Source organism: Eumetopias jubatus, unplaced genomic scaffold, assembly GCF_037043125.1.
Source record: "Eumetopias jubatus isolate StellerSeaLion01/CBP00866 unplaced genomic scaffold, mEumJub1_p1.0 scaffold_1, whole genome shotgun sequence".
Lineage (NCBI taxonomy): Eukaryota > Metazoa > Chordata > Mammalia > Carnivora > Otariidae > Eumetopias > Eumetopias jubatus.
The window spans coordinates 16,115,547-16,237,442 of NW_028274807.1; the positions used below are offsets into that span (position 1 = coordinate 16,115,547).

At 39.6% G+C, this 121,896-nt stretch overlaps 1 protein-coding gene and 2 pseudogenes across 4 annotated transcripts in view; 2 read left to right on the forward strand and 1 right to left on the reverse strand.

Moving 5' to 3' along the window:
• BACH1 (BTB domain and CNC homolog 1) overlaps window positions 1-26,215 on the reverse strand; it is a 42,423-nt gene extending 16,208 nt beyond the window's left edge. Inside the window, exons 1-3 of one of the 4 annotated variants that reach the window (XM_028116429.2) lie at window positions 26,119-26,215; window positions 2,927-3,220; window positions 83-1,429 (exon numbers count right to left, since the gene is read on the reverse strand). In XM_028116429.2, the coding sequence (XP_027972230.1) occupies window positions 83-1,429; window positions 2,927-3,160 (1,581 nt within the window). In that variant the 5' untranslated portion in view covers window positions 3,161-3,220; window positions 26,119-26,215. Of the gene's footprint in view, window positions 1-82; window positions 1,430-2,926; window positions 3,221-4,151; window positions 4,798-11,832; window positions 11,995-24,853; window positions 24,874-26,118 lie in introns of those variants that run through there. The other 3 variants (XM_088024110.1, XM_088024106.1, XM_028116438.2) reach the window with 3 other exon arrangements.
• On the forward strand, window positions 4,162-4,758 carry LOC148164983 (large ribosomal subunit protein uL11 pseudogene; annotated as a pseudogene).
• Window positions 26,216-62,387: 36,172 nt separating the features above from the next.
• LOC114217653 (small ribosomal subunit protein eS26 pseudogene) lies at window positions 62,388-109,841 on the forward strand (annotated as a pseudogene).
• The last annotated feature ends 12,055 nt before the right edge of the window (window positions 109,842-121,896 follow it).

The following is a 121,896-nucleotide window of genomic DNA, read 5'->3' on the forward strand; positions in this document are numbered from 1 at the left end:
GTGCAACGGGAGCTGACACAGAGTGAATCCCCATTAACAGTGGTAAAACAAGGACTTAGCAACACACACATTTTCCCCTCACCTCACACTCTTGTTCTCTGGCTGAACAGGGTTCACTGTCACCTTCAGTATCAGTCTCAGAGTCATCTCCCAAGCTAATCACACAAGCATAAGGGCAAGGTTCCTGCTGGGGTTCTGAAACATACTCATCGTTTCCAATTTCCAAATTGCTTGAACAGCCTTCGGTACTCAGAGTACTTATAAAAGGGCAGTTGACAGAACTCAACGTTGTAAAAGTCCTCTGACCCGGCTCTGGGCTCTCGCTAATCCTGATACCTAACCAGGGACACTCAGACCGTTTCTGTGAGTAGATCTGTTCTGAACCATCTTTGGCCACAGCAGGTGATAACTGCATTTGGCAAGAAGAGTCTGTGCTGCAAATGTCACTCCAGAAGCCTTTTGCTAGGTGTTCTGCCACTTCTCGTTCCACACTACTCCGATCGCTGGAGGCAAGGCTACTGTCTTCCCTGGGGCCAGAGTCAGATTTCAAATGTAAATCCTGACTTTCACCAAATGTCTTCTCCTCTGGAACCTCTGTACCTGACAAAGGCTTTTCTGTTAACACTGCCGTGTTTTGCATTCCAGCAAAATTCAAGTCACCATATTGGTCATATGTGTGTAAAAGAGACAGAGAATAGAGCCCGTGAGGGTCTGCAGAAGAATTGTGGGGGAAAGGAGTCACTTCTGATTTTTCTGATGGGCAATGAGAAGCAGGATCTTTCTTCCTGCTTTCTTCATGTTCTGTTGTTAATTTACTTTCTTCACATTTTAAAATCACCTGCAGATCTGCACAGTCCTGGATTCTTCCCAGACACTCATTTTCAGATGTCTCATTTGGCTGAACAGAAGCAGCATGAACGTCTTTGACACTGGATTCCACAGTACGGACTCTGTCAGTTCCAAAAGCTTTTTGGAATTTTCTATATTTGGGGCATAAAGATGGCAAAGCCAGAGCAGCATCCTTTTCTAAGCACATGGATTCACAGGTTTGACTGGCACTGTCTTGCAGAGGTGATGATACTTTTGCATTTGCTTGATACCTGTGCAGTTTCCACTGAGGAGTCTGGACATTTTTATTTTCCAAAAATTCCTCCACTTCATCAATTTCTAAATCCCTCTGGTCCAAAAGTGAAAATTTAAGGTCTGCTTTTTGACAGTGTGACGGGATGCATTTTTTTCTTAAGCATTCTTGCTGGTCAGCAGTGGAGTCCAAAAACTTAAATTTGAGAAACTGAAAGCAGGATTCCTCAATGTCACGTACACCTAAAAATTCCACACACTTGCACACTTCATCCACATTGTCCTTATTTAAAATCAGTTTGGCAGTGTAGGCAAACTGAATTAAAGGTTCAAATCCTTTAACTGTCACCTGTTAATATACAAAATAAAAACAAATGCATCACTTAAAGTGGTCTAGTAGATAAATAAAAGTAGAAGGGGAATAGGGAGATGAATAACTTATTTGTGATCATTATAAAAACAGGTCTTTTAACTTGGTAAGTAAAAATATTCTTCTAGAAAATGTAAAGCTAATTGGGAATCTGGAAAAGCATGCTTAACACACCCCATTCATTAGAGCCATACCATCCACTTTATAGATTCCACTTTTAAAGACACACGAATTACGGTTTTACTCACATGAGGTAAAGACATTAAACACTGCCATTAAGATAGGTGTTGTTACTTTTTAAAAACAATGGCTAACCTATAGTTGGCCTTTATCATTTTCTTGGTATTGCCTTATTCACTGACCTCTGCCACAGAAGTGACAATCTGTTGATTCCCCAAACTGTACACTTTCATGGAAGCATGGGTGACCAACATAAGGTAAACTGTAGGCTTAGTATCCATCACAGAGTAGCCCACGCGGGCCTGCCCTAAACAAAAAAGTTCTACATACTTTCTCCAAACTCCTCTCAACAACCACTATTTTGTGTCCCAATGCCACAAGGCTCAACACTCGTCTAGTTACAGTTACTCACTAAATAAAAGCAAGCTGTTCTATTAAGAGTAAGGGTAACCAGCACTTCCCTGAGACCTGAGAGGTCTCTTGGAGGCAGGACATAACAAGGACAGAAACATTTAGGTGCTTGAGCTCCACAACAGGCTGGTGGGAAAGACGTGTGTAAAACCAAGCTCTATAATTATGACACAAAATCGTTTACCAATGCATAGAAACAATATCAAGAAAGAAGAAAGGGGCAATAGAACACTTACGGAGAGCCGGTGTCTTAGAAAAATGGATGATTTCTAGAACCCTAAACCCACTCAGTTTCCCATCACAGGAAAAGGTCCAAAGGGAGAGAATGCAACATACTATAGCCATGACTCTGAGCATGACTTCTCCAAATGTCTACAATCCACCGGCTGTGCCCTGCTTTGGTCATTTATCAGCAAGTAACAGAGGGCTGCCTGGGTGGCTCAATCAGTTAAGCGACCGACTCTTCATTTCAGCTCAGGTCATGATCTCAGGATCCTGAGATCCATCCCCACCTTGGGCTCCACTCTGAGCATGGAGCCTGCTTAAGATTCTCTTTCTCCCTCTCCCTTTGCTCCTCCCCTATGCACATGCTCTCTCTCTTAAAAAAAAAGGGGGGGGTACTATAACAGTGGGTCAAGTTATTCAACTGCTCAATAACTATTGTTAACTAACATCCCAAACTAACAATTCTACATGTAAAATGTCATAATTTGCATGAAAAAAAGTTAAAGAAATGAGTTGCTGCAGAACCTGGGAATTGCTCCTCAGCCTCATGACAAGAAGGACACGGTTTTATTTTTAACTTCATAAACCATAAAGAGACTTAATTAGGTTCAATTAAATTAAAAGCAGGGTGACTTCCAGAACCATGGACCTCTCTCCCACCTCTTCTGGTAGAGTAATGTTAAGCTCTGCATCGGCCTGGCCTACGATTCTCGAGTGGAGGTAACTGCTGCATGCCGCCAACACAGACCGGTGGGCGCGGAAGCGCTGGCCCTCCACGAGGACTGTGACGTCACACAGCACGTCCTTCTTCCGCTGGTCGTTGAGGCTGAGCAAGACATTGGTGCTGTGCACAGAAGATTCATAGGCAAAAACTGCGTTCTCACTCAGAGACATTCTGCGTAACAAATGGTGTTGGGAAGTTCAGTGAAAGCATGCTTCTAGTCGTCATCAAACCTGTAAAAACACATGCAAGATTTCACTTGGATTAAGTCTTGTTAAAAGTATTTTTTAAAATGACAGTGTCAAATATAACTTAAAATACTCATCACAAAAACAAAAATGAAAACAAAAGTCTCTAGAGAACCTAGACACACTTATTCATTTATTTCATTTAAAATAGGTTCTTGGGGTGCCTGGGTGGCTCAGGCCAGGGTCCCAGGGTCCTGGGATCAAGCCCCGCCTCGGGCTCCCTGCTCGGCAGGAGGCCTGCTTCTCCCTCTGCCACTCCCCCTGCTTGTGTTCCCTCTCTCGCTGTGTCTCTGTCAAATAAATAAAATCTTTAAAAAATATATAAAATAGGTTCTTCACACCCATTTTTAGTTAGGTTTCCTAATTTTAGGAAAAAGGATCTCAGGATGAGAGAGTCAAGAACTTTTTGAACCAAGGATTTCATAGCTCTCTGAAAGTAAGGCATTTCACCCTGAGAAAACACCTCCGGGGAGCGAACAGACTGGGTCAGGGAAGTTTCTGGGTGGCATCCTAGCCCTGGTGCCTCATGACTTTAAAAAGCATGTGTGCCTAGTTCCCCAAAGGTCACCCTTTGGCGGGGACTGACAAAAGAACAGGCAGATGGCATTCCACCATTCTCCATGCCCCCTTCCCCAACATCTGACAGCTGGTAGGCGGCTTTGGTGCTTTGTAGCAAGGGACACATTCTACATAAGGTAAAGGTCTTCCAACATAAGGAAGAAAATGACTTGAGAAAAAGACTCAAATCTGTCAAGCCAGATCTTAACGAGTCTTTTTATAGAACAAGTCTTGCTTTACACCACAAAACAGAGGCAACAAGTACAACTATTTCATCATTAAGAACATGCTTTACCATACACAGAAACTCTTAGTTTTTTCGAAATGTTCAAATATAAGTTATCAGAAATGTGTATACTTTTGGCTTTCGGCTTGGGGAGCTTTTGGCTTTCGGCTCGGGGAGACAAAGGTGCAACTTTCTTCGGTCGTCCCGAATCCGGGTTCATCCGACACCAGCCACCTCCGCCATGCCGCCTAAGTTCGACCCCAACGAGATCAAAGTTGTGTACTTGAGGTGCACCGGTGGCGAAGTCGGTGCCACGTCTGCCCTGGCCCCGAAGATAGGCCCGCTGCGTCTGTCGCCAAAAAAGGTTGGTGATGACATCACCAAGGCAACCGGTGATTGGAAGGGTCTAAGGATTACAGTGAAACTGACCATTCAGAAGAGACAGGCCCAGACTGAAGTGGTACCTTCTGCCTCTGCCCTGATTATCAAAGCCCTCAAGGAACCACCAAGAGACAGAAAGAAGCAGAAAAACATTAAGCACAGTGGAAATATCACTTTTGATGAGATTGTCAATATTGCCCGACATATGTGACACCGATCTTTAGCCAGAGAACTCTCTGGAACCATTAAAGAGATCCTGGGGACTGCCCAATCTGTGGGCTGCAATGTAGATGGCCGCCACCCTCATGACATCATAGATGACATCCACAGTGGTGCGCTGGAATACCTGGCTAGTTAACTACAAAGGAAAATGTTTCAATAAAGGATCATTTGACAACGAGTGGGAAAAAAAAAAGTGTATATATTTTAAAATATACCATATTTTAAATATTGTTTTAAATATTGACATGTAATAAATGCCATTTTTGATCATATATAAACGACTAGCAAAAAGGATTGCCACAATATATGTATGTCTACATATTTCAATCATGTACTATTCTTACATATTACATATTATAAAACACAGAGACTAGGAAATTAAAAGAGAAGTTCTAGTATTTTCTTTCAGAGTGCAATGGCCAGTGGTGAGCACCCCCAAGGAGCGTGTGCATACCCCTCTATGGTATGATGATCAGGCTGAGAAACTCCTCACAGGTATCATCCCTGTCATTCACTTTTGTTCTTCTGAACTAACTCACTGCCTAAAACAAGAAGGTCCTCAAAAGTTCAGTGACTAAATAAATGTTATTGTTTCCAGATTGGTTACACTCCAAACAAAAATGAAAGGAGACAAGAGGACTACTAAAGTTCAGGCACGCTAGGCCCAGATCACGGGTGACTTCTGCCTCAAAGACAGGCTGTTTTAGTCACAAACACATGAAATGCATTTATAAATTCTATCCTACTTACGTGTTTATCTTTGAAGTGCTCAATATAGCTAAAATGTTAAGTTCCTCAGAAGGAGTCAAAGAAAATAAAATGTCTCATTATGTGGCTAAACTCTACCCTAGGTCAAGGCTCACAACCTATCATTCACTGATTCAGCACACCACATAAAATCACGGCAACTTCAAAATTAGGTACTAGAACTAACTTAACTTTTGGGTTGTGACCATTCGAAAGAGTAGTAAATTCCCTTTAGCAATTAGTCTTAATACTTCAGTTACCAACACAAGGAATTAATGTTAGGAATAGTAAGAAACTATCATTCAAAGAGCTCATGTACCCTGTCTATGTGGTACCGCACACCACTCTGCCCTCCACTTCTCTCTAAGACTATGTACACCTTCCCCAGCCAAGCCAGACTCAACAGCTTACCTTTCTCTGTCCCTGCACCCAAGTCCTCAGTCTCTTTATTCTTTTCTGGCATCTGCCTTGCAAACCCTTAAAACTAGACCAATCTTACTTTAACATCTCTTCACTCTGCCGAACACCACACAGCCAGGCAAAATTATAAAAACACATAGGCTGGTGTCACTATAAATTCATGGTCTCAGCACTGTTCATCAATTCTTTTGTGTGCCCTGATATCCTGTTCTCCACAACAGCCTTCCAAGTAGCCACTTTTCTCAAAATTAGTGTCTCTCCCAGTAGACAACCATAACTAGAATCCAATCTCAGAAAATATTACCCCCCCCACCACCTCCAGAGGTTCCCTCTCCTATTGAAAACAGTCCTCAGTGTCTGCTCTTGACCTCATACCATCCTTGCTTCTCAGGAATCCAGTACCTTCTCTTAACACTCTCTTCTCACGTATGTCCAAACTCTCTATGCTAGCTTCTTCCCATTAGACTTTGCTCATAAATATGCTTAACTCTCGAGAAACTATCCTAAAAAACACTAACAACTAACAGCAAATATTCATTAAGCTATTATTCTGTACGAGGCACTGGCCTGAGGTGCTGATACTGCTTATCTTACCTACTCTTCACCATAGCCCCATGACATGGATGCTCTTATATCATCCCAACCTTACAGATAAGGAAACTGAGTAAGAAGTATCTTGGCCATGGTCAAAAAACCAGTAAGACGAAGAATGAGAATTTGTACCAAGCACCGGACTACTCCGTATGTCTCCAGTTGGTAGCTGCTGAACACACAGTATAGAAAGTCACTGCAGTACTGTGGGGAGCCAGGTACTACTAAAAGGTTGTGCATGAAAATAGGGAAATGGGCCTCCCAGGGCGCCAGGAGCAAATGAACTGGACCTGAACTTCAAAAAGAGGACTCTGGACTCTTCAACACTGCAACCTAAAAGTACTCTGATTCTCAAAGAAACTACAGCAAAAACAGTTCCCATACCTTCACTTTAGAGCTGCCGTCAGTCCACATGTGTATATCCTCACTACTCACCTCGAATTCCAGAATTTATTTTTGGCTCAGCCCTCCAGTTTAGGCATTTGGGGTGACAGACCATAAGTTCACAGCCAGCTTACAGATTTGCTGTGAGATACAGATTTGGGTGACATGCCAAACTCAAGCCCCAGCTGCAGCTGAGAGAAGCCAGAGACCCAGGTAGTACAACAAACAGCCACTCAAGAGGACGTGAGAAGTGTCTCACTCAAGTGGACTGAGCATATGGATGCCATGACTCATCTTGGTCCCCCCACCGGAACGCTGGGACTCCTCGCAACACCTCCGTCAGCCCCTGTATGCAATCTCTTATTGAGACCTGCTACCTCTGCCTCTACACACCGTGACCCACTTCTCTCCATCTGCCCTGCCACAATTCTGGTCTAAGACGTCACTGGCTCTTGTCTAGGCAAATGCTGCTCAGCCTTTTGTAATGGTTTCTAAGCATACCCATGTACAAATACATTAAATAAAAAGTGAAACTAGGTTTCACATATCAATATTCTATCCTTACTAGTGCGAAGTATTCTAATTTCTACTCTGTTCTATTAAAAAAAAAAATTCCAGTTGTGATCCACTCAATTTCAAGAGCCACTAATGGACCATCACCTCACGCATGGAAAACACAGCCCAGTGGGCTAACACACAGGGTCTAGAATCACACACTATTCTAGGTTCAAATCCCAGCTCTGCCATTACCTAGCTATATGACCTTTGGGCAAGCTGCTTAACCTTGCCAGGTCTTGGTTTCCTCACCTGTAAAATAAGGGTAACAACAGCACCTCACTGGATTGTCATGAGGTATACATGGACAATGAGGGTAAATGGGTTAGAATAGTGCCTGGCCTCTAGCAAACAAACAGGAAATATCAGCTGCTCTTAATAATGATAATAACAAAAGCTTCATCCCCCTCAAGGCCCTCTAGATCCCCTCCAATTTATTTTCCCACATCAAAGTGATTTCTCCCTTGCCGAAACCCAACGTTGTCTTCCAAATTTTTTTTTTAAAGATTTTATTTATTTGAGAGAGCAAGAATGAGAGAGAGAGAGAGAGCACATGAGGAGGGGAGGGTCAGAGGGAGAAGCAGACTCCCTGCTGAGCAGGGAGCCCGATGCGGAACTCGATCCCGGGACTCCAGGATCATGACCTGAGCTGAAGGCAGTCGCTTAACCAACTGAGCCACCCAGGCACCCAGTCTTCCAAATTTCTTATGATCAATTCTAAATCTTTGGCCTATCCTCCAGACCTGCATTAATCCAGCCTTATCTCAAGCTTTTGTCTCCCTCTCTTGCTGTTCTCTAGCCTCACCATCCTTTCTTCCTGCCCCAGGGAACCAAGCTCCTCTCGACCTTGGGACTTTGAACACACTGTGCCTGCTAACTGTATTTCTACTACGCAGCTGACTAACTCCTCACCTTTTAGGTCTCAGCTTAAATGTCAAAATCTCATCTGACTTGTTTTCTACCATAACTCAAGCACATAACAATAACCGTACCTGACTCAATGCAGGAACTTGCTTCTGAATGAATGACTTCACATATTTACTACAAATCCAAAATGTAGATCATCTACATTTTCTTCCAAACAGTGCAATCAGCTATTCTGGTATATATAGGAACAATGACACTAAGCCAAGCACTCAGAGAAAAGTCCTTGGATAGCTTTCCCAGAGTCAGGAGCAGCAAAAGGGAGCCCACCTTTGAGAGCCAAAAACGTATCTGCAAGACAACTGGCCAAAGAAGAACAAGACTTGGCAACTACAAACAAAGCCAGTACAACTGACTTGCATGAACAAAGACACCATGACCTTCGCCTCATCAGCATGGAGTACTACCGAAAGTTAATGTGAAAATCAATTTTCCTAATTCTGAAAACCATCTAAGTGGTCACTTATCCATTTTCACCCAATAACATAATGACTAAAGACTGGCACACACCCTTCTAACATCTGTCAGTGACCTAACATTTCTCAAACCTAAAAGGTAAAATACACCACCACTCAAGGAACCTTCCAGATTTAAAATTCTCTTAATTTATCAACACCAAATTTAGATTCCTACATTACACCTGAATTTTTCTATATTCTTGGAAATATATTGTTGTAATTCAAAATAAAGGTTTGCTGACCTTTGTAACTTGCTGATTCATTCAGTAATGCTGATGAAGGATGAACAAGCATTTTAAAGCTTCCTGTACTTCGATTTGGAAATAACTTCTGCTCTCTTCTCAACATAGACAATTTAGTTTTCATAGTTACCATTTGATGTTTTTGCTTTCAAAACAATAAAGAAACAAGATGCTATGGCTTCATCACATTTTCATAACTTAAAGGATAATTTACTTTAAAAAAAGAGAACTTTTAAGAGCCTGAGATGAATATCTGATCATGGGCCAAGTACAATGCTTCATAATAAAAATTCAGAAAGTAACTATGAGGATGAAGTTCCACACATACAAGAGCTAGAATTTTGTTTCCCTCAAGTCTCACAGAACTTTGGTTTGTTTTTTTCTTTTAATTATCAATATAGAAGGGCACACGAAATAATCTAACACCAAGGAATCACTTAAAAGAAAAAAAAACTATCATCCAAACATCCTTTATCTTCACCAAACAATGACAAATGTCCTTTCTACAAGTGTATACCTGAGCTACCCAACAGATTTAGTGCATGAAAACAGAAAAGACAGTCCCTACATTCAAGAACATAACCTATAGATGTTCAAAATGAAAATGATGCCTTGGGACAAAAGAGATGACAATGATCATTATAATCAATTTACAAAGGAATGTGAACATTCCTAAATGTATTTATTTGCAGTAAGTCTTCAAACAAAAACTACTTCCTGTCAATTCTCATTTAACCGTAATATTCAATTAATGAAAACAATGATTTCCAAAATAGTTGTTAGCCAAGGGGGTGTGTGTGTGTGCGCGCATGTCCACGCGCGTGTGTCTGTGTGTAGATGGGCATAAGCTGGCCATCCAATACGGCACAATGGGCAACTGAGTTGGCCTTTATATAAAAGCAATACTCTCCATCTGCAGCCTGAAAGAATTCCTTAGAACTGCCTTCCCCTTCTTTCTAGCGGCCAGTCGGTATGTCTACCTTTTCCTCCTTATTGCTTCTGCCCACCACCAACTCCATCACCCTGTCAATTACTTTGCCTCACTCAGTTCCAGGTCAGGGTCTTCAATGGCTCAGAAGACAGGAAAATTCCTCTTAGCACACCATCCTTCTTGGCTCCCTCCTAAGCTTCAAGCTCCCCTAAGCCAGTTTCTGTTACAAATTTACCCAAGATACCCAGAGTTTGAGTATTCTCCTGAAGTTAAGTGCACCTTATCTTCTACTGTTCATATAGATGGCAAAGACCCAACAATATCGTGTGTATACACCTTTGTCTCTCCTCTCAGAGCCTGTATATATATTTATATAAAAGCATAAATAAGTTTGTTTTTAATATAAGGTAGAGATGCTCACGGAAAAGTGTCTTTTTAAAGAGAAGGGCTTATTTGCAACAACGTGGATGGAACTGGAGTGTATTATGCTGAGCGAAAAAGTCAATCAGAGAAAGACATGTATCATCTGATCTCACTGATAGGAGGAATTCTTAATCTCAGGAAACAAACTGAGTGTTGCTGGAGTGGTGGGGGGTGGGAGGGATGGGGTGGCTGGATGACAGACACTGGGGAGGGTATGTGCTATGGTGAGCGCTGTGAATTGTGCAAGACTGTTGAATCACAGACCTGTACTTCTGAAACAAATAATACATTATGTTAAAAAAAAAAAAAAAAAGAAGATGATAGCCGGAAGGGAAGAATGAAGGGGAGGAAACCAGAGGGGGAGATGAACCATGAGAGACTATGGACTCTGAGAAACAAACTGAGGTTTCTGGAGGGGAGGAGGGTGGGGGGGATGGGTTAGCCTGGTGATGGGTATTAAGGAGGGCATGTTCTGCATGGAGCACTGGGTGTTATATGCAAACAATGAATCACAGAACGCTACGTCAAAAACTAATGATGTAATGTATGGTGATTAACTAAATTAATTAATTAATTAACTAATTTAATTAAATAAAAAGAAGGGCTTTTCTTGTTACTATTCCCAATCTTGAAAGAACCTTAACATCAAAAAGTCTGTGGGAATTTAAATCAGAGACAATAATTTAAGTCTACATTCTTCCCTATATTCTCAGACCAGAATCACCTGCCAGGAAGAGCCAGGAAGAATAACTCAGTGACCAAGATTTGCTATTTTCTTTAAGTTTTTGCATATCTTAAATATCATACTTCTTTAAGCATCATATCTGAGGGCGCCTGGTTGGCTCAGTCGTTAAGTGTCTGCCTTCGGCTCAGGTCATGATCCCAGAGTCCTGGGGTCAAACCCCACATCAGGCTCCCTGCTCAGCAGGAAGCCTGCTTCTCCCTCTCCCACTCCCCCTGCTTGTGTTCCCTCTCTCACGGTCTCTCTCTCTGTCAAATAAATAAATATTAAAAAAAAATCTGAGAATCACATTTTCTAAATCCATTCCTCTTATGAAAAAGTCCTAAGTATGACTAGATGAGGTACATAAATGTATAGATCAAAAAAACTGAGTGAAAATAGAAAACAAAACAAGAATATAAATTAAGTAGCAAAAGACCTTACAAAAGCACCAAAAACAAGAACATCGTTTTTAGATGACTTTTACAACAACATATGGGAATATGACCTGGAAATCTATGTTAAAACTATGTGACGAAAAATGCCACATCTTTTTTAAAACGAGATGTGGAGAATGGAGAAGGTGAGCAAATCATTACAATTTTTGCAGCTCATGGTTCATTCCCTGCTTCCATACAGGGAAAGTTGGACTTTTTTCCACTTACTCTTCCTCATATTAAAAATTATGCATTTAATCATGGATCTTTTATTATATTTACTTGGTCTAATTCCATATCTGAAATGATAAAGCTAAACATAGAGGGGAGAAGTCTGAATGGTTAGAGAAGTTTGAAGACCTTATTTACAAACTCACCAACTAAGAGGTCAGAAACAAAAGGTTTTTTACTTCCCAAGTCAACAAATCCAACTTTGATAATTCTGGGTACTACGTTTAAGACAGCCTGGAAGGGAATAAAGGAAGAAAAAAAATAAGGAACATAGGAAACCTGAGTTCAAGAACCAAAACAAGAATAACGGATCCCACTATTATACCTTCTTAACTGAAAAGTATTTAAGAAACAACGGAGTCTTTTATTTGCTTAACATATTTGGCAGCTACTTGATCCTTAATAGGATTGTTATATCTCAACTGAATTAGATGTTATAAAATATGAACTAGCAACTAGAATTGGCCCACACGAATAAAACTAATTTACTGAATACATATTTTTTATCATGCACTTGTCAGTCACTACTTTCTGTATCAACACTGAGGTATGATTTACACAGAACTGCACTATTTAAAGTACACATTTCAATGAGTTTTGACACTTGCATACTGTGCATGAAGCCAAGATCAAGATATAGAAATTTTTTAAAAAGATGTAGAAATTTCATGACTCAAAATTCCAATCTCCTTTTTGGTCTCTCCTTCCCTGTTCCCCTAGCTCCAGGTAACCAATGCTTTGTTTCATGTCACTGTAGATTAGCGTGCATTTTCTATGATTTTTATATAAATGGAATCACACATTATGTCCTCTAGCTTCAGGCTTCTTTCATTCAGCTTAATGACATTCATACTGCATACATCAGATGTTCTCTATTGCTGAATAATATTCCCTCGTATGGCTGTATGACTATTTGTGTAACCATTTAACTATTGATGGACTATTCTAACAAAGATGGACACAACTGCATTGCTTCCAGTTTGGGATTACTGTCATAAAGCTTCTGTGAACATCCAGATGGACATATACTTCATTTCTCTTGGGTAAATAAACACCTAGGGGTAGAAGAGCTGAGTGATATGGTAGGTTTATGTTTAAACTTTTCAGAAATTGCTGAAGAGTTTTCCAAAGCGATTGTATCATTTTGGACTGCTACCAGCAGTGTATAACAAGTCCAGATGCTCCACATTCTCAGCAATCCTTGGTATTCAGTCTTTTTAATCTTAGCTACCCTAAGAAATGTACCGTGGAATCCCACTGTGGTTTTAATTTGCATTTCCTGATGGCCACTGATGTTGAGCATCTTTTTATGTGCTTATTGGCCATTTGTATATCTTCTTTTGTGAAATATCTGTTCAATTTTTCTGCTCATGTTTACTGGGCTGTTTTCTTATTGAGTTGTAAAAGACAGTAGAATTTTTATTAGGATTGCAGTGACTCTATATACCCATCTGGGGAGAATCAAAATCTAAATTGAGTCTTCTCATGCACCAACATGGCAAATCTCCCCATTTACTTAGATCTTCTTTCAGCATTATTCTGGTATTTTTAGTAAAGAGGTCTTGCGTATCTTTTGTTAACTTTATTCCTAACTAGTTTATGTGGCGTTTTTTTGTAGTTACTATAAATGAGTCTGTTTGTTAAACTTCATTTTCTGGTTTTCTGCTCCTACAATGTAAACATAAAATCAGTTTTTTTAAATATTGAAATATTAACCTTGAATTCTGCAATCTTACTTATTAATTCACTTATTAGGTCTTATAGTTGCTTTGCAGATTCCTTAGGATTCTCCAGGTACATAATCATGTCATCTGCAAACAGACAGTTTTACTTCTTTCTCATCTTTACACTCACTTCTCTTTCTTCCCTTATTGCAATAACTGAATAGTGACAGTGGTGACAGCCGGCATTCTTGCCTTATTCCCTTATAAGGTAAGTTTTTGATATTTGACCAACTAAATATTATGTTAACTGTAGGTTTTCTAAGATGAGCAATTGATGGGCAGAAAAGGAGGTGTAGTAGTTACTACCCCAGTTAACTTAGGGCTCACATAAGAAATTCAAAGGGAGAAAAAGCAAAGAGTGAAAATTCCCCAAAATTCCTCAAAGAGTGAAACTCCCAAACTCAGCCTCCTCCAAGGACACGCTTCATTCCTACACCACTTTCTAAGTATTCACCCAAGACATTCTAGGATCCCCAAACCAGGGCTGTAGATAAGAAGGGCATAGAGTGGTTAACAGAGAGCACTCTCAGAACCACACAAACATTGCACCTATGTGCTCTAGAGATCACTAGAGTGGACAGCATAGAAGAGCATTTTATAGTTTGATGACAAACCCTGCCAGCTGAGCAAGGTACTTTGTATCTCTCTGACATTTCCTTTATTTTTTGGTAAAGTGGGGACAAGAATACTACTTTCTGTTAGGAGGATCAAATGAAATAATACATAATGTTTTCAGAACAGTGCCTGGCACATAATGAAGGCTCAATAATTAATTGTTAGCTATTATTTGAATCTGATGCTAGAAAGGTTTTTTTGAGTGGCATAAGGCGACACTGAAACTCTAGTTAAAGAAGCGTAATAGCGCACTACTTAGCTTTCCAAGGCCCAATATTGACACAGGTATAATAATGTGGACAATGTTAATTGGTTTCAACTTTCAGAATAGACAAATAATGGAAGACTTAAATTAGTTATAAAAAGGGATGTAGACATTATTAATCTCGACAAAATGAAAGTAAAATGAACAGTCTGGGAGATGGAATCAGAGAGAACTGAAAGGAAAACTGGTATTTCTATATGACTTATAATGTTGAATCAAAAGATACTTTAAAAAAAAAGTACTTCCTTAGATTAATGAGACCAAATTAAAAAAATAAAACAAACTTTGGGGTTGTGGAGGTGATCAAGAACAGAAATGAAATAAGAGATTATAAATACAGGTGGGTATAAATACAGGTGATGAAAGAAGCAACAAAATCAATATCCATAGTAAAAGGAAGTCAACAGACAATGTCTTAGGTTCATAAATAAACTGAAGTCTAAACATCTTAGAGATACACAGGTAACTACCAAAAAAATTAAATAGCAGAAATGGATAAAGATGAATATTATCTATGAAGCAGAATTAGGGGTGGGATGGGGTACAACAGATCGGATGGCTTCATGATAAATCTTTCTGTATTTTTTAAATCAAAAACAAATATTACTTTGACTAAGTACATAAACTTAAAAGAGATTTAAATAGTAAACAAAAATATTAAAACTTAGTTAAGTCTAAATTGTTGATAACTTGGTTGTGAGCCTTTTATTTTTTGAAGATTTTCCAAACAGAAAAGAAATCTGATAAAGAGGAAAATCAACCTTTAACTAACATTTTACATTATTTTGACAAAACTAAGAGATGGGAGGGTAAAGAAATATAGTAAGATTTCTTATTTGGGATCAATGTTATACATACAGTTTAGTATTTTATACTGACAGCGATATCAATTGATATAGATTCTTCAAAAAAAATTGAGGGTATCTTTTAAAGAAACGAACTGTTGAACTGCCAAACCCCTAGAACCTTACAAAATCTGATGAAATTTATTTTATTTCCACCAGGAAAACTACTCACATAATAAAATTTTGCATTTGCTTTTGGTAAATTGATAAATGAAACCATGAGCCAATGCTGTGAGACCAGTAAAATTGACAAATTTCTGCAGTCTCACCAAGAAAAAAAAAAATGAATACACAGCATTTGCATTATCACACAAAACATACTCTAATGGCTCTTCTCCCAATACCCTTCCATCTACAATAAAATTCTCTGCTCCCCTTCATAGAACTCCCCTAAAGAGCCATTTACATCCACACTATTTTCACTTCCCTCTCTTCCCAATTTCACTTGGGCCCACTAAAACCAGGCCTTTCCCCCTCCATTCTACGGAAACCACTGCTAACTGGCAAATTTTCAGTCTTCTTATACAGCATCTCAGCAACATTCAACAGGTTGATCATTCTCTCCCTGAAATCCTTTCTTCACTTGGCTTCCAGGAGACCATAATCCTGATTTCCCACCTTACTGGCAGCCATTTGTCAATTTTCTTTGATGGATTATCCTTCTCTTCTAAATCTCTAAATGCTGGGAAGCCCAGGGCTTAGTCCTCAGATCTTTCCTCTTCTCTGCACACATTTCCTAGATGAACTCATTCAGACCCAAAGCAAGGATAGGATCACTCATGGACTTACTCTACACTCTCTTAATTATATTTGGTCTAATCTCAACAACTCCCTTGAACCTCATACTCATCATGTACCCAAATGCATACTCAAATTACTACTTGTATATCTAACAGGCATCTCACATTTAACACATCCAAAAGAAATCTTGGCTCCCCCATCTCTAGTTAGAATGTATGTCAAAATATTAACAATGGTTACATCCAGGTAATTTGTTTCTGCATTCAAATTCTTAACTATAAATACATATTACTTTATAATCAAAAAATGAATGGATAAAGAAGATGTGGTTCATATATACAATGGAATATTACTCAGCCATCAGAAAAGATGAATATCTATCATTTACACTGACAAAGCTAGAACTGGAGGGTACTATGCTAAGTGAATTAAGACAATCAGAGAAAGACAGTTATCATATGGTTTCACTCATATGTGGAACATAAGGAATAGTGCAGAGGACAATAGAGGAAGGGAGGGAAAACTGAGGAGACAGGGAGACAAACTATATGAGACTTTTGACTCCAGGAAACAAACAGCATTGTGGAAAGGGAGGTGGGGGGGGGATGGGGTAACTCAGTGATGGGCAATAAGGAAGGCACGTGATGTGATGAGCAGTAGGTGTTATACGCAACTAATAAATCATTGAACATTATATCAAAAACTAATGATGTACCATACGTTGGCTAACTGAATTTAAATTTAAAAAAGAAAAATGTTAAAATAGACAACTATGAATGAAACGTGTTTTCATTAAAAATGCAGTTGACATTTATTTCAATGGTCTTGAAGCCTCCCAAAGAGTCAATTCCAAAGAATGCCAAATACTTTTTCCTCCTTTATAATGGATATTTCCTCCAGTCATCAGTAGCACTGGTTTGTCACTTCGTGTGAAGTTCATGAGCAACTCTACAACACAGTAGCCTCCACTGATATCTTCACAGTAATCACGAAAGAATAAAGAAAACTGTACAGGACTCTAAAATAAAGGATGATTTAATGTGGAAAAAGAGAACTCTGTTACTGGAAAATAAGGGTGAAGGGTCCATCAAGTCAGGTCTAGCTATTTAAACAAGGGCAAATGTGCATCCATTAGACTTAAGTAGGTAGCTCCTAACCTAAACCTATTTTGTCTCACAAAGACCTTAAAGGGGATAAAGAGCTAAACAAACACACAGAATTATGAAATGCAAAAGAAAAGCCAGTTTAGGTTATTTTAACACTACCAGCAGAATAATATTGGAAAGAACAGCAGTACTAGGATACAATTAGAACTTTGCCAGTATTACCAGGTGTGTGATCTGTAAGCTACCTGACTTCATGCTTCAGGTTTCCCACAAGAAAAACAGCAACACTTACTCTAAGGAGCAAATGGTTTGGTGCATTTAATAACACAGTGTTTGGCACAAGATCATTAATATTTTATCATTATTATTGCCATCAGTATGCAAATGACCAATAGAAAACTGTATTTTAAAAGGTTCTACATACCCAAGAACTAAGTTACAAGGGCACCTGGGTGGCTCAGTCGTTAAGCGTCTGCCTTCGGCTCAGGTCATGATCCCAGGGTCCTGGGATCGAGTCCCTAATCGGGCTCCCTGCTCGGCGGGAAGCCTGTTTCTCCCTCTCCCACTCTCCCTGCTTGTCTTCCCTCTCTCACTGTCTCTCTCTGTTAAAAAATAAATAAAAAAATCTTAAAAAAAAAAAAGAATTAAGTTACAAAATGCAGAGACTCCTAAATCTTGGAAAAATAAAAATTTAGTAAACCTAAGATCTCAACAAGGTAAAAAGAAAACATTAAAACTGGAAAGTTTGCCCAAGATCATTGCTAGTTGCACAGAAGCCCCCCAGCCCCGCCGTCAAGAAAACCTGCACACATGTGCCACTAAGGTCATGCATGTGATTTGAAGTGTACTATTTGGATTAGGGGGCAGAAGACCTCTCCAACCTTTAAGTTACTGACCCCCTCAGGGTTTCAGTTTCTGCATCTGTAACAGAAATGGGGGAGCGGGTCATACTGGATGAATATGTTCTTTTAATTAGAAATGCTTTAGTTCTGTGCAACTATTTATTTGCCTTTCACATAGCATGAAGAATGCTATTTAAACTTAAAGTGGCCTTATTCTTGAAGTCCGAAAATAAAAACAAATAAACTGACCACAGGACCACTTTCCTTCCTACTAGGGGAATGTGTGTGTGTAGAGAGAGCGAGATGCTCCTGTAATTCAAGAGTTTGGTTTCCAAAGAATCCTGCCCATCCAAGCAGGCATTCTATTGAATCAACCATTCTATTCAAGCTAGCCTCACCACTCAGGAGAGCCACAGATATCAAAGGTGGACATGCCCTGCAGATTGAGAGAGAGAGGGATTCTCTTGGTATAATTTATTATCTTTTCCTGAAAATATTATGAAATGACAGAGAACTTTAGAACTGTTAGAGTACTGAAAGAAATATATTCCTTCATAGGTTTTTTTTTTGTGCAAAATGGGCATTTTAAAATTTTTAAATATTTTTCAACATAAAATATTTACTTAATCTGACTGTAAAGGTTAAGACTTGCTCATGGCAGGAAATATAATAAGATAAAGGGGGGGGAAGTCACCTAAAATTCCAAATCCAAAGACAACCACATTTTCTTTTTCTACTCAGAAGTGTCTGTGTGTAGAGATGGTTTAAGTAGTAGGCAAGGATGATACTACTGATCACCCAACACCATTCACCACCTCCTTTTCTAACCAAACCCTGACGGCATTCACAAATCTACTTTCTACCTGAGGCCCTGTGTTTCTGGGGAAGCAGATTCCAGTCCCAATTAAGATGAATGATGACCCATTTAAGCTAATCACAATGGTCTTCTCATTTTCCTTGATATTGACTCATTTAGGTATGGTAAGCCCATGAACAGAGAGGAGAGGGTCAGGATGGCATTTATCATGAGGCTTTTGAGAAAGGTTTTACTTAAGAGACATCCCAGGAAAAAAAAAAAAAAAAAAGGTCCTCTTCCAAGGAACTTAGTCACTGACTTATGACACTTGAACTTGTAGCAGCCATCTTGCAACCATAAAAGGAACAAGCCAATAACAAAGGACACATCCCGCATCTTCAACCTTTTCCCACTGACATTTTTTTACATACATATATACACAAACACACACCCTTCCTGACCCAGCTTCACCCTACTAAAATCCCTCTTCTCTACTCTTCTTCAATGCTAAGCTTCTCAGAAGAGATGTCAAAACAAGCTGTTTCCTCTGCTCAACTATGCATTCATCACTGACACTCCTAAGGCCTTCCTGATTTCCTAAAACTTCAGTTTCTTACATTCTGTGGTTCCCAGGCACATTTTACATGTTGCTATTACAGCAAGTAACATACGCTATAGCAATGGTTTGTTTATTAGACAGTACCTTGTAAAAAGTTCTATACTGCCAATATCTACAGAAGTTCCTGGCATTTAAAGGCATAAATATTTGTTTCATAAATCAAATGTAAACCCAATACCTAACACAAAGGCATACCACAAATGTTGAAATGAATTTACCAACCCTACTATCTATACACACCGAAAGCTGATTATGTGTTCGTGTTTAAGTTTGGGGAGAGGAGCAGAATGCACAGGAAGATAAGAGACCAAAGCACCTTGAAACTGAAAAACACAATTATGCTTTACTCTCCGGAGATAAGACAGCTGCTCAAATTTAACTCAGTGGAGGGACAGGGCAAGGGCCTGAGAAGCAAAGGCAGGGAATGCTAGTCTGAGTTCTTCTGCCACGGTGTGCACTGCCACCAACCTGCTCCAGGGAGGAAAAGATGTCCCAGCTCTCCTGGGCTGGGGAAGAGACAACAAACAAGGCCAATGACAACAGACATGCCAGGAGAGGCCAAACACATTTTTTAAAAACCCAAAGAAATGTATCTAGAGTTTGAACAGGAAGTGTGACAGTCCCTTACCACAAAGAGACCATTAAATAGGCCAAGTTATAGTAGCTACAGACTCATCCCTATCTATCATTTCCTTTGATTTCTCTGGATAAAGGCTGGGAATGAAAGCATGTAACCCTATGCGGCTGGGCAAAATGCTTTTCTACTTCAAAAGTCTTTTACTAACATGGAAAAAATGATTTAAGAAGTCAATGGATATTTTTCTTCTCCTTCTAATTAAGGGATAAATCCTATCCGTAGGAGAACGCTGAGCCATGCTGGAAATACTCCTCAGAAAAATAGAGTCAATAAGGAAACGTTAGGTTCTTTGAAAATGAAAAGTGTCTTGGGCCAAGACTTGATAACCACTTTACATTGTTGAAAAATAATATTTAAGTGCAAAATATACACTAATAAAATTACTGATCCTACTGAAAACTAGTTACTCCAAAATGACAACCTAATAATTATAACTTCATAAATTTATTCAAAGACTAATAAATCTTTTATAGACATGTTTTATAACAAACTCTCTGATGGATAATTTCCTTCACTGATTTAGCTGACTTCCAAAAGATGCTGGCACACTTTAAAGGAGGAATAAGGCATTAGGCATATGAAGATACCAGTAAATGGGAAGTTGAGTGGGGTGCATATCCCCATTTCTTCAACAGGACCCTAAGAGTTCACCTCTTAGGCCAAAAACACTTCCCCCTTGGAATCCTGAAAGCAGACAAGTCAGTAAAAAGATCAATGGGGAAAAAAGGCAACAGAGAGGGGCAAAACATTGCCCTCACCAAACTATTTAGTCTATTACCATGCAGGTAGTATATTGTGGATGTCCAGGCTACAAAGGGGGATGGGGAAATGGAGTATAACTGTCCACTACAACTCTGACCCAATCTAAGAAATAGCAAAAAAAGTGGAAATACCTTCATCAGATAGAAGCTGGGAATAATAACTTTATTACAAAAATATTCTTTTGAATGAGTTTCCTAAGACATTAAGAAAAGTATTTTTTAAAAGAACATGATTTACATACAGGTTCAACTGCATTAAGGTAACATTTTCTAAATTGTGCCAGCACTGAGAAAGGAACCGGCAGCCTGCCAACTTCACAGCATGCCCACTGTGCTCCTACAACAGTCATTAACAACCAAGATCCTGGCAACTCCTATTTCTTCCTTATGTTTGCTTTGGGGCAATTTTTATTACCCTATTAATATTCTCTAAACTGTCCCTGATCCTAAATAGAACAAAGTATCTGTTCTAGAGGAGTGAGGATATGAAGGAAAAGTATTAGGTACATAGGAGGTCTAACATCTGGACAATCCAAATTACATTTTGCTCAATTCAATTTTAAGTCAATTACAAGGTGAAAAAGAAGTCACAAGACAAATTTTCTTTCTATCTCAGGAGATGAACTAAAAGAATGACTTAAATCTAGCTGCTTCCCCAATACTCATACCAATAATGAAAACAGCAGAATTTTAAATGATCAAAAGTTTCAACTTACACATTTAATATAACTTAAGAGGTACAGCAAATAATGTTCTCTCCTTCACTCTTTCAAAAATTCCCAAGTTTGAAAACCACAGAAGCAAAATGAATCCATACCATACCACCAGTGCAGCAACCAAAAGTTTGCAGAACACACACAGCCAAGGCACATTCAATGTTCCATGGGAGATAAAACAGAAGATATGTATCTTCATCATCAAGAAACTCACACTCTGGAGAGCCTGGCTGGCTCAGTCGGAAGAGCACGTGACTCTTGATTTCACGTTGTGAGTTCGAGCCCCACGTTGGGTGTTGAGATTACATACATACATAAATACATAAATAAATTAAAAGAAACTCACACTCCAGCCTAAAGGATGGTCAGAATGTTTGACACAACCTTTCTGAATGACCTACAGGTACAAGAAGCTATATGATAAACATATCCATTGTTTACTATGGCTAATTTTCTATCTTGGCGTAGGCATGTCATTTAAAGAAAATATAATACTTAGAAGTAACTGGCAGGTATATTTACCTTCCAAATGTTCCCCAAAAACTGCTTGGGGGTGAGAACTAAGAAATGAGTCTGCCCTGATATTAATAAGCAAGGATGGAGTGAACAGGTTACTAAACCTGCCAGACCAGAGTCCTCAACTATCACATACAGAATAGACTAGATGCAGAATGGAAAGTGTTTTTTTTTCTTCAAAAGCCAATTCCAATTAACTGGTGATGAGCACCTCCAGGCATTTGCTGAGATGGTTAGATCCTTTTAGTAAAAAGCCATATTCTGTGTTCCTTGCCCTCAGAAGTTGGGTGTTTGAGTTGCTCTTACTAACATGAGAATGTTCACTGGAGTTGTTTTTCCAGTAGCAGCAACGTGTTGCACACCCACATGCTCTCTTCAGTCTTCTTTGTGATCAATGGTTGCAATTCAGTTCAAAGAAGCTGCAAAATGTGGCTGTGTAACTGAGCACTTCCCTGATTGTGAACAGAGAGTAACATCTAACATGTGTTAATGTTTAAGATGGAGCCAACACTTAACACATACTAATGCATTTAATGTCCAAATAGTCTCTAGGATATACATTCTATCATCATCATCCCCATTTTGCAGATGAGAAAAGGAGGCACACCTAGGTGAAGCGACTTGCCCAAGGCTTTAAAGTGGGTAATAGGGCCACAACTTGACCAAAGGCAGTCTGGCTCCAGATCTCCCACTCTGAACCACTCTGCTGACTGCTTCTCTGTCAGCTACACATTGACCAAACCTCCAACTTCAGTTCTGTTAATGCTATCCACAGAGTAAGCCAGAAGTCCAGGTTTCATGGTGGTATAAGTCTATGTTTTATCTGCAATTCTGAAATGCTTACTCTCTTCAAGGGGCCTGGATTCTGGTAAAGAGTGCTCAATTTACCCATACCTTGGGCTTTGGTAGATTATTGGGGATATTTTTTTAAATCGAAAATTTCCTAAGTCATGTATTCCACCACATAAAGTACACCCTCCATTTAACAGAACCCTCATGAAATGCAAGTTTTCAGGTAAAAGCAATGTTCCCATTAACAGAGCATTAGTCAGAAAATTGGAAGAAGCTGATTTCTAAAACATAAGTCTTGGAGACATCTATACTGTGAAGAGAATTTCTGACAACTAGTCACTTTACAGAACTTTGCAATCATTATTCTAAACATCATTTCTCACAATACAGGAGTGTAGAAGGCATATGGCCTATGAGATTTAACTGAATCTTAGCATACTTAGAAGTTGATTTTCTACATACACACATTCTTCTAAGGGGGGAAATTCCACTTCCCAAGTGATTGGCTGAATATGTAGTCTTTATTAATCCTTACTAAAGCAGATGTAAACTTGCCCCCCCCCACAAAAAAATGACTTCAAGGAGTAACAGAACAAAATAACTTTTAAAAGAATTTGTTATATACAAGTCATACTCCAATGTGTAAATTATCTTCAGGTGCTCCCAGTGCACCCTTTTCCATATTACTACACTTCAGATCATATACATTAAACAAACCAACCACCTGGCTTGTCTCCAAATTCAAAATATATGGTATCATATGTAAAGAGCAGCTCTATTTTTTAATTTCCATTCCTGATACCAACAATGTAAAAAATTTACATTCAAGCTTCAAATCTTTAAAGTACGGCATAAAAAGAATAGAACTACATATGCAATAAAAATTAAATGAATATTAAGAACATTTTGAAAGAATGCTAGCTCTTAAGAGGAAATCAGAAGTTTAAAAAAATACTCCAGTTGCTGAAAAAATGTTACTGGCTGTGGTTTACAAATTCTTTATGTTCCCCAACAGGAAAAGAGGAGCAGGTACCCACATTATATAACATGTATGTACTACTATTATCTGTATCTTGAAGCTTTCTTATTTTACATAAAATTAAAATTTTAAAACCAAAGTTTTAATATTTTCTTCCAAATGAATCATCTGGCACCCCACCTCAGAGACACTAATACCTATAAAAAAATTCATGATTTTTAATCTCCTATAGTCCCAAACTTAAAGGAACAAAATTAACCCTTTTCCATTTATAAATTGTTTTAAGTGAATTACCATCAGTAAGAATTAGTCATTCTTTGACCACAGGCAAGGGCCAGTCCCCACCCCCCCACTTCCACATTTTCCATTCCTAACTTTGTTAACAATAGGGGCTGGCGGGTGAGCTTGGGTCATTTTTAAAGCAAGAAGTAGTGATCTAAGATGTAAATACACTCTAGCACCATAATTAAGAGAATGAAACATATATATACACATATGGTTTACCTTTCATCAGCTCTTTCTAGACTTGACCCAATGTGACCTGCCAATTCTCCTTACCCTTTTCTCTGCCATCAGAAACTACTACTGTATGCATGAAAAGCCAAAGGCCATGAAAACCAAGAGGAAGTCTCCCGTGTTCTCATAAAGAAGTTTTTATGAAGGACAAATTAAGTTCACTTTTTGAAATGTATAAACCACATAACAACAAAACCACAAGAGGGAAACAAAAAACTAAGTACAGTAAAGGTAGTAAATATTTTTATGACAATCCTGTTATTACATTACAACTAGCTGTAAATTTCTTCCTCAGTTTTAGCTCTCTCCAGCACAAATTTATTCTCAGGCAGTGGGTCATGAGGCCACTCTGTGTTTAAACACAACCTCAGCACCACTTGGCCACTTCCTAAGACTGCTCTTGGACTTCATCCACTCATTACCTGTATCAAAACAGACAACCCTTCAGCCCTCTTGAGCTCTCCTTGGCCTTTTATGGTGGAGGCATGTGATAAGCATATCTGCACCAGCTGTTCTTAATTACCTCTCAGGCTGGCTGAATGACTCAGCAACCCAACTTTTTTAAGGAGTCATCCTACCTTGTTATCCAATCAACATATTGAACAATGGTAAACCACTAGACCCAGCCGTGTTAAACAATAACACACCATGCGATGCAGTCACTAAACCAAAGCCATCCCACTCCAAGCTGACTCACCAAGAGTCCTTTTCTCCCCAACTTCTTTAGCCAAAGACAGAAGTGGCAAGTGCCTTCAAGCCCAACCCAGCCCAGCCCTTGCACCACTACCCAAGACCAGGAAGAAGCCAGCCTACCTCTTCCCATTTCTCTGCTTGACCATGTGAAGAGCTCAAGTGCTCTGTCACCAACACGTCCAGTGTCCCCCCCCGCCCCACAATCTTTCTGGACTGCTCTAAATGCAAAGCCTCCGGATATAAAGACCGTTAAAGTATACGAACAAAGCCCCAGTAGTGGCATCCACCATGGGTAACAGTCCCAACACTGATACAGTTCTCCAAATAGATAAGCATCCCTACAAAACAGCCTTTGTTCCTTCAAGCATCGCATAGTAGCTTGTTTTTCCCCACACACGTCTTCCACAATTACTACTACACTATACCTTAATCAGCCCAAGTTTAACGCAGAAGGCTCACTGCACAAAGGCATTCCGCACAATGCTACTCAGTGACATAAAACCGCCGCGCAAGAATGAGAAAGCAATGGCACTCGTGTTCCATTAGACAAGCACAAAGCTGGTCTCTCGGTAATCAGCACCCACCCTCACCACACTGTGGGAGTCTTAGTTACAACGTGTGGGCAGAACTCCAACAAAGGGAGCTCTGGGATGTCCGGTCCTCCAAACCAATCTTGGCTCAACCCAGCCCCGCAAGGTGGCATTTCTGCTCCAGCCACGACCTCGGCCATTCTTAACGTGACTCCACGCGCCGCAGACACCCAGGCCAGGCTGACCGGAGGCAAGCAGCTCGCGGGACGCGGCGGCTGTCGAGAGTGGTAGGAGGACAATACGGAGCCCGGGCCGGCCGCGCGGGCGGTGCTGATGTGTCACAGTCCGGGCGGGCCGCGGCTGGGAGGGCCGGGCTCGGACCCGGGCGACTGAGAGGCGGAGGCGGGCGGAGTGGGCGCCCAGCGGCCCCGGACGCTTCCCCGCCCCCTGCCCCAACGCGCCCACCGCGCCCGCCCCGGGGGAAAGCGCAGCGCCGGCCGGTAAACAACAGCGCCGGCCGCGCACTAGCAGCACGGGGCGCAGGCAGGTCGCCCCTTCCGGCGGCCGAGGCCACTTCCAGGAAGAGGGGCCGCCGCCGCCCCCAGCCCAGAAGGCCGCCGCCCGCCTCCCCGCCTACCCGGACCTGCCCGCGGGCGGCCCCTCACAGGCGGGCAGCCCAGACCGCGCGCCGCCGCGCGGACCCTCCCGGGAAGGACGCGAGGAACGCCGAGCCACTCACCAGAGCCGAGGCGCGGCGCGGCCCGACTGACGGCAGCGAGCGAGCCCGGCGGGCGGCGCGGGCAGCGGTCAGGTGACTCACTCCCTCCCCGCGGCCGGCCGCCCCCTTCCCTCCCCTCCCCTCCCCTCCCCTCCCCTCCCTCCCCGCTCTTCCCCTCCCTCTCCCCCTCCCCTCCGCCGCCGCGGCGGTTGCCACCAGCTCCCCGCGCCGAAACCCCGCCTGCCGGAGGCACCGCCCCTTGAGCCGCCCCGCAAGGCCCCGCCTGCCCCGCGGCCCTAAGCCCCGCCCCCACCGGAGACCCCGCCCTCACTCGAGGCCTCAGACGGCGGGCTGGGGCCGGCCTGGATCCCGGTGGCCGTAGCGGCTGCAGGGGCTGCCCTCGCCCGAGGCCCACGGGAGAGGTCGTGAGCGGGGACCGCGCGGGCCCAGAGCAGACCTCCGGGGGGCGGCGGCGGCAGGGTCCGCGCACAGCTCCCCTTTTCGAGCACAGCCGGCCGCCTGAATGGAAAGGCCACCGAGGACCACCTCCTCCTCCTTCCCAAGTGTGGGCAGAAAGGAAAAGGCTGACAGCCTCCTGGCCCCAAGTGTTGCCAGGACGCTCGGAATTGAGCGAAACTGCCCAGAGCCCAGAGTCCGCGGACAACAGGAGGTCCCTTCCCAGATCCCTCCCCTGCCATCCCTTAAGGGTGGCTGGGCGCCCAGGTTCGCAAGGTGGTATTTGAGCTTGATGGTAAGATGTATCGAGTGCATGCAGGATTTTGTGGAAAGCATCTGGCAGCCCTACTTCTTCTGTCTGACAAAGAAAATAAGGGTGTCCGGCTAACAGGTGTTCCCCTTTAGGCTGTGGCTGCCAGGAAACTTGGAGCCAGGTTCAGCGCCCAGTGGTGTCAGCCGGCTCAGCTCGAGCCCTGGTCGGGCTTTCCTCCTCCGAAGCTTATTCCAGTTGTCAGTTTTAAAATTATGTTCCCAAGCCATTTAGCACCTCTGGAGTGCAAAGCACTGTCTCTGCGAAAAGATACACACGTGGCAAAGCCCAAGCTTATCAATCTAGAGAGAAAACTGAGACTGTGCCAGCCAACCTGATTCGAGTTCGGATGGTCTGTGTGAAGGGATTTTGCTGTCGGCTTTGAGTTCAAGTGGAGAGAGAGAGGCGATGGAGAGAAATTGGTGGCTGGACAGCCGCAGCACCAGGGTGTGTGGACTCATTCTTGAACACAGGAAGACAGCCCTGGAGCTCCCAGGGCAAAAAAACGATAAATAAGTCGTTAAAAAAAGATAATAAAGTCAGGTATTATCACTAACATGACTGCATGTGTACTTACAGGTTAGGGACAGTTGAGTTTTATCCAGAATACATGAGAAAGTGACAAGTGAAGTGATTCACTATGACTTCAAATCAGGGCAGGAGGCAACATTGCATTGGGTCTTAACTGGGAAGAATGGGGCTCTGCAGTATACAACATGCTCTTAGTCCACAGGTAGGAGGCAGATGGCATTCCAGACTGCCAGAGTTCACGTGTATTTGGGGTACAAATATACGCTGAGAAATGAGAAAAGAACACGAGGCATGAAAGGATTTGGGTTATTCCACATGCGAGAGTTTTTAAGGCTTAACTCTCCTTCCACCCTAAGCCAATGAAATTATATTCATCTTTCCTCCCACACTTTTACAGTTTCTTCTAGATGAAGAACAGATCCTCCCCTTTGGGAGGAACTCTTCTTTAGATGATGGTGGTGATATTTTCTAGCACAACCTCTGATATGCTTCATTATTTGGAAAGTTACAAATGTGTTGAGGAGACCAAGACAGCTAAGAATGACTCTCCAGTTTTAGTGTGAGAATCTCCGGGGTGCTTGTTAAAAATACAAATTCCTGGGCCCTGCCCCAAAGATTCTGATTTCATAGGTCTAATTAGTACCCAAGGATCTGCATTTTTAATAGTGACACAGGTGGTCTTCAAACCACACTTGAGAAGTACTGAGTTAGAACTTATGGTGTGTAGTAGGGACAGGGTAAAAATTAAATTAGAGAATAAATAAAACCAAGTCAGAATGGGCCTCATACACTGTTCCTAGAGTTTGGCCTTTATGCCATGGGCTGAAGGGAGTATGTAGAGGTCTCTAAGTCATTTGCTTCTTTTTAGAAGCTAATTCCAGAGAACCTCATTCACTCGATTTCTGTTGCTTTAGCTCCTTTTGTCTTTAAAAATTCATGTGCTATCCAGTCAACAAAATTTGGGGGCGGGTCAAAAAATCGGCTTTAATCTGTGTGTGATTACCAAGATAAATAAACATCGGTCTCACCAACTTGAAAAACTGCCAGTTGACACTTCTTCCCTCCAAAGGGATTGTGATTGAAACCATACCTCCCCTGACCCTGGTTGGGAGATTTTCGTGGAAAATGAACATATTTTATTAGAAAACAATGAGGACATCCTGGAGCAGCATGGATGAGCATGCCCTAGTGTTTAACTGACATTTGAAACAAAGGGGAAGGGGATTTAACCTCCAGCTTGAGATGTGCACAGAGTCTGAGATCAAAACAACAAAAAAAAAGCAGATAAAGGAGAAAAAAGAAGACAGTATTGGAGAAGAGCTCAATGAGACAAGGGCCAAACTGGTGAAAGTGGTGCTGCCCAGACACCAGATTTAATGACAACTGAAGTGGTTCAATGGAGAATCCCAGCATGGAAAAACTCTTGTGCCTCCAAAAACCAAATGGACGCCGGAGTGGACTAACGATGGCTGTGAAATTTGTGTCACCCTCCTCGTCAAGAAGGGGAGTTTCTTTTTCATCCCCTAAATTTGTAAGAATAATCACAACCCCAGTGATTAGGGCTTAGAGGGAAGTTCAGATCGATAAAGCAAAATACATAGAAGAGACTTTCATTTTAAGCCTGTGTCAAGCTCCCTGATCTGACACTTAAAATTTCCCACAATTACAAACTGATGGTGCCCCATATTTCCCTCACTCCATGGGATATATTTATATAATGAAGTAGAGAAAATGTTATTCTCTCAGAAGGTCATGCTGGACATTGTACTTATTATGTAATTAATAAATAAATGAATGAATGAATAAATAAAATTACTGAAGTTACTAAATGTTTGATGCAAGTGCCTTCCTGTGGAGCCAGTGACATTTGTGCTTGTTGCTGAGTCAGAAACAGCACATACAGAGCCTTCAGCCAAGGTCACATGTCTGCAAAGAACAGAGAAAAATCCAGCCTGATGGCTTTGTTATATGTATTTGTTGATGTTGACATCAAGGATTATATAGCCTGCAGCTCTTGATCTTTTGTCTTTAAAATTCATGCAAGTATTAAATTCTACTCCATAATATATTTGTTTTAATAAAAATGTCCTCAAAATTATGTATATATAATATATATAAATGTACTATATATATATTTAGTAAAAGTGATACAGTCGGTAGAGGGGCTATATTTTAACTCACCTCTGGCCTATACCATTTTATTCACCTAGAGCAGTGGTCTCAACAGAGGCCAATTTTGCCACCCAGGAAATATCGATGTTGATAAGGAGGGGTGGGGATGCTACCGGTATCTAGTGGAGAGAGGTCAGAGATGCTGTTAAACATCCTATAGTACACAAGACAGTCCCCATGGATTAAAAAACTTTGTGAATAAGCACACTTTATTCCCCATTCCCAACAAAGAATTCTCTGGCCCCAAGTGTCAGTAATGCTGAGATTCAGAAGCCCTGAGCTAGATGTACTCGTGCTCCAATACAAGAAATGTGTATATATCCTTGATAAAGATGAGCTACTGAATTTTCTGTAGCTTCCTAACAGCCAGGCAAAAAAGGAAACCTGATCAGTCAGGACTGAACTAAATGGGGGTTGGGCTGAAGTGACCACAGTGAGAGAAAGAAGTACTGAAGGCCTAGGGAAGAGAAAATGAACCCAGGCTGTGAGGACCCTGCCCACCCCCTACACCACCCCACTACCCCCATCACAACAACCTGTTCCCCCAGACTGGGCTGCTGTAGGTAGGAAGCACTTTGGAAATGGGGTAGAATGATGGCTGAACTCTGAGATTTAAAAGCTATAAAAGGAGACCTATTGGATCAGAGGACAGATGGGCATATTGCCACAAAGAGATAGAACTGTCACTTGGGGTCGCTGGATTTTCACTATTGGCCACTCCAGACTCCCTCTCTAGCCTTCTCCACCCTGCTGGGTGCTGCAGGATGAAGATCTCTAGGCACAAAAACCATGGGTTCCCCTGCTCCCTCGCTTCTGGTTGTATTTGGATAATGGGAGACATCAACAGGAACATAGCTGTTTCTCTGCCAGGCAATAGGTTGGCTGTAGCCATATTCCTCTACCGAAGACCTCAGTTCTTGTCAGGCAACCTTCACCTAGAGCTATAGCCAAAGCAGCATCATTCTAGGAGTGAGTGTTATACCTCCCCACTTTGGTGAGAGCCCCAGGGTGCACCCCTGTCCCTTGGCAGGTTACCTGTCCTCACTCTTGTATGTGGTCCCATATGTTTCTTGCCAGTTTCCTGACTGATTCACCAGGCCAAGACTTGGGGGTAGCTAGAATGAATATATGAACATATCAGGAGAGTCAAAAAGGGGAATTCCTCAAAATGTGAAGCCAAGAAAAGGGAGAACCAGAGGCATAAACACAGGCACACATCCCTTGTGCTGGCCAGGGAGGGAGGGTGCATTGGCCAAGGATACAGTATTTTCTTCCTGAGTACGTATTCCTGAGTACATCGGGAGGAGAGGAGCCTTAGGCTACTGTGGTTTGGTTCCACTAGATTAGCCATCAAGGTCACCCTACTCACATCCCTCTTTGGTTTCCTTCTAATGATTTAGCTTCACATACATTTGCCTGAGATTGTTTGGTTGGCGAACATTTGGTACACTTGCTGGCAACATTTTCATCGTGAACTAATAAATTATCTTTGTGATCTTCTTCCTGCCTCTACAGCTTTGGGTGAGTGTGCATCCGAAAGACAGACTGACACCAGTTATCAGCAGCTCAGGTTCCTGCATCTGCAAGTTCAGAATGTGGGAAGTTTCACAAGGCAAAGCCCAACGTGGCTTGGTCCAGGTGCTAGTTACTTCACAGAACACTCTGTATGTTCATCATTGGTGACTTCGGGACTGACCTTTAGACCAGGGACACTTTAGTCCCATTCACTTCCCTTTTCCTAAATCCTTTTGGCAGATGTTGCTAGTTGTCTCCCCAATCCCCCTTCTTCCTTTCTAACATGATTCTAAGTGTGCTCAAAAACACTTAAAAACACCACTCCATTAGCCATGTGACCTAGCTCTGTTCAACCAGATATAAGCAAACATGCACTTTATGGAACTTCCAGGAAAGCTCTTACTTTCCTGATAACAGAAGAGCAAATCAGCGGGAATGCACTTTTACCCTCTGCCCTCCCCATCAAAAGACTGGAGGTGGAGCTCTTTTCTTTCAACCTTGAGGATGAAAACCACAGGCTAAGGCTAGCCGAGCAGGAAGCTAAAAGGAGCTAAAAGGAAGCTCCGATCCTTGATGGCTGCCCTGAGCAGCTGACCAGCCCTGGTTGTGGGGTTCACTTTCTAATCGTCCAAGAGAAAGAAAACCCTATTTGGTTAAGCTTCAGGAGTTCAGTTTCTATTACATGAAGCCAAATGCAGTCTCAACTGATACACCTTCTTCATCTCAAGGCTTTGACAGTTCCCCCCCCCATATCGTTCTCTTTAAACGCATGCGCTGAGAACCTCTGCAGGCATGCATCCTAGGTTATGTGGGAATAAATGGATTGTTATGAGCATACGCAACCTGCACACATGACCTTGGAAGCTAGCAAATGAATGGCAATCAGTAGCAGCATAATAGTGTTGAGAGTAGAAGGGCAAAAAAATAGATCTTATTTATGAAATTATGAAGACTAATATTATTGACTTCAGGATTGCCATCTCCTCCTAGATATAACTAGGTCACAAATAAGAAAACAGAGATGCAGAGAAGCTAGTAAAAATACTCTGATAAAATTCCAGGAAATGGCTCTTTGAAACATCAGACAGCTGCCAAATGGGGGGGGGGGAAGGAAGTTAAACTCTTTCAAAACAATTTCATGGATTTAAGCTCTGCAAAAACACTGGGAGGGCATAAGAAATTACATGGAATTATTCTGATCATTTAAATTCTTCCTCTGTTATTATGCATTTTATAACTGAATAACTAATCCAAAATCTGCATCATAATTAATAGATTACATGAATTGAAAGAGGCAAATCCACTTAAAGCAGCCAAATAAAGAAATATATGTTAAATCCATGTCTACTCAGTGAAGCAATAGGGATGAAGAGATGTTGAATCCCATTTAGTAAAAAGAAATATCCTCTTTGTACTAATAATTTGAAAATTTTGCCTAAATAAAAGGTGGCTTTAGAATTAATATTAAGCTTAGAATTCTAAAAACATCAATTTAAATTGATTGGAACACTAGAAAATTGCCTCCTGGCTAAATAAGATTTCCAGAAGAAATACCATCGGGAATGTTTGTTTGTTTTTTGTTTTTTGTTTTTTTTTTAATATCCCTCAGGATAAACAAGAAAAGGAAACCGAGGGCATATCTCTAATTAGCTACATGTGCCCCTTGGGTTTCTGAAAACAAGCTCAAACACAATTTGATTCTTTGTCCTTAGCAATGAGAAGTCAAGCATAAAGCCATTTGTACAAGCACCACATGATGTGCCATAGAAAGGAACAAAAATAATCATAGACATTTCCATCAGTCTGTCTATTTAATAGACAAAAGTCCATGTTTCTGTTACAAGATCCAGACAAATCAGGCTTTGCCTTTCTTCTCTACTTGGTGCCTGAAATCCCTTCAAGATTAATTTGGGGGGATGAAAGTTTTGCATGTTCATCAGTTCTCTGTTAAAATTAAAGTTCTTTCAAAGGGCAAATACATTAAACTATATTCAAGGACAATCACAATCACTCTAGAGAGAAGAAGTGTATAAAAATACTCACGGCAGATAGGGTCCAAATATGTTTTGTTGGGAAAATGGAAGAGAGTATCTAGAATAGCAAGCTATACCTGAGAACAATGAAGTCTTTTAAGACTTTAAGGGTCTTAAGATGGGGCTGGGGAGGGCAATAGAAGGGCAGGGACTGCTAAGCAGTGGGACACCAACAGAGACTAATTTGGAATTATTCTAAGAGCTAGCACAGCTTTTGGAAAGTGTTATCTATTCATTAAGATTTTTATTAAAAACCCATCTTTAAGTATGATATTGAAAATAAGATCCTCACTGGAATGCCTGGGTGGCTCAGTCCGTTAAGCCTCTGACTGCGGCTCAGGTCATGATCTCCTGGTCCTGGGAGATCAGGGGACCACTACCTGAGGCTCTGCACTCAGTAGGGAGTCTATGCCCGCCCCTCCCCACTCCTACTCACACATGCACACTCTCTATCTCTCTCTCTCAAATAAATAAAATTAAAAAAAAAAATAAGATCCTCAGAAATTATAAACTCATCGGTATTAGTAGAAAAATAAAGACAGCAAATATAAAAGTACAAGCAGCGGGAGAGATTCAGACACAACTATCATAACCATGGTCAATTTGCTAAACATGTGTGCATTTAATACTTGATAATTTACGAACCATTTTCACAGATTTTGTTTCATTTGATGCACTACGCTCTAAGGTAGATAAAACACATTATCCCATTTTTTAGATGAGGAAGCTGAATTTTGGGTCCGAAAGCTGGCAAAGATTGCACACATGGCTCCTTGGACTCCTTAACCAAAAGTCCTTTCCTCTACCTGAAACAGTTTCCCTGAGGATCCCACAAATAAAGATAAATAAACCTGAATCCATGGATCTCAATATTGTCTGATCACATTGAATTATATGCATGTTGAAGGCTTTACATCACACAATGTGCAGTGATACCCTTTATTTTTTATTAAGTATGATTTTTGATACTTAATCACAAATTGCTACAAAATTGGTCTGTCAACTCTCTCTTGCAGTATGATTTGTAGGTGATTTTTTTTTAATCACTTTTACCTGTAATGGTCAAACATGGCAAAATCTTGGCCTCTCTGGAGTCCTGCTGGTAGGGGCTATGGGACAAGCCAGGGATGGCCTAGATTAGAAGCTGCTATCTGAATCACCAGGTCCAGAGACTAAGTGTTTCTATTAGTCTTGAGTACTTATTAGCCAATTCAGGTTGACAGGGAGTCATTGATAAGACAGTGGATGGAACACAAATTAACATAGACTGCTTTGGGAGGGAATTTTGTCCTCTTGGAGAGGCATTTCAGCATAGTGGGGACAAGAATGGGCTCTAGAGCCAGACTATTTGAATCCCAGTTCTACTACTTTACCATTTTGGCTTGTTTCTTCAACCATAAATGGGGGTTATGGTAATATGCATTACTAGCATAGTTGTAAACATTACATGAGTTAATATACAGACAATATTTAGAACAACACATAGTATAAGTTATATAAGTATTAGCTTTATTATTATGGAAACCAAGAATATTTTAGACAGGTAGCTAGATTAAAAGCAATGGAAAAGCAGAGATAGGTCCTGCCCAGCCCCAACTTGCTGATTCTGAGAAGGGAATAGAGAGCATGAAGAAGAAGTTTTGCACTTAATGTCATGGGAATACTAATCATTTATCAGTGTGAAACTACCCAAAAACTCTTTACCCTAATTTAAATTTAAATTTAAATCTTAGTTATTAACTAGCATAATGCTAGGTTTCAGAAGAGAGAATGTATGTGTGCTTTGAGATGAGCATCTTCTAAAGTGAAAGAAAACCATGGGAACAGCTTGACAGGGAGTAACTTGGGGTATAATGGACAATGTCAGTGATCCACTCTGGCCCTTCAGACCCCTTTGACCAAACATTTCTGTGCCCCTCTCTAGCTTTCATGTGCTTTTGCTCCCCATAACTAGTGCCTGAAGCCCTTCTCTAGAAGGCTTCGTTAGGTCTACTCATCCAGAAATGTCTGTGAATCGACCTGCCCCAGGTGGTAGTTAGTTGATGGGCATAGAAGTATAAAAGCCAACTCCCTTGCTATTCTTCAAGTTCCCCCGTGGGATCACACTGAGCCTACCTTCTATAGAGCCTTGTTTGGTTCCCCCCACCCTTCCCTATCCTTCTTCCTCCGTTTCCTTCCTGGCTTCTCCAAGGAAGACATAGTAAATAATAAGTAAATCATGTGTACATGAAACCTTGTCTCAAAGTCTACTTCTGGGGAGCCTGACCTAAGACAGAACTAAGGATACTTTTTGTCTTATTTTATAATGAGTGATTGGTAATTAGGGCAGGCTCTGGGGATAGATCTGACTTCAAATCTTGTCTTGCCACTTAGCTGTGCCAACTTCTCTGTGCTTCCTTCTCATCTGTGAATGTTTTTAATGTAATTCTTCTTGACACAACCAAGAGCTATCATAGATTCTGAGTCGCCTAGGTACAGGAACAAACCAACATTTGATGAATGCTGGGTACAGGGCTAGATATCATCAATATTATCTCATGTAATCTTTACAACAACGAAAAGGGGCACGTATGCCCATCCCTATTTCATGATGAGGAATTTTGGAGGCAGAGAAGTTATTTGCCTAATACTACACAAAATGAGTCTTTAAATTCATGGAAGCTAATATAGAATGTACAATTATAAGAAGGAATCCCCCAAAAAGGTAAATTCCACTAGGCATAATGTCCTTAGTTATATAAAGATACCCTCCTTTATGGACTATAAAAGGTATCTGCATGCACATCCTCCATAGTAAGACTGCAATAGATATTGAGACAGTGCAAAGATATGTGAAACAGACCCTACTAAACAATATTGTTGAGAGATGGCAACTCGAGGTTTCCAAGAGAAGGGAGAGAAAAGGGGGCAGATGAAGACTGGCCTACTAAACATCCCTGGCAGGAAGGAAATCAGAGAAGGGCAGGGAGCTCTCAATGTTAAAATATGGTGGGAAATCAAATGAAGTCAGAAAAGAACCACTGGAGAAATGGAAACAGAGACTTCTGAGAGCAGTGGTAATCATCATTTCCCCCAAGATTGGCGCCAGGAAGAACTCTCTGCAAGTTGTGATTAGCATAATTACCAGTGAAAACCAAATAAGAACTCAAATGTGTTAGTCCAGGTACTTCAGAAAGCAGACAGCAAGACGAGATTAAACATTTGATTAGGAGGAGTGCCTATATGAAAGGAAAGAGGGAGAGAGCCTGAAAAGACTCGCAGAACCAGTAAGACTCCATTACGAGTCTGACCTCAAGCAAAGGCAAGAGGGGAGAAGGTTGCATGGAAGTGCCCTAGGAATGGGGTGCAGGCTAATGAAGGGTCAGCAAAACCATCAGGAAGTCCTTGAGTCTACTCTGACACTGGTAGGATTCCTGTGGCTATGTGAATGGGTCTGCCTTAGTATCCCCCACTGCACTCCATCACTGATAGGGAGCAACCCACGTGAGGCATGGACTTGAACAAGATATCATTGAATTTCAAAATTTAGTGGCTGTGACCCTCGGTCAATTACAATTACACCTTGCAGTAGAAGGTCTGGGAGATGCATTCTCATTACTGCTTTACCAAGTTCCCAAAAGTGTCTGAATGCTATAAAGCTACATCCTTTTTATTCTCAGTGTTTCTCAGAAAAATCATGCAAATAGTCACCTTTTTTTGAGCACTTATGTGCAGCAATCCCTATGCTGAATGCCTCATGTATTTCTTCTCTTGTAGTCCTCACAGTAACCCTATGAGGGAAATACTAATACTCCTCTCCAGAGATGAAGAATCCAAGGCTTGGAGAAGTTGAAGAACTTACCCATTAATACAAAGTTATTTAGGGGTAATGCCAAGATGCAACTCAGGCATTCTGACTTCTGGTGCTGATCGTCATACTATAAATTATAACAATAGTACGAACTTTGGTATTAGATAAGGTTGTCCTGAGAATTTAGTGAGCCAGTACATGTAAAGACCCTTAACACAGTATCTGGCCAGGTAGGAAGAGCTCAAGGAATGTTGTTATTTAGTAGTTGAGCCAGGACTCACATCCAACTCTGATCGATGTTCACATCTGTACTCTTGGTCACTGGTGCCGAACAGTCATCCATGTAAATTCAGTGTTTTGATCAGATAGCACTAGGAACAGCCAAAAAGGCATTTTTTTTAAAAAGAAAAAAGACAGCTATAACTAAACTTTCCTTCAAGAAACAGTGTCAGTCACACAGATAGAATTCAATGATAGGAGATACTAGAAATGTAAGCCATGCTTCCTTTGGTTCCCTAGGGAAGAAAGTCACACAGGTGTGGCCTGTTTACTGCCTGTTCATAAATAGAAATAGGTAATATTTATGAGACTGCCAATGGGAAAAGGTTGAGACAAGTTACTCTCTACATTTTTTTAGAAGAAAGCAGGAAGCGGGGGAAAACGTTTGTAGGAAAAGACATCTGGACTTCTGCTTATGACCAAGATGGAGTAAGAGGGACAAGATTTACCCTCCCGCCAGAAACAGCCAAAAAATCAGAAAACAATGTGAAACAATGGCTTGTAGACATTGGATTCTGACAGTAGTGCTCCCTGAAAGAGAGGAAATACGCAAGCTGTGTCCTGTGAGTGCTCCAGACTACTGCCTGGAGCAAGGGAACTCAGGTGGAGCCTGGTAGTCAACCCAAGTTGAGGAGATGGAGATAGAGCAGACGCTGTTCATCTAGAAAAACCAAGGCAGCTGGAATTCACAGAGCAGAATGCTGAAGAGAAGGAGCTACATAAAGAGAGAACTCTAGCAATCTGCAGAGGGTCCCCCTTAGGTCCTCGGTTATTAATGATCATTGCACATCTGTGAGGAAAATGCTGGAGGACGGGAAAAGAACCACCCAAAAGGAGAAGAGGGAACAAATACTGGAGCTTATGAAGGCTGGGAATATTTCAGGCCAGAAGAGGAAAAAAATCTCATCATCCATGGGGTATTGGGTGGAATACTCAGAAGGTTATTACTTCAGTAGTGCAGCAAAATTAGTCCTAAACTAAAGGCTGCTCTGGTCTCCCTTAACAACGCTTAAAAGCAAGCCTTGAAACAAACAGACTGTTTATATAGCTGCATCTCAATAAAACTCAAGAATATTTATGAGAATAAAAAAATCCAGCACTCCAAGAGGCAAAACTTATAGTGAATTACATTCAATCAAATATTACCAGATATACAAAGAAGGAGGAAAATATGACAACCCACAATGGAAAGAGAAACCAATCAAAAGAAAAGAATCCAGAACTGATAGGGATACAAATGATAGGATTAGTATACAAGGACATTAAAACTGATATTGTAACTATATTCCATATGTCCAAGTAGATAGAGGAAAAATCAGACGTTTTAAATAGAGATGTGGCTTATTAATACGACCCAAATCCAACTTCTAGGAAAAAAAAACATGATGTCTTAATGAAAATTCCATCAGTGGGATGGGATTAACATTAGACTGGAAATTGTAGAAAAAAACAAGTAGTTTATTTGAGGACACAGCAACAGAAGCAATCCAAAATGAAATGGAATAAACGACTGGGAACAGAAATAAACAGAACATCAGTTAACTGTGGGACAACCTCAGCAGCCTAAGATCCATGTAATTGGAGATCCCAAAGCAAAGGAAGGGAAAGAAAAAACAATTAAAGATATAATGGCTGGAAATTTTTCCAAACTTGATGAAAACCATAAACATACACATCCAAGAAACTCAAAATATCTCAAGCACAGAAAAAGGCATTTTAACTATACAACCCAAACAAATTTAGAATGGACTGATTGCACAACCATAAACGTTGTCAAGATAATGAGACAATACCTAAAATTCGCTCAGCATCAGGGAAATCCAATCAAAACCTCAATGAGATACCACCTCACACCAGTCAGAATGGCTAAAATTAAGTCAGGAAAAGACAGATGTTGGTGGGGATGTGGAGAAAGGGAAACCCTCCTACATTGTTGGTGGGAATGCAAGCTGGTGCAACCACTCTGGAAAACAGTATGGAGGTTCCTCAAAAAGTTGAAAATAGAGCTACCCTACGACCCAGCAATTGCTCTACTGGGTATTTACCCCAAAGATAGAAATGTAGGGATCTGAAGGGGTACATGCACCCCAATATTTATAGCAACAATGTCCACAATAGCCAAACTATGGAAAAAGCCAAGATGTCCACCGACAGATGAATGGATAAAGAAGATGTGGTATATACACACACACACACACACACACACACACACACACACACACACACACACACCATGGAATATTATGCAACCATCAAAAGGAATGAAATCTTGCCATTTGTAACGACATGGATGGAATTGGAGGGTATTATGCTGAGTGAAATAAGTCAATCAGAGAAAGACATGTATCATATGACCTCACTAATATGAGGAATTCTTAATCTCAGGAAACAAACTGAGGGTTGCTGGAGTGGGGATGGGTGGGAGGGATGGGGTGGCTGGGTGATAGACATGGGGGAGGGTATGTGCTGTGGTGAGTGCTGTGAATTGTGTAAGACTGTTGAATCACAGACCTGTACCTCTGAAACAAATAATACATTATATGTTAAAAAAATAAATAAAAAGAAGAACATAGCAGGAAGGGAAAAATGAAGGGGGGAAATCAGAGGGGGAGATGAACCATGAGAGACTGGACTCTGAGAAACAAACTGAGGGTTCTAGAGGGGAGGGGGTTGGGGGGATGGGTTAGCCTGGTGATGGGTATTAAAGAGGGCACGTACTGCATGGAGCACTAGGTATTATATGCAAACAATGAATCATGGAACACTACATCAAAAACTAATGATGTAATGTATGGTGATGCATATAACATAATAAAAAAATAAATAAATAATAAAAAATAAAAAAACTAGGAGTGAGATTGGTAGGTCAAAGGGTATGCAGAGGTTCAGCATTAGTAGATACTGCCCAACAACTTTCCAAAATGGTTATTGAGTTTACCTTCCTGATATTGGTACATGAGAGTTCCCATTGTTTCATGTCTACCAAAGCACTTGGCATCATGAATTTTTAAAGTTTTTCCATTCTGGTAATGTATAATATTTCCTTGTGGTTTTAATTTGCATTTCTATGATGATAAACCCCATTTCATAAATATATCAATTGTTTCAAAATTCTGATATGTGAGGTCTTTTTTGAGTCTTTTGCCACTTTCTATTGGATTGTCTGTATTTCCTTAATGAGTTCTAGGAAGATTTTTTTAAAATACATATTCAGGACACATGTCCTTGTCAGTTTTCTCTCATCCTGTGGCTTGCCTTTTCAACCTCTCAGTTGGGTTTGGTTTCATTTAATCAACTTTCTAGTGATATAATTTATATACAATTAACTGCACAGATTTTAAGTATATAGTTCTGTGAGTTGTGACAAATGCATACACATGTATTCCAATTACAATCGTTTGAGGAATTGGATATCTTAACAATCTTGAATCTTCCAGTGCACAAACATGATCTAGTTCATCATTTACTTAGATGTATTTCACTTTTTCTCTGCAATGTTTTTGTAATTTACAATATACTGGAGGTAATAGTTCAATAGGACAAGAAAAATAAATAAAAGGAATGACAGATGGATAGAACCAAAACTTTATACTAACAGTCGATATGTTTTTATTCAGAAAATTGTAGGAAAAATTTAACTTACAAGAATTAGTAAATGAATTTAATGAGGTCACAGAATATAAGATGAGGATACAAAAATCAACTGTCTTGCTCACATTTTGTTACATTTATTCTTACTATATTATGATAGCTGATGGCTATTATAAATGTTATCATTTTTAAATTTTATTTTTTAGTTATCTGTTACTAGTATAGAGAAAATCAACTCCTTGTTTTTCTACCTGCTACCTACCTACCCTCAAGAACATCATGCCCAAAACCATCTATTTACCTCTTCTTTGCTGATTACTTACTTTTAAGACTCAGTTCGAAAATCATCTCCTGGGGCGCCTGGGTGGCTCAGTCGGTTAAGCGACTGCCTTCGGCTCAGGTCATGATCCTGGAGTCCTGGGATCGAGTCCCGCATCGGGCTCCCTGCTGAGCGGGGAGTCTACTTCTCCCTCTGACCTTCTTCCCTCTCATGCTTTCTCTCTACCATTCTCTCTCTCTCTCCATAAATAAATAAAAAATCTTTAAAAAAAAAAAAAGAAAGAAAATCATCTCCTGATTGGAACTTTCCTCAACCTTTCCAGGAAAAATAAATGGCTCTGTGCTACATGCTTCAGAGATCATCCAACATGAAAAATAAATTTTTAAAAAATTAGGAGATTTTTGTTAAAATGATGTTAACAGTCTCAATCTTTAGAAATTATATAATGATTGTTAGACAATCATGACATTCAACATAAAGTCATAGCTCTTTTAAAAACAGAAGCATTCAATTGAGAAAATATAAATGATTAAGATTTTAATATAAAAAATTTATATTAAAATTTTTAATATAAAAAATTAAGAGATAATTTTAGAAGGTAGATTCATCTTTTATGATTCTTTTTTTAATTTTCTTTAATTTTCTTCTTTTTATTTTCATGATAAAGTTGTTCACTCATGAATCTAGCAATAATTACCAAACTCCAATTTTATTATCTCCTATGCTAAAAAATATTAAGCTTCCACTGTATATCTAAAAATATTAACATTATAAAGATAATTTTTCAAACTTAAACTACAAATTACTTCTTATTAAGGTGAAATATATTTTAAGTTTAATGGGCTGCCAGCTAAGTGACAAAATGTTTTAAGTGTTTCCAAAAGAAAAATGAAATATAAAATAAAAAGAAATATTTTAACAAAGCAGTATGAATGCTCTTCAAAGAACCATCGAGAAGAAGGAAGACATAAGTAATGTCATTTTATATTTCTCTCTTTTTCTTTTTGTTTTCGGTCCTGCTTTCTGGATAAAATATATTGCTGGTGATTGTCCTGTACAGGATCTGTAGGTCTAGCTCTTCTAATTTTTCTAACTTAAATGAAGGGATGAATATAAAGTTCTCAGCACCATCTTTACCCTGGTAAGTGCGCAAAAAATGGCAGCTATTATTCATTATATAAATAATTTCTAGAAATTAAGGCTTCCAGTAAGATACAGCCATGAATAATTTAGAGGTTTTAAATAAAACAATCAATTCATAAAAATGAGAATTAGAAAAACCTTTAGAAGTAGGGTGCCTGGGTGTACAGTCAGTTAAGCATCTGACTCTTGCTTTCAGCTCAGGTTGTGGTCTTAGGGTGGTGGGATTGAGCCCCAAGTCTGGCTCTAGGCTAAGCGAGAGTCTGCTTAAGACTCTCTCTCCCTCTCTCTCTGCCCCTCTCCCCTGCTCTCTCTCTCTAAAATAAATAAAATAAATCTTTTTTAAAAAACCTTTAGGAGTAGTCACTAAAAATATAAATTCAATAATTTGTAGTTATCCTAAGTTTAAGTCTTTTTTTTTTTTTTAAGATTTTATTTATTCATTTGTGAGAGAGACAGAGAGAGAACAAGCAGGGGGAGAGGCAGAGGGAGAGGGAGAAGCAGACTCCCTGCTGAGCAAGGAGCCCGATGCGGGACTCGATCCCAGGACCCTGGGATCATGACCTGAGCCGAAGGCAGACGCTTAACCATCTGAGCCACGCAGGCGCCCCAAGTCTTTTGTTATTTTTTTAATAACAGTTTAAATATGCCTAAAGGAAAGCTACTTGTGGTTTAGTTCGATGTTTAATCTAACCCTGTCATTTACATTATCTGGCATACAAAAACTGCAAAACTCTTTGTCATACTGAGATATTTGAACAATGCTTATATCATACAAACAGTGAAACATAACAGAGCAAAGAGTTACTTTGAAACAATTTATTATTAACATGTGAACATTAAGGTGCTTGGTATGAAGAAAATAAATAGCCACTGGAAGCATGGCTTTAAAGAACAATAACCAATTAACTTTGAATTAAGTATCTATTGCTATATAAAAAATTCCTTTAAACAATAGCAGCTCAAAATAACAATAAGCACTTGGGGACCCTGGGTGGCTCAGATGGTTAAGCTTCTGCCTTCGGTTCAGGTCCTGATCTCCCAGTCCTCGGATAGAGCCCCAGGACGAGCCCCACTTCGAGCCCCGCTTCGAGCCCCACATAGGGCTCCTGGCTCAATGGGGAGTCTGCTTCTCCCTCTGCCTCTCCCCCCCCCGCTCTTGCTCTCTCTCTCTCTCTGTCCCTCTCTCAAATGAATAAATAAAATCTTTGAAAAAAAATAATATTGAGAAAGGCAAGAAGGGTATGGTAATTTCTATTTGTCCTTTCACCAAATATCTGTCCCATTCATTTGATGCTATTGAATTAACATCTGATGCTGTTCAATATTTAGTTTTAACTATCTTTTGGAGTTTTCATTGAAAGTAGCAAAATAAAGTGCAATATTGTGCTCACAATTTTGTGATAATTATGTTGAAATTCATCTTTTCACGTTCATCTTTAGTGACCTAGAGTGACCAGCCCTTTCAGTTTTCTAGGGACTCTGGGGGTTCATGGCATTTGAGACTTTCAGAACTAAGCCAGGGAAAGTTTCAGGCAAACTGGGCAGAGCTGGTTGCCCTCACTGATGACTGTTTAGCTGGCTTTCAAAGGACTTGAGTACTTTCGTACTTCCTTTGCCCAGTGACTTCCATTTGAGCTTCTCTGTGCAAGGGCTCTCAGGAAACTGAGAAAGGCAGTGCAAAGTAGGGAAATGTTGGGTAGATGTCATTTTCTAATGATTTTAGTAAGAAACGTGACATAACCTTTTACTGAAATAATACCTCAGTATTCTGAACAGTAATTTCTTAAAGCTGTAAGGTAATTGGGATGATTCTGAATGTTACTTGTAGTGGGGAACTTTCCTCAGAGAGAAAGGTTGTACAAGCATAAATAAAATCAGATGGTTTATTAAAGTGACTACCTGGACAATTATGAATCTTCCCTTCAAAATGCAAAGACAATTATTTAATTAAACATTTAAATAATACTTGTAACTGCCATACTAATTTAGAGCAAATTTACATTGAAGTTACATTTTTATATACTATATATATTTTTGCAGCAAATGAAGGTTCCTTTACAGTATATTTCTATTTGTTTCATTGGAGTTGAAGTATTAAATTGCCTAAAATTCAAGAATTTTACTTATAGCTTTTCTTTTATAATGTTTTGGTCAGAGCTATTTCATGGTGAATCAGCAATATAACCCCCAATTATATCATTGGTCCTATGAGAAAATACTGTTTTTAAATGATGAAGTTTCTGAGAAAACGTTGCAAATAAAAGTGGGAATGTTTTTATATTATGATATTTCAAAATTCAAAGTCCATATTTTCCATTTATATTCATATACTCAGTGTGTGTGTGTGAGAGAGAGAGAGAATGGGAGGGCGAGAGTGAATCCCGGCCACTAGCAATAGAAACTTGGTCTCTGCTGTTCACTGCTTCTCAAACTTTTATGTGCACATGAATCACCTAGGGAGCTTGTTAAAGTACAGGTTCTGATTATGGGGTAGGTTTGGGGTAGTTCCTGAGATTCTGCCTTCCTAATCAACTCTCAAATGACGCTGATGTTCCTAGGCTGCTGACAACATTTTAAGCAGCGAGTTCTGGTAAGTCTATCTGAAGCAGAATATACCTCCCCACAGCCACCTGTGGTTTTATCCTGCCCTACGTTCTTTTTTTTAAGATTTATTTGTTTGTTTGTTTTAGAGAGAGAGAGAGAGAGAGCATGAGCAGGGGGAGGGGCAGGGGCAGAGGGAGAAAGAGAGAATCCACAAGCAGACTCCACAAGCAGACTCCCCACTGAGCACGGACCCATGTGGGGCTTGATCCCAGGACCCTGATATCAAGACCTGAGCTGAAGCCAAGAGTCAGCCACTTAACCAACTGAGCCTTCCAGGCACCTCATCCTGTGGGACAGTCTTAATAATATCATTCCCTACCTGAATCATCCTATTTTTTTTTAAGATTTTGCTTATTTTACTTATTTATTTGACAGAGAGAGACACAGCAAGAGAGGGAACACAACAAGCAGGGGGAGTGCGAGAGGCAGAAGCAGGCCTCCTGCAGAGCAGGGAGCCCGATGTGGGGCTCGATCCCAGGACCCTGGGATCATGACCTGAGCCGAAGGCAGATGCTTTACAACTGAGCCACCCAGGCGCCCCACCCTATTTCTTTATTTGGTGTATTGTCTGTCTCTCAACCGGAGTCCATGAAGGCAGGAACACCTTTGTCTTACTCAGTCCTGTATCTCCAATGTCTAGGACATGATGAGCTACTGCTTCTAAAGATCTATTGGTTAAATAACATATTTGCTTGAAGACAAGGTATATGTGCGGTGTTGATTACTGGATACACCACGTATATATCAAGCAGGGTATTGATGGTGAAGAGCATGGCTCGTAAGAGCCCTGCCTAGCTGTGTGTCACTGGCAAGTGTCACACTCCTGCTTCTCTGTCATCATCCGTAAAATAAGAGTAATGATAGCCACACTTACAGCACAGTTTTGGGGGAAACTGCCTGGCATGTAATAAACATTACATAAATATAAGCTCATGAGCTATAATGTTTTACCGTGGATAGGTATTTGTATTTACAAAACCGAGGAGCTTCTGGAAGGCAGCCGGCATGTCCTATGTTCTATTTGAAAGAGATCAAGACTGGATGGATGATTTTCAAAGTCTGCGGGAAACAGTCTTCTGCTTCTCAGAGAGACAAGGGGTCTGTATAAATCCCCAAAGGCTATCCCTGAGGGGTGGATAGATTGAAAGGCACATAGAACCCAGCACTCAGGGTTCTGCACCCCCCCTCACCACCATCACTTAAGCAAAGCAGCTCCAACCTCTCTTATTACACACTGACATTTCAAATAGGCTTCCCAAATAAAGGGATGTGTTGCTTTAAACAAAAAAAAACTAACTTGAGGGACGCCTGGGTGGCTCAGTCAGTTAAGCATCTGCCTTCAGCTCAGGTCATGATCACAGGGTCCTGGGATCGAGTCCCACATCTGGCTCCTTGCTCAGCAGGGAGCCTGCTTCTCCCTTTCCCTCTGCTTCTCCCCCCCACTCGTGTGTGATCTCTCTCTCTCTCTCAGACAAATAAATAAAATCTTTTAAAAAAATAAAATAAAGTAAAATTAAAAAACTAACTTGAGAAGCACAGCACAAGGGAACCTCCAAATCTTTATTCGGCTCTATAATCTTATCAATTCCTAAATATCAATTCTTAAGTAGCACTGCTTACAACTCACAGCACTGTTGGGGAGGTCTTCAGGTCAATCTTCAATCTATTAAGATTTTTATATATTATGCATTGATTAGATTATGTTATTACATTATTATATAATGTATTATGTATTGATTATATATTAATATATATGAAATGAATTACTGAGTGAGGCTCAGTAAGACCAGTTTCAGGAAGGTGGAGACCATGACTGCTGACTGCAGGTAGACTGAGAATGAGGAAACAGCTTCTACTTTTCAGACAAGTGGCTCTGAGGCAAGGAGTTGGGCTCTTAAGTGGGTTCAAGTTCAAAGCAAGATTCTTTTAGTGGAAACTGGACAAATGTGGGCATTGACTTTTTTTTAAGCCCTGTGTACTTAATTCATTTCAGCAAGTATTCATTGTCCTGTTCAACTGGGTGCTCCTATGTTTTCTTTAGACCAAAATCTCAGCCATGGCTCCCTAATAGAATCAGCTGGGGAGTTTTCAAACAATACTAATTCTCTGACCAATTGACACTCAGCCCTTGGAGGGAATCCCAGGAAAGGGGCACCGAACCACTATACATACCGCCTCAAGCAAGGGCATGATCTCCTACTTGTCCATTCACATGGCTGCTGTTACAGGAAACACTGGCTCCCTGATGCAAAAAGCTGTTTCCTACAGACAGAAATAATTAAGTCCAAGAAAATATAATACAATATTATTTTCATTTCATTAATGTTTTTCTTAAAATAACAAGGTACATTTTTAAGATCACAGGCAAACACCCAATATCGTCTACATTTTTACCTGGGTATAGTTCTCTCAGTAACTAACCTCCAGCATTTCTGAATTGCTGCTTATTCAAATTCCGGTTTTCCCTCTGGTCTAAGTAACTTGAATTCATGCTGAAACTCCTAATTTGGAGGTTAAGGTTCCCAGAGCTTTTCTGGCTTCTCAGCACCTTTGTGTCCGAAGACCCGGCAAGCACTTTTGACTACCTTTGATCTCCTTTAAAAGTGTGATTTATAGCCAGACTCTATGATTTATGATGAAAGATATTCCTTCCAAGTTTCAAGTTTCTCAGCCTCCCTTCCGCTCCCTCCCCTTTTCCCTCTCCATTCCTTTCTCCCTCTCTCCCCTCCTCCCCTCTCTGACTTGCCTATCATTTCTGGACCCAGTAAAATGAGAAATATTAATCAACACCAGCACTGTTGACTTGAGTGAAACACGATCTTCCTCCAAGTTATGAGCTTCCTGACAGCTTTCTTCGAAGTCTTCATCAGTGTTTTCTATTGGAAAAATTCTGTACCTTTATCTATCCAATTTCTGAACAATGTCTCAAACATAATTCTCAGAGCAAGACCTTTAATATAGATTCCTTTCTGTCACCAAGACAGAAAATTCAGCCTACAATAGATTCTAATTCCTTAAAACCTATATACTCAGGACACAGTAAACCTTAAGCAAAGATGTGAGCTATGTGCTCCGTAATTATAATATTAAATTCTAATATAGAATACCTATATCATATGTTACAGCCAAAAGCATTTGCAGCATTATTGTAGAAATCCAGCATTTTATAAATCAATTCTTGTGAATTTTCTTAAGGAACAGAGTAGACAGTTGCTAGTAGACCATACCAAATGCTATGCCTTCTACTTTGGCTACTAAGTGGCCGGATGAAACTTGAGGCATAATGAATATAAATAATTATTTTTTAATAATTTTCATTATAATTTTAACTTTATAATAATTATGAAAGCTAACATGAAATGAAACTGTGTCATGTGCATATACCATTCTAACTGTTCGCATCTATTAACATTTAATCATTACAATAATCTAAACAGATGTCTGCTATTTATTATCTCCACTTCACTGATTAAGAAATTGAAGTGAAGTAACTTGCCGGAGGTCACACACCTAGCTCAGGGTGGAGCCAGGCCCCGGCCATCAAACTCCAGCTTCCTTCCCCACTGGGCCACACTGCCTCAAGGCAGTGCCTTCCTTCACTCATTCATTAAACAGATAATTACTGAGAGGTATTATATAATATATTTATATTTATATTATATAATATAATTACCTCTGAAGTCAGGGCCTCTGCTCTGATGGACAGTCACGTAATTAGAAAAGGGTATAGTAACATGATACGTAAAACAAACAGGAGTGATAGAGGAGCATACAACCCAGTCTCAAGGACATTACAGGCCCCCAGTGAGAAAGGATGTCTAAATTGGGTCCTAAGTAACTAGTGGGATGAAGTAGGCAAAAAGCTGTGGGGTGAGGATGAGCTTCCCAAGGCAGAGAGGGGAAGGAGGGAAGGAGGAGCTGGAGAAAGAGTTTTAGATAACTCTTAACTCAGCAGTGTGACTGGGACATGGGGGGGCGGGGGTAAAAGCAGAAGAGAGGGGCCGGAGGGACAGGCAGGGGCCAGATCGTGCCACCCAGATCTGATGGTGCCCTTGCAAGATGCGAAGCAGGCATGATCAAATTTTCTCTTTAGGAAAAGATGGTTCGGGCTTCAGTGTGTAAGAAGACTAGAAACTGAGGGCCCAGGAGACCAGACCAGAAGCTGATCTGGTTGCTGGAGCAAGAGATTTTAATAGTCTGAACCAAGCTCACAGTGGCTGAAGTAGCCACACGTTGCAGATCATTATTTTATAATATAAAGTCACAATGCACAAAATAATAAAGTACAAATGCTAGATGTGTGATGAATGATACATACTACACACACACACACACACACACACACACACACACACACACACTGCTGATATTTTAAAAAATAATGATTCAAAAGCACCCAAGAGAAAAACAGCCAAAGACCAAGGAACTATATTTAAGAATGAACAAAAAAGAGGATAAATCAGGAAGAAATCCTTGAGTTATTGTAGTTATTGTAAATAATCATGTCCCACAGGAAATCTCCAGGGACAAGTTTTTCCTGCCAGTGATAAAGCGAAGGAAATCTGAACAAAAATAAACAAGAAAAGATTGCACAATTTGCTACAATTTAAAAAAAGGGAAGATGATTGATTTGAGGTATGCAACAGGCAAAATCACGTAGGCATAGCCTCTGGAAATTGGAAGATACAGACTAAACACATGCCAGGAGGCTGCACCCACATTCCACTGCCTCTTTTTACATGAATTTTCTTCCACCTTCCCTCGGCTCATTCCAGCAGAAAGCAGGATTCCTGCGATCAGTCACAGGTCCTCGGTTCATCCCACCCTCTACCACCCATGTCTCTTCATGCCCCTTTTCTCCTAATCTTTGGAATTGTCCTTTTCAAAACCAACTAAATCATATTGATTGGGGGGAGTCCCATGTTTGTGAATATGACTACACAACATCACTTTATGTATAAATGGTCAGATTCCCTCAAAAGAGGACTATGTCTTAGCCCCTTTCCTATGTGATCCATGCTCAGCCTTGCTGGAGTGTCTCAGTGAAATAATTATAGCTACAAAAAAAATGGAAACGCCAAACATGTACTGAACGTCTCCAACATGCTAGGCTCCAAGACAGATGTTCTTCCTATGTTATCTTACTGTTTCTATCATCAAATCCCACCAAAGAGGTGGTATTATCTCCATTTTACCGTTAAGGCGCTCTTCCCAAAAGTACTCAGATCTTTAGTTGCAAAGCCAGGTTTAGAGCCTTGGTCTGATACCAAAGTTTACACTCTTCCTACTATATCACATTCTAAAGTTCTCTAGTCTAAAATCCTTGGGAAAAAAAAGAATGATATTTTCTTCCTTCATCCTTCCTAAGGACATTACAAGGATGAAAGAGAAATTGAAAAGAAACCAACCCCAAGAAAAATGGCAAGATAGAAAATATTTTATGAAGGTCACCTCCTTTGGAAGATCCCAAGAACTCTGCTTTTTGTCCATGCGGCCATTTAAGTAAAAAGGTATTTTTTAAATTTTATTATGAATTTATTCAGGTTTTTAAAAAACTATAACCCAGGTGCAAGAGTGTTGCTATTCTTGAACAGAGGTGGTGGCAGAGAAAAGTGGCAAAGGGCTCCACAGACAGAACACCTACAACCCTGACTTGGCAACTCATGAACTACATAGCTTTGGGCCACTGATTCAACCTCCCAGACCACCCATGTCACCTGCTATCTTATGACCTCACCTCAGAAATCATATATGGCATGACTTCTGTGGGGTTTTGATGATTAAAGCAGTCCCAAGTTCACCCAGATTCAAGGAGAGTGAACAGAAAACACAACTCTCAATGATAAAAGAGTCTCAGAGCATTTTCAAATATCTACATAGGTCTGACCTACTACCTAGCACGACAGGAAGTTAGAGACTCTGGCCAAAATGCCGCAAAGAGACAAGATACCCAGCAGGAAAGGAGCTGGTTAATACAGTGCAGCTGGGGAGGAAGAAGTTACTGAAACCAAAATTCTGTGTTTATGCCATATCACATTAAAAATCCTCAATAAACAACTTACAACAATTCTCCATATGCAAGAAGAAACCCCAGAAACTGAATACTTGCATGAAGGCCAAGACAAAGAAATCTATCATTTATTTTTTTTTAAGATTTTATTTGTTTGACAGAGAGATAGAGCACAAGTAGGCAGAGTGGCAGGCAGAGGCAGAGGGAGAAGCAGACTCCCTGCTGAGCAGGGAGCCCGACTCGGGACTCGATCCCAGGACTCTGGGATCATGATCTGAGCCAAAGGCAGACACTTAACCAACTGAGCCACCCAGGCACCCAGAAATCTATCATTTAAACATGACCTATTGTCACACGCTTGCCTTCCTCAGACTCAGTTTCTTTTGAAACATTTAATAAGAATATTTTTGACCTGAGTATCTTTTCAAAGTTAAAATAGAAGGAATATGTATCTAGTGAGAATTTTCATTTATAAATAGCTTTATAAATTTTGTTAGTACATAATCCTGCCAAATGCACTGTAATGCACGAGGATAATTTGCCCCTTCTCAACAATGTTTGAATATGAGCTCTAGTGAGATAGATGTCTCACCCAAGATCACAAAATGAACTTAATGCAAGCCTCATATTTTAGCATATGGCCCAACGTTCCCAGGGCAGATGCTACCTAGAGAGCAATGGAAACTTCCTGAAAGAATATATCCTGTTAAAATACACTTTGAACAGACCTTTACAACTAAAATAGACAGGGAAATCAAGTGATGGCATGCCCTCCCCTACAGCTGGTAGCCTCAATCTGCTGCACTCTTTTTCCTAGAGAGATAATGACTGTGAATCCTATCAGCTCCTGCTCTGAGAACAGTCCACAGACCCTGGGAGCAGATGGGCTTTTTGGCAGCCAACACCTATTTCCTGTCAACCTCGGGTGAGTAGTAGACTACCTTCTTAAATAAACCACACCTGCTAATTCAAGGACTAGCAGGTTACAAACGTGATAGCCAACTCGTGACAGCTGCTATGTATATATTTAAAGAAGGCGGACGGTCTTTGGGCTTTACTTAAAGGAGTTTACACATTTGAAAAGAGTAGCTGATCCATATATCCAAAATCAGGCCAGTTTTCATAACTGTGTACTATCTAGAAAGCAAACAGTGAACCTGTCTTTCAGGTAGGCAAACACTACAAATGAGAAGATAAGATTTTCAACTATGGTGGTAGCAGAAAACAGTGTGCTGGGACGCCTGGGTGGCTCAGTCGGTTAAGCGTCTGCCTTCGGCTCAGGTCATGATCCTGGGGTCCTAAGATCGAGTCCCGCATCAGGCTCCCTGTTCAGCAGGGAGCATGCCTCTGCCTCTGCCTGCCACTCCCCCTGCTTGTGCGCTCACTCTCTCTCTCTCTGACAAATAAATAAATAAAATATTAAAAAAAAAAAAAGAAACGGTGTGCTGTGATGCAACAAAGGGGAATTGGGAACATGAGAAAACGCAGAGCAGAAAGAATAATAAGCCACCAACCAAAGCCGAGTGTGTGGGAAGAACTACAACCCACACACAAAGAGACACAGATTCTCCTAAAACATCCAAATCCCAATCAGGGATTGGGAAGTTAGACACAGGGGCACCTGGGTGGCTCAGTGGGTGAAGCATCTGCCTTCAGCTCAGGTCATGATCTCAAGGTCCTGTTTCAAGCTCCATGTCAGGCTCCCCGCTCAGTGGGGAGTCTGCTTCTCCCTCTCCCCCGCCCCTGCCCCCACTTGTGCGTGCACCCTCTCTCTCTCAGGTAAATAAATAAAAAATCTAAAAATTGAGCTTTCAGTAATAACATACAATTTTATAGGAGAAATTTGATAGAATGGTGGTTTGTTGGATTTAGAAATTGATCAATCACTTTGGATATATATATCTCATTAACATCAAGCTTCTACTGTAGCTCAATCAATCAAGCTTCTACTGTAGCTTAATCTACCTAGCTTAATCAAGACAGTGTAGTATCGGGGCGCCTGGGTGGCTCAGTCATTAAGGGTCTGCCTTCGGCTCAGCTCATGGTCCCAGGGTCCTGGGATCGAGCCCCGCATCGGGCTCCCTGCCTGCCTCTCCCTCTCCCACCCCCCCTGCTCGTGTTCCCTCTTTTGCTGTGTCTCTCTCTGTCAAATAAATAAAATAAAATCTTAAAAAAGAGATAATGTAGTATTGATGCAAGGAAAGACATATTTTATGCTTTCTTATTTACCCACGAGAAATAAAAACACATGTCCACAAAGTACATGTATGCAAATGCTCATAGCAGCTTCATTTGTAATACCCCAAAACTAGAAACCACCTAATGTCCATGAAGAGGTGAACAAGTAAACAAATTATGATGAATCCATATAATGGGATGCTATTTATAATAAAAAGGAACAAACTAATAAATGCAACAATGTGAGTTAATCTGGAAAACATTATGCTGAGCAAGAGAAGCCAGAGATAAAAAAAAAAATGCATAGGAGGTGATTCTATTTATATGAAATTCTAGGACAGGAAAACTTATCTATAGTAATAAGAGAGTATCAGTGGTTGCCTGGGGCCACGTGGGATGGGGGATGATTGCACAGAAGCTGGAAGACACTTCTTTTTCTTCTTTATTAAAATTCAATTAGCAAACTTATAGTACGTCATCAGTTTCAGACGTAGTGTTTAATAATTTATCAATTTTGTATAACACCCAGTGCTCATCACATCACATGCCCTCCTTAATGCCCATCACCCAGTTACCCCATCCTCCCATCCACTTCCCCTCCAGCAACCCGCAGTTTGACTCTTAGAGTTAAGAGTCTCTCCTGGTTTTTCTCCCTCTCTGATGACTTCCCACTCTGTTTTCCCTCCCTTCCCCTATGGTCCTCTGCCCTGCTTCTTAGATTCCACATATGAGTAAAGTCATATGATAATTGTCTTTCTCTGATTGACTTATCTCACTCAGCATAATACCCTCCAGTTCCATCCACATTGATGTAAATGGTAAGTGTTCATCCTTTCTAAAAGCTGCATAATATTCCATTGTGTATATATACCACATCTTCTTTATCCATTCCTCTGTTGATGGACATCTCGGCTCTTTCCAGTTTGGCTATTGACATTGCTGCTATAAACATTGGGGTGCAGGTGCCCCTTTGAATCACTACATTTGTATCTTTGGGGTAAATACCTAGTAGTGCAATTGCTGGGTCATAGGGTAGCTCTATTTTTAACTTCTTGAGGAACCTCCAACCTGTTTTCCAGAGGGGCTGCACCAGCTTGCATTCCCACCAACAGTGCAGGAGGGTTCTCCTTTCTCCACATCCTTGCCAACATTTGTTGTTTCCTGCCTTGTTAATTTTAGCCATTCTGACCAGTGTGGGGTGGTATCTCGTTGTGGTTTTGATTTGTATTTCCCTGATGACAAGTGTTGTGGAACGTTTTTTCATGTGTCTGTTGGCCATTTGTACGTCTTCTTTAGAGAAATGTCTGTTCATGTCTTCTGCCCATTTCTTGACTGGATTATTTTTTGGGGTTGAGTTTCATAAGTTCTTTATAGATCTTGGATACTATGGATGTGGAAGACATTTGTTAATATGATGGAAATGTTCTGCATCTGACTGTGGTGGTGGCCATTACCTAGTTTGTGCATAGGCCCAGTGGGTCTGCTTTGCATCTAGGCTCCATCACTTACTTAGCCAGGTTATTTTTAACCTTCCTGGGCCTCAGCTCCCTCATCTGTGAAAGGGGTATTATAATAATATTAATACCTATTTCATAAGGTTGTTGTAATTGTTTTAAAAAAGTGAGTTAATAGGGGCTCCTGGGTGGCTCAGTCAGCTGAGTCAGCTGACTCTTGATTTTATACAAGTTAAAACTTGTATAACAAGTTTTCCCAAAACATTGGCTTAAACAACACAGGCATTTTTACCTCATAGTTTTTTGGGGTCAGGGCTCTGGGTATGGCTTAGCTGGGTTTTCTGACTCTGGATGTCTCCCAAGGCTACAATCAAAGTACCAGCTAGGGCTACAGTCATCTCAAGTTTCAACCAGGTAGGACCTGCTTCCAAGCTCAAGTATGTGATTGTTGGAAAGATTCAGTTCCTCACAGGTTGAAATATAGGATCTCTCTCTTTCCTTGCCACAGCCCCTCTTCATAGGACAGCTGAAAACATTGCAGCTCACAACAAAGCAAACAAATGAGAGAAAAAGAGAGAAAGACGGAAAGAGAGAGGAAGACAGTGAGAGAGAGAGAGAGAGAGAGAGTCCTAATAAGAAGTAAGTCTAGAAGTCATAGACTTTGTGATCTAATTGTTGACGTGACATCCCCTCACTTTTGCAGGAAGTCACTAAGTCTGGCCCACACTCAAGAGGAGGGTATAACAAAAAGGCACGAACACCAGGATCCATGGGGGCCATCTTACAAATCTTCTTAGTATAACTAAAAAGACAAACCATTGGAAAAACATAAAGAATATAAAAATAGGCCAAATTCCTTTGAGAGTTTAGTATATCATAAGATGGCATTCCATATTAATGGTAAATGGTAAAGAGCTCTATTGATTATAATGTCTTTGCCAAATCAAATCATCTCCAAATCAATTGTCAAATAACTAGCTAGTCACCTGGAAAAAAAAATCGGGACATCTATCTCTTCCATACAGAAGTTAACTCCTGATGGGTCAAAATAGTATATGTAAAAAGAATAATAAGTGCTAAAAGTAGACATAGGATTTTAACAATTATTATCTTGGAGCAAGAAAAACATTTCTTGACCTGACACAAAATCCAGAAGCTATGAAAAAAAATCTGATATCATTTGCCTATATAAAAACTTTTAGGGGCACCTGGGTGGCTCAGTCGTTAAGTGTCTGCCTTGGGCTCAGGTCATGATCCCAGAGTCCTGGGATCGAGCCCCGCATCGGGCTCTCTGCTCCACAGGAAGCCTGCTTCTCCCCCTCCCATTCCCCCTGCTGTGTTCCCTCCCTCGCTGTATCTCTCTGTCAAATAAATCTTAAAAAAAAAAAAAAAACTTTTAAACATCAATATGGAATGAAAAATTGGAAAAAAAATATTTCCTACACATCAAAGAGCTTATTTCGTTAATATAAAAATAGTACTTTTAAATAAGTTAGGAAAATATTTTATTTATTTGAGAGAGAGAGCATGAGCGAGTATGGGAAGGGGCAGAAGGAGAGGGAGAGAGAGATAATCTAGAGCAGACACCCTGCTGAGTGCAAAACCCCATGTGGGGCTCAATCTCACGACCTTGAAATCATGACCTGAGCCAAAACCAAGAGATGGGCGCTCAACCAACTGAGCCACCGAGGAACCCCTTAAGTAACGAAAATATTAACCCAGTAGGAAAGATGCCCACCTGAACTCATAAAGACATCTAATGTCAAAGAAAAAATGAAATACAATTTTTACCTATAAAAATGGCAAAAATTTTAAAGTTTTACACCCAACAGTTGGCAAAAGTCCAGAGAGAATGTAAATTCAGGCTGTCTTCGGGATAACTGTTTAGCAAATTCTTTCAAAGTTAAAAGGTGTGTATGACCAACAACTCTACTGCTAATAATCTATCCTGTGGAATTCATGAAAGCACACAAAGATAACACACACACAAAACCATCATTTGGATTGCAGTCAAGGCTGCCAAGTCTTGTCTAGGTTGTGCCCTACACTGGGCACCCTGACAAAGTAGCAGGGAGTCAGGGAGTGGGGGGTGGTGGGTAGTAACCACCTACTCCAATCAACAAACCAAACATCCTGTTTTGGGGCTGTATCTGTTGAAAGAAGTGTATCAGTTACCGTCCTAGTAGGAAGTGGGTGGTGAAGTCCATTTGGGTAATTTGAGCTCTACCTACTTAACAAAGGTAGAGCGCAGTGTAGAGAAGCTAGTGTCCCAGGACTAGAAAGACAAGAGCAGTTATCAGAGGAGGGAAGTAGAAGCTTGAGAGAGAAAGTTTAAGAGATGAAGCCAGCCCTCAGCAGGCAGGCAGGAAAGAACCTAGGGAGGAAATACCCCAAACTCTCCTTACTTTTCCCTTCCAATTTCTTGCAGCTGCTACCTTTGGCTGAACCCACACAAAAGGAGAAGAGTGTACTGATAGGATCCATATGCAGATCGGCTTCCCAGGGAACAGAGCAAAGCAGGAAACTGGAGGGATTCATAGAACACATCCTTCATATAAGAGTGTCATTTTCTAACCCATACAAAGGCATCATGGAGTTGCCCACTACCACGTTTTATCATTGCAGGAAAAACAAAATAATCTAAATGTTCATTACTAGAGGACCATGTACCAAATTAATGTACATGATGCAATAGAATGTTATTGAGCTTTTTGTTTAAAGATGTTATTTATTTGTTTGAGAGAGAGAGAGAGAATGAGAGAGAGAAAGCACATGGGGGGGAGGGTCAGAGGGAGAAGCAGACTCCCTGCTGAGCAGGGAGCCCGATGTGGGACTCGATCCAGGGACTCGATCCAGGGACTCCAGGATCATGACCTGAGCCGAAGGCAGTTGCTTAACCAACTGAGCCACCCAGGCGCCCCTTGAGCTTTAAAAAAAAAAAAAAAATGAGGAAAGGGGCACCTGAGTGGCTCAGTTGTTAAGTGTCTGCCTTCGGCTCAGGTCATGATCCCAGGGTCCTGGGACTGAGCCCCATTTCGGGCTCCCTGCTCAGCGGAAGCCTGCTTCTCCCTCTCCCATTCCCCCAGCTTGTATTCCTTCTCTCGCTGTGTCTCTGTCAAATAAATAAATAAAATCTTAAAAAAAATAAAAATAAAAAATGAGGAAAATGTATAGGGACTGGTGTGAAAAAGAAAGCACTAAGACATTTTATTAGGTTAAAGTATGAATGATTGTCTCAGATAACATGTAATGTAGAAAATGTTACATTAAATAAGAATATACTTTTATATGCCTGAAAATTTCTGGAAGGATAGTTGAGACTCTTTAAAAGTGGTTATCTCTAAAGGGGAAGGACAGGTAGTAGAAGGACCAGTTAAGAAACTTTAGGATCAGTTAGGAGACTTTATATGTTCATTTTATATTAGTCTTATAACAAAATAAAAATAATTTAAAGGTTACTTTGGCAAAAACTATTTTCAACATTCTCTACTGGAGATAAATAATACCATGGAAAATACATATGATATAACATTAAGACAGGGAAAATTTGCATATACAATATGATTTTTTTAAAGATTTTATTTATTTATTTGACAGAGAGAGAGCACAAGCAGGGAAGATAGCAGGCAGAGGGAGAGGGAGAAGCAGGCTCCCCACTGAGCAGGGAGCCCAACTCTGGGCTCGATCCCAGGACCCTGGGATTATGACCTGAGCCAAAGGTAGACGCTTAACCAACTGAGCCACCCAGGTGCCCCTTGCATATATAATATGATTATAAAAAATATGATTATAAAAATACTTGGAAAATGTATATAGGAAGAAAACTAAAAAAAAAAAAAAAAAAAGAAGCACCAGACATTATCAATGGTTGTGTATAGGTGGGATTATTGGTGTGTTTTAACACTTTTATATTTCCTAAATATTTTTAATGAGAGTATGGTACTTTTTTAATGGAAAAAGGAAATATTCTGAAGTGATGGCTCCAAACTTTTAAAGAAATAGAAATCATTTTCAAATAAATTCTTATGCAGAACCCCAATCATAAAGAAGATGTTTAAATATTTTCTGCATGAATTTTGAATGTTTAAAGTTAAAAATAGTTGGGAATACCAAATATAATAAGATATTAAAATATCTTCAATCTCATTACATAAAAACTACAGAAAAGTGGATATTGTTGTCAGTCATCACTGATTTTTTAAGGGGGGGAGGGGGACAGAGGGAGGAGGAGAGAGAGAATCCCAAGCAGGCTCCATGCCCAGCACAGAGCCCAACGCAGGGCTTGATCTCACAACCCTGAGATTGTGACCTGAACCAAAATCAAGAGTCCGACGTTCAACCAGTTGAGCCACCCAGACTCCCCTACTAATTTTTTTTAAATGTACATACACATTATTAGCACTATCTTAAACCAAGTTCTGATTCCTTAGTTTTGTTCTTCTTTGGACAAAGAATCAGATTATAGGAAAAATTTGAAAGTTGGAAATGTTGACTTTACAACATTTAAAATAGATAGATAGAAATTTTAGTCCTAAAATAGGACTAAAATAGATAGAAATTTTGTAGAAAGAAAGCCAGGGTAAAAATAGATAGAAATAGATAGAAATAGATAGAAATTTTAGTCCTAACTCAAGCAGAAGAGGGAGTTTAGTTCCAAAAATCTCTCCATATAACCTTATCAGAAGAGGAGAAACAGACATAAATTATATGATTTCAAGAATTTGGACAGAACCCTGGATTTCTAGAATCTGTAATAGGAGAAAGACAAAGGAGCGTTTGTCTTTTTCTTTAGTGATGCTGATTCCCACCCACTGTGCTCACCACACAGAAGGAAAGTCATGTTGTAAAAATTCTGTTTCTCATTTGTGAGCAAATGAAATATTGGAACACCTTCTGTACAATATAACTTTTAAGGGAAGTTTAGCCAATTTTCTTCTTGGAAGAAGAAATGAAATCATCCAAAAAAAGCACTTTGGGAACTATGAAGGAAATGGTGAAATAAGCCCTTCCTCTTGTGAATAAAGACTCAGTGTTACTGTATCTAATAGCGAATAAACTGAAAATAGAAAATTTTAATAGAGATCTTAATATCTGTTAAAATAAGAAAGAGAAGTCAAACAAAATTTGGTGACTACTTAGAAGTTCATGTGACCAAAAGACAAAATTTCTACTGGACAAAAAGCAACCATTCAAAAATATGCATCCTGCTTTTTGCTGAGTATTTACTCTATGTAACAAGAATCATTATATAGCAAAGGGAAATGGCTGCATAAAATAACACTGGATAATTTTTATATTTAATTAACTCAAGAATGTAGAATTATAAGGAATTGAGATATTGAGCATAAACCCAAGTTTTTCCACTGGAAAATGGTAAAACCCATATTCTTACTAGGGGTTAAATCAAAGTTCATTGCCTACATATGCTCACTTTCTTTATGTTAGGATTTTTTTAAAGATTTATTTATTTATTTTAGAGTCGGGGGGAGAGAGAGAGAGAGATGGAGGGGCAGAGAATCTCAAGCAGACTCCCCACGGAGCACAGACCCCGATGCAGGGCTCAATCCCACGACCCCTAGATCATGACCTGAGCTGAAATCAAAAGTCAGACACTTAACTGACTGATGCTTAGCTACCCAGGTGCCCCTGTTAGGATTTTAAAGTATGAGGAATCTTCACATGTACATTCTTGAGACAGATGAAAAAAAGGTTTCCCATTTTTCATCTTGTACAACCAATTTAAAAGGTAAATTTTAAATGTAAAATATGAATTTGGCTATGATTTCCAGTGTTATTTCTTTTTTTTTTAATTATTTTTAACAGACCTCCTTTTTTTAAGAACAGTTTTAGGTTCATAGCCATTGAGAGACAGGTACAGAGATTTCCCATATACTCCCTGCCCCAACTCATGCATAGTCTTCCCCATTATCAACATCCCCCATCAGAGTGCTACATTTGTTACAATTAATGAACCTATAATTGATACATCGTCACTCAAAGTCCATAGTTCACAATAGGGTTCACTCTTGGTGTTGCATATTTCATAGGTTTGGACAAATGTATAATGACATGTATTCATCATTAGAGTATCATACAGAATAGTTTCATTGTCCTCAACATCCTCTGTGCTCCATCTTTTCATCTCCCCCAATCCCAGACAACTACTGATACTTTCACTGTCTCCATAGTTTTGCCTTTTCCAGAATGTCACACCATTGGAATGATATAATATATAACCTTTCAGGTTTTTTTTTAACTTAGTAATAGGCATTTAAGTTTCTTCCATGTGTTTTCATGGCTCGATAACTTTTTTAAATGTTGAATAATATTCCATAGTCTGTATGTACCACAGTTTATCCATTCACCTACTGAAGGACATCTTTGTTGCTTCCAGATTTTGGCAATTATGAATAAAGCTGCTATAAGCATTTATGTGAAGGTTTTGGAAGGGACAAGTTTTTAATTCCCTTGGGTAAATACCAAGGAACACAGCTGCTGGATTGTGTGCTAAGAGTATGTTTAGTTTTATAAGAAATCACCAAACTGTCTTCCAAGTGACTCTATCATTTTACATTCCCACTGGCCATGAACAAGACTTCCTTTTGTTCCACATCCTCACCAGCATTTGATGTTGTCAGTGTTCTGGATTTTGGCCATTCTAGTAAGTACGTAGTAGTATTTCGTTGCTATTTTAATTAGCATTTCCCTGATGACATATGATGTGAAGTATCTTTTCATCTTATTTGCCATCTATATGTCTTTTTTGGTGAGGTGTTCAGCATTATTTCTTGATGGGAAAAAATACTTCTGGAGAAGCATAGCCTTGAGAGCAGCCAACCTCAAGTTAATATCCTTACATAAATTTTGCAAAGCTGCCAGGTGAAGGAAATTTTTTCCTTTGGAAGAGAACCAGCAAATGGCTCGAAATAAGAAAACCTGAGTTTCAAACTCTGCTCACTCTTAGAAGCTTGGACAATTGCTTCATCTGTAAAACATCAACAGGTCCCAGATGGTGCTAACACCCTATGAGTCTCACCGGGCAACATTGCATACTTATTCTTACAAGTCCAAGTTCAAGTGAAGATTGCCTTATACCCTAGCTGTGTTTTGTTTCAAGATCTTTCCTGTCAAGATCATTTATTTAAACATTTTAGCTCATCCAAGATAATATCCTTTAATAAACCTATAAGATAATTACTTCTTTCCTAAACAAGCATTCTATTGAATGGATACCCTTTAGCTAACAAAGTGGCCAGCGCAGTCAGCTCTTATATTTGCTGAAATATATTAAAGAGTATAGTCTACACATTCTTCTCTTCCATTTTTCTCTTCATAATTATTTAAAAGCATCAAATAAAATTGTGTGGTACATTTTCTCATCCTGAAGCCATTTCTCATGAATACAAACTCTGAATTAGGTAGAAATAACAAATTGTAGGCATATTCATGGAACATTTCTCAAAATCATTTGCAAGACATCATTATGTCTTTATAACATGCAATCACTCAGATGTAGTAACACAATGTAACCATTCATAGTAGTATTCTTATCACAAAACTTAAGGAAATTAATATCTACAAAAAAGCTTAAAATCTCAGGTTGAAAAGAAAACATTTACAGAAATATATTTTTGTTCTTGGTTTTATATTTGATCGCCACTGTATGGAATGAAAGAGTAAAGAATTCATGGCCCCGTCACTGAGCTGTAACTTTGGACTATTGATTTTTACCCTGGCTTTCTTTCTACAAAATGATCACCATTTTAAAATGGTCCTCACAGTTTGGTGTGCAGAGAGTAGAAAAACACACACACAACTCCCACTTAACAACTCAGCTGTTGGTGCCGATGACACAAGAAGTTGGTTCGTTTGTTCCAATTAGCTTGATGGCTCTGAGAAAGAGCTGAGGAATGGCACTCAACCACCGAAATTCATTTTGTTCTAATGGTGGTGGAGATAGTTGTGGTTTCGGTAGTTGTGTCTGCAGAGAGCCAGAAGTTCACTAAAAATTATCGGACCAAGATCTGCTATAAGGTGAAAGTACGTAACTTCTCAAGTTGCAAAAGTGAAACAATTTACAGCTACCACATAGCTGGGTCAGGTCTATGCTTGGAACAAGTGGATCTTTCTGTTGTTGGCAGAAACATATGCCCAAAATGAGTTCACCGTCTTCCGCCTGCCAGGATTAATGCTCCCGTGGAGCAGGTCTGAGCTGTTTTTAGAAACAGGGCTCAGGCAAGCTGTTGAGAAACGCGGCGGAGTGCTCATTGGTTTCCCGACATAGGTAATTAGAGCTGATAGTCCAGTTTCCAGAACTATCCAAAATTACAGAGGAGGCTCGTGTGGGGTCTGGGCTTGCCCGGCTCTGTCGTCATTGTTTCCTGTCTCTCCAGTAAAGGCCTGAGGAGACATTTGCCAAGAAGCTCACATGGAGAGACCAACTTACCCTGGTACTTGGCGGATCAGAAACAAACTCAGTTGCCTGAGTTTTAATCTAGTGTATTTCCCAACCATGCTAGGGGAGAGTAAATAAACCATTACTATTTGAATCATCTGACTATGAAAATAACATTTCAGCCTTCCTCCTGGATAGAGGAATGCATGGAAACAGCACCCTTTGCCATATGTTCTGGTTTGCGTACAGACTGGTCACAGACTTCTTTAGGGGGCTACTAATTTATCTTATTTTGATTTACAGGACACCCACGTGAAGGTTCCTGAGAAAGAGTGTGTCAAAATATTTGAAATATCCTAGGCCTCCTCTTCCTAATCTTTAATTCATCATCTTCAACAAAATTGATCTATGTTTTTCAAACATGAAAATATAAGAATTCAATGTGGTTGAGTTCTGGAAACCATCGTTCCTGAAAGTCCTTTCTTTTTCTCAAGTTTTTACTTAAATTCCATTTAGTTAACAGGGTAATACTAGTTTCAGGTGGAGAATTTAGTGATTCCTCACTTACATACAACACCCAGTGTTCATCACAACAAGTGCCCTCCTTAATCCCCATTCCCCCACCCACCACCCCTCCAGCAACCCTCAATTTATTCTCTATAGTTAAGAGTCTGTTTTTATGGTTTGCCTCTTTCTCTCTTTTTCCTCCATATGTTCATCTGTTTTATTCTTAAACTCCACATATGAGTGAAATCATATAATTGTCTTTCTCTGACTGACTTAATAGTTCCATCCATGTCATTGCAAATGGCAAGATTTCATTCCTTTTGATGGCTGGTAATATTCCATTGTACAAATATACCACATCTTCTTTATTCATTCATCAATCGATGGACATTTGGGCTCTTTCCATAATGTGGCTGTTGTTGATAGTGCTGCTATAAACATCGGGGAGCATGTATCCCTTCAAATCAGTATTTTTGTATCCTTTGGGTAAATACCTAGTTGTAAAATTGCTGGGTCGTAGGGTAGTTCTATTTTTAACTTTGTGAGGAACCTCCACACTGTTTTCCAGAGTGGCTGCCCCAGTTTGCATTCCCCCCAAGAGTGTAAGAGGATTCCCCTTTCTCCACATCCTCGACCACTTTCTTGCACCATACACAAAAATAAATTCAAAATGGATGAAAGACCCAAATGTGAGACAGAAATCCATCAATATCCTAGAGGAGAACACAGGCAGAAACCTCTTAACTCAGCTGTAGCAACTTCTTACTAGACACATCTAGATACATTCCCTTGCCACAAAGAGGCAAGGGAAACAATTAAGCAAAAATAAATGATTGGGACTTCTTCAAGATAAAAGCTTCTGCACAGCAAAAGAAACAATCACAAAACTAAAAGGCAACCTTCAGAATGGGAGAAGATATTTGTAAATGACATATCTGTTAAAAAGTTAGGATCCAAAATACATTAAGGATTTATAAAACTCAATACTCAAAAACAAATAATCGGGGCACCTGGGTGGCTTAGTCGTTAAGCGTCAGCCTTCGGCTCAGGTCATGATCCCAGGACCCTGGTATCGAGCTCCTCATCGGGTTCCCTGCTCGGCAGGAAGCCTGCTTCTCCCTCTCCCACTCCCCCTGCTTGTGTTCCCTCTCTTGCTGTGTCTCTCTCTGTCAAATAAACAAACAAAAAAACAAATCTCTAAATAATAATAATAATAATCCAGTTAAAAAATGGGCAGAAAACATGAATGAACATTTTTCCAAAGAAGACATACTGATGGCTAGCAGGGACATGAGAAGATGCTCAACATCCCTCATCATCAGGGAAATATAGATCAAAATTACAATGAAATACCACCTCACACCTGTCAGAATGGATAAAATTACCTTTGTGTGTGTGTACTTAAAATATTCAAAAATAATAATAAGCCATAAAATCAGACTAACAAGTAATGGGATACTGTCCTTGTCTCCCCAGAATTCGTGCATTTCTCACTCTTTCATACAATTTCTAATTGATTAAGAGAAGGGTCAATTGACATTCTAATTTTTTTATTAACAAAGCACGAAAGAATTATCATTAATGATTAATCCAAACCCTTAAGGAGATGGTGATTATGGGCAGACACATCCAAAAAAATGGGAAGAAATGGTAACCTCCCACCCTCTCAAGGTCACAATGACACACATATGGAGTGGAAACACATCATGTTAGAACAAGAAGGGACTTAGAAGATATCTCCCTCCTCCTCCTCATTTTATAGAGGAGGACGCGAGGGAAAGCAGTTTGGCCTCTATCAGAAAGCCCTTGGCAACTGATGTAGAACCAGAAGATAGATTTCCTGTCTCTTTCCACCAGACCTCCATCACCTCAGTAAAGGTAAGTTAATAGTATTCTAGAAGAAAATCAGCATTCCATTCCACCTTTTTGTTACTAGCATGCATCCAATCTTTGCTTCTGTTTCACAAGGTAGGAAGAATAAAGGGGAGATCAAACAAGAGCTATGTAGGAAGTATCAGGAAGGAGGTACTTCCTTACTGCAGTGGGTAGAAAAGTAAAACACAGAGTGTCCCACCAAGTCAGGAAACACAGGATAAACTCATTTCCATCGATGTATCACTTATAATGTCAAAACATATTCAGTCTATATTTCTTCAACCTTCAGATCCTTTTAAAATTATCATAATTAATTATACCACGTTCCCTGCACTTCCAGAATTTTTGGTCAGTAGTGTTTTCCTAAGTTGTTGTTTTTTTTTTTTCCAAATTAGCAGTTAGGCCCATTGCTTTCAACAGCAAATCCACCTCAGGTAATAAGCATGTTGAGCCTATTACTTCAAAATGTAGCTAACATATTGTTTTAATTGAAGTTTATCCTGTTCTTCCCAACCTTGCAAATACATTATAGACTGAAAGATAAACAAAATAAATTATTTATCAAGAAATGCAGTAGATGGGGACGCCTGGGTGGCTCAGTTGGTTAAGTGTCTACCTTCAGCTCAGGTCATGATCCCAGGGTCCTGGGACTGAGCCCTGCACTGGGCTCCCTGCTCAGCCAGGAGCCCTCTTCTCCCTCTGCCACTGCCCTTTACCCCCCTCCCCATGCTCGCTCTCTTGCTCTCTCTCAAATAAATAAATAAAATCTTTAAAAAAAAAAAAAGAAAGAAATGCAGTAAATGAATAATGTAAGCTAACTTAGACAAGTGCCTAAAAATTTCTTTTAAAAGATGCTTAATATAGAAATTTTATACTCTGATCCTTTTGAACTATTTAAGCCTTAAAAACCACCAAGCACATTTTTCAGAATGTGTTGTTGTAACACCTAATGCTGGAGTGTAACCTCCCCAAGAGGAGGGGTACACATCAGTTTCATTCCTGGGAGTCCCCAACACTTGGAAATGGTGTCTGGCACATAGAAAGCATCGGTAAATATTTTTTAAATAAATGCTGCCACAGATGGATAGAGGATTAACCTGATTTGGCTACCTCATCTACACTCATCTGAACATTGAGTGGTTGAACAAAATCCCTAGTGTCTCTTGCTCAAGGATGGGTTGCATAATGAGAATCTCTCTGACCATGTAAGTTATCTGGGAATGATATCAAATACGTTAGCCTAACACAGACACCTCAGTGAGTTATCTTGGGGATTCATCGTCTTTTGCACATCTGAGGAAATACAGCACATTTTGACAGAGCCACAATTCATGATTTCATGATGTAATTGACATAATTGCAGCACTTAAAATAAATTTTCCTTGCTTTTGGCTAGATCTTGCCAAACTCTAACATACAGTGTATTTTTTGTTTCAAAAAGAGGATATAAACACTGAAGAACAAATACATTATAATTATATAAAGTGTGTTAGCATAATTTTTAGAGGAAAACTTCCTCATTATAAGTGTGTCATTATCAATATATTTGTTTTGTATAACCCTAATTCTAAGAGACTACTCCTTTGGTTAGTAAGGTGGAAGAAAGGCACTAAGGGACATGATGATTCATAGAGAAACTGAGAAAATGGAAAACGCTGGGAATTCAGAGGAGACAGACCAATCAAGCTGTAGGTTTAAATGCTATCCATAACCACTGCTCTGCAGCTGGAGATGGAAATTCCACCTGCCTGTCACACTTTCTGGAAAAGCTTAGGTTGAGGAGGGGTGGGAGGTATATGGTCGGGGGCACCAGAAAAAAAAAAAAAAAGTAAAAGAACTGTGTTCATTTTGAAACAAAACAGTGTGTAGATGGTGGAAGAGCTAGAGCTAGAGGCATGGGCACGGAACCCAAGCACCTTGACTGCGAAAATGCCAACCCATCAAGTGTCCCCAAGGCAACTCTCTGACTCTTAAGAAAGGGAATTTTGTGCTCAATCAATTTCTTTGGTGCATTAAGTAGAATCATTTTATTTAACAATATCTTCTTTACAAACATGAGCTATACAATCAGGTAACCATTGTTCTCGTGTGAGTTTCACCACAAGCCAGCTGTGGGGCATTGGGCAAGTAGTAACTCTCTCTAAGCCTCAGCCCCACATCTGCAACATGGACAGCATAGTTCCACTTCTCGTGTCTGCTGAGGCCTTGGCACAGGGGCTGGCATACAGGAAAATATCAGTAAAAGGCAGCTATTATTTTTCATATTTTGCTTGCAGGGATATGAAAATTGCTTTTCATTTTCCTTTATTTTTTCCCTTGGTATTTTTTCTCTTTTTTTCTTTTCTTTTTTCTTCTCTTTCTTTTTAAGTAGGCTCATGGAGCCCAATGCTGGGCCCAATGCAGCCCCAAACCAAGACCCTGAGATCAAGACCCAAGCTGAGATCAAGAGTTGGACACTTAACCAACTGAGCCACCCAGGCATCCCTTCCCTTGGTATTTTAATAATTAACCAATCAACCAGGGTGCCTGGGTGGCTGAGTCAGTTAAAGTGTCTGCTTTCAGCTCAGGTCATGATCCCAGGGTCCTGGGATCGAGCCCCACGTTGGGCTCCCCGCTCCACAGGAAGCCTGCTTCTCCCTCTCCCTCTGCCTGTGCTCACTCTCTCTCTCTGTAAAATAAATAAATAAAATCTTTTAAAAATTTAACCAATCAACCAATCAATCAGTTAAAATAGAGGAATTGATGCATTTGTTTCTATGTCTCACTCTTCCATCATCTTCTACTTCTCGAATCCGTCTCAGAGCTAAGACGCTCTGGTCTCTGCCTATGCTGATTCCTGCATCTTCTGGCCTAGCTCCCAATCACAGTGATTTTGCAGCTGCAAGAGCTCTATTTCAGAGTCAGCCCAAAGAAGAGCAAAGCGGACTTTTACTAACACCAAAGACACCAAATGAAATCAAAAGATGAAATCAAACCAATGGAAGCAACTCACAGGAAAGGAGATACAGTCTAAGGTAGGAATCAGTGAACCTCGAAGGAGTGAGATCAAAGCCATACTTCATCTCACAAAAGGAACATTGGTATAAGGCTTCCCAAGTGTGAAAATCAAAGAGATCTTCTCTGTCTCCTTCATATGAGAGCATTCTAGGATAGGAAAGGTAGATTTATGGGTCTGAGACTTCTGCTGAAAGCCTTGCCTTTCTCATGAAGTTACATGTCTGGCATGTCAACCCAATATGATGGATTATGTTATTGTTCCCCACGTTGGCTCTCTTCCCCGTAAGGTGATTGCACATCCCAGCCCATTTCTAGGGGACCTCTAGTGCTTCTCTATGGGTGGAGCGCACTGCTTTGCCACATTACCAGATTTGGCCTTGTGACTTTTGTCTGAGCAAATGAAATGCAAGCAGAGGCCATGGTGTCCCAGTTCCAAGCAAACACTTAGAAGAACCACAGTTTTTAGCCAATTCTCTGTTTTCTCTCTGCCACAAAAATAGCATATCTCAACTGAGGGCTGCTCTTTTGCTGATCCCTGAACAGAGGAGACATTTGGAGCAGAATCGTAGCAACCAATTCATAGTTACTGCCATACCATGCAAGTGGGAAATGAAAATTTGTTGGCGTGAGCCCCTGTGATTTGGACACTGTGTGTTAGTTACTACAGCTAAGCTGACTAATACATCTGATACCACAAAGTAGTAGCACAACTGCATTGGGATAAGCATCCCACCTCTGAGGGTATTCCATTGTTTAAGGGGTTTGGATTTTAATCTAAACATGAGCCAGAGACTAGCTAGGATTGGTTCAAGATCTATGTTATCTGTAATCAGATGTACCAGGGATAAAGAGCAATTGTTGTGCCATCCTGGAAGAGCTGGGCTGCTACAAGCCATCATTATCCTAGGGAGTCATAATTAACCATTTTACAACTCTGGGAGTGCCTATAACATAGCTCAGCCTTTAAGGAGTTGGGCAAGCATAGGTTTATATCTGTCTCACTGTAACCTATTTCTTGAAATCCAAAGCAAGTTAACTTGTCCTCCTTCTTGGAGTCTATGGAATTAAGATACACAGGCAGGGCTGTTAGAGAGAAACTGCTTCTTTGGGCTCCCAGTTCGGCAACTGCCTTCATGGTTCCACCTCTCCCTTTTAAGTTGTTTATTTATGGACTGTTTGACAACTCCACTGGTCAGCCAGTGGCCTTGGGCTGCAATTACAAATACTTTAAAACTCAACGTTAGCATGTTTTTCAAATCAATTAAAAGTATTTAAAAATATTTAGGGAAGAAGCCAAGAGCAACCAAAGTCCTAACAACCTGGACAGGCCCACAGGGACTTGCAGGGCCTGACAAACTCAGTCTTGCCAGGACTAGCAGGGAGGAAAGAACGGTGAGATTCAGAAAATGAGTTGGATGGCAGGAAAGCAGGCTGAGCAGAGGGCATGTGTTCCTAGAATGCTGCTGCCTCATCCAGCAAGGACAGACAGGGCTGGGAAGCAGACCTCAAGCATAGCTGTGGGAGCTACACCCCAATCCTTGGCAAGCTTTGCTTGGTGGTGGGGCCCGGGCCTCATGAAGACAGCCAGCAGCAAGCTGACTGGTGCAATCACAGATGATGTCTGCTGTCCCTGGAATGAATTATTCTTCAGAAGATTAGCAGCAAAGAAGATTCACTCTTTGGCTAGACCAACTGGAGGGGATGAGTCACCCTCTAGGACTTAGGAGTCTGGGAAAAAGGATGAGCAGAGGGAACTCATGAAAGGCAAAGCTCAATGGGACCCAAACAATGATTGTCCAAGGATGTGTTACCACAGAGCAGCCATAGCTGGAAAGGATATTAGAACCAGATTCCCCTATCAGGCCAGTGTCCTTCTTTTATAGATAAGGAAACTAAGTCCAGAGAGGTTAAATGACCCATCTGAGCCAGTGAGCATATGGCAGAGGCAGGGCAGGGCTGGGGGCTGAATTTTCCATCTGCTGGTGAGAGCCCTTCCTTAGTCTCTACACTGGCCTGTTCCAAAATAAATATAAGGGCCTGGCAGGAACCCCTAATGTCCAGTCCAGGTCAGCAGAAAGAAGGTGTGACTACAAGAGCAAGGCCTTCTGAATCTTGATACAATTAGCGAGTGATCAGCCCAGGACATTTCTGCTCAAGGTTTCCATACAGAATAGAGGTATAAGATACTGTTCTGTAGATATTATCTGCATGTGGGAGGGGAAAAATCAAACCACATGATCTCCCTAACCATCAAAACTTCATCTTTGAGAATTCCACAAGTCAACCTTATTGTCAGAGGTAAGGAGCCTCCCTAATGAGAATTGCATAAAGCATGAGTAAGATGCATCACTCTCCCTTTGGGACTGGGGATCAGGAAGGCAGGTGGGTGGAGTGGAAGGGAATCAGAAGAGGAAGGAAGATGAGGGAAGTGCTTAACAAAAACACTTTCCGACAAATGATGAAAACAAAGAACTTGGCCGGGTGGGTACAGCTAACTTAGGTTTTTATATGAGAAAACGAGTAAAGGACTCATTTAAAAAGGCTTGTAGGTAGACTGGACATTGTTTCAAAACACTACATTGACATAAAGATGTTAGAAATACACAGAAAAGGCAAATTTCTGTAGATTTCCTTCCCCCTTGCCAGTTGTCATACTTTCATTTCCTCCCAAAGAAGATCCTAAATACCTACTCAGCAAAATAGAATACATGACATCGTCAACAGATAGTTTCAACCATCAGAAGAGCAACTTAACTTCATTCTGCAAGTATTATCAGGCTCCAGTGGAAGACAGTCTTTCCATGATCACTCCGTTGCCCTTGGGCTTCACAAAGTGATGAACTTCTCAGGAGGAAATGCTTCTTCAGCACTTACTATATTCACTTTGTCTCTTCTGACAGCACCTGTTTTTGCCACTTGGAGCAGACTATGGCCAGAGTTTCTCTTTGCATAAACCACACAATAACCATGACCTCGTCAGAATAGCTTTCAGGGCTGACTGAGCTACGACACAACTCAAATAACCATGCGAGTTAAAGGTTTCAAAGAATCATCGAGATGAACTGAACCCTACAGAAAATGATTCTATCACCAGGAATTAATAGGAATTAAAATCTGTCTGAAAATCAAGAGACAGGAGTTAGATGGGCAATGGGATTCCATGTAACTTGGGCTCTTCCTCTGCAAAGTAAGCCAAAGCAGACACAAGAGGGCACTTGAGCCCATACTCATGTGAGAAGCAAACTCCAGCCTCCTACTCCCCCTACTTTGGGTCCCCACCCAAGACCACGAACCTGATCTGTAAAGGAGCTAAACTCCACTATAGAAGGGAAAATATTAAGTGGATTGATTTTTAAGCTTCGCACAATAATGCATGATGTATCAGAGTGATATTGGTGTAGAGATTGCTATCAGAAAGGAAATTTGGTCTTTGCCCAGAGGAGTAACTTTACAGCCATCTCCTGATCACCCAGCATGGTAAGGGTCACAGAAAGAGCATGACTCACACAATCCAAAAGCTTTCTAGTCTGTAGTTTCAAAATCACCCTTCCCCAAGAAGGGTGAGCAAAGCTGGTGTCAGAGAAACCAAATAGGCCAGCTTGAGTTTCATTTCCCTTCACTCAGAAGTAATGATGAAACACCACAAAAGTAACTGCTTTAAAAACCACCTAGATTCCCCAGGTTATTTTAGATTACCTCAGGGGAAATAGTACAGCAGATAAATTTAAAACTCTACTCATTTTTTCACCCATTAAGGCCTCAGGTAGGTATATGCTGTGGGCTGAATTGTGTCCCCCCCACCCCCATCCCCAAAACTTATATGCTGAGGCCCTTATCCCCAGTACCTCAGAATGTGATTGTTTTTGGGAGATGAGGCTTTTAAAAAGGTGATTAAGATAAAATGAGATCGTTAAGTAGGTCCTAATCCAATATGACTGGTGTCCTTATAAGAAAATATTAGGACACGGATACACTCAGACAGAAGACAACGTGAGAACACAGGGAGATAACCATCTACAAGCCAGAGAGAGAGGCCTGAAGAAAAAACCAACCCTTGCAACACCTTGATCTCAACTTCTGGTCCCCAGAACTGTGAGGACATAAATTTCTATTGTTTAAACCACCCAGTCTGTTTTGTATTGTTTTGTTTTGTTTAATGTACTATTTATTGACCATGTAATTTTTTTTCTTTTTTTTTTAATTTTTATTGTTATGTTAATCACCACATATTACATCATTAGTTTTTGATGTAGTGTTCCATGATTCATTGTTTGTGCATAACACCCAGTGCTCCAGGCAGAATGTGCCCTCTTTAATACCCATCACCAGGCTAACCCATGCCCCTACCCACCTCCCCTCTAGAACCCTCAGTTTGTTTTTCAGAGTCCATCGTCTCTCATGGTTCGTCTCCCCGTCCGACTTACTCCCCTTCATTCTTCCCCTCCTGCTATCTTCTTCTTTTTCTTTTTTCTTAACATATGTTGCATTATTTGTTTCAGAAGTACAGATCTGATTCAACAGTCTTGCACACTTCACAGTGCTCACCGTAACACATACCCTCCCCAATGTCGATCACCCAGCCACCCCATTCCTCCCACCCCCCACCACTACAGCAACACTCAGTTTGTTTCCTGAGATTAAGAATTCCTCATATCATTGACATCATATGATACATGCCTTTCTCTGATTGACTTATTTCACTCAGCATAACACCCTCCAGTTCCATCCACATCGTTGCAAATGGCAAGATCTCATTCCTTTTGATGGCTGCATAATATTCCATTGTGTATATATACCACTTCTTCTTTATCCATTCGTCTGTCGATGGACATCTTGGCTCCTTCCACAGTTTGGCTATTGTGGACATTGCTGCTATAAACATTGGGGTGCACGTACCCCTTCGGATCCCTATATTTGTATCTTTGTGGTAAATACCCAGTAGGGCAATTGCTGGATCGTAGGGTAGCTCTATTTTCAACTGTTTGAGGAACCTCCATACTGTTTTCCAGAGGGGTTGCACCAGCTTGCATTCCCACCAACAGTGTAGGAGGGTTCCCCTTTCGCCACATCCCCGCCAACATCTGTCGTTTCCTGACTTGTTAATTTTAGCCATTCTGACTAGTGTGAGGTGGTATCTCACTGAGGTTTTGATTTGGATTTCCCTGATGCCGAGTGATGTTGAGCACTTGTTCGTGTGTCTGTTGGCCATTTGGATGTCTTCTTTGGAAAAATGTCTGTTCATGTCTTCTGCCCATTTCTTGATTGGATTATTCATTCTTTGGGTGTTGAGTTTGATAAGTTCTTTATAGATTTTGGATACTAGCCCTTTATCTGATATGTCATTTGCAAATATTTTCTCCCATTCTGTCGGTTGTCTTTAGGTTTTCTGGACTGTTTCTTTTGCTGTGCAAAAGCTTTTTATCTTGATGAAATCCCAATAGTTCATTTTTGCCCTTGCTTCCCTTGCCTTTGGCGATGTTTCTAGGAAGAAGTTGCTGTGGCTGAGGTCGAAGAGGTTGCTACCTGTGTTCTCCTTTAGGATTTTGATGGACTCCTGTCTCACGTTTAGGTGTTTCAACCATTTGGAGTCTATTTTTGTGTGAAAACCACCCAGTCTTTTGTACTTTTGTTATAGCTGCCCTGACAAACTAATACAGTATATTAATTTTTCCACACTTTAATATATTCACATATCTCAGTGAATATATTAAGTATATTAAAAAATTGCCACTAGGGAGTCACTTAAAAACTAAGCATAATGTTTTATGTTTAGTGTTTAATGTTTTGTTGATATCCACATTGCATCGGAAACATGTCTGAATAACCAAAATAATGACCTGGTTGACCTAGAAGTTTGGGCTCTCAAATCCATAATAGTTGCTCCAGCTATGTGGACATCAACATCCACTTTTTGTTCCTATCATTTCCATTTGACATATGGGAAAAATGAGGCCTCAAAAGGCTAAACATTTAGTGCAGGTTTGCAGCTGGAAGTGGAAAGGGCTTGGGTTTGAACCTAGTTATCCTGGGTCAGAAATTCTGCTCTTCCCAATCACAAGACACTACCTCTGCAATCAGGAGCAAAGAGTGTGATATATTCTGAGCTTTAATGGCTGAGAGAAAGATCCCAAAGTTTTGTTTTGAGGTGAAAACAAAAGTTGTTTGAGTTGGATCTTAGATCTATAATCCTATATAGAGAGCCCTAAGTAGGAGCTGGAGATCCAGGGCATGGCAGGCAGTAGGAAAAATGGGGCTCCACCTTGTGAGGCATGGAAGTAGGTGAAACGTTAAAGTAGAAAATCCTAAGGAAACAAGACAATGACAAGGACTTTGTTCAAGTAGAACCACAATTAAGATGAGAATGAGGGAAAGGCCATTGTGAAGAAGCCAGAGAAGCAGAGAGGAACCAGAAAACACAGTGTTCCAAGGATCCAGGGTAAAATAATGTTAAGAATGTGGTGGGAAATCCACTGAAGAGTACACTGCTGACTTGTGTTGTTAGGAAATTGAAATTAGTGTTACATTGAACTATTTTGAGGGCAGGCAATTGGTTTGACTCAACTTTTCATTATTGGGGTATTTGGGTCACTGCATAATAAAAATTAGCATTTAAAAAATTTTATTTTTTTAAAGATTTTATTTATTTATTTCTTTATTTGAGAGAGAGAGAGAGAGAAACAGCATGATAGGGGAGAGGGTCAGAGGGAGAATTAGGCTCCCCACTGAGCCGGGAGCCTGATGTGGGACTCGATCCCAGGACTCCGGGATCATGACCTGAGCCAAAGGCAGTCGCTTAACCAACTGAGCTACCCAGGCTCCCAGAAAAAATTAACATTTAAAAAATCTTAATGTTCACTGTTTAACTATGGGGGAATATGTAAAGTACATGAAACTGAAGATATATTATTATTGGCTTTGCAAATAATTACCATGACCTGAATGTGGAAAAAAATGCCTGTAAAGTGACTTCTTAAATTCAGAAAAATTAAGGACTTAAAAAACCAACAGAGAGCTACATTTTGACAAAATAATGGATATGAATAATGCAAATGTCTAGTGATACCTAACCCGTAACAAATTGAAAAAATAAACTATAGTCTAATAAAAAAGAAGTGGAAACCCCATTTCTTGGCTAAATCATTAAAAAGGAAAGATCTTTGGGGCACCTGGGTGGCTCGGTCAGTTAAGTGTCAGAAGGTGTCTGACTGCTGTCAGAAAGGTTTGTATGTTATATCTTATCATTGTAAAATTGACCTTTTGAAGTTGATAATAGGGACTCACATATTTCATGTCATTTCATAGCCAGTGGTCCAGCCTGGAGAGATCTTTCATCCTTTCATCTTTTACCCTCAGCTTTATAAACTATAAGCTGGTAAGTGTGATAAACATGGATTTATGTTTATGCCCAAGTCACTGATAAAAATTTTCACAGGAAGCGTACCTGGGTGGCTCAATAAATTAAGTGTCCGACTCTTGGTCTCAACTCAAGTCTTGATCTCAGGGTCACGAGTTCAAGCAAGCCTCCATGGTGGCTTACTAAAAAAAAAAAAAAAAAAACAAGTTCACAAAAAACTCCAAGAACAAAGAACTGCAGCATGCTTGGATGCCTGGAGAAATTTCCTTCCAGGTTGACCTCCCTTGATTTATACCCCTTCATGTGATTGTCCGACTACCTGAAAAGTCTCCTGTTTGTAGTATCAGCCATCCCACATGCCTCTATCTTGTTCAAAAGATTATTTAGGCTTTTTCCAAGGCAAGACAATAATAAAGATTGAAGGGGGGTGGTTATTTGTGCTATCTATAGTTACTACTATAGAAAAAAAAGAAGAACTGCACAAATAGCTAACTGATTTTAAAAAAAAGCCAAAGGAGGAACCAATCACAAAAACAACAGCAGAAACTGTCTAGAAAGAAACCACAGGGCTCCAATGAGGGGGCACACTACCAAATCATATGCCAGTGGTCATGAGAATGCAGAAATCCTTATCCCCTTAGAAAACTCGCATATTTCTAGGAAATGTGGCTCTTCACTCCCCTAGGAATACTGTGGAATAATCTAGGATGTGGGAAAAGAGCACACTGTAGAAGTTTATTATGGGATACAATCAACACAATGATCACAGACGGGGAGGACCCCTGCCTGGGTCATGGAAGATTAAATCTTTGTGGACTTGACTTGAGATTTGGTAATTCTTCTTCTAGGTAACATTAAGCTAGTCCTTATTGGTTATACAAGTTAGTTTTAATTTGGAGTTATTTCTTACTTTATCTTCTCTCATGTGGATTTTGGTCCAAAGATGACAACTGGGGCGTCCCAGAGCCAATAAGATACATACTTTGTCTGCTATTCTACGGTGATCACACAATGTAGGAAATCTATGATCAAAGAAAATGAGAGTTTATTTTGACCTTTTCTTAGTAAATGTATGTCAGTCCCTATTGATTACCATCTTCTGTTCCAAGTGTTCATCAGCCATCTATCTAATAAAGGATTCTAGAATTTCTTAAATCTATTTTTTAAATATTTAAATATTTCATAAAACCATTTTTTAAATATTTAAATATTTCTTAAATCTATTCTTCACCTCTCCAATTCTCTAATGTCTCTGACAACAAATCTAGAAGACTTTTACACTCTGAGAAGTAATTTATCTAATCCTGAAGGCATGATCACACTTAAGATCTCTTGAGGCTCTCTTACTCTCTTTTTCCAAATCCCATGCTTGGTGATAGAGTGGAAAGAGAATAACTTTGGATTCAGAAATCTATTTATCAAACTTATTCACTGTGTAACTTTGGGCAAATTAGCAATGCTCTCAATCCTCATTATGTTCCTCTATAAATTGGGGATACCTCTTAATTCACAAGGTTACTATAAGAATCAAATGAAAATATGCAAGTAAACCAAAAAAATAACAAAATATTAACATTTAAAATCCAGCAATATAAAAAATAATTATACAATATGACCTAGTGGAGTTTATCCTGGAAATGAAAATCTGGGCCAGTCAGTGCAATCCATCAGATTGAGTGTCGACAGAAGAAAAACCACATGATCATACCAACTGATGCAGAAAGGCATTTGACAAAATTCAACATCCATTCCTGATTGAAAACAAAAACAAAACTGTCAGAAAACTAAGAATAGAAACAAACTTCCTAAACCTGATAAAGGGAATCAACAAAAACCTTCAGATAACTTTCATACTTAATGGCAAGAGACTGAGTTTTTTCCCCCTAAGATTAGGAACAAACCAAGGATATCCACTCACACCACTCCTATTCACCATCACACCAGAAGTCTTACCCAGTACAATAAAACAAGAAACAGAAGTAAAAGGCATACAGATTAGAAACAAATAAATAAAAGTGTCCCTATTTGCAGTATGATTATCTACATAGAAAATCCCAAGGTTTCTACAAAAAAAGAAAGAAAAACAAAAATAAAAAACCTCCCAGTATCATAGTCACGTGATACAAGGTCACCACACAAAAATCAATTGTATGTCTACCTGTTAACAATAAACAATTAAAAACCAAAATTAAGGGCGCCTGGGTGGCTCAGCCAGTTGAGTGTATGACTCTTGATTTTGGCTCAGGTCATGATCTTGGGATCAAAGGATCCAACCCTGTGTCAGGCTCCATGCTCTGAGCATGGAGCCTGCTTAAGATTCCTTCTCTCCCTCTGCCCCTCCCACCCCACTCACACTCTCTCGGGGAAAAGAAAAAGAAAAAGAAAAAATTAAAATCATAATACCACTTACAATAGCTCTAAAAATATAAAGCACTTAGGTATAGATCTAACAAAACATACAGGATCTATATGCTGAAAACTACAAAATATTGATGAAAGTAATCAAAGACCTAAATAAATAGACAGACAGACAACATGTGTGGATTGAAAGACTTAATACTGTGAGGAAGTAAATTCTCCCTAACTGATCAATAGGTCCAATAAAATCTCAAAATCCAGCAAGATTTTTGTAAATACACACAAACTGATTTTAAAATTGATATGGGATGCCAAAGGAACTGGGATAGTCAACACAATTTTGAAAAAGAAGAATAAAGTTGGAGGAGTCACCCTATCGTTTTTAAGAATTTACTATAAAGTTATAGTAATCAAGACAATGTAGTACTAGTGAAAGTTTAGACATAATGATGGGTGGATTTGAACAGAGGGTCCAAAATCAGACCTACACAAATATGACTGATTAGTTTTGACAACATTCCAAAGAAAATTAAATGAAAAAAGGTAGTCTTTTCAAAGAATGGTTTTGGAATAATTGGACATTCATATGCAAAAATATGAACATCTTGCAACAACATGGATGGAACTAGAAGGGTATTATGCTAAGCAAAATAAGTCAATCAGAGAAAGGCAATTATTATATGATCTCATTCATATGTGGAATTTAAGAAACAAACAGAGGATCATAGGGAAAGAGAGGGAAAAACAAAACAAGATGAAATCAGAGAGGGAGACAAAACATAAGAGACTCTAAATCATAGGAAACAAACTGAGGGTTGCTGGAGGAGGGCAGAGGGAATGAGGTAACTGGGTGATGGACATTAAGGAAGGCACTTGATGTAATGAGCACGGGGGTATTATTTAAAACTGATGAATCATGGAACCCTACCTCTGAAACTAATAATACACTATATGTTAATTAATTGAGTTTAAATTAAAGAATGAAAAAAATAAAGCAACTATGATATAAAAAATAAAAATAAATGTAAAACATACAGCTATAAAACCTTTATATGAAAACAGAAGAGAAAATCTTCAGTATCAAGAATAGACAGTGTTCTTAGACATGGCAACAAAAGCACATCGTTAGAGAAAAAAATAATAAGTTGGACTACATCAAAATTAAAACCTTTTACTCTGTGGAAGATATCATTAAAAGAATGAAAAGATAAGCTATTGATTGAGAGAAAATACTTGAAAATCATATATTGGACTTAGTACTTGGATCCAGAATATATAAGAATCTCTCAAAATTCAACGGTAGTAAATCAAACAACTCAATTTAAAAATAGGCAAAAGACTTACACATTTCATCAAAGAAGTAAGAGGATGTCAAGTAAACACATGAAAAGAAGTACAAAATTATTTTCCATTAGAGAAATGCAAATTAAAACCAGGCTTAAAACACACCAATTAGAATGGCTAAAATAAAAAATACTAACAATACCAGGTCCTGGCTCAGATGCAGAGCACCTGGAACTTTCACATCTCTGGTGGAATGCAAAATATAGACACTGTGGAAAAGAGTTTGACAGGTTTTTTTCTAAAATGAAACATACATTTACCATATGACCTGGCAATCCCATTCCTAGGTATTTGCCCCACAGAAATGAAAAGTTATGTTCACTTAAAAATCCTTACATGGATGTTTTGAGCTTCTGTATCCTTATTTACCCCAAACCAGAAAGAACCCAAATGTTCTTCAATGGTGAATGGTTAATCAAACTATGGCTGAACAAACACAAAAAGACAAAGCACTGAGCAATCAATACATGCAACAACTTGGATGAATGTCAAATGCAGTATACACCGAGTAAAAGAAGCCGGTCCAAAAAGGTTACATAGTGTAAGATTCTATTTATCAAAAAGATTATACTATCACCACAGAGAAGAGATTCGTGGTTGTCAGAGATTAGGAGAGTGGGGGCAGGGTGTGGCTGCAAAAGCATAGCACTAAGAAATGTTAAGGGGTAAGAGAACTGTTCTGTATCCTTACTGTAGTGGTTTCCTGAATCTAGATCAGCATGAAAACTCATAGAACTGTACACCAAGAGATAAAAGTCAATTTTACCATATCCTAATTTAAAATGTCTTGGTTCTGATGGGTATTAAGGAGGGCACGTATTGCATGGAGCACTGGGTGTTAAAAGAAAACAATGAATCATGGATCACTACATCAAAAACTAATGATGTACTGTATGGTGACTAACATAATATAATAAAATTAAATTAAATTAAAAAAATAAAATGTCTTGGTGCTAAAATAAAAAGACACACTCCAAGATACTTCATTTCTGCTTTCTTGTCTGTAAAATAGAAGTTTTAAACATACTTTATAGGACACAATAAAATAACTGACAGAAATGTTTACCAATATGGTTTCTAAATTGAGTAGCCAAGCATCCTCAGGCATAAAGTATGAAACAGAGATAAGAAGGGCATGTGTTTATTTTTATGAATTTCATTAAAGATGAAGGCCCCCATGAGAATTGGCTTTGATTGAACCCCCTTCTTTAAAAGGAGTCACTTTCCTGGACTGACAACCAGAATCTTACTCCTAAATGCCTATTGGGTCTACACCAGGTGATTTTCTTCTGCTTTTATCTGGGTTCCACATTACCCTTTGATTCCTTCAGGGTCAAATCCAAGTCACAATGGACAATCGTACACTGATTTACAAACTTTAGAGGGTCTTTTTCCACTAAAATATTAGGCAATATGTTCCCCATTGTCAATTTTACCTCAATTTTAGAGTTTTTTATAAAATCTCTATTTTAAAATAGCCCAAAGTTAAGCTCTTAAAATAGAATGTGTAATATCTTCTGTCTATAGTTGCAGCAACTGTACAAATATGTACCAATGCTTGAACTTTAGAAATTACAAATCTGACAAAAGCCATACAAATTTGCTTTTCTCCTCTTCCCACTGCCTTTTGTGAGTACAGTCTTAGAGACATGCTGAGTCTCCCTGACTTTTGGAAAGAAGAATAACTTCTCAACTGGAAACTATCTCAAAAATATTCCAGAGTATTCTTGTGTTCATTCTCTCTCTCTCTCTCTCTCTCTCTCTCTCTCTCTCTCTCTCTCACACACACACACACACACACACAGATAAGCATTTTGGGGGTTTTTGCTGTTTGGTTTTTGGTTTTTTTTTGTTTTTTCAGAAAAAGAAATTATTGTTTAAGGGGAAAAATGAAGCTGTTTCACAATAACTTTCACCTAATTTCTAGTACGAAATATTAACTATTTATGAAGCTACAAAGAAAAAGTTTACCAGCAGATTCAAAACAAATTAAGCAATATGACCCAGTGTCATTAACTATGATAAATAAAATTTTAAAATGCAGATATATCTCACAGAGAAGAGTATGGCATAGCTCCTAATTTCACTCCTACCCTTTCCCCAGAAGCCACATATATCCATTAACAAAATCCTGAGAATTCTCACTAGCATCACTCAATTTGAAAAGAAGTAGAGCATATTGCTTATCTTCTTCCTCTTCTGACTGGGGAGGCAGTAAAGAAAAGCAAGAGATGTAAGCAACATAGCTGATTCTCTCTGAAAGAGAAAAAGTCCTTGAGATGCTTGTAAATTGAGCACCAATGTGAATCCAAGGTCGACACATGGAATATATCCTGACTGGGTAGAGAGAATTCAGGTGCCTAACATTAGAGAGAGCCTCCAAAATGAAAGCAGAGTCCAAGCACACACACACACACACACACACACACACACACACACACACACACACACCATACCCTTAGGCTACACTATACTTCTGGCAAGCTAGCTTGTGGTAGTGATGAATGAGGTAACAAATTAAAGCTAGGCTACACACAAAGTCTACTCCAGATTTGGTACTGGTAAGAGTCATTATTCAGATCCTGTATAAGTTACTGTCACTTGTTTCACTATCAAATCAGGAAAAAGTGCAAAAATCAAGGTTTCAAGGGGGTGGGAATATACCCAAATGCCTCCCTTTGCTCCTCAGAGTCTTCTAACATCCAGGGGTATCAGTGTCTTAAAGAAAGAAAAGAATCTGCTGGTTAGAGGAGTAAAGAACCATGGCCAACCATAAAAGTGAATGAGATTTTTAAAAATAATAAATGGCGTGACAACAGTGAGAAGAATCTATGGACAAATTGGAGAAAAAAAGAAAATATAATATGTGATTAATAAAGAAACTAACTTAGACGAAAAACAAAGCAAACAAGAAACAGAAGGAAATTTTTCAGAAGAGCTCTGAGTAATAGGACAAGAGTCAACAACAACCATTTGACTTTGACAAAATAAGAACACAATAATTAGAATATAAAGAACACTATAATATGAGAAGGGAAAATACAATTCTTAGAAAATAAAATGAGAAGCAAAACAATGTCATTAAAAATAAGCAGGTTAAGAACAAAAAGAAACAAATAAGACGGAAAGAGCAAAAGACAAAACCCACTTACTTACATTTAGAAAAAGATTATGAACATCACAGTAATGAAAATAAACATGAGTGCTTAAAGAATCATAGAGAAAACACTACCAAAATAGGCCGCCAACAAATGCATAATTGGTGTCTGGAAGAAAACTAACAAATGAAATAAGAAATGTATTACAAAGATATATTACAAGAAAATATCCTTGAAATGAAAACATTAAATCTGCACAGAAAATGCACATGAAGATTAGGTATGGAACTCTTTACATTAATATATGTCCATGTGAAGTTAGTGCATTTCAAGAAATAATGAAGAAACAATCATTCAAGCATCAAGGAAAGCTAATCAGGAGGAGGAGCAAGATGGCGGGGGAGTAGGGGACTTAAATTTGGTCTGGTCCCAGGAATTCAACTAGATAGGTATCAAACCATTCTGAACACCTATGAATTCAACAGGAGATCGAAGAGAAGAATGGCAGCAACTCTCTGAACCAAAAAGCAACCACTTTCTGAAAGGTCTCTTCTGATTTGTTTAGTGTATATTTTTCTCGGGTCGTTGTTACCCTGTTAACATTTTGTTCTCTCATTCATCTGTTCCCCTCTGGACAAAATGACAGGATGGAAAAACTCACCTCAAAAAAAAGAACAAGAGGCAGTACCGACTGCCAGGGACCTAATCAATACAGACATTAATAAGATGTCAGAACTAGAGTTCAGAATGACAATTATAAAGATACTAGCTGGGCTTGAAAAAAGCATGGAAGATACTAGAGAAAGCCTGTCTGGAGAAATAAAAGACCTAAAATCTAAACAAGTCGAAATCAAAAAAGCTATTAATGAAGTGCAATCAGAAATGGAAGCTTAACTGCTAGGATAAATGAGGCAGAAGAGAGAATTAGTGATATAGAAGACCAAATGATGGAGAATAAAGAAGCTGAGAAAAAGAGAGATAAACAACTACTGGATCATGAGGGCAGAATTCGAGAGATAAGTGATACCATAAGACAAAACAATATTAGAATAATTGGGATCCCAGAAGAAGAAGAAAGAGAGAGAGGGGCAGAAGGTATATTGGAGCAAATTATAACAGAGAACTTCCCTAATGTGGGGAAGGAAACAGGCATCAAAATCCAGGAGGCACAGAGAACCCCCCTCAAAATCAATAAAAATAGGTCAACACCCCGACATCTAATAGTAAAACTTACAAGTCTCAGAGACAAAGATAAAATCCTGAAAGCAGCTCAGGACAAGAGCTCTGTAACCTACAATGGTAGAAATATTAGACTGGCAACAGACCTATCCAGAGAGACCCAGCAGGCCAGAAAGAACTGGCACGATATACTCAGAGCACTAAACGAGAAAAATATGCAGCCAAGAATACTATATCCAGCCAGGCTGTCATTGAAAATAGAAGGAGAGATAAAAAGTTTCCAGGACAAACAAAAACTTAGAGAATTTACAAACATGAAACCAGCCCTACAAGAAATATTGAAAGGGGTCCTCTAAGCAAAGAGAGAGCCTAAAAGGAACATAGACCAGAAAGGAACAGAGACAATGTACAGCAACAGTCACCTTATAGGCAATACAATGGCAGTAAATTCATATCTTTCAATAGTTAACCTAAATGTAAATGGGCTAAATGTCCCAATCAAAAGACACAGGGTATCAGATTGGATAAAAAAATAAGATCCATCGATATGCTGTCTGCAAGAGACTCATTTTACACCCAAAGACACCTCCAGATTGAAAGTGAGGGGGTGGAAAACAATTTACCATGCTAATGCACACCAAAAGAAAGCTGGAGTGGCAATCCTTATATCAGACAAATTAGATTTTAAACCAAAGACTGTAATAAGAGATGAGGAAGGACACTGTATCCTACTTAAAGGGTCTATCCAACAAGAAGATCTAACAATTGTAAATATCTATGCCCCTAACGTGGGAGCAGCCTATTATATAAGCCAATTAATAACAAAATCAAAGAAACACATCAACAACAATACAATAATAGTAGGGGATTTTAACACCCCCCTCACTGAAATGGACAGATCATCTAAGCAAAAGATCAACAAGGAAATAAAGACTTTAAATAACACACTGGACCAAATGGACTTCACAGATATATTCAGAACATACCATCCCAAAGCAACAGAATACACATTCTTCCCTAGTGCCCATGGAACATTCTCCAGAATTGATCACATCTTAGTTTACAAATCAGGTCTCAACTGGTACCAAAAGACTGGGATCATTCCCTGCGTATTCTCAGACCACAATGCTTTGAAATTAGAACTCAATCACAAGAGGAAGGTCAGAAAGAACTCAAATACATGGAGGCTAAAGAGCATCCTACTAAAGAATGAAAGGGTCAACCAGGAAATTAAAGAAGAATTTAAAAAATTCACGGAAACAAATGAAAATGAAAACACAACTGTTCAAAATCTTTGGGATCCAGCAAAGGCAGTCCTAGGAGGAAAGTATTTAGCAATACAAGCCTTTCTCAAGAAACAAAGAAAGGTCTCAAATACACAACCTAACCCTACACCTAAAGGAGCTGGAGAAAGAAGAGCAAATAAAGCCCAAACCCATCAGGAGAAGAGAAATAATAAAGATCAGAGCAGAAATCAATGAAATAGAAACCAAAAAAACAGTAGAACAGATCAACGAAACTAGGAGCTAGTTCTTTGAAAGAATTAATAAGATTGAAAAAACCCTGGCCAGACTTATCAAGAAGAAAAGAGAAAGGACCCAAATAAATAAAATCATGAATGAAAGAGGAGAGATCACAACCAACACCAAAGAAATACAAACAATTATAAGAACATATTATGAGCAACTATATGGCACCAAATTAGATAATCTGGAAGAAATGGATGCATTCCTAGAGATGTATCAACTACCAAAACTGAACCAGGGAGAGATAGAAAACCTGAACAGACCTATAACCACTAAGGAAATTGAAGCAGTCATCAAAAATCTCCCATCAAACAAGAGCCCAGGGTCAGATGGCTTTGCAGGGGAATTCTACCAAACATTTAAAGAAGAACTAATACCTATTCTTCTGAAACTGTTCTAAAAAATAGAAATGGAAGGAAAACTTCCAAACTCATCTTATGAGGCCAGCATTACCTTGATCCCAAACTCAGACAAAGACCCCATCAAAAAGGGAAATTATAGACCAATATCCCTGATGAACATGGATTCAAAAATTCTCACCAAAATACTAGCCAATAGGATCCAACAATACATTAAAAGGATTATTCACCACGACAAAGTGGGATTTATCCCTGGGCTGCAAGGCTGGTTCAACATCTGCAAATCAATCAATGTGATACAATACATTAATAAAAGAAAGAACAAGAACCATATGATCCTCTCAATAGATGCAGAAAAAGCATTTGACAAAGTACAGCATCCTTTCTTGATCAAAATTCTTCAGAGAATAGAGATAGAGGGTACATACTTCAATATCATAAAAGCCATCTATGAAAAACCCACAGGGAATATCATTCTCGATGGGGAAAAACTGAAAGCTTTCCCCCTACGGTCAGGAACGTGGCAGGGATGTCCACTATCACCAGTGCTATTCAATATAGTATTAGAAGTCCTAGCCACAGCAATCAGACAACAAAAAGAAATCAAAGGCATCCGAATCAGCAAAGAAGTCAAACTCTCACTGTTTGCAGATGATATGATACTTTTTGTGGAAAACCCAAAAGACCCCACCCTAAAACTGCTAGAACTCATACAGGAATTCAGTAAAGTGGCAGGATATAAAATCAATGCACAGAAATCAGTGGCATTCCTATACACCTACAACAAGACAGAAGAAAGAGAAATTAAGGAGTCGATCCCATTTACAATTACATCCAAAACCATAAGATACCTAGGAATAAATCTAACCAAAGAGGCAAAGAATCTGTACTCAGAAAACTATAGAATACTCATGAAAGAAATTGAGGAAGACACAAAGAAATGGAAAAACATTCCATGCTCATGGATTGGAAGAACAAATATTGTGAAGATGTCAATGCTACCTAGAGCATTCTACACATTTAATGCAATCCCTATCAAAATACCATCAACTTTCTTCAAAGAAATGGAACAAATAATCCTAAAATTTGTATGGAACCAGAAAAGAGCCTGAATAGCCAGAAGAATGTTGAAAAAAAAAAAAGCAAAGCAGGTGGCATCACAATTCCGGACTTCAAGCTCTATTACAAAGCTGTCATCATCAAGACAGTATGGTACTGACACAAAAATAGAGACATAGATCAGTGGGACAGACTAAAGAGCCCAGAAATGGACCCTCAACTCTGTGGTCAACTAATCTTCGACAAAGCAGGAAAGAATGTCCAATGGAAAAAAGACAGTTTCTTCAACAAATGGTGTTGGGAAAATTGGACAGCCACATGCAGAAGAATGAAACTGGACCATTTCCTTACACCACACACAAAAATAGACTCCAAATGGTTGAAAGACCTAAATGTGAGACAGGAGTCCATCAAAATCCTAGAGGAGAACACAGGCAGCAACATTTTCGACCTCAGCTGCAGCAACTTCTTCCTAGAAACATCGCCAAAGGCAAGGGAAGCCACGGCAAAAATGAACTATTGGGATTTCATCAAGATAAAAAGCTTCTGCACAGCAAAGGAAACAGTCCACAAAACCAAAAGACAACCAACAGAATGGGAGAAGATATTTGCAAATGACATATCAGATAAAGGGCTAGTATCCAAAATCTATAAAGAATTTATCAAACTCAACACCCAAAGAACAAATAATCCAATCAAGAAATGGGCAGAAGACATGAACAGACATTTTTCCAAAGAAGACATCCAAATGGCCAACAGACACATGAAAAAGTGCTCAACATCGCTCGGCATCAGGGAAATCCAAATCAAAACCTCAATGAGATCCCACCTCACACCAGTCAGAATGGCTAAAATTAACAAGTCAGGAAACAACAGATGTTGGTGAGGATGCAGAGAAAGGGGAACCCTCCTACACTGTTGGTGGGAATGCAAGCTGGTGCAACCACTCTGGAAAACAGTATGGAGGTTCTCTCAAACAGTTGAAAATAGAGCTACCCTATGACCCAGCAATTGCACCACTGGGTATTTACCCCAAAGATACAAATGTAGGGATCCGAAGGGGTACGTGCACCCCAATGTTTATAGCAGCAATGTCCACAATAGCCAAACTGTGGAAAGAGCCAAGATGTCCATCGACAGAGGAATGGATAAAGAAGAAGTGGTAAATATACACAATGGAATATTATGCAGCCATCAAAAGGAATGAGATCTTGCCATTTGCAACTACATGGCTGGAACTAGAGGGTATTATGCTAAACAAAATAAGTCAATCAGAGAAAGACATGTATCATATGACCTCACTGATATGAGGAATTCTTAATCTCAGGAAACAAACTGAGGTTTGCTGGAGTAGTGGGGGTTGGGAGGGATGGGGTGGCTGGGTGATGGACATTGGGGAGGGTATGTGCTATGGTGAGCACTGTGAATTGTGTAAGACTGATGAATCACAGCCCTGCACCTCTGAAACTAATACATTATATGTTTAAAAAAAAGAAGAAGTAGAAGAAGATAGCAGGAAGGGAAAAATGAAGCGGGGGGAGATAGGAGGGGCAGATGAACCATGAGAGACTATGGACTCTGAGAAACAAACTGAAGATTCTAGAGGGGAGGGGGTGGGGGGATGGGTTAGTCTGGTGATGGGTATTAAAGAGGGCATGTATTGAATAGACCACTGGGTGTTTTACACAAACAATCATGGAACACTGCATCAAAAACTATTGATGTAATGTATGATTAACATAATAAAATTAAATTAAAAAAAGAAAAGCTAATCACCTCCAAGGAGAAAAACAATTATCAGACAGATCTCAGACTTCTGCAGAGCAACATTCCACGCTCAACTATAAATGAGAGTAGTGTGCAATGTGCTGTCTAACATGACAGTCACTAGCTACATATGGCCTTTGAAACTTGAAACATGGCTGACTGAAACTGGGTTGTGTTGTAAGCATAAAATACATTCTGGGTTTTGATGATTTACTATAAAAAAAATAATTTAGGGGTGCCTGCGTTGCTCAGTTAGTTAAGTGTCAACTCTTGATTTTGGCTCAGGTCATTTTCTCAGATCGAGCCCCATGTTTGGCTCCATGCTGGGCATGGAGTCTACTTAAAATTCTCTCTCTCCCTCTGCCCCTCCCTACTCACACTCTCTCTCTTTCTCTAATAATAATAATAATTTTTAAATCTCATTAATAAAGTTTTAAGTTGACTACATGTTAAAATGATATTTCAACATATTGGGTTAAATAAAATATACTATTAAAATTAATTTTATCTGTTCCATTTCTTAATGTGGCTACTAGGATCACAATTCTATCAGACTATTTAGATCTACACAGTTCTTTAGGAAAGAATATAATAGCTACCCAAGATATTTTAAAGTAATTTGTAGCAGGTATATGTTGTTTAATGTAAAAAGGGAAATTCAGCTCTTAAAACCTTTTATTGAAGAAACTACTTGATGAAATCCAGAAAAGAATCAAAATAAAGAAATCAAAACTGGAGAAGTCGTGGTAAGGAGGACTAATGAAGAGCACTGTATGCATTTAAATATACCAAAAATGTGGAACTGTGGTTGCAAAGGAGTTATTATACATCTTAATAATATAAAAAGCAACAATATAATAGGGATCAATAAGTTTTTCCTAAGAAGAGCAAGAGTGTAAATAATTTAGACTTGCCAGCCCCATCGTCTCTGTCAAGACGATTTAATTTCATTGCTGTAGTTCAAAAGCAGGAATAGACCATACATAAACAAAAGGATGTGGCTGTGTTAATAGGAAAACTTTACTTACCAAAACAAACAGGACCATATTGTTCCCATCAGGACTACTCCTTTCACTGCTGTAACTCAAAAGCAAGAATAAATAATACATAAACAAATGAGCACAGGCAACTGAGCAAGTTACAATAAAACTTTATCTACAAAAACAAGCAGCAGGCCAGATTTGGTTGTAGTTTCCTAACCCTATAACAGAGGGGAGGGAAAAAAAATGTATTATAATAAAATCCCCATCTTCTTAGTGGGTGTTTTAAAACTATCTAAAATTGAAATATACTGTTTTTAAAACACATAAAATTCCCTTTTTAAATTTGTTTAATATATTTTCCTTTAAAGAGGCGTTTTTACAGAAAAATACCTTTGAGGATTAAGAAATCAGTCTAGGAATATTAGTCATAAAAAGAATGAAATCTTGCCATTTGCAATGATGGAACTAGATAGTATTAGTCTAAGTGAACTAAGACAGAGAAAACAAATATGATTTCACTCATATGTGGAATTTAAGAAACAAAACAAATGAGCAAAGGCGGGGGGAAAGGAGGTAAACCAAGGAAAGACTCTTAATTATAAAGAACAAACTGGTGGTTATCAGAGGGGAGGTGGGTGGGCGGGATGGGTTAAGTAGGTGATGGGTATTAAGGAGGGCACTTGTGATGAGCACCAGAGGATGTATGGAAGTGTTGAACCACTAAATTGTACACCTGAAACTAATAGTACACTGTATGTTAACTAACTTGATTTACATTTAAAAATATAATTTAAAAAGAGGAAAATCAGGGCACCTGGGTGGCTCAGTTGGTTGAGCGACTGCCTTCGGCTCAGGTCATGACCCTGGAATCCCGGGATCGAGTCCCGCATCGGGCTCCCGGCTCAGCAGGTAGTCTGCTTCTCCCTCTAACCCTCTTCCCTTTCGTGCTCTCTGTCTCTCATTCTCTCTCTCTCTCAAATAAATAAATAAAATCTTTTACAAAAATTTAAAAAAATAAAATAAAAATAAAAAAGGAAAATCAGTCTAAAATTCATTTATTTTCTGTTTCACCTGTTTATTTTCCCTAGCAGTTCAATTCAAATAACCTTGAAAAATTTTTTTTACTTTATTTTTTTGAAAAATTTTTTTACTTTAAAAATTACTCGATTATTTTCCATGTTATAGGATTAACATATTCCATCACTGTTGCTTTTTAACCCTTTTATAACCACATACCCCAAAAAATGTGTATGACTGCATTTCTTTAAAATGGTCACTGAAAAATACTCTTGCCCATCAATGTCACTCGGAACTGAAAAACTTCAGAGTAGAAACTGACTGTGTTACCATTATGATCTGTCATGTAGGTTCGATATTCTCCAGATCTACCAAGTGGACTTCTCTGCTTTTTCCCTGAGTTACCTGCTATTTTTCTGTATAGTGTCAGCTACACTTTAAAATAGGCCTCTGTTTTTGTTTCTTCAGCTTACGTTCTTTGGTCAACTCAGGTCAACTATCCTGATACTGCGTGATACCCTCTCATATCATCTGACCCTAAAAATAAATCCTTGCAAAATCAAAGAATGTGTTTTTCTTTCCGAGTCATCTTGACAGGTATCCAGTTCCCAAACTAAAGAATTATAAGGAATTTCAGGAGAGCACTGGGGTGAGAAAATCCTTTCATGAAGTCTTCTGTGTCCAATCACTGTGTACGCTCCAGTTTTGTCCTTCAGCGAGAAAAGAGATCACCCAGTGTCTGTAGATGGAGTGCTGTCCATCGAACACAACCAAAGTCAAAAGGGACTTCCCAGTTCTCTGAGAAAAGCAACAACTGGAGCTTTATAAGAAAGTGCCAGTAACTCATAAACAACTCAGATATCTTTTACGGGGAGATTATTTCTAAAACAATAAATCTTATGCCTGAAACTTGTTCAAACATGAACTCAAACCACCTGAACCATTTATCAGATATTGTCTTTTGGTATGATTTCTTTCTTAATCCTTGAAAAATCGTACTACAATTCTATGTGTGGCCAGAACACCTTAAACAACGTTGTCAATCATTAATTAAATGCCAGTTATTTAAATTTTAATACTTGTGATAACTTTTACCATCTATTTGAACATTCATCTAAATATAGTAGTTCAGGCCTAAAAAGAAGACAAGAAAAACTTTTCACCTGAATAATCCACATTATCTCTCACGAGTAATCCCATCTCAATAACAATCCATTTCCTGGAAATTATTGTCACTATATTAGAAGCAGTTTCTTGAAGAAAAGGAAAAATGAAGTTCCTTGTACTGTACTGATTACATCTATTTTTCTGATCTCATCATGGCTCTTAGACTGTGTCATCTTGGTGGCAGTGTAACTTGTTGGATAATTTTTATGATAGATATATTTTACTCAAGGGTCATTCAAATATTTAAAAATAAATTTCTCTTGAAGAGAAAATCTATTCTGGACTTCAGATAGGATAATTCTCCTGCACTCCTTAAATAGTAAGGTGCGTCATCAGAAGCAAAGCACCAAACACTTAGGGTCCCTACAGAAATAGTCATTTTGTTTGTTCAGCTGCACATAACCTCACATATCTCAGTCCCATGCATACTGGGTATTTTTAGTAACCGCTCAAGTTGCTTATCTCTCTTTAGCGTATTCTTTCATAACCCTAAGAAACTTCTGCCACTCTAAAAATTTATTCCCATTTTGCTTATAGCCAGTGAGGAAGTCATCATTTCTCCATAGATTTCCATTAAAGGAGTTTAGATAAGAGAATGAGATCATATTAGCAATGCAGAAATCGCTGCCGTCAGCAGCCACAGGATAAACATGGTGGTAACCACCCAAAGTCAATATGGGAGTCGGAATGGCTGGGCCAGTGAGGCACGTTGTTCTGCAGGATGTCTTGATTCTGACATTGTGGTCAGTGGTAAAGACAAGTTAGTAAGGGCCATGGTGTATTTGTATCAGTATATCCAAAATATTTAGGTGCTTTCTAGATTCAAAAAAAAAAGTTTGTACTACTAAATAATTTTTCATCAAGCCTCAACTTTCATTCCAGGAACACAAGGAGAAGGTTGCTATATTTGTTCTTTTTTTTTTTTCTCACCTATAAATAAGGAAGGCAGGTGTTTAAATAGCAATGTCTGAGATCTAAATTCAATTCTAGAAGGATTTTTAGACTGATCAGTTAAATATAGAGATAATTTACTGGGTGAGGTTGTAAACTTCCCACATAGTATGGTTTTAAGATCCTGAGCTGTCATTAGAAAACAACTATTTACTTTGGACTTAAAAATAATTGCTTTAAAAAAAAACTGGGATCCAGAAACTTCAACATGTCTCTTTCATTGGTATTAACAGTCTGTCTGATATTATAGTTACAAGCATGGCCTCTGGAGCCAGAGTACCTGAGTGCAAATCCCAGGACTGCCATTTATGAGCTTGGCCAAGTTATTTATGAGCTTGGTCAAGTTATTTATGAGCTTGGTCAAGTTAACCTTTTGGTAACTCAGTTTCCTGATCTGTAAAAGTATCTGTCTCAAAAAATTGTTGTAAAAATTAGATGTGTGAATTTAATGCTCCTGCCATATGGTGAGCACTAACTGTGATGGCTGCTATTAGTCTTATTGCACATCTGACATTTTACTTCTTATCAGGATAAAATGCTTTGTTTAAATTTGATTTTCTTAAAGTCTTTACAGAAATAGGCTACTATGGAAACCCGGCATAGAGGCAAATACAGATACGCTATTAAATGTTGTTATTCCTTACCCACTCACTTTATGTATCCATTCATTTATTCATCTATTCATCTGGCATGTATTGAACACATATTATGGATCTTGTATAGTGCAAGACTCTGAGGACACAAAGATAAATAAAATACAATCATCAGAGAAGAAGAGAGAGTCATATATGTTACCAAGCACATTAATGTCTCAGGTCTGTGGTAGAAGAATGAAGAGCACAGTGGAGGTGTGAGTGAGGGAAAGACAAATTTCACCCTGGGGAAGGAAGGGTTAGGAAAATCTCCATTGAGGAAGGGGTGCCTGAGCTGGGTACTGGAAGAAGAGCAAAGTTCATCTGGGTCTGAGTTAGAGGGCAGAACATTACACGTAAAGAAGGACGTAAGGACAACCTCAGTGGGTAAACAGAGCCCTTCGGCAACCTAGTGGAAAAAACTGACACAGATTTTTCCACATGCTAGATAAAATAGCATAAGACACAATAGCCAAGCTTGAAAGAAGGAAAACAGCCCATAGTTTCAAGAAATGAAGGAGACAATCAAATGCAGAGTAGTAAATGAAACTGATATAGCAACCTCTCAGGGGTTGTTAGCTCTCCTTAGAGAGAAGGCTGAATGTTACTACCCAGCAGGAAAAAGAAAAGAATACAGCCCATGTGAGGTAGAGAGCTGGAACTGAGATCTCTGCACTTAGCTGGGCCCATCTAGGAAAAGGGAACTGGAAAAATTCTCCCCACCAGCCTGGAGAAGTAGCAAGAAAACTTGCCAACTGCCTGGAACTCAGGGTAGGGAAAAATTGAAAACCCCACACCTAAGGCACATTTGCATATGAGGGTCCAATTTATATTTTCCCCATCAAAATCCCAAGCTAAGACATTAACATAAAGCTGGTCTGAGACCCATGAAACCACTAGAAAACTGGCAAAACTGGTATTTCCAGCACAGAGGGCACTACTCCCCTGGGGGAAAAATCAACCCCTACTGAAGATGATCTCACAATGAAATAAATTTAAAAAATCACACACACACATACACACACACACACACACACACACAGACTCTTGGAAACAAACCACCATCATGAGAGTCAGTAAACATTACAAATGGAAAATTCACATTACAAAAACTAGATATAATAGATGTGAACAGGACTATAAAATAAGTGAAGTTTAAATAATCAAGGAGATAAAAGTGGGAATAGAGACAACAGTGAAAGAACAAGATGATGATGAAAAAAAGACAAAGAGCAGAGGTTAATGCAGCATGGTCCACTTAGATATTACTTGGAGCTCAGAATCTCTACAGTGGCAGGTGGGGTGGGGGGCGAAGGGGTGGAGAAATATGGGGAGAGAATGGAGAAGAGACAACAAGAGATAAGTCCTGGGACACCTGTGGGTGGCACAGTCAGTTAAGCATTGGACACTTTACAGCTCAGGTCGTGATCTCAGGGTTGTGAGATGGAGCCCCACATCAGGCTCTGTGCTTAGCACAGAGACTGCTTAAAACTCTCTCTCCCTCTACCCCTCCACCCTGCTATCTCTCTGTCTCTGTCTCTGTCTCTCTCTCAAATAAGTGAATCTTTAAAAAAGAGAGAGAGAGATAAGTCCTGGAAGGTAGACAGGATCAAGTTATGTAGGGTCCTGTGTCATCCTAAAAAGTTTAACTTTATCCCTCAGCAAGGAGAAGACATTAAAGAGTTTTAATCAAGAAAGTGATGAATAGATTTGTTTTAAGATGTTCTCTTTGGCAGTACTTGGAAAATGAGTGAAAGGAGACAAGACTGGAAAATGGAGACCACTTGAGATTTTTTTTTACAGTAGACCAGATGTCTTTAGTTCCAAGTTGCATTTATAGGCTAAGGAACATTCAACTGCTCTTATCAGAGTTCCAAATTTTGATTGCCCTACAAACATCAGCAGCGTTCCAGAAACTGCAGGACTGCATGGAGCATATATGCTCTCAGATGATGCAAATTTTGGGGATACAAAGGTGAACAAAACATGGGCTCTGTTTTTCTCTCCTCCAAGTTCTCATAAACTAGCAGGAGAATGAGACATGTAAATAAATAATTACACGATGTGATGTATATAAGAGAGGAATGAACAGAACGGGGGAGGCTGGGGCAGAGGAGTGTTGACAAAGGGATTACAGAGAAAGGGACATTTGAGTTGAAGGCTGAAGGAAGAGTGAGAACATTCAATGCAGGAAGAATTTTGTAACCTCAATGACTCACGAATATAATACCAATATGATGAAAATTCAGGAACCACTTTCCATATACTTCATATCTTGATGATATTCTGACATGAGTCATCATGTGGTATAAGTGAAGAATAAAACTTGATCCTTAGAGAGCTTTTGATTTAATAATAATTCCTTATTTTGGTATAACGGAATAATTTCACAAGCTTTACACACATTCACTTATCCCTACAATAACTCTGCAAGGTTGGTCTTATTCTACCCACTTTGAGATGAAGAAATTTTTTAATAGAAAAGTAATTAAAAACAGGACTAATTCACAAGAAATAACAAATGTTAGCAGCCAAGCAGAATGTGTAATGATGGTAGTGGGTCCACATTTGTTCCATCTCACAGGGAAATTCCCAACTATTCTGATCCATCTAGGCTAGGACACCATGGTTTTCTTTCCCACTTCCTGTTTTGACAAGGTGACTGTATGGTGGCAGAATATTCCACCCCCAAATATGTCACTCTGGCATAAAGATTATTTGGAGTTAAAGGCAAATGAGAGGAAGTAGATGTAAGAAAAGCTCTCTGCCCTCTCCTATTTGCCTAAAAGCAGGACATAAACTTACAAAGGACCTGCCTCCTCCAAGAAGAACAAGAGTTAATCACAGAGACGACTTTAGACCCTTATTAGCCTGGAGATGGCACCAGAGAAAACTACATCATGAACCCTGCTAGAACTAGCGTTATCTACCATTAGTTTCCCATTTATCTGCATTCCCACAATTTGCTGCCATGAAAATTCAAAAGTCCTTTTTCTTTGTCTTGTCACTTTTCTAAAAATATATTGTTCCTTTGCTAAGAGGCTATATAAGCCCAAGTTCTAACCAAACCTTTGAGTTACTCACCTCTGAGTGCTCCCATATATAAGCATGATACACATGTTAATAAAATTCTGTTTGTTTTTCTTTTTTTTATATCAGACATGTTTTAATCAGAGAGGTAAAAGAAAGTCTTCTCATTTGAATTAAATAAACTATTCAACTGCTAGATGACTTTTACTGGCTTAAATTTTACATATTTTGTGTTTTGTTCATTAAAAAAACAAGGATTTATAGGGGCACCTGGCTGTCTCAGTAGGTTAAGTGTCAGACTCTTGATTTTGGCTCAGGTCATGATCTCAGGGTGGTGAGATCGAACCTCACCTCCAGCTCCGTGCTGGACCTGGAGCCTGCCTAAGATTCTCTCTCTCCCTCTGCTCCCCCCATGCTCTCTCTCTCTCTCAAAAAAAAAAAAAAAAAAAAAAACAAGGATTTATTTAAGTTTTAAAATGTGCTAATATGAGGCTGTACTAGTATGTGCAAATATTTAATATACAACTATAATATTTCTTCAAATGTTCTATATACATACTTGATAGCAATCTAGGCCACCACAACCAATCTTTACAATATGCATGGCCACCTTGACCTGGTCTCATGGAACCTTTCCTGGCAAAGCACAAAAGACCTTTTTTTTTCCCCGAAAATGAAACTCCCTTCAATTAAAATGCTGGAGCTCACAGCCAATCCCAGACTAATGTAAAAGTCATATTTTCCATGCCCCTGGACCATTTCATTTGTTACTGAAGAAGGTCTTGTGGATCACAAAACAGAAACCACTAGTTCTGGGGGCAGGATTAGGCAGTCTTTGAATATATAAGTTTAATATGGTCTCTCTTATGAAAAAAGCCTGGAAGAGGTTAGAGATGACTTATTCACTCTCATTTCCTCATAAATAATACTCTGTATTCTCATTTAAAATTTTAAAGCCTGGCGGAGTAGCTCTGGCCCCAGTTAAGGCCAATCATGCAGCTGCCTCTCTGCTATATGACCCTGGTCACTTCCACTCACAGGCCCATACGGGCCACACAGGCTGCCCCCTCTTGAGCTTGGGTGGCTAGTGCCTTTGTCCCTGTGCAGTAAGAGGTGAGAGCATCCAGGGCCGCAGCTGTGCTCTCCACCTCCTCCTTGGGGGAGTAGTGGGAGAAACCTACCCCAGAAGACCTGCAACCCCCACTGCCACCAGGACCAAGGGCTGCCCCCAAGCTATTTTTCTCTTACTAATGTGTCTTTCATCTACCCAGTTTATAGGGCCTCAGCCAGAGAACCTAGGAGAGTAATAGGAAAAAATATTTTCTCTCCCCTGCAAGTACTCCACCTTTGTCCAGGGCACAAATAAAGGCCCAGTACTTTTTAGATGGCGGGTTGTCCATGAGCAGTAACCATTTGTTCCTGAGAGCAAGTGGTTCCTGAGGGCAAATGGATCTCAAGCTCATTGTGGTGCTGACTTCCTCTACATCCTGGTCCTTCCTTCACTTCCCTGGCTCCATTTGGGCAAGTCTGTCCCTCCACACCTTCCTCTGATAGCCCCGTTGCCCTCCTCTGTCCTTCTCACAGCCTCAGCCCCAAAATTATGAAGTGTTTATAAGTAAGCATCTGAAAATGCTTGCGTTAGTGTTTGATTAAAGTCTGGGGATTCCCCAGAGTTCAAGTGAAGGTAAGACACAGAAAGAAGGGGAAATACACAGAAATCAGATTAATAGTCAAGCTAACTCTGCCATATGTGCTATAGCCTAAAGAGGCAATTGGAGTTCAGAGGAGGCACAGCTAATTTAAATGTAGGATATGTGCCAAGGCCAGAGCTGGGTTGGGATGGAAAAGAGGCATTTAGAGAGGAGAAAGAAGTTTATACATTTGAGAACTGAATGGGATCCTAGAGATCTTGGAGTCTGTTCTCCTGCCACCCCCACGTCTTAATCTTGGCAGAGAGCCATATAAGCCAAGATCCAGCTTGGACCATGTGGAGCCCTGTGAGAGACAGACCTACCAGAGAACATCATTAATGTCAAGAAACAGTGGGAGAACAGGAGGACGCAGAGAAACATAATCTGTGAATAATGAGCTTCCTCTGACAAGCAGAGCGAGTATTACAATTTTATTAAGTACATAATTCCTGCCCATTAAAAAGTCCATTGTCTTGATGACCTGGGAGACACTAGGAGAACAGATTGTTCTTAAAAATGTACCATTTGCTTGAACAGCCAATATTAATTGTTTCTTCCCACTCACAAGTACATTAAACCTAGTGGGATTTAAATTGCTTTCTCTTAGTGAGGAAGCTTCCTCTTGGTTGTAAATTATACATCTTTGCTTGGACATTAAATCCTTAGGCCACTAGCAAACTACTGAGAAGACTATTATTCCACCATAATATACTGTCATTCAAATAGGTAAAAATACTTTGAGTTCTGGGGAAGAACACCCATGTACAAATAAACTCTAAGTGTAGAATTAAGTGAGGTCAGTAAACCATTCTTAGTTGAGTACGAGAGCTGGCAAACTAGATCCCTGAGGCCAAATCTGTGTGCCACTTGTTTTTGTAAATAAAGTTGCATTGGAACACAGCCACACCCAATCATTTGTGTATTATTGACTTTCCTGCAATAATGGCAGACTTGAGAATTTATGAAAGAGACTGGATGGCATGCAAAGTGTAAAATATTTAATATTTGGCCCTCTACCAAGAGTTTGCCAGCTCCGGGTTAGTCTTAGTTCTGTTACTGCAAAATGTGATTCAGAATACATCCCAATCCTCCCTAGTTCCCTCTATCAAATAAACATTTATTGAGCAACATACTATTTGGTAGACACCGAAGTAGACGCTAGGAGTGGGCGGGAAGGGGGCAAGTACAAAGATGAATAAGACAAGACTCCTGCCAAGCAAGGGGTAACATGAGTAATTTCAAGGTGTGTTCAATACAGAGATAAAAGTGTGCTCTGACACCTGGAAGCCAAAATCGGAGAACTTACTGGAAACTGGAGAAGGCGCTCTGGAGACATCAGACTGCAGCCAAGTGACAAAGAACAAGTAGCAGCTAGCCAATGGGAAGGGCTAAAAGGAAACCGGAGGACTTAAGAGCCTGTGCTGGCTGTCCAAAGCCAACATTTGGCTCTTCCTTTTTGCATTTCTGCTGTAACAATCTTTGTGGAGATAATGCACACACCAGGCCAGGAGACAGGGGTGTCTGGAACGTTACAGAGTTCCCATAGTTCACTTCACAAGGACTTGCAATTTAAAGACTATTGAAGGGAACAATTAAAAGCTTTACTGTTAAACCTGTGTCAAATGAAGTTTTTGTCTCCATGAAATTCTAGTATGCTTTTTAAGGCCACTTAGAACTTACTGATTAATAATAATTCTACTTGCAAAAAATATAAACATATTTTTTAACATGTAAAAATCTGGGGAATCGCCACTATGCAACAGGTGATGAAATAAAGCTTTTTTGGTCTCATTTTTGGCTGTACCAAAACCAATTCAAAGAGTTCAATAACCCCCTAGAAAAAATTCTTTGTAAACTTGTCTAGATGGTGTGAATTGAAGAGAACAGAAAAGGTCTGTATCTTCTCCACCAGCCCCCGTCCTGCCTTCAATTGCAGCCCTTTGAGGCACTCCTGTAGGTTAGCACAACTAATTTCCAAAGGCCATGTACTTTTTAGGAGTGTACATCTGATACCTGAAAGGTATCACACATTAATGTCTTTCCTTTTACTGAGAACACTAGTGGGAATTATTTTTTCTGACTACTTACTAAAAAGTAAAACCTAAGGGCCTAGGACAAAAGACCACAAATCCTGTCAGGGTTTAGGAGAGCAGGAAAGATCCTGAGCATAAGACACTGCACTGGAAGATTGAATTGTATGTTTAAAAAAAGAGAGGGCCAGAGGGATGCCTGGGTGGCTCAGTCGGTGAAGTGTTGGACTCTTGATTTTTGGCTCAGGTCATGATCTCAGGGCCAAGGGATTGAATCCTGTGTGGGGCTCTGTGCTCAGCAGGGAGTCTATTTGCAAGATTCTCTCCCTCTGCCCCTCGACCCCCCACTACCCTCCACCCCGTGCGCATGTGTGCATACACACACACACACACGTACACACCCACACATGCTCTCTCTCTCAAATAAATAAATCTTTAAAAAAAAAAAAAAGGCCAGAAAACAAATAGGAAGTATAAAGATTGAGGACTTGTTTTTCCATATGTAGGATCTGTGAATGTGAGTCTGGTTCGTGTATTTGTGTTTCTATGTCTGGCAGGGGTCGGGGTTTCAGAGGGAAGAAAGTCGGGATAGTACAAAAAAGAGGAAAGGAGGGGTGGGCAGAGGTTTATCAGAGATAAACTTTCCCACATTCCAATTTTGCTTAACCATTTTTTTAAATCATCTTAATTCTATAGGTAAAGTGTAATATGCAAAACCTGGTGAAGGTCTTTCCACATATTAGTATATACAATGTCAACTATTTGGAGGTGATTTGTGGTCAACAGGAGATGAATATTGGTATTTTTCCATTTTGAGCATCATCCCTGAGGGTTAGAAAAGGTCTTTTTTAGTGTATTTATATTCCTTGCTTTTTATAAATCTTGTGCCTCCTAATTTTGAGATTGCTTCCACCAGATGCCAATTAATTCTCTCAGTTCAGTGAGGTTATCATGGTACACTCTATCTCAAGCCCTAAAGGGAAGCATTAGAACATCTGTACATGATTCTCTAAGGGGTGACTCAAAACTTACCTATAATCCCTGCAGCTTCTATACAGTAGGAGTAAGAAGATTATTAAGGATGCGTTTATATGTTAGTCTTGCCTCCCAACAGAGTGGGAGGAGGGCTTCTCTCCTTTTCTCAAGCTGTCTTAACTCAGGCTGCTGTAACAAAAATAACATAGCCTGGGTGGTTTAAACAACAGACATTGATTTCCCACAGCTTTGGAGGCTGTGAAGTCCAAGATCAAGTTGCCAGCCAGTTCAGCTCCTGATGAGAGCTTTCTTCCTGGGTTTGTTATCACAGGCAAGTTCTCACCTATCTGTTCTTATAAGGGTTCCATCCCCACGATGTAATCACCTCCCAAAGGTCCTATCTCCTAATACCATCACACTGGGGTTTGGGGCTTCAACATATGAATCTGGGGGAAGGCACATTTAGTATATAGCACATGCCAAATAGTTCTTCAAAAGAACCACTATAGGGACTGGCACACCTGTGGGCTGAATTTTCGGGTACCTGCAAACAAGATCTGTGAGACAAATATGCAGGAAAGGAGAGCTGACAGAGGGCTTAAAAGAGGATTGTTTTCCACTTTGGTCCCTAATATCTCCAGACTGTTCAAAAATTGAATCTTTGTCTAAAGCATAATTATCAAATAATGAAACTGGTTTTCCTATGTGGTCTATAATCCAATCTTAAATGAGAGACCCAATGAAAAGATGATGTTTTAAGAAACACAATTAGTATTACATTTAAAATAAGGAAAGAGCTCACAGGGGGCTTCTTAGCAGACCACTCGTGCTAATTCATGATCTCCAATCTTCCCTGGTGGCGCTGGCAGGTAGGCAGCATATATATCTAAAAATTGGGTCCTTTGGGGTGCCTGGGTGGCTCAGTTGTTAAGCATCTGTCTTCGGCTCAGGTCATGATCCCAGGGTCCTGGGATCGAGCCCCGCATCCGGCTCCCTGCTTGGCAGGAAGCCTGTTTCTCCCTCTCCCACTCCCCCTGCTTGTGTTCCCTCTCTCGCTGTGTCTCTCTCTCTGTCAGATAAATAAATACAATCTTTAAAAAATAAATAAATAGATAGATAAATAAATAAATAATAAAATAAAAATTGGGTCCTTAATTTAGCTTAGTCTCAAATTTCAGATGCCAGTCAGAAAAGGATAAATCAAAGGACTTGATAGAGTCACTTAGAATTAATAGAAATAGGGGTGCCTGGGTGGCTCAGCAGTTAAGCGGTCCAACTCTTGGTTTTAGCTCAGGTCATGATCTCATGGGTCATGAGACTGAGCCCTGCCTCAGGCTCTACCCTCAGCATGCAGACTGCTTGAAGATTCTCTCCCTCTGCCCCTTCTCGGACTTGCACACACATGAGCACACTCTCACTCTCTCTAAAATAAATAAATAAGTCTTAAAAAAAAAAACATAATAGAAATAAAAAGAGAAAATGGCAAACCTACAGCACCAGCGGTGATTTCTCTTCACTGTGCTCAGGTTTTCCTTGGTCCTTTTTTTGTATACCAGTCAAGCCCTCCCCATAGACTATAGATGTGAGGGTTCTCTTGGACTTTATGTCAAGCATCTCTATCACTTGGACAACATTGTCTAGTGGAGCACTTAATGTCATTATTTTCAAGAAAATATCTCTAAGCAATGGCATTGCAAAATATTATAAAATTTGTTCTCATCTGAGGTACAAAATGGTTTTTTTCTAAATCTGTGACCTAGGAAATAACATTAAGAAATAAAAATATTGCCGTAAATTTTAAATTCACAATGGAAAGAAAATATTCCTAGAGCTGAATTGTCTAACACAGTAGTCACTGACCACTGTAGCTACTTATTTTTTTTAATTAATTTATTTATTTTAGAGAGAGAAAGAGAGAGTGTGTGTGCATGGGGGGGTGGCGGCAGAGGAAGGAGAGAGAATCCAAGTAGACTCCCCGCTGAGCGCAGAGCCCCATGCGGGGCTGGATCTCACAACCCTGAGATCATGACCTGAGCTGACATTAAGAGTCTGAACATATTTGAAGTTTAACCGACTGAGCCACCCAAGTGCCCCCCAATGTAGCTCTTTAAATTTAAATCAAATTAAAAATAAATAAATATTCAACTTCTCCATCATATTAGCCGTGTTTCAAGTGTTCAAGAGCTACACGTGGCTAGTGGCTACCATTTTGGACTACGTAAATATGGAGCACTGTCATCATTACAGAAAGCAATATTGGACAACACTGTTCTAGAGTTTCAGAGCCAATCATTTTTGACACTGACAAAACAACTCCTGTTTTCTCTGCATGACTAAATTCTTAATATTTTAATCCTTAGTGAATTTGAGCTTTTGTAAAGTATGAAGGTATGTGATATCAGAGGCTTGTAAGAACAAATTATTATTCCTCATTTTAGAGACAGACCTAATTCCCTTGATAACTTTATTTTAAAACAGCCTTATTAGGGTCAAAGGATAGGCAAAAATCCAGAGTTGCAACACTTTTTCCTAGAAGCTTAATGCCTTTCAGATTTCTTGCAAACCATAAAAATTCAGCACTGGGGAATTTAAAATGTTAAGTTAGTGACCTCATACGTTTAGCTGGTTCTCCGAGGCTTTCATGGTTTCTCTGCTAAACACAGAATGAACTTCTTTGTATCACATTCTTTTCCCATATTTGCAATTCTCACTTCCTTTTTACATGATACATGTTTTAAAATATTAAGGCTACTCTATTCACTGACATGAACAGATATGCATGCAAGGTTGAAGAAAAGAGAACTTTCTAGAACATTTTTGGAATTCTGTGATCTTATAGGCTAATAAACTTAGAGACCTGGTATTTGCTTAGAACAAGGACTATTATGAGTTTTGAATGTTTTAGATTTCACTATACAGCTCTTCTTCCCCACAAAAGAACAAATGAGTAAATCGTTGTCAGAATTTAAATTTTCCTCTCACTGCTTCCTCTGGAAATACTTGGAGAATGGGGTCATCAAAATCTACATTCATTGTCTAATGAAAATGTGGTCAAATCTCAGACATTTTAGTTAAGGTCCAGCCCAAATATGTTATTGAATCTGCCTTCAGTGGAAAAAAAACTGATATTTAACCTCTAGATTCTCATTGTGATTTTTTTTTTTTTTTGAGGGAAAGAGAGAGTGTGTGTGCCCAGAGCGGGCGGGGCAGAGAAGAGGGAGAAAGAAACTCAAGCAGACTCTGCACTGAGCAGGGAGCCTGACACAGGGCTCATCCCAGGATCCTGAGAACATGACCTGAGCTGAAATCAAGAGTCGGCCGCTTAACTGACTGAACCACCCAGGCGCCCCTTGTATAATGTTTATTGTGGCTACCACTGCATGGTTCTGACAGTCAGACATCTGAAAATAAATTATTGTGATAAAGAATGTTATTTTTAATATATGCAGAATTTATATTTTTAACTCTTAGGAACTTTTTTTAATGGAAGGAGACCATTAATACTCTCCCCACCCTTTCCTACAATTAAAGAAAGACTTAGAGAGACCGACTTTAGAAAACTAATTAATAGTGTTCAGCAATTTAGGGAATGTCATTAATTTTCAAAAGCTTACTTCTAGAGGGGAGGAGGGATGGGGGGTGGGTTAGCCTGGTGATGGGTATTAAAGAGGGCACATTCTGCGTGGAGCACTGCATGTTATGCACAAACAATGAATCATGGAACACTACATCAAAAACCAATGATGTGATGTATGGTGATTAACATAACAATAAAAAATTTAAAAAAAAAAAAGCTTACTATGATCCTCATAGAATTTTCCCAGACCTAGCCATAATGTTGGTATAAAACAAACCACATAGGATATTGGAATTCAGAGAAGGGAAAGAGAAACAAAAGTTTGCATAAAAATAATGGCAAAGATTTTGAATTTCCGGAAAGGGAAGCATCCCAAGGAATTCTAGATGGAGTAGACAGTGAGAAAAGGAAATAACAGGGAAATATGCTATAATCAGTGCTTTTCAGACTTTAAAATGCATGGGAATCACATCTCACCCAAATGAAGCTTTTGATGAAATAAATCTAGATTAGGGCCTGAGACTCTGCATTTCTAAAAGGCTCCCAGGTTTTGAGTAATAAAGCCACGGTAGACTCAACTACTAACATCAGTACGTAACTCACATTTACACTGATGCTTTGTTATCTAAGATTGGCCCTCAAATAGTTTCCCTCATTTGATCATAAATGAATGAAATCGAACTCGGTGAAATATCTGGTCTTGTACATCGACTCAATCTTCTACACCTGTCTCTCCCAAGCTGGAGAGCACTAGATATGCCAGTAGTACAAATGTTCCAGGCTCAAAGAAGTTTGGAAAATGTCGAGTCAAACACAGATAAGTTTCCCTACTGTAAGACTCTCAGAGCCTTTAACACATTGTACATTATGAATGTTCAAGAGAGACAATTGACCACACACAATGCTTTCTTCCTAAACTATTAATACCTCCTGGAGAAACTTGCCTACAAGGTGAATAATGATGTATTGACAAGTTCTGAAGTCTCAGTGGTTCTTAAGTTCATAGATACTACTTTGGTCAGTGTAACTGGTGACCTATACTTAAGAGAAAGAGTTTTTAAAGATGGTCAAGGCAACAGGTCAGAAATTATAGTGACCCCTATACGAGTCAATCAGACGGAGCTAAACAGAGAATACTAGTGTAGAAAACAATGGAAAGAGCACGATGCTGAGAATGTACAGAAGGCATGTTATAGAATTAGCATGTTTGAAAACCACCCTTTCATATGGCACAGCATAGCTGTACCCTCTAGAGAAATGATAGTGGCAAATAGGACAGACTAGTCCTCTGTGTACTGAACAGAAACAGAATGGCTCATCATAAGTAAGAGCAGAAGTGCCCCACCCAGAAACACAGTTTAAAGAAAAGTCTTCCAATCATGCCATACAGTGCCTTGTGATCACTGCCTTTGCATGCAAGGAGCAAGAGGAAATGTTTTCCAGCATAAGATCTGCGAAGACTCATCTCCTGTCTGCCACAACAACTGGGAGAGATCTAACTGTATAAAATATGTGAAACCCAAGTCTTCAAGAAATACTTCTCTGACCTCTCTTTAAACTGGTTATGTTGAAATAAATAGTAGACTGAAGTTTTGCCTAGAGCAAAGAAGCTTCAGCCAAACTGACTTTCTCTTTTACACAAATGTAGAATTGGAGGCTTCCCAACTTCAGGAGGAAGTAACAAATATACTCTTATGGTAACTGAATCACCCTGATATCAAAGACCCTTCTCATGAACCTGGGATGTAATGGTTCTCAAAATGTAATTATATCTGAATCACCTGGAGAGCTTGTTAAAACACAGATTCTTGGGACCCACCCTGGAGTTTCTGATTCAGTTGGGCTGGGATGTAGCCTGAGGATTTGCATTTCTAACAAGTTTTCAAGTGATGCCGCCACTGGCGGCCCAAGATTCACACTTTAAAGAACACTGCTGGAATGGAAGGAGTCTTAGTGATCACTTGGGCCATTCCCTTTCCCTCACAGATGAAGAGTCTGGGGCACATAAAAGAAATTATCCCCGAAGGTGGGGTCATAAACAGCCCCCTTCACCACATGTCTGTGTGCCATTCCTGTGCTCTCCACTCCTGTATCAGGAAAAACTGTGAAAGACTTTGATGGGGGTCAAAAAAGATGACCACGTGTCCTGTCCACCTACCCTTCTTTTTTTTTTTCCAAGCCAAAGTGTATGTCCATCTACCCTTCTGATGCATCTTTGCTTTCACTGTCTTTCAGCTATTTTACAACTCTGAAAGTGGTAGAAAACTGATCATAATGCAAATGATTGTTTTCTGAAGAAATGCAAGTGAATTGGGATTTGTGAAATACAATTGGTTGTTGGGCTGTCAGTACTAACTAAATATACATCATATGTAAACCTAGACAGAATTCTCAATTGCCTGGGTATGCATGTGTGTTCTTTCAATACCCTCTTGAATTTGAGTTAAATAAATGAGTTAAATAAATGAGTTATGAGTTAAATAAATGAGTTAAATAAAATCTTTGGCATGTGCTTATTTAATATTTGTATTGATTTGAGTATCATGATTTTACCTTTTAAAAAAAATTATCTTTTAACCTCCTAAAAAAAAGAAAAGGAAAGAGTGCTTTTTGAATGGCAGAATAAGGACTTACAAAAATCTGCAATAAACCGCGGGCAAATGTCAAAATCAATTTTTCCATATTCTGGACATTAACTAAAGAATTACAAAATTCCAAATCATGTTTATCAAGAAAAATGGCTGAATCTTGGTAAGAACCATCTTCCCCTCCCCAGCTTCATGGTAGTCTCAAGGACCAAAAACTGTGATAGCCATGCCAACCAGCAATCTAACTGAAGAGGGTAGGATGGGTTTGGAACTTCCCAAAATCCCCATAATTGTCAACATTTGACCAGCTTATGGCAAGTTTATTGAAAATCCCCATTCTCAAGACACGTCTTTATTTGACCTGACTCAGAACATACTCTGTACCAACATCCCTGATTCTAGGGAATTTGAAAGAAAAAAAAAACCAGTGACAATTGTTTTAACATTGCAGCTGCCTGAGATGACATTACTAAATGGGGCTAATCAAAACACCTAAAAAGAACAGGGGAAGGCAAGGTCCGTAAGGGACTTTGAAAAACTCACAGGCTTTCTTGGAAATCTAGAAGAACATGTGCAGGGCTATGTGCCTGTGTATTCATGTGTGTTCTTTCAATACCCTCTTGAATTTGTACACAGAAAAGGCTTAAGAATGTCCTAATCTCTCATCTCTAGCTTGACTTGAGGATCTGCACAAGCTAAGGCCAGCAAGATCACTGAAGATACAGGCCAACACACAAAGGCTGGGAAAGTTATTGGTTCAAAGCATTTATGGAAATCGCTGTCTAATCATTAGCTGACCACTGAGCTAATCAGCCAGAGACTTCAATGGTCACATACGACAAATAACACAGGATTTACAGAAAGAGTGCTGGAAAGTCACTAAACAAATGAATAAATAAACAGCAACAACACAACAAAAACAGAAGACAGCAACAACAACAAACCCTAGGGAAAGCATCTGTTTTCCAGAGTTGCCACAATATATTGTTTAGAGCAGAAAAATATGAGACACACAAAGAAACAGGAATGTATAGCCCAGGCAAAAGAAAACAACCAGTCAATTCTCCCTAACAAAGTCCAGACTTTGGACTTCCTAAACAAAGACTTTAAATAACCTGATGAACTAAAGGAAACTATGTTTAAAGAATTAAAGGAAAGTATGAGAATAATTCAAAACACAATCAAGAAAACAATTCCATTTACAAAAGAAAAAAATTAGAAATACATTTTTTAAAACACAAGATTTATATACTGCAAATCTACAAAATGTCAGTGAAAGAAATTAAAAAATACCTAAATAAATGGAAAAACATCCCATATTCATGGATCAGAAGGCACTATTATTGTTAAGATGGCAATATTCCACAAATTGGTCTATGCATTCAACCCAATCCCTCTCAAAGTGCCAGCTGTTATTTTTTTTGCAGAATTTGACAGGTCGATCTTAAAATTTGTATGGAAACACAATATCCAAAGCAATCTTCAAAAAGATTAAGGAACTTGTAGGACTTTTTCCCCCCCCGAGAGAATGCAAGCATGCACAGGCCAGAGGAGGTGGGGAGGTGGGGGGCAAGGACAGAGGGCGAGGGAGAGAGAGAATCTTTTTTTTATTATTATTATGTTAATGTTAGTCACCATACAGTACATCATTAGTTTTTGATGTAGTGATCCACAATTCATTGTTTGCGTATAACACCCAGTGCTCCAGGCAGTACGTGCCCTCCTTAATACCCATCACCGGGCTAACCCCTCGCCCTACCCCCTCCCCTCTAAAACCCTCAGTTTGTTTCTCAGGGTCCATAGTCTCTCATGGTTCATCTCTCCCTCTGATTCCCCCCCTTCATTTTTCCCTTCCTTCTCCTAATGTCCTCCATACTATTCCTTATGTTCCACAAATAAGTGAAACCATATGATAATTGACTTTCTCTGCTTGACTTATTTCACTTAGCATAATCTCCTCCAGTCCCATCCATGTTGATGTAAAAGTTGGGTATTCATCCTTTCTGATGGCTGAGTAATATTCCATTGTATATATGGACCACATCTTCTTTATCCATTCATCTGTTGAAGGGCATCTCGGCTCTTTCCACAGTTTACTTATTGCAGACATTGCTGCTATGAACATTGGGGTGCATATGGCCCTTCTTTTCACTGCATCTCTGTCTTTGGGGCAAATGCCCAATAGTGCAATTGCTGGGTCATAGGGTAGCTCTATTTTTAATTTTCTGAGGAACCTCCACACTGTTTTCCAATGTGGCTGTACCAACTTGCATTCCCACCAACAGTGTAAGAGGGTTTCCCTTTCTCCACAACTGGAGAGAGAGAATCTTAAGTAGACTCCAGATCCAGTGCAGAGCCCAACACAAGGCTCCATCTCACAACATTGAGATCATGCCTGAGCCAAAATTAAGAGTCAGATGCTTAACTGACTGAGCCACCCAGGCATCCCCAAACTTGTAGGATTTAGACTTCCCAGTTTCAAAATTATTTATTACAAAGCTACAGTAATAAAGTAGTAAAGACAATTATGTACTGGTATAATTCAATGGATAAACAATAATCTTTTCACTCTCTTGGGTCCTCACTTCCAAGATAACCAAGAAAAGAAGGAATAATGGTCATGCCAGAAAGGGCTCTGGCCAAGTGCAGCCTGTTTGCTGCACCAACTCTGCCTGTTGTGTGCCCAAGGGTAAGGCCATTAAGAAGTTCATTATTTATAACACAGTAGAGGCCACTGCCTTCAGAGACATTTCCATAGCAAGTGTCTTTGATGCCTATATGCTCCCCAAGCTGTGTGTGAAACTACATCTCTGTGTGAACTGTGCCATTCACACAAAGTAGTCAGGAATTGCTTTCATGAAACATGGAAGGACCAAACACTCCCATTCTGATTTAGACCCAAGGGTGCTACCCCACAACTTCCATCAAAGCCCATGTAAGCAGCTAAGTCCTTAAGGACTAAAGAAAAACTGTTCTTTAGTTAGACAAAAAATAAAATGAAGAACCAACTTTAAACACACAACAACAATAATCTTTTCAACAAATAGTGTTGGAACAACCTATGCAAAAGAATAAAATTGAACCCCCTACCTAACACCATATATAAAATTAACTATATGGTTTACAAGTATTGCCTCCCATTCTGCAAGCTGTCTTTTCATTTCATTGAACATGTCCCTGGTAATCACACTGGAAAGCCAAATGTGTCTTCCCCACAGAAACAATACTATATGTATGTCAGCCACGTGGGGGTGGGATATGCTTGGGTGAGCTAATCTAGGAGCAATTTTAGAGGATGTGTAAGAGATGGCAATTGCATTCCCACTTCCAAACAACTAGCTTATAAACAAATTTAGATCAGACCCATTCTTCTGCTCTTCGAAGATTTTTTTATGTGTGTCCTTTCTAATGCTGTTTTTAATCAAATCAGTGCTGCATTCCTACAGAAAACTCCTGAACATATGTTCTGAAATTTTCCTCCTGTCACCCAGGGTAGAGAGGAAGACAGAGCAGGGGTTTTCCTGAATGTGTGGCAATCCTAATGACTCATGCTACTTCCTTATTCTAACCCTCTCTATGAGTGGGGTGTAGAAAGCTCAAGTCAGTCCTGGGGGAAACCATCTTTACTGCGAGCGTGTCCTTGGTGTAGTGATTGCTTTTTGTTTTCCTTTTGCCACAGTGCAAAGTGAGGAAATAAAAACGCAGAGCAAGACAGAGTTTAGAACCGTAACTATAGGACAACAAGAGAGAGTCATCCGTAAAATAAATGCAACATATATTAAAATGAATTCCTGAGTGTATGCTATCGAGAAAGTCAAACTCAGCATATTTCTTTGTTTGTACAGTCAGGTACTAAGTGACTCTTTAATCATATAAAGTCAATAAAGACAACAGAGGTGAAGAAGAAGAGGAGGAGGAGTGCAAAGCGGGGGGTAAGTGTGAACATAATTTTCCAACGTGTGTAGTCCAGCTAGTATCTCAGTTCCCCAAACGCTGTTGTTCTGTAATTTCATTGCGTTACTCTTTCAGATGTTTTCTCTCTGAATGGCTAGAAGTCAACAGTTCCAGACTCCAAATCTGTCTGTTAAAGCAAAGCACTCAAGTCCTTTCCAATTCACTCATAAAAAGAGGAATAATTGAGGGTTTTATACCTTAAGAGATTTCTCGAAGCATTGCACAGAGATTAAGCATCAGCAATTATGTAAAGCTATTCATAACTTAAAACTGAGGGGGAAAGAAGCCAAATCGTTGAGGAAACCAGAGCCAAAAAAGGATTGCTATTTAGTTCACTGAACCATGCTGCTTTTGAAATACTCTAGTTTAGATTATTCAATAAAACTTGTTTGGCTAAAATTTCCTTTTCTTTATTAAAAAAGAAAGACTTAGAGAAAAGAAAGCATGAACTGTTATTCCATAAGATTGGTATAATTATACCCCACTGTATGTGGTGGTATGAAAAATAACTAAAAATTTATAGGTAAAAGACCTAACACAGTGTCTGGCACATATGAAGGAATCAGTAAGACTTGGCTGCCATAGTTTTTATTATTATTGCTGGTATTAGCGTGGCTATTATTATGGAGGTCAATCTGTGAGTGACAGGGAGGTTGCTGCTAGTTAGAGAACTGGTCCAAATCATTCAGAGTGCTTATATTGTATTTCACAGACATGTACAGAAAATAGAATAATATTTCAGTTTTGGCATCAACATATGATTAGTTAGTGCCAGATTCTTGAAAGAATCCTTAATTTTTATGCTATTGTTCAAAATGAATTTCAGCGTCAAATTCCTGTGTGTGAGTCTTGGACACCAACAACTAATTTATTCACTAGTTAATTTCTAAATCTGGAGTTATTTATTATTATAAAGATGTCATATGCCCCAAAAGCACCCTTTTAAAAAAAGATTTTATTTATTTATTTGAGAGAGAGAGCATAAACACAGGGTTGGGGTGGGGGAGGAATAAGCAGACTCCCCACTGAGCAGGGACCTTGACATGGGACTCAAACCCAGGACCCCAGAATCATGACCTGAGCCTAAGGCAGCCACTTAACTGACTGAGCCACCCCAAAAGTACCCTTTAAAGAAAGACTACATGAGAAAAAAGGGGACAGAGTTTGAAATTTTCTAAGCATCCTCTAGCTCATCCATCTGGGTCATCTATGCGTTTGTTTGCCTCCAATGAGGCCATTTCACAACCTTTTAGATACAGAAATTAACTTGTGGAAAATTTATTGTAATGCAAACAATTCCTGTCCATAAAAATGTAAATTGTATTCCTGTGGCTATTGACCAGTTTTACCAGTTTTGCATGTATTCGAGAATTCATGTCATATTATAAATGTGTGGTTCTCTTTTAAAGGAGCTACAACATCTGTTGGTCCCTCATTAATTCCTGAGTTAACTAAAATCTTTGATACATGTTTATTTTATATTGTATGGAAGTCATAATTTTATCTTCATTTAAAATCTCTCTTTCAATAATCATAAGCATATATGACTTCCTGAGGAACACATCTGAAATTCAAGCACAGAACCTTCCCCACGAATGTTCCAGTCAAGGCCAGAATTAGCCCTTTTTCCTGTCACTGCTGGATAGTCACTGTCAGAAAGTCAGTCGGTCAAGGATGGCTGTCGAAGTGAAGAATAGTGTCCTGGGCATTTTTAAATAGCTTTTTCTATACAAGAAAAGCCTGCAAAATTTCTAAGGCAATGTACAATGAGTTGTTGAGGGAAAGTAGGTAAGTATTAACCCCAGGGAAGTAAGATCCCTCTAGAGGGCTTCCTGGAAAGAAAATTTGGAAGCCAGATTTGGGCTCAAAGAGGATTCAGCTCACAAGAATGTATTCAAAGCTAACACTCTTTGAGGTTTTAAACTAAAATTTGGTTAATGTCTTATGAGAAAGCAAAGCATTGAAAAGCATTTTGTTTTCCTATTTTATCATTATAGTTATTTAAAATACAGGAATAGAGGGGCACTGGCTGGCTCAGTTGGAAGGGCATGCAACTCTTGATCTTGGGGTCATGAGTTCAAGTCCCATACTGGGTGTAGAGATTACTTAAATAAATAAACTTTAAAAATAAAATAAAATATAGGAATAGAACCATTTAGATTCTAGGAAGTACATTGCTAAAATTTCAGGGCTTTCTGCTTACTTTAATCTTACATAATTACAGAATTGAATATTTTACAACTCTAATACCATTCCACTTATGTAAGTAACGTTTTATATAATTGAAATAATTATGTGGGAGGAATTTAGTCAACCCAACTATGTAACCATTCATGTAGGCTATAGAATTATAAAGACATTTAAAACATATTTCTATGTGAATGTGTAGTGTTTCTAACAAAAGTGGTATCAAACTATAATCATATAAGTAGCTGAAGATTATAAATAATGACCATTTAACGAATATGACTAATTATATTAGTGGGTGTATAATAAAAAAAGAAGCAAGTATGAGAATTTAAGTATGTGTCATCAATGTGGAACATTTAATAAAAGATTACAAAAACCTAATGAGAGCTTTTTAGAATTAATACAATGTTTTTAAAACTAAGAATACTTCTTTTATTGTGAGCATTCTCCACACATTGTCTATTATTAATCTGATTAGAAGATGAGAAAATTTTGTCAATCACTACTCAAGCATCACCTCCCCTACAAAGCCATTCTTGATGCCCCTAGGACAGAATTAGATGTTCTTTCGTTTCTGCTCCCACAGGGTATATGACATAAGGCTCAATAATTGTTATTTATCCATGGGTCTATATCTATAGGTGTAATATAATGGAAATAATATAGATGTTAGAGTGAAATCAGATTTGAATTCCAAAATAACTAAATTGCTACTTGAGTGATCATAGATGAGCAAATAAACATGACCTTCAGCAAGAGGCACATAACGGCCATTATAGTATTATTGTATATGCTTATATATACAGTAGTGTTATAATGTTATTGCATATGTTTATATATGTACAATATATAGCACTACAGTAGTGTTGCGATTAAGACTAGGGAAAATTGTCAGGGCGCCTGGCTGGCTCGGTCCATGGAACATGCAACTCTTGATCACAAGGTTGTGAGTTCGAGCCCCCCACTGGGTGTAGAGATTACTTAAAAAAATAAAATCTTAAAAAAAAAAAAGACTACGGGAAATTGTATATCTTGCCACCTGGAGCATAGTAGGTGCTCAATAAAGGTTATATAAACATTTCCACCTCTCATCTAGATGTTAAGTAAGCTGTTTTATCAATTTCATTAGATATTTGCCATATAATGCAAATTAAATGTTGCAAGAGAAAAGTGGAAATGACTAAATTATAAATGCCTTCAAAGTTGTTAGTATTTCCCATCTTGTTTTGGTAAGTCATTGTTAATATTCACTTTCTCCTCAACTTGGCTAGAGATGCTGTTTTGACACCAGTGTTTGAAAAAACACAAATGATTGAGCAATTTTTGACCCTTGCAAAATGTCCCTGGTACTTCTTCTTCATTATTGACTAGAAAGACTAATGTCCAGTGCTGCTCAACTGGGTAAAGATGAAATGTTGGCCCAGGCAGAAAGATCCTGCCCTGCCTGTTCATGAAGTCTAGCCAAGGTGAAGGGGCGGAGGTGTTGGGCGTGCTGAGGCTCTGACACATGCGGAGTCACCAGATCTGGTCCAACCACCTAAATGGATTTCTCCCCACCCATTTCACACCTTCTCACACTGGCCAAATCAGATGGCAGCCAGTCTCTGAAGCTGACTTTCCACCTGAGATGTCTCTTGCCTCAATTGCATTTCTTCCACGTTTCTGCTTGCATCCTTTGCAACTCAACTCAGTTCCCATTTTGCCTAGAAAATCTTTTCTGAATCATCTTTCTCTTAGATCTCTATATCGCCTCTAAAAGACAGAGGTAATATCATCTCTTATGGGCCATATTCCTCTCTTTTAAGGTTGGTAAATTATAGGAGGCCAAGTCAAACCGTTATTTTAATAAACAGGGCATAACTATCAGCATTAGTATGCCCCCAATATTCCATGGGATGTATATGGACTATTAGTTGTTTATCTGAAATTCAAATTTAACTGGGCACCCTGTATTTTTATTGACTAAATCTGGCCCTCCTGCCCTCCTGTCTTGTACTACAGTATTGCATTATTTCACTTGTCTTGTGTCATACCATGAGTCACAGCTGTGACCAGGCGCTCGGAGACCAGGCAGAGTGTCCAGTTGCTTTGTCTCACCCCCACATCTACCTCACTCTTCCTGATGGTCCATCACCAAACGCCCAGCACGGTGCCTTAAGGGCCATTGAGGGAGCAGGAGTAGGGCCCTCATGCATTCTTTCATTCTTTCAGGTAGCAAATACCCATTCAACTCCTACGCAGTGCCAGGCACCGAACGATATTCCAGAGATGCAACTTTAAACAAGACACAGCCCTTGTCATAAAGGAGCTTCCAGCTCCTTCAGGAAAGGAGATGTGGCAGAAAGCAATCTCAATCAGTACAATAAGTTCTGAAATACAGTGAGTTGAGAACACAGGAGGAAGGCACAAAACCCAGTCTTCAGGGGTCAGAGGTGTCTTCTGGGAGGAGAAAAGCTAGGTGAAGACCTAATAATTAACAGGCGTGAACCAGGTAGTGGCAGAGAGAGAAGGCATTCCAGGTTCAGGCAGAGAGAAGAGCATGAACAAAGCCCTAAGGTAAGAAAGACCCTGGCATTCATGCTTAACTATTTAATCAAATCTACCTTTTAGTTCAAGCTGGTTTGACCCATGGATGCCACTGTCTTTTAAGCCTCAAGCTTCTTAATAGTTTTTTTCTCAAGGAATTCAGTGATGACAGCTCTTTTTCCTCTCTATCACCCGAGTCTTCTCCAAGCTCCAGGCTGGTTTCTCTCTCCTTGGTGTAATCTGAGCATCTTCTTCAAGAATGTAGAGCTGGGGAGCACCTGGGTGGCTCAGTCGGTGAAGCATCTGCCTTTGGCTCAGATCATGATCCCAGGGTCCTGAGATTGAGTGGGATCCCTGCTCAGCAGGGAGTCTGCTTCTCCTTCTCCCTCTGCCCCTCTTCCCTGCTCATACTCTCTCTCAAATAAATAAAGTATTTTTTAAAATGTAGAGCTGACCATGACCAGCCCACCCGGGCTCGCCTCACACATTTCACCCCTCCAGCCTCCCTCCCTCTGCTCCTTTCAACAGTCTTTCCTATCTTCCCCTCAGCTTACTCCTTCCGACTCTTGTTGCCCCGTGGCGATGGATGCCTGGACCCACAGCTACTCTCTCATCCATTTTGAGTGGTTCACCCTCATTCTGTACATCCTACCTAACCCAGCCTAGTCCATACAGCAATGGTCATGACCTTCGCTTGGTTCCAGTCCTAAAAGGGCAATCACGAGAGAAAATAAAGTCATGGCCCTGGCAAGAGAGCTAACAAGTGAAAGAAGGAAGTTCGTAGGTAAAACCCACTTAAATAAAGCTGCTTCTTCACCAATATTCTTTGTATTAATTAATCAGCTATTTTTGGTTATTTCCTCCTCCCTGGCTTGTGCTTCATACTCAGTAAACTGTTGATGTAGGAATTTACCTGTTGTTCTAATTAAGTCTTCAGTTATGGCCAGGTGGTAGAACTGAACAAATGGGATGAACAGTAGCTAGCTTTCTGTACCACGTGTGAAGCCAGGAATTTTAAGTGCTGTACAGAGTTTGTGACAACAGGGTATCCGTGATGGTGAACTTTATGTGACAATTTGCGGGGGCCACAGGAGACCCAGATATTTGGTCAAACATTAGCTTGGGCCCTTCTAGAGGGGTGTTTTGAGATGAGATTAACTGTTAAAGCGATAGACCGAATAAAGCAGATTTCCCTTTCCAGTGTGGTGGGCCTCACACTGCATCGAAGGCTTGAATGGAACAGAAAGATGGACCCTCTCCCAAGTAAAAGGGAATTCTTCCTCCTTGAAAACCAGCTCCTCCTAGGTTTCCAACGGGCCTGCCTTCAGACAGGAGCCACACTACTGGCTCTCCTGGTTCTCAGGTCTTCAGACTCAGACTGGAAATATATTACCAGCTCTCCTGAGTCTCCAGCTTACTGCCTCACTCTGGAGATTTGGAAATTTGCCTGCCTTCATAATTGCACGAGCCAGTACTGGTTTTTGTTTCTCTGGAGAGCCCTGACAAATACAGTAGCACAGGTCTGAAGCTATTTTGATTAGAATATGTGCCTTTGATTTGCCTTATAAATCTTTCATGATCCAGGTATATCCCATCTCCCTGGGAAATTAGTTCACTCTTCATTACGTGTGGATGGTGTGATTCTTATAGGTCATTTTTCCATGTTAAATGTCAAGGGCCTTTGACAAATACTCCTAGTTTATTTGGCAGGAATCAATCCCCTTCATACACACAGCCCCACGAATGTTCTCCATGTGTGTATACATGACCAGGAAGCAGCTCAGGATACTGCCTCATATTAGAGGCAGTCAGGAGACAGGGAAATATCTGTGAGTTCTGATATTCAGGAAAGGGGAAAAAATCTAAAACCAATTAATGTTTTCTCTTTAGACCCTCTCATTTCCTATAACGTTATACAAAGTAAAGCATTGGGAAGAAAGAGAAGATTCGAGGGTGTGGAGGGAGGGGAGATAAAGTGGGAGCTTTGTGGAGACTTCAAGGACATCAAAGTGATAATCATACAATGCTAAGAGGGGCTGGCTTCATAGATGTGCCACCCGGGCAGTTGCCCAGGATCCACACTCAGAAGGGCCCTGCGTTGGCTGTAAATGCTCCACCATCAGTGTCTTAAGGTTCTTAATTTTTGAACCAAAGGGCCCCAAATTTTCCTTTCACACTTGGCCCTACAAATTATGCAATTAGTCCTGATGCTACATAAAGCTTTCAGTTTGGTAACCAATTACAAATTAAAAGTAAGTATTTATTCAACTTTCCACCTATTGATTATTCTGATGGGCTTATGCTAGAATCCAAGAATAATAGCAAACCAAACAGATCTCATACCCCCATGCCCTTCCCACGGATGGAAAGAAGAGGAGGCAAGAAATGACTGTGAGCAACAACCATCAGGAGTTGTGTACAATTGATCTTTGTGCAAAGCTTGGGAAGAGATGCGTGTTCTTATTAGCAGTCCTTACAAGATCTTGGATAACTGCTCTGAAAAATCAAGCACTAGACCTCTAATAATGGGGTAACATCTGCACCCACCAGTGAAATGGCTTCATAATCTCTAACCTATGACCCAGCAATTACACTACTAGGTATTTATCCAAAGGATAGCAACATAGTGATTCAAAGGGGGAACATGCACCCCAATGTTTATAGCAGCAATGTCCACAATAGCCAAACTATGGAAAGAGCCCAGATATCCATTGATTGATGAATGGATAAAGAAGAGGTAGTGTGTGTGTGTGTGTGTGTGTGTGTGTGTGTGTGTGTGTGTGTGTAGTGGAATATTACTCAGCCATCAAAAAGAATGAAAGGGTGCCATTTGCAATGATGTAGAGAGAACCAGAAGGTATTATGCTAAGTGAAAGAAGTCAGTCAGAGAAAGACAAATGCTCTATGATTTCACCCACATGTGGAATTTAAGAAACAAAACAGATAAGCATAGGGGAAGGGAAGGAAAAATAAAATAAGCTGAAAATTGAGAGGGAGGCAAACCATAAGTGTCTCTGAACTCTAGAAAACAAACTGAGGGTTGCTGGAGGGAAGGTGGGTAGGGGGATGGGGTAACTGGGTGACGGACATTAAGGAGGGCACGTGATGTAATGAGCCCTGGGTGCTGTATGCAACTGATGAATCACCAAATTCTACCCCTGAAACGAATAAAAAAAAAAAAATCCCCAATCTAGGAACTGAATAATTTGTCACCGTTGTCAAAACCTTTTGTCATCCATCCTTCACCCTTGACAGTTACCTGGTGTAAGAAAAAGAAAATGCCAAGAAGCTGGAGACGTATCACTCCCTATACAAAAGTAATCACCCTTACTTCCACTTCAGGCATTAAAACAGACCAAATACCCTATTTCCGTGTTTTATACACATATATTCATATCAATACAAACGTGTATCACTGCACAAAGTGACAGAGCTTTCTCTTTAACGTACTCTGGATAGATATTTAAAAAATGAAGGAATGTGGATATGATTAATATTTTCCAAGAACTTTCGGCTGGTAGGACAGAGGAAGCCATTGCTGCCCAAATTGATAAATAAAGAGCCTGGCCTGCTGATATGGCCGTGCTCTTGGTCGGCTCCCCAAACAGAAGACTGCACTCCCATCACTGCTGACTCACATGTACCCTGAAGGGTTTGAGTTTCCTTCCTGTGGTAGAATCTTCTGCTTGTACCCCCACACATTTCACTCCATATACTTGCTCTTTTTCTTCCATACTAATTTCCAGACAATAGGATTGTATTAGTCAGCATTCCCCAGACAAAGTGAACCAACAGGAGATATATAGAGAGGGGGATTTATTATAAGGAATTGGCTCATGTGATTATGGAGGTTGACAAGTCCCCAGATATGTCATCTGTAAACTAGAGCCCCAGGAAAGCCAGTGGTACAGTTCTCATCTGATTGCCAGCAGGCTTGAAAGCCAGAAAGAGCCAATGTTTCTTTCCTGGTCTAAAAGCAGGAAAGAGTCAACACCTTAACTCAAGGCAGGCAGGCAGGAGAAGGAGTTCCCTCTTACTCAGAGCCTTTATGTTCTATTCAACTGATCGGATGAAGTCTTCCCACAGCAGGGAGGACAATCTGCTTTACTCAGTTTACTAATTTAAAAGTAAATCTCATGCAAAAATATTCTCACAGACACACCCAGAATAATGTTTGAGCGAATATCTGGGCACCCCATGGCCCAGAAGCATCTTGTGGCAACTTCCAGGAGAGCCAGCCCCTCCTCTTCTGTGTCCCTTCCAAGCTGTAGTCATCTTGAACCATAACAATAAGCTGCTGCCATTTTGGACCATAATAATGAGGGACATCCCTCAATAACAGCAGAGAAATTTGAGGCTCTGAAGATTTTATGGAGCAGAACCTCCAAATCAACCCAGGACTCTACATCCCCAGTTTTCCACATCATAGAAGAAAAACATCTTCCCACTGTTATTTGGTGGTGGTGGCTGGGGGTGGGGGACAAGCCAGGGTGGAATTGGCCCTTCGAAGCTGATTCTTTTTTTTTTTAATCAAGTAATGAATATATAGTGGATTATTAGTTCAGAGGTAGAGTTTAGTGATTCATCAGTTGCATACAACACCCAGTGCTCATTACATCAAGTGCCCTCCTTAATGCCCATCACCCAGCTACCCCTCCCCCACCAACCTCCCCTCCAGCAACCTTCCGTTTGTTTCCTAGAATTAAGAGTCTCTTATGGTTTGCCTCCCTCTCTGATATAGTCTTATTTTATTTTCCCTCCCTCCCCCTATGTTCATCACTTTTGTTTCTTAAATTCCACATATGAGTGAAATCATATGGTATTTGTCTTTCTCTGACTGACTTATTTCACAACTGATTCTAATCCTAACTGATGCACGTCCCTTTTTCTCCCACTGCACATTACAGAATAAGATTACAGATTGGACAACAAATTAGCTAAAATACTTAGGACTAGAAAGAAAGAAAACCACAAGACCTGTGTAGCCCACCAACTCTACAGTGAGGGTAATAATAAAACTTCATTCAGCACAGTAATCTTTTGTGCGTCTTTCACAACATTTCATTTCTTCCCAAAAATAACCTTGTGAAGCAGAGAAAGCTGATATTTTTATCCTCATTTTTCTCTCTAAAAATCCAGGATTGCCCTTGCTTGGATGATAATTTGATTTTAATTGGTTCCTCATTTTTAGCTAAGCAAAACCATGCAGTATCAAGTGAACAATCTAATATCTTATTAAGTAGAATGCTATCACTTTGCAAACATTTATGGGGAGCTTTAAAACCTCTTTATAAATGCAAATTAAGCCTTAAAGCAAGATCCTGAGATACTGGTAAAATTCTGTTTTAACATGATGGACATCAAAATGACCGCTAAATTTAAACTGCGTTTCAGGGGAAACCTCTGGTCACTGTGGAACAAAAGGATCTTGGGCCTGTCATTTGTCGTCCTGGGTTTTTAATAAAGCAAGGAAACACGATTGTTGGTGTCACGATGCACGGTAGCATTAAAGGCCAGGAGAGGGGCGCTTGGCTGGCTCATGGCTCAGTCAATGGAGCATGTGACTCTTGATGTTGGGGTTGTGAGTTCAAGCCCTATGTTGGGTGTAGAGATTACTTAAAAATAAAATCTATGGGACACCTGGGTGGCTCAGTCGGTTAAGCATCTGCCTTCGACTCAGGTCATGGTCCCAGGGTCCTGGGATCAAGCCCTACATCGGGCTCCCTGCTCAGTGGGGAGCCTGCTACTCCCTCTGCCTGCCACTCTCTATCTCTGACAAATAAACAAATAAGATCTTTAAAAAGACATAAATAAAAATAAAATAAAATCTATAAATAAATAAATAAATAAATAAAGGCCAGGAGAAAGCCTAAAGCTGGGAGAACTCTTTAACTTTAGCCCAGTGTTACTCTAACTTATTTGACCATGAAACAGTGTTTTCTTCTCCTTTTTCTTTTTTAAATGCTTCACATTTCAAACACTGATGTTGCAAGAGCGTGGTTTCAGAAATCCTATACCACATTCTACTTCCAGAGCACTTTCTTCTAAACAAACAGCAGTTAAGGACTAGATTGGAGGGGGTGGGGTATGCCTGCCATCTCCACACCACCCTTCCTAATTAGAATTGCCAGATTTATCCAATAAAAATACAGAGTTCTCAGTTAACACTGAACTGCAGATAAACAGCTCTTTTTTTTTTTTTTTCGCAATGTTTGGGACACACTTACACTATGTATATTTATAAATATATTGTTTATCGGATTTCTGAAATTCAGTTTTAATTGGGCATCTTGTATTTTGTCTGGCAACCTTGCCCCTGATCCA